This window comes from Erpetoichthys calabaricus, chromosome 13, assembly GCF_900747795.2.
Source record: "Erpetoichthys calabaricus chromosome 13, fErpCal1.3, whole genome shotgun sequence".
Taxonomy (NCBI): Eukaryota; Metazoa; Chordata; class Cladistia; order Polypteriformes; family Polypteridae; genus Erpetoichthys; species Erpetoichthys calabaricus.
In genome coordinates, this window is record NC_041406.2 from 110,428,912 (window position 1) to 110,573,090 (window position 144,179).

General features: G+C 38.3%; 2 protein-coding genes across 22 annotated transcripts in view; both read left to right on the forward strand.

Annotated features, from left to right (window-relative positions):
- Positions 1-26,072: 26,072 nt before the first annotated feature.
- ikzf1 (IKAROS family zinc finger 1 (Ikaros)) lies at positions 26,073-108,308 on the forward strand. Of its 21 annotated transcripts, none has more exons than XM_051935803.1 (9): positions 26,073-26,319; positions 38,941-38,994; positions 51,775-51,894; positions 82,322-82,579; positions 87,137-87,235; positions 87,372-87,539; positions 96,962-97,075; positions 101,312-101,416; positions 105,174-108,308. In XM_051935803.1, exons 1-9 carry the CDS (start codon positions 26,175-26,177, stop codon positions 105,896-105,898), a joined length of 1,788 nt encoding a protein of 595 aa, XP_051791763.1. In that variant the 5' UTR covers positions 26,073-26,174; the 3' UTR covers positions 105,899-108,308. The 21 variants fall into 21 exon arrangements, with proteins under 21 accessions (XP_051791763.1, XP_051791762.1, XP_051791764.1 ...); XM_051935802.1 differs by having other exon boundaries at positions 101,315-101,446; XM_051935801.1 differs by having other exon boundaries at positions 26,074-26,319; positions 101,312-101,446.
- Positions 108,309-133,818: 25,510 nt separating this feature from the next.
- Positions 133,819-144,179, forward strand: part of LOC127530010 (uncharacterized) — a gene marked incomplete at its 3' end in the record, with an annotated part of 17,332 nt that continues 6,971 nt past the window's right edge. The window contains exon 1 of the mRNA XM_051935567.1: positions 133,819-133,843. Coding sequence (XP_051791527.1) covers positions 133,819-133,843 — 25 coding nt within the window. The remainder of the gene's footprint in view (positions 133,844-144,179) is intronic.

Here is a 144,179-nt window from a genome sequence, read left to right on the forward strand (position 1 = left end):
GTGGTATCCCACAGACTCCCTTTATAAAGTGCCTTCCACACAGCATGGCATAGGATGTTGTGATGCTGTATGGGTCTCTCCTTGAATTTATAATTTATTATGTAATTGTTTTCTATGGTGGTGGGACAAGTACCTTGACTAGACAGCAGGTCCCAGGCTCTGTATTTAGTCATTTTTGCAGCACTAAGGGGGCTATAGAAATGGATTCTCTGCCACTTAATGAGCAGACTGGCTTTAGTGTCGACCTTACATTAATTTTATTTTTACTTTTGCTTTGTTGTTGGCTGTGCTTTTCGCATGTGATTTTTGGTATTTATTGGTAATATAGTAATTGCGAATTTTGCATTTTTTGTATGTCTTGTTTTATTTATTTTGAATGTTGCTTTTCTCTAAATTTCACTAATTTTACTCTAATAATTACAGCTTTTTAACTGACCATGTTTAATGGGTTTTCTTCTCCACTCTCACAGTAAATTTAACATAGGGAACCCCTGGTGACGGTCCCTGACTCCCGTGGCTTAGTCCTTTTCAAAGAGAAAATTTTTAACATAACTAGGGAGCTTCGCCCCACTTCTCGCTTTGCTTGCCAACATACCCCCCCCCCCAGCCACTTTACGTCTCTGCTGCTCGCTTTGTGAAGAGGAGGGCTGAACGCACCGCAAGGAGACACGGTCGCTCCTCCAAAACCCCATCTTAAACGGTGATACAATGGGAAACAAATACAATTTTTTTTTACCTCCTCTTTGCTTGATCAGCTGCTGGCTTGCTGCTACTGCCGTACCGCGTGATCTGCATCTTGTGCTGCGCACTTCTGTCATATCACCTATGTCCATATATTCGATCTCTTTTGGCTTTTATCTTTTCATCAATATCGCATTGAATTTTGATTCCATGTTTGGAATTACATCGTTACAATGCAACATATAACTGCCCATGAGTGAATATTGTTTCTTTCTCTCTACAAGAAATGTGTCTGACAATAGCATTCAAACAAATGAGAAATGATTTCTCTCGTGGGATTTCACTTTCACCAAGCAACAAATCTTTTAATTCTCGCAGATATGCATCTTCATTGGGAAGAAACACTACGTTTTTTTCCCTGATGGCAACCCGAATTAGAGGATCTACAAGTCTTCGATTTAAAGTTTAAATCTGAACAATATATTCGATCTCCGTTTCACTGCTCCGTTATTTCACCGAGTAATAATTTCTATTTGTTTGCACTAATGTGATCTTTACTAGGGGCGGCACGGTGGCGCAGTGGGTAGCGCTGCTGACTCGCAGTTGGGAGACGTGGGGACCAGGCTTAGCTTCCCGGGTCCTCCCTGCGTGGAGTTTGCATGTTCTCCCCGTGTCTGCGTGGGTTTCCTCCGGGCGCTCCGGTTTCCTCCCACAGTCCAAAGACATGCAGGTTAGGTGGATTGGCGATTCTAACTTGGCCCTAGTGTGTGCTTGGTGTGTGGGTGTGTTTGTGTGTGTCCTGCGGTGGGTTGGCACCCTGCCCGGGATTGGTTCCTGCCTTGTGCCCTGTGTTGGCTGGGATTGGCTCCAGCGGACCCCCGTGACCCTGTATTCGGATTCAGCGGGTTGGATAATGGATGGATGGATGATCTTTACTATCCTTTTATTGAGACTTTTGAATTTTTGTACTGTTCTGTTCTGCATGTGTATCGCACCAATGTTTTTGAATTCTTTACGACGTTGTACTTTGTCATCTACTCTTTGTCTTTTATTTCCAGCCCCGAGCGAGGTTAAATCTCTTTGCACAAAGACTTGTCTCGCGGGACGTGAAAGTTTCTCTCTGAAAAAATCACGTCTCATCTCCTTCCAACCTTCCAAGATTTTTATTTATAATAGAGAGATAGCTTTAAGAATATTATGAATATAGCTCTTAGGGTCTGGGCGATTACAAAATTTTTACATTTCATTTTGTTATATTTAAAAGTGTGAATACATTTAAAAGAATTTTTTTTCTTAGTATTCAAACAGTCCATTCTTCATCTAAAATGTTGGAAAAACAGTTTTGTGTTTAAAAGAACCAACATTTACCTAAATAATGAGCCAAACCAGAAAAACCTTTTAATCATTTTTGACAGTGCACCTAAAATTTATCCAGGTGAATTAATTCAGCTAAATAGTGAAGTCCACTCTAAAGCAAGGGGGAATGAATATCAGAAAACCAGGAAGTACATGGGAATCTGAAAGAATTCACCAAATTGAAATGGAAAACTTCATGACTTTTAAACTACATGTAGGTCAAACACTTGGACCTCCTTAGCTATTAGCTAACAAGACAAGCTTGTATATTGAATGAACTCTCTTTTAAAATTTTTATTTTTCCTAAAAAGCTACATATGTGAATTGGTAGTCTAAATGTAGAAACGTGGTGGTTAAAAAGATAAAAGCATTTCTTTTTTAGATGTCAGAACCGGATAAAACGAACTGATGCTCCTGTGATCTCTGAAGACATTGCACATAAGCAGGCCCAGGTGAAACCCATCCCCCATGTTAAATTACTAAGACTGTGACAACCTGATGGACACTAGATCATGATCTATCGTTATCAGTTTCTTATCAGTGCAGGATGTATGAATGATATGTGCTGCAAAAAAAAAAAACACGATTGCGCTATTCAGGACGTTACAACATGCTCCTCGGAAAAAGGCTGCTGCACTTCTTGAGCAACCTTTGGGAGCAGGAAAGAGGGAGGTCCATCAGAGCTGTGCTGCCTGACAGGCTCAAGGGCATATAATCAGAGATGTTTACATTTCAGGGTGTCACATGCTGGATAGAAATTACCCTGCAGGTCACCAGTATTTTTTATTTACAAGTGGTAAACTTGAAAGAAATTCAGTTTGGACAATCTCTCAGGACAATAGCCCTAAGACCAAAACAACTGTAGTGTCAATAGTGGCTTATTGTACAGGTTTAAAAGCAGCAGGTCAAACTTTGTGTAAATGAGCTTGTTAAGGTGACTGGCCATCTTGCCTCACTTTCATTGTGACAACCTGAGCACAGGAGATGGACTAAAAGAGCGCCCCCTGCCAGTGTTTATTATTCCTGCAGTTGGAAGTAAGAGGAAAACCATCACCATCAGGAAGGAGAGTCAACCAAAACAAGCAAAATTGGAATTTGAGGTGAGACAGGGAGAATCTGGGACCTGACATTAACTACCTTAAAAATATACTTTTAAAACTCTTAAAAATAATTGTTCGTTAAGGGTTTGGGTGGCTCCTTGTAGACCCATTGTTTGACAAGGACCCATGTCATTCCATGATGGGTTATATTTGCACATGAATTTGGGTCTTTGGGCTTTGAAAGTGTTCCTAATATGAGGACAAAGCAGAATGTCTAGTAGGCTACCTAGCAGGATACTGACAGATCAAGAAGACCTGATCTTAGCCTTTGTTATTGTATGCAGCAGGAGTCCTTTTGAGATCAAGAAGGCATTGGTATTTTACAAATCTGTTGTCATATATTTATGGTTATTTACTGAGCCTGTAGCAGATCTAAATGAACAAAGGTGTGCGGATGGTTCTTTTAGGGATCAAAAATGGTGCCCCTATGGCATTGCCCTGAGGTCATAAAAGATCCCTGGGCATCTTTTGTATACAGAAGGGTGTATCCCAATGTCAAGGCTAAATTGCTCACCTTGGCCTAGTCCTATTTGGCTCCTTTATTTCTAAGAGTGTACCTGTTATATTAAAGAGGGGTGTTTTTTTTTATTTTATTGATTTTATTGTAATCATTCCATACAAATAGATCAATTTTTACAAAAAAAAAATAGGACTGAAAACAAAACCACCCCCACTCCTGAGAAAGACAGCATGGCCAACGGACTAAAACTTAAAAATAGTAAAAATAAATAAATTGAAGAGTTTAATAGGCGTATACAGATAAATGGAGAAGAAAAAGAAATAGGGAGATAATATACTTCCTCAGTGCTATAAGAGTTTATTCTAAAATATTATTGATTTGATCCTTCCAGGTTTTGAAAAAGTTCTGCATAGATCCTCTAAGTGAGAATTAGATTTTTTCCAATTTCAAATAATATAAAACATCAGTTACCCACTGACTTAAAAGGGGAGAGTTAGGATTCTTCCAGTTTAACAAAAAAAGTCTGCGTGCCAATAGTGTAGTAAAGGCAATCACAGTTTGTTTGTCCTTCTCCACTTTAAGCCCATCTGGAAGGACAACAAACACAGCTGTTAGTGGGTTAGGAGGGATTGTGACACCAAGGCTGTTTGAGAGGCACTTAAACATTTTTGTCCAGAATGATGTTAATTTGGTGCAGGCCCAGAACATTTGACCCAGTGAGGCTGGAACTTGATTGCAGCGTTCACAGGTTGGATCTTGCCCTGGAAACATTTTGGACAATTTCAAGCGAGACAGATGTGCTCGATATATAATTTTGAGCTGAATAATTGTACTTTGCGCATATGGAGCTCGAATGAATTCTCTGCATTGCTACCTTCCACTCCTTTTCTGATATGTTGAGTGAGAGATCCTTTTCCCATTGTCCTCTTGGATCTTTGAAAGTGAGGGACTGTAAAATATTTTTATATATTGCAGAAATGCTGGCAGAGTCCTCGAGACTGAGCAATATTTTTTCCAGCATAGAGGAAGGTGGGAGATGGGGAAAATCGGGCAGGTTCTGTTTGACAAAGTTTCTAATTTGAAGATAGTGAAAGAAATGTGTTGCTGGAAAATTAAATTTGGAATGTAATTGTTCATAGGATGCAAAGATGTTGCCTATATAAAGATCTCTGAGCAATTTAATCCCAAATTTTTTCCAGATATTAAAAACTGCATATGTTTGCGAGGGTTGAAAAAGGTGGTTCTCATGCAGAGGTGCTACAGATAAAAGATTCTCCATCTTAAAATGCTTTCTACATTGGTTCCATATTCTGAGTGAGTGAAGCACAATTGAGTTATTAGTATATTGGTGATAACTTTATTGGGGCACAAAGCAGGGAATATAGAGTACTGCAGGACTGTATTTCTATTGCTGACCAAGCCTGTGTATGTTCATCTATTTGTGTCCATGTACAGGTTTTTATAGCTTGTATGTTTGCTGCTCAATAGTAAAACTGAAAGTTAGGCAGAGCCATGCCACCTTCTGTCTTAGGTCTTTGTAGGGTCGCTGTTTGGATACGTGGATGTTAAACGTTCCAAATAAATGAGGTTATGGTTGAATCTAATTGCTTAAAGAATGATTTATTGATGTATATTGGAATGTTTTGAAATAAAAAGAGAAGCTTAGGAAGGATCTGCGGTGGGTTGGCACCCTGCCCGGGATTGGTTCCTGCCTTGTGCCCTGTGTTGGCTGGGATTGTCTCCAGCAGACCCCCGTGACCCTGTGTTCGGATTCAGCGGGTTAGATAATGGATGGATGGATAGGAAGGATCTTAACAACGGTAATTCTTCCAGCCAAAGTGAGGTGGAGGGTTGACCATCTATGCAAGTCTTGCTTAATTTGTTCCATACAGACGGCGAAATTTTGTTGATAAAGAGATTTATATTTACTTGTGATATTTATCCCTAGGTATTTAAACTGATCTGCAATAATAAAAGGGAAGGTGTCCAATCTAATATTGTATGCTTGAGAATTCACTGGAAAGAGCACACTTTTATTCAAATCAATTCTGAGACCAGAGATCTTTTGAAATTCTGTAAGTGCTGTTAAGACTGCAGGCACAGTGTTTTGTGGGTCTGATATATACAGTACCATATCATCTTCATATACAGAAAGTTTCTGTTCCAGTCCATCTCTGATAATCCCCTTTATCTGATAAGCATTTTGACAGTGAACTGCAAGTGGTTCAATGGCGATTGCAAATAGCAGTGGTGGCAAGGGGCATCCTTGTCTGGTACCACGTTCTAGTTTAAAGTAGTCTGAGCAAATGTTGTTAATATAAACTGAAGCTTCTGCATTGGTATATAGTAGTTTGATCCATGCACAAATATTCGGGCCAAACCCAAATTTCTCTAATGTAGTGAAAAGGTAGTTTCATTCAATCATATCAAATGCTTTTTCTGCATCCAACGATAATAATATCTCTGGGGTGTTTGTCTTTGCAGGTGAATATATTACATTGAACAGGCGTTGGACATTGGAAGCTAAGTGTCGGCCTTTAATAAATCTAGTTTGATCTTGTGATATTACCGAAGGCAGCACTTTCTCCATCCTTGTAGCTAGGACTTTGGAGAGTACCTTAACATCATTATTCAGAAGTGAAATTGGTCTGTATGATGCACATTGTGATAAGATTTTTAGGTGTTTTTTTTGTCATCAAGGGAGAAAAAAGGGTCCTTTAGAAGTACATTCCATGACTTTTAGCAAGGTGGACATCAGACTACCTATTATGCACATAGGTTTGACATAAAATTAAGAAACTCTGCCTAATGCAGTTATTAGATACAGATGCACCAATAAGTCTTTGTTTTAAATAGCACCCTTCATTAAGGGTGCTACTGTGATGTGCTTAAGAAGACAAACAGGAAGAATTATGAAAGAACTGCCAAACAAAAAACAAAAAAAAGAGTCACAGGGAAGCTCCTTTCATGGTTGAATTATTTCTTGAAAAGAAATATATGGGTCACTAAAACAACATTTCAAATGTTTATGTATCCAGCATTGCAGTGATATTGTTCTGATAAAGATGCACCAGACATACATCACATCACATTTACTGTTGCAAACGCAGACCCCATTTACTGTATGCAGGGTGAGATTTGCAAATGCACTCCAAGAATAAAGCAACAGTGCAAAAGTGAAACAAAGGTGAAGTGGGCACAGAGAGTTTGGTGAGAAAAAAAATCACTGGATTAAAGAAGCAGCAAAGCGAGCTCTCTGAAACTTAACAGTGCATCTCAATGAGTTATTCAGGGTTAGTTAACTTAAAAGGAGGAGTATTGTTAGTCCAGTTCACATTTTCAACATATATTGTGTTAAGATTACACCCTTTTGTTGATTTGCCAGAACTTTAAAGCATTTTTGACTAATGGGAATTTCAATATACAATACTATTACTGTATTAATATTGTTAGTACTAATACTATTTGTGACCTCAGATATAATTTAAAGGTGTAACAATACAGGTCTCAAGCACATCATTTCAACTGTAATCACCGGTGAGACTTACACAATTTAGGAGATTATTATTGTTATATTACTATTATAATGTTGCTTATTGAAGATAGCACACCAATTTTAATTTGACAAGTGTTTTGCTTTAAAATGTCTGTGTTTTCGCCTTCCGGGGCTTGTTCTTTCCTTGCACCCTGTGCTTGCTGAGATAGACTCCAGCTTCCACATGACCCTTCTCAGGATAGAGCAGGTTTAGGAAATGGATGGATGGATGGACAGATGGATGGAGAATGTATTTTTTCACATAATTATTTTAAATATATAACCAATTGCTCAATGAACCACTTGGTATATTTTGAAGAGGTGCCTGCATGGAAAAAGAATGGTAAACCCTTGTGTGTGCCTCAAAAGGGCACCAGGTAAGAACATCAGCTCTAGTGAAAGAGGAACTGAGTGATGGTGCAATGCCCCTCAAGGGCCCTAGAGGGCAGATGACCCAGCAGTACCCCTGACTGAGGGGCCAAACAGCAGTGGCAGATTTACATTTTTGGGGCCTTTAAGTTTGAACTGGTATGGGAGTCCCTTCACAGCCAGCAATGAGATCTGGGTAACCACTGTTATTTTTTCAATTGGGTTGTTCCACCACAGATCACTGCAAATTTAAATAAAATAAAATAAAAATAACCATTCAATTTCAGATGTTGATTAAAATTTCTATACTGAGTTACACTATATTATTAATATTATTAAAAAAAGAAACACCTCTCATACAATAGACACCCAAAATTTTTAAGCATTGGAATTAATCCTCTGGGATTAGGGTCCCTAAAGTGTAAGCTTTATTAGTTTCATAGTAGATTTGCCCCTGCCAAAGAGGGAGAAAGACAAGGAATGAAATGTCAGAGTAATGTAAGGAGTGTACAGTATAGGGATGTGATGTTCTCTAATAGACTAAGGAGTTAGTTAGCTGCTTTGAAAGCTGATCTTTTAAGGACAACTGAAGGCTCAAGGAGCAGGCACACCAGGGACTCCCAAAGAGACTTCTAGAGTAGTGGACTAGATTTCTAGTGTACTGTCTTGCAAAGCACTTTGAACTACATTGTTTGTATGAAATAAATGTTGTTGTTGTCAGTTGAGCAATGGATACCTGAAGTGACCCTGGGATGAATTTTAAAGCCAACTCACAGCCAGGGTTCCATTGAAGTGGGCAAACACTCAAGTGACAGGAGGAGGAGGTGAAGAGAGTTCTTGGTTGGTGCTATGCAGTGAGCAAGTGAGTGAGCCATCGCAAGTACAAGGGGCTTCAATAAATTATTAAAATAAAGAAAAACATAATTTGATACTTTTCGATGCCTGGAAAAATTAATTTCCAGCAATAACAGACACAAGTTTGTGTTATCAATCTAATCATATATGCTGATTTTCTATGTAAGTTTTTACAGTGTACATTTATTAGAGATACGTGCAGCAAATGCACAATTTTATTTGTTCCTGTAGTTTTTTTTTCCAAGTTTTAACTTGTGTACGAACTGACTGAAAAAGTAATGAAACCTTTTTTTTCTTATTCAGAATTGGATGAATCCACTGGCTTAGAACATTTTTCTTTTTCGAAGTAGTGTCCTTCACACTGAATACATTTATCCGCTGAGGGACACACATGGGAGTTTTTGGGCAATGGAGAATTTTTATGTTTCCACACACTCGACTGTTGTTTTGATGGTTATAATGAGGAAACTTTGTCACAACTGAGGCTAAGAAACCAGAAATCCTCTCCAACATTTGAACAGTGTTCTTTCTCATCTTAACTCGACATTGCATCTGCTCTTCGGTGAGATTTCTGGGTACCATACTGATGCATTTTCAGTTTCTCTGTCACAGTGTGCCGAGGCTGTTCAAAAGAGATGCAAAGAGAAGCCAAAAGTTTGTGTAAAGTGAGCCTTCTGTCATTTTGCAACAGTTCATTAGCTTTGGCAATGCTGACATCCATAACTGTGGTGAAATGTGGTGGAAGGCCTCCCAACCAACCATAAAGTGATTAATAATAATAATAATAATAATAATTCTTTACATTTACACAGCACTTCCACAAAGGGAGGACCCGGGATCGAACCCATGATCTCTGTACTTTGAGGCTGCAATGCTATCACTGCTTCTCCCACCAAAATACAGCAGCACGGGTAATTGTTTCATCACTGTATGCTTGCTGTAACATTTTAAGAGTTTCATTACCGCTCTTCCCACTGTTCTTTATGCAAAATTCAATCACACTCCTCTGCCATAGTCTCACAGGAACATCTTCTTCATCCGCCATGATAACACATGTGAGGTGCTTCTACTCGCTGTGACAGAAAGCTGAAGAATACAGTGGTCCAAGTGTAGGTTCACACAATTTGATGTATGCTGTTCACAAAAACCTTCGCAGCACTCCCATGTCTACTTCCATGAAAGAGAAACATGGATAGTCTCATTACTTGTCAATAAGCCCTTGTACTATTTGGGCTTTATTCACTAACTGAACATCTAGCTTGACTTAACTGTGGATTTGTGCATTTGAATGATTTTATCTTTCCATTGTCTGGTGCCCCATTCAGTCCATTCAATCGGTGATTAGCTCCCCAAAACCAGTGAATTAACTGGATTTTGAAAAATATTACAGTGTTCTTTACAATGTGTAGTATGTAATCAGATGAAGTTTTCTTTACGCAGGGCCTAAAATACCGCTAACCATAGTGAAGTTTTTCTCAGGGTTTTTGGAACTATGAGCCTAATTGAACAAGTGGAAAAAAGGCATAAGGATTATATCACACATGCTGTGTAAGGCCATGCTGTAAAAAGCCCAGGCTCCTAGAAACCATGGATTCTGGCACTTTAATCAATCAATCGCATCAGTTGTGCATTCGCGGCTAAGGTTCTCTTAGGTTCTCTTTCCTCTGCGGTTTCGTTTGGCCGACGTGCTCGCCTCCATTGTCTATCAGCGGCTAAGTGAGTTTCTCTCTCCTCTGAAGTTTTGTTTTTTGCCGACGTGCTCGCCTTGCTTGTGTATTAGCGGCTAAGCGACTTTCTTTTTTCTCCGCTGTTTCACTTCAGGCTGTAGCCTCGCACATCCGGGCTGGACACACAGACACACACACTTCCACGTGTAGACGTTTATATATAAGATAAGTATCAGAGTGCCGATATGTTGTACATTGGTCATATATCCAAGTAAGAAATTCACTGTAATTTGTACACATGAAGATACTTCTACTACTACTTCTAATACTACAATACTCTGTATACTGTATTACAAGGTTACAACTGCTTCTACCTAATATTTATGCAAGCTCAGAGAGACAACTGTATTTTGTTTCAATTTTTTATACTAGTAGTTTGTGTTCTCCCTTTCGTGTAGAAGCACACTGCACTTTAATTTGTTATATTCCTTTTGTGTATCGCCACCTTGTAGTTTATTTTGATGTGAAGTTCCTGTGATGGTCTGAGTTGACTTCATGCTCCTTTGAAAGCTTGGACCTGGAGCTGCTGATAACATAACTGAGGATGAGCTGGGCAAATGAGGACACAAACATTAAGCAAGGGTTGGTTTGAAGTGACTTAGTACTTTTATTAAAGCAATCGGTCACAGGTTCACCCCTCCAAAAATATAAAGTCAATGCAGTGCTCCATCAATAAATAAATAACCCATAAAATCAAAGTGAAAGTGGGGGTTAAAAATAAAATAAACAATAATATTAATCAATAAATACTTATTAAAAATGAGGTTACAATCCCAGAGGAAGAAATGCTACATTAAAATCCAGGAGCCTCAGCACATCACTCTAAAACTTGGTGTCTCTTCAACTTATCCCACGAGGGCCTTGCAGTGACAGGAGAACTCACTGACAGGTGCAGTCATCCTTTAATCCTGACTCGAGTCCCCATCGCCACACTGAGCTGCACACCTATTCCCCACCGCCAGTCCTTTGGCATCTACGGGAGACACCACACCCATGATTCGCTCAATAGTAGTGCCCTCTTCAACCTCATCGAGCACTGGCCACACGCTCTTCTCTGGGGCTCATTCCCAAGAACCTGCCTCTATTCCTCGCAATATGTGCTCTCTTGATCCTGCCTCTCACTCTCTCCTCCTTTAGCCTCCATTCTCTTCTTGACCCCTTTTCATTCTCCTAGACTCCCTTTTAAAATGCGGTTGGGCACAGATGCCTCAGTCACCAACTCCGTAGCTCCAGATTCAAGCTGCCAAAGGAGCTTGGAGTCAACCCAGACCATCACAGGAACTTCAGCATGTCAGCAAGTGAATGTGCAATCAGCCAACCACCTCAACCTCGGAGCTGCACATGCACATTTTTATGTGCACTGTAGCAGTAGAGGCCCCTATTGACCTCTTGAACCCTCAGGTACCACTCCAAACACCAGGTAAAAGTCCAAGACTTATTTATTTTTATTATAATAATAACGTGCACAAAGCACCCTCCACTCCACACTACTCATACAAAATCAATAAACAATCACCAATCCTCCTCTCCAAGATGCGTTGCCACCCTTCCACCCAGCTCAGCTCACTCGTCTGGGGTTTCCCATAGTCCTTTATAGTCCCTGACCCGGAAGTGGATCCAGCCCTGCAATCCATGAGTCCTCATCACTTCCGGGTCAGATTAAAAGTCCTTTTCTTCAACCCGGAAGCACGTCGTTCCTTCCAGTCATGTGATCAGGACGCACTTCCGGGTTATAGGGCACGTAGCACTCTGCAAACCTCCCTACAGCGGCTCCTGGTGGTCCCCATGGTATCCAGCAGGGTTGTTTATAAAAACTACAATGTCCATAAGGCCCTGCTGGAATTCGCGGAACTTCCATGCTGCTGGGAGGGCTCCATCTGGCGGCCTGGAGATGAGGACCAGAATATTTGGCCTGCCATCCCTCACAGCACCTACACCCACCTGGAGCTTTCTCACTCTTGACTAATTTATTTAATGCAGTGTCACAAACATCTCTTCTCACAGTTCCATTCCTGTGTGGTGTCAACATGTTCTTCTCGTGACCATGTTCCTCTGGGTCTTTGGTTTGTTTCCTCAAAAGACATGCAGGTTAGGTGGATTGTTGTTGCTAAACTGTCCCTAGTGTGTGTGAGTGAGTGTGTGTGTGTGTTCAATCTGCATTGGACTAGCAGCCAGTGCAGGTGTTGCCCTGAAATAGATAGATAGATAGATAGATAGATAGATAGATAGATAGATAGATAGATAGATAGATAGATAGATAGATAGATAGATAGATAGATAGATAGATAGATAGATAGATAGATAGATAGATAGATAGATAATTCTTTACTTTTATCTAGTACTTTTTTCATTATTCAAAGCACTTTACATAGTGAGTTGGGAGCCACTTCAACCACCACTAATGTGCAGCACCCACCTGGCTGATGTAAGATGAGAGAGATAGTTAGCCATTTAGAATCAGGGGATGATTAGGGGGCCAGAATAACTAAACTGTGAAAAGCAAACCAGACTGGACATTGGGATATACCCTGCTCTTTACAAATGATACCCACAGAGAGTCATTATGTCTTATCTGAAGAAGGGAGCCATTTTTACAACACAGTATCACATCACTGCACTGGGATCCACATTCAGACCACAGGGTAAGGGCCTCACCAACCCAAGCTTTTCCTATACTGTCTCAATTCCAAATACTGGCCACGTCTGAACATGCTTAGCTTTAGGTGGATGACCGGTTCTGAAGTGCATGTGGTATTCGTGTTGGCTGGATAAACATTTTATGGGAGGGTGGTTGGATGGATGGGTTTTTTGTTCATTTTAGACTCCTTGGTTAACTTCTGAGGGTAGAATGAAGCTCTTTGGGCCACCTCCTATCAAACATATGTCATATTTTTAAACTTTCTGTCAATCCATCCATCCATCAATTATCAAATGTTTAAACCAAGTGCAAGGTTGCAATAATTCACAGCCCAAACCTTAAGCACTGGAACCTACATAGAATCCTATCCTGAATGGGGCACCAAATTTGTATATTCAAAAAAATGTTACAAACTGCACTAAATTGTTATTTTAAAATAAACTTCCTTCATGCGTCTTCTTATTTTTTTTTGTAAATTCTGCTGATAATTTTCATATGCAGTTTTAATTAACATTATGCAATATGCAAATAGATACTGTAAATATAATACACTAAATATTCCTTATTCTGTCCGTACCCTTGAATTTTCTAGCTTCATATAATTTGTGTAATTGTGCTTTGCAACAGTTAAATGGTCTTTCCTAGCATCCAATCCTGGCTTGGTCCTGGTGCACCTGATGCTGGAGGCAAGTATTAAGCAGTTTCAGAAAATATTTAGATGTATGCATGTCACTTTGCAGATGTCGCTAACAACACATATTTAGAACAAGATCGGGGAAGCAAAGGCAATGGTAACTCAGAGCTTTGTTATGAGCTTCATTTTCGACATATACAATCAAGACCCAAAAAGATAATGTGGCTGAAGGAGTGAGGTCATAGTCTATTTTGCGTCCTTGTTAGAACTGTTTCATTAAAATGGACTTAAAAGTCCTATAAAAACAATATTCTTTGAATGAATGAAACTGAAGTTTACAGCCCAAAGGACAGCCTGGTCATTCACCTCTTTTTCTTTGCACATCACAACAAAAAAATTGGTGCCATGGTTTAAATTTGTGAATGTACTATGTACATATGACAAAAAAATATGAACTGAACTTGAAACTTCAAGATTCCCAGTTAAGGAAAAAAACGGAATGTTGCTCATCCTGCCACAGCACTGTCCTCTCAGTACATTTTTGAAAAGCCATTATTTGAGGATGGGTCGCAGTGGATTTGTAGCTAAGGTGTGGATTTTTTCCAGGCAATTGCTTCTCTTCACATTCAAAAAAATGTATGAAACTTTACATAGAGATGTCAAGTGCCCAGATCGTAGTTAATTTCTGCTTTACCCAAATTTGCTGGGCTAGGCTCACACTCCCTGCAACCCTAAAATGGAGCAGAGAATAAATTGATTTATCTTTTACCTGCATTTATCCAAATGACCTATCTAGACCTGTCACAAACAGGTCAGGCTGAGATAGCAGAAAGAATTCACCAAAAGAAATCCTCTCTTTTTTTTATTATTACCTCTTCTTGCTTTGCAGTAGATTCATGCTTGCTCCGTAAAGTGCCTTGTGATGAGGCTTGCATTCATTCACTGAATTTACTTCCTACATTTTGGATGTAGTATTTCACATATTTCTCATCAGACATTTACCTACATAATTTTAGCTCCATCATTTAATGACTGCTGATTATTAGGCCAAAATATATTCTGCTAAGCCAGCACTGTACTGCACTAGATGTGAAACTCCAGTGATTGGGCACTACAGAAAATCGTTTATTTTAATGAACTGTGTATTTATGTTTACTCACATAGCAGACGCTCTTATCAACAGAGGTCAACATAATTGAGAAAACATGAGTCTGGGGGACAGTTTGGGATCAAGTGCTACAGGACAAGGTTACAAAGAGATCATCACAAGTAATGAGCTTTAAATCAAACAGAGCAACACAAGACTTGTTACTCTTTTCTTGGCTGCTAAGAAGCTATCATCAAAATCATGATCATTAGAAAGACTAGGGGGCTTCGCCCACCCCTGAGTTTGGTTAACCGGATATACAATTTAAAGAGATTGTTGTTTTCATGGGAATTGTTACATACTCTTTTGATTCTATGTTGTAGCGCTTCTCCGTGATCATAAATATACACCTGACCAAATTGTGGTTTCTTCGAAATTAAACTTGTCGTAGCTATAATTGTTGCGGGACCACAGATTCTCATAGCATATGGTCCATTATTGTGTAAATCTACGTTTTGAGCATTGAATGATGCAAACGCAAAAAGATTATTGTAGACTCGGATATTTTGACTGTAGTATTTGTGGATTTCACTTTCACTAAACAACAAATCTTTTAATTCTCGCGGATATGCCTCTTTATTGGGAGGCAACACCACTATTAGCAACACGAATTAGATGATCTGCAAGTCTCCGACTTAAACTTCAAAGCCTTATAATATCTTCGTACTTCTGTCATATCACCTATGTCCATATATTCGATCTCTTTTTGCTGTTTCGTTATTTCACTGAATAATAATTTCCATTTATTTGTGATAATGCGATCTTTACTTTCTTTTTTTTGACACTTTTGAGTTTTACTACTTTCATATTCTTTAACCTGCTCTGCATGAGTATTGCCCCAACGTTTTTGAACCTCTTTATGAAGTCTTTTATTTCTGACCCTGATTGGACCTATGAGCTTTTAAATTCCACTTAATCTGGGCTTATTATTATTTTCCTTATTTTCAGAATTTACACATAGATTATTATTGTTCTTTTTTGCCTTCTTTTCTCTCCAGTGGCTTTGGGTCTCTTTTTGACGCGCTGCTCTTTCTTCTTCACTTAGTCATTGACATGCCATCTAGAACGGATAAACTTATAAAGAGCTGAGAGCACATGAAGTGTGTCTGCCAAAAGCATTCCAACAACTGAGAGGTTAGATGTCCGTGATCTTGTTTTAAATTGGTTATTCTCACTGGACACGAAAGTGTCTTTCCGAGAAGGTCACGTCTCAACCTAAGATTTTTTTTATATAATAGATATTCACAACACAAAAGAGTACTCAAACATTTCCAAAACACAGAGATGGGCATCTTGTTCCACTAGCTGGGAGCTACATATAAAGAGTCTTTATTGAGATTGGATGTCTTGAAGAGGTGTCATCCTGAGACGTGGTTCACATATAGACCTGAGTAGGCGGGAAGGAGCATAGGACCTCATAAGTGTCTCCATATACATACTGTAGGTACTGACCCACTGACTATTCCCTGTACAAGTATCATGGATGTGAGAATAATGTGTGTTGATACAGAGAGCCAGTGTAGTGTCTTGAAAAGAGGAGTGACATGCACCCACCTTGAGTGGTTGAATACAAGATGTGACACAGCATTTTGAATCATCTGCAGTGGCTTTGTAGCATGCAGGTACCCCTGCCAGTAAAGAGTTGCAGTGGTCAAGATGTGACAAGACCAATACCTGGATCAGAAGGTGTGCTATAGATTCCATCAGATATGGTCTGATCTTGTGGATAATGTAGACAGTGAATCTGCATGAATGGGAGACATTACAACATTAGAACAATCTAGACGAGAATAGGACACTCAGCCCACTACATTCTTCCAAAAAAACATCAATTCAGGTTTTGAAGGTCCTTAAAGTCCTACTGTCTACCACACTACTTGGTAGCTTATTCCATGTGTCTGTGGTTCTCTGTGTGAAGAAAAACTATGTAATGTTTGTGCAAAATTTACTCTTAACAAGTTTCCAAATGTGTCCTGCATTTTGTTGAACTCATTATAAAGTAACAGTCTCGATCCACTGGACTATCTTCATCATTTTAAACTCTTCAGTCATGCCACCTCTTATCTTCTTTTGCTTAAACTGAAAAAGCTTGGGGTCTTTTGATCTTTCCTTCATTATTCATTATTCAGGAATCAGCCTAGTCACTCTTCTCTGGACTTTTTCTAGCTATGCTAATTCTTTTTTGTAGCCTGGAGACCAAAACTGCTCCACACAGTTAGTGATGGACAGCTGGTCATTGGTCATCACCCACAAGGTGGAGTACTGCCATGGTAGGTGTTAGTGAATATGAATCAGAGGACAGGGCGTTGAATAGATGGACTAAACTGGGATAACAAAGAACTTGGTGTTTGCCAGGTTGAGTTGAAGATGGTGATCCTTCATTCAAGCTGAGATATCAGTGAGACATGGTGAGATATTACTTGAGACCATTTGGTCCTCAGAATGAAATGACAGGTACAGCTGCGTATCATTGACAGAACACAATAAAACATGGGACTGGATGATAGGTCCTAGGGAGGTGCTGTACAAGGAAAGAGGAGATGACCTAGTACTGCTCCTTGCAGCACGCTATGCTTTTTGGGTGACCCGGTGAGAATATTGAGGAAAAAGTGGAAGAAGGATATGTGTTGAAAGTCCTCTTAGAAATATATGATTCAAATGTAAATGTACTGCACACTCTTAAAATACTGGTTCTGTAATGGCACTTTACTGGATTGGGTGGTTCCTTGTAGAGGCATTGCTTGGCAAAAATCCATTTAATCTGGGAAGGGGTCTTTGCATATGAAATTGGTTCTTTGAATTTTGAGAACATTCCTGATTTGTGGATGAAACCGAAATCATTCCTGCATAGCAGGCTACTGACAGATCAAGAAAATCTCAACTTAGCCTGTGTGAATGACTGTATGCTGTAAGAGTCATTTTAAAATTATGAACCAATTGGTATTTCACAAATCTGTCATCATTTATTCATTGTGATTTATAGAAATGTTACAGATCCAAGTAAAAGGTTCTTTCTGTAACCTTCATGTGGAAGGTTCCCCTATGAGATTGATCTGAAGAACCTCTTTGGCACCTTTACACCCATGGCTACAGGTGTCAGTGTTAAAGAAGACCGCCAAGACCAGCTATACATCTTTGAAATGTCTTCAAACATTTCCCAGCTTTCCTTTAGGGCTGGGCTGTTAGGCTGTAACAGTCGGCTAACTGTTTTGAACTTTTACTGCATAATGCAGCAGTCAGCTACTTAGGTTCAGGAAGGTTGGAGAGCATGCACTGGTACAGTAAGTTGCCTCACTTACCACACGACGAAACAGTTCAGGGTCCTGGTTGGTAACCCACCAGGCAGACACGCGGTCCATTCCCACCCTCCGAAATGTCCATCTATCTGCCACAGCCAGGTGTTACATGGGCCTCCTCTTAGCTTGGTCGAGCCACTCAGGACCTCAACAATGAGGATGCTGTGAGTCTGATCATTCTCAGGGAATCACGCCACATGGCTATAGTGCCATAACCGACACTCCCTCACAATGCAGGTAATGTACCTCTTTCGGGACTCCATGAGCATCCAGTCATTCTGCACAAAGTCAAACCAGTGAAACCCAAGGATTCTTTGAGGAGACACAGTACCAAAGCAGTCTAGTCTTTGTCTCAGATCTTTGGATAGCATCCATGTCTCACAACCATATAGCAAGACAGGAAACACCAGGACTCTAAAGACTTTCATGAAACCCCCATGCTCTCCCAATCCATCTACTGACTTCATAGGAAGAGTCATCAGAGACTTGAATATTGCTGTAAACCTCTCAACAAGGTCGACACTCTCTTTGCAGACAGACACACTGCTGATGGCTGTGCTTAAGAGGTCATTAAAGGCCTGGATCTTGGTTTATATCCAAGACACTTGCAAGCCCAGACACTCAGACTTGTCGTTCAGCCTCTCAAGAGCCCCGATCAGAGCCTCCATTGACTTAGTGAAGATCACAGCATTGTTGGCAAAGTCAAGATCAGTGAATCTCTCTTCACCAACAGATGCCCCACAGTTGCTGGACCCTAACGTTCTAACGTCCTGGGTATAATGTTAAACTGTATCCAGCCCTGCAAGTGGTCCTCCAACTTGCAGGAGAAATCATGGGGGTTGGTGGCAGGATTGGCACTCCAGCCAGCATAAAAAAAAAATTTCACGCAGCTCTGAGATGACAGACAGGACTCCTTTCTACTCTCCACGGGAGTAGCTCTGTTGTGCTCGCATTATGAAGGGGATGGGGCAAAGCCCTCAGGATACTCATCTTCGGAAGAGTCAAAACCCTTCTAGAGCCAATGGGGTCAAGCCTGTTGGGGATCGGAACTAGTGGGGTGCTGAGGCATCACTCGCTGCATGGCAGCACTTGGGTCCCAATTTGAGGCGGCCCATCAGAGTAGGTGCGAGGATCATCTTGTCTGTCCAGCTGGTGTTTAGAACAATGGAAAATTCTTCAGTCAGAATATTTACCCTTGATCTTTAAAAGTACTTAAAATATATTCTCAAATTGAAGTGAGGTTAAAAAAAGCTAAAAGAGAAAAGATAAAGCTGACAGAATTAATACCAGCTGTCTCAGCCTGCTGAAACACATTGCACCTCACTCTACAATTTCCACACCTCTGCCAACCTCAGATAGGCCTTCCCAGCAAAGAGACAGCAGTCTTCAATCCGGAAGTTGAATTTGGGCTCCTTTAACCCCAACCTAGGTTCAGAGATTATAATAAGTAAAAAAAGTTGTTTTGGTGACCTGAGCAGACCAACATGACCGAGACCTTCACCTTTCTTTATTTTCAGGTTAGCTGGTCATGTGGTGGCTTATTTTATGTCTCATTGGCTGATCATTAAGGAAAAACAAACAACTAAGGGGTCTGAGTCACGTCAATTAAAACGAAGGCAAAACAAGTTAATCAGCAGCAAAAACGGCTCACTAATTAAGAAGATGATTAGAATGAAAACCTGCATCCACTGCAGCCTACCTGGACTGGAGATGGATACCAATGCTTTAAACAGTTCCCATAAGAATGAAAAATCAAAAAAGAGATCTCCTTGATATCTTTTTTGTTTCTCCTAGACAACAATGAGATCAGAAAGAAATCAAATGAAGACATTTTCTTTTGTCTCAAGCTTCTCCGATTTTTCTCCTAAGACAAAATCCTCTGCTATTCTCACAAGAGTCTCCTCTGGAGTTTCAGCAGAGATCTCAGCATAGTCACACAATGAGCTCAGATTTGCCAAGTAGTGTCTTAACATTTTTTGCAATTTAAAAGGATTTGCATTGTGTGTCCAGTAATATATGGTGAAATGTATGGATAGTTGTTTGTTGTAATAAAACACTTAGCTATTATTATATATTATGGGTGGTGTGGTGGCTCTGAGGTAGGGATCTGCACTGGTAATCAGAAGATTGCGGGTTCAAAACCCATAAACACCCGAAGTGATTCTGCTCCTTTGGGCCCCTGAGCAAGGCCCTTAACCTGCAATTGTTCCATCTTGGGTATGACGTTAATCTGCATCCAGCCCTGCAGGGGAAAACCTGGGGGTTGGTGGAAGAATTGGCACTAATATCACCATAAAAAAAACCTCATACTGGTTCCATTCCATCTGAACTTGTGCTGAGGTGTCACCCATTGCATGGCTACATTTGGGTCCTAATCTGGAGATCCTGAGTTGATTTGTCATGTGGTGAGTATAGCAATGCAATGCATCAGCGCGTGCTCCTAACCTCTCCTATTATTACAAAACTTGCTCCTGATGTGACAGATTAGAGGTCTCCGTGACCCCTTGAACCCTCAGACTAGACGTCAGACACCAGGTAAAAATCCAAATAATATATTTATTAATATAAATAAGTGCACAAAGCACCCTCCTCTCCACAATACTCAATAATAAACAGTAATAATCAATAATCAATAAACAATAATCCTCCACACTCCCAGACACTTTGCTACCCTTCCTCTCAGCTCAGCTCAGTGTCTGGGATTTCCCATCGTCCTTTTATACACCCTGACCCGGAGGTGTTCCTGTCCAATCCGTCCACAGTTCCTTATCCCTTCCGGGTCAGAGTAAACAGTCCTTTTCTTCAACCCGGGAGCACATCGTATCTTCCTGTCACGTGACCATGACGTACTCCCGGGTTATAGGGCACATAAGAGCCTCTGAGTCCTCCTACAGCGACTCCTGGTGGCCCCCAAGGTATCCAGCAGGGCTGCGTATAAAAACTACATAGTCCATGAGGCCCTGCTGGAACTCGGGGGACGTTCACGCTGTTGGGAGAGCTCCTCCTGGCGGCCTGGGGGTGAGAACCGGAATCGAAAGCCGGCAATCCACCACACTGAATAATATTATAAGCTGCTCTAATTGATACTGCTGTGCTCCAAATAGATCCTACTCAGTCTGGAAGTAAAGGCAGGCATAGCGGTTAAGACTTTGGACTTCAAACCCAGCAGCTGTGGGTTCAAACCCTGCTACTGACACTGTGTGGCTGCGAGAAAATCACTTCAGCTGCCTGTGCTTCAGGTGGAAAAAACAAACAAAAAAAATTAACCATTCGTATCTAAAATGTTGTAGGTTGCCTTGCGGAAGTCAGTCCAACAATAAGTAGAAAGTATTAAGTCTTGAAAGAGATTAAAACAAGACCAGAAAGAGATCTCACAAAAGAGACCATGTCTTTCAAGCCAACTTCTCAATTTGGACTCCTTTGACCTCAGTTGTGTCTTAAGTCTCATTTTCCTAAGGAATTTTAGAAGAAACCTCTATGACAAAGTTGATTCATAAATAAATATAAATGTGACTATCTATCTTTTAAATCTCACGAGCCATCAAAGATCAACCCTTGAGCAGAAGTATGTTCTTATTTGTTATACCTCGAGATCGCAGGTAAGCCCTCACCGTCCAGCCATCACTCGCATCATTCATTAAGTTAAAACAACTCGGAGTAGCAACAGTTGCTCATTTTACTCATTATAAAACTTAATAAACAACAATTTGTTAATCTTAAACATTCTGCATTTCAGCTTTTGAAACCAGCGTCTCCATGTCTAGAGTGTCATTCTTAAGAATTAAGGATCAGAGCGATGCCAAAGGGAAACCATTTTGGATTCACAAAAGAACCATCCATGCCAATAAGGTTCCAGGAAGAACCTTTATTTATTTAGACCCAGAGATAACCACGACTTGTGAAATACCAGTGGGTTTGTGATGTTACAAGAACTCCTGTTGCATACAACAACTCAGCTAACTTCAGTTTTTCTTGATTGTCAGTATCCTATAGGTACTCATTATATATAAAGATTTCTGTCTTAGCGACTTTTCAAAGACCAAAAAAAACTAATATAATCAAGATGAAAATGTTCTTTGTCCAGCAAGGGTTCCACGAGGAAACGTGCAAGCCTGCAGTAAAGTGACATTAAACAACGATTAGTTTAAAGAGTGTACAGTAGCTGAAGCCCCGACCAAAAGTAAAAGGGAAAAGCAGAAATCCAAAAGAAAAGCAACCCTTCATAAAGCGCCTTGCAAAGTGCTCTGTGAAGCGGTATTAACAAAAAAAAAAAAAAGACTTTTGATCTAGTCCATGTTCATCACCTTCTTTATTACTTTTTAAGGTACTAACACGTTCTGCCATTCAGGTTCATTAAAAATTGTAACCAGTTTAACTAAACTCTATACTGTTTGGACGATCTCTCGAATCTTAGTTTAAATCGTGAAATTCTGTGACAGTATCTCTTTATAGATTATTCATTTCCCGCTCGTTATTAAATATATTTTGGATAAATGATCTTTGCCTCATTTTCAGTTAAGCCTACGACAGTAACCCGTCCGAGGCAGAATTTAAATTTCACACCTGCACTCTTAAAAATAAACGTGATCTTCAGGACGATTACATAAAGGAACCGTTTCTGATCGCCAGAAGAACCATCCGCACGATGCATGCAGAAAGAGGCTTTATTTATTTGATGATAACAGACTTGTGAAATACCAATGAGTTCCCGATTTTAAAAGGACTCCAGCTGCCCACAACAGCAGGCTTAGGCCCTTCTTACTTGATCTGTCAGCATAGCCTGTACAGGTGTCTGTTGTGTTCACATTTTCTGAACTTTAAGCACTATAGAACTAATTCCATATGCAAAGAACCTTTCCAGAATGAACCACAAGGAATTCTACAAGGAATCACACAAGCCAGTATAGTGTTTTAAAGGACTATTATTTTAAAGAGCGTGTATAGGTATACACTCCTAATGATCGTGACTAATACGTAGCATAATATAATAATCTCGATACTACATAATCAAATAAAAAAACATCTGTATGAAAAGCTATGGGGATCGTGCAAACTCCATGTATGCAATCAGGTGCTGCCCGTAGAAAATGCGAATGAAGTTACTGCGATTTTCTCTCCCGTCTGTGAAACGTGCAGTGGAGTTGACTCGTGTCTCTAAATTGTGTGAAAATAGACGTGGTGTATGTCTCTAAACTGAACGAATGTGAGTGCCAACAATAGACTGATGTACAACACAGGAGTGAAACATGCAGTCCAGTCCTGTGCCCGATGGTATCTTGAGTGGCGTGAGCTTTTCGCGAATTTACTTTATACAACACTCAGCAAATTAAGAAATGGACGAACGGACATGTATCTGTGTTGAATCAATACAACTGAGGGAAGATCAGATCAAATAATTTGTTTTCCAGAATTTTTATAGAAGCAATATATATACACTTGCAAAACCAATAAATTCCTTATTTTTTGTTATTGTCCTAATAATTTGCATTTTGCTCTAAGTTACACAGGAAACTGGTGTCCACATTTGTTGTGAGAATTTAAATGGTCGTTCTAATCAGTGCAACCCAGGATTGAGAAAGCGCTTAAGAAAGTGTTCTTTTTTCAGTGGAATCTCTACGTTACAGGAAGGTGTTGCAATTACAAAGCCCCGTTTCGCTTGCGTTATTCCCGCAATTGGAAATAACTTGTAGGAAGCGCACAGTTGGGAGACACAACTCCACTATAAGAAAATGAAAAAAATTGTTTATAGAAATTCTGCTAAATTATTTAACAGAGGACAAAAAATTAGAAGGACATCGGTGTTTTATTCTCAGTTCTCCGTGATTATTTCCAGTATGTCAATCCATTCGTTAAACTTCTGGGTCAGCTTTTTGCCGTGACAGTCGATGGGCGTTACGTGATGTTGGGGCATTACGTGTCTGTCGGACCTCATAGGTACTGCGGTCTTCAGTTACACTCTGTTGTCTGAGACAGAGCTGTGTCTTCGCCCCCGTGAAGTTCATTGATACAAGTTCTTTCGCCCAGAGCCTTTGGGATACGGGGGAGACACGGAGTTGGGGGGCTGCATGATACTTAACGCTTGAAACAAGTGGCGCCGCGGTAATTTTCAGAATGTGAAAAAAAATGGCATCAAAGCACCTGCATGAAATCTATATCTGAAGGATAAATGGAATTCATTAAAATGCAAAACGAATTATTTGATGTTTAAACTCGACATGCTGGCCAATATCTAGTCAAAGTGAAAAGTTTTGTTTTCATTCTGCTTCATTGAAGAGAAATCCGATGATTTTTTTTCATTTTTTAGCAACACCTAACTCCGTCCTCCTCTCCTGTTCATTAAAAAGAGCGAGGTGTATATGCTAAAGATCTGATCGTCCATCCATCTCTTCCCTTCCTTTCTTCTTGTACCCGGTTACGCCGAGCCAGAGCCAATCCGTACGGCCGTTGTCAGGACAGGACGCCATCCATCAGACCGGTCAGCTTTGCGTTACTGCTCCAAGATGGCTCACATTTGGAAACGACTCAGGGGTCTCAAGTGCAGTGAGACGGCAAACATATCGTCCAGTGTCGACATTATAAAATAAGATTTTTTTTTTACTCATCATAGAATGCAGCCTTAAATCGTGACAAATGTTATCCTAGTTAACAATGACACCTTGTGCCGGACATGGGCCAAGTTTAACTTGAGCTCGCGGGAAAAAGAAAATGCAATTGTGGTATTTAAATGAGTCAGATAAGCTGGTTTGAGCGCATCTCCTACAAACGTACGGAAATGGTTCTGGTAAATCTCTGGGACAGCATTAAACAGGATAGTTGGGTTTCTACATGGTTATTGAATACTACTAAATGTATGTTTTGTAATTGTGTTAGAGCAAACACAAACCTTTAATACGTTAACTCATTTCGAACCTGCCCAATTCAATTAAAGATTGCCAGTTTAATGTCGGGCACCTTCGCGAATGCACTCACGCTCAGTCATATCTCGTAAATTTAATGTCACCAAAGAACGTAACACCCAATGCCACAGGGATGATAACATCATGAAGACTTGAGTAGAAGGCGCAAACTGCACACTAGGTGACCGTGTCGGAGGTTTAACACCTGCCCAACTCCCAGACAGATGACTGCAGGGTTTGGTCCGGCCTTGCCTCTGATGCCTTCAAGAGAGGTTTAGGCCTTCGCGACCCTGATCTGGATTTATCCGGCAGTTTAATAAAATGTGAACGCAAGAGAAGGGAGTTTTTACATTTGAATTGACGTGATATTTGTTTCTGTTGGCATAATCTGTTTAACGTTAATCATATTTGCTGTTGATCGTTAGCTTTACACTCATTTGAAAATGTGCACAAAATCACATGAAACACAGACCTATATGTGTAGCCTACATCCTCTGGATGTATAGCTTTGTGTCCTTTGCAATTTCTCGGAGCTTCTTACGAATCTTGTTTTCGGGGTCGTGGCATCATAAGATCTGATCTTTGGGTTATTATGCTTGGACATCCACTCACCTTGACTGTGTTGTCAAGGGATCTGCTCCTGTATTGAGCTGATAGCTCAAACTGTTAATCATCTAATCACATTCCACCAACTCAATGGCACTAATTAAGATGGAAGCAGTAGGGATGGTTTTACTTTTTCACACCGTATTAAATAAGTAACGTCAAATTAAAATCAGTTGTGGATTGTGTGTCACCTTAGGCTTGTCTAATTTTAGGATGATTGAATTATTGCCATTATGTCCCTCCCTAAAGGACCACTGAATTGCAAAATGGCTTTTTCCAATTGGATTTATATACATATACATATTATCTATACATACACATCTATACACACGGTGCAGTGCATAGTCACGTTCGGCTTTCAAATAAATAATATACAGATTTATTCCAATACATACACTAGAAAAAACTTATGGAATTGCACTTATTTTTTTACTCGAATATGTAATACCATTTCAAGGTTTTAAAAATAAAAAATGTCTTTTTTGACTTAAACATACTACAAAAAAATAAATAAATAATCGGATGCATTGGCAAATACCCAAGTAATACATTGAGAACAAGGTGGAAATCAACTTTTGCATCATTGTCTGTATACTAATCCCTTTATGTAGGGAGAACTGCAACAACTATCACAGAGCAAATCTGGAGGAGAGTATCCCTCAGATGAAATCAAATGGCCAGCGTCCACTTTATGCCCCCCCCCCCCCTCCTACATCCCTCTCGCCCCCACCTCCACCGTGTGCGCTTCTATTGGCACGACGCACGCACCATGTGCCACCGGCTTGCGCGGCGAATCTCTGTAGGAAGCCTGGGCTCAGGATAAAAAAACAGGGGCTCACAAGATGCCCCGTGTGAGTATCTGAGAAAGTTAGCAATGCTCAGCTGGAACGAGGAAGTGCCGTGGAGAGGGGAGGGACTCCGCGCTGAGCTCCCTCCTGCAGCCGCGGCGTTGAGAGGCGCACCACATGGAGCTGCGGAGAGCTGGAAGAGCCTCATACTGCAAACTCAGGGAATCGCAGGTACGGTACGAGCTTTTGTCGGGGTCCCTCGGCGCGTGCTTCTTTGCCTCTGTTTCCACTGTGACCGAAGTGCATTTAAGGGATCAGAAATGATCCCAGCAGGCCGATTTCTAGGGAACGAATTTGGGCGAAGTCCGTTAACTTTGAGACAGGTGCACAGCACGACGCGCGCTTCCATAGAGCAGTTCGCATTGATCGGGACTCTTACGAGCGGCCAATTGGCACGCAGAAAAAAGGCGAATTGACACAAGTTTGTGTTTAAAAGTTTCAAATCTAAGATCGATTAATTTTCATTTATCGGGAAGGGAAAATATGTTCCTGTTTGTTCCCTGATGGATTAATATTGGAATGACGGTGTCCCAAGTTTCTACAATGAAAGAAGAATAGTTGCGTATACAATAAATTCATAAAAGTGACAAAATCAGAAGGGTTTAGGGGGGGGGGGGAAAAGTTTGGTTTAACTTAATTCATGATAGTTCCCTTAAAAACGCGCTAAGTGTGGAGTTCGTTATAGGATGACACCTGTTGGGAGTTGTACGCAATAAAAAGCTCCCGAGCACCAGCGTCTTCTCAGTCCACGTTCTTTTCTGAACTTTTATCCTTAATATTTTATTATTTATTGTTTGATTTTGCTTTATTAAAGGTAAGAATAGTAAAGAATATATATTTTGTTTACGATGAAGGCAGGAAGAAAGTCATATTATATTAAAACGTATATTCAAAATAATAAATACAATATTTGTATGTAATAACACACGCACAATTAGCAGCAGATACGATCACACAACATTCGATGTAGGCCTGTCTGCTGTAGATATTCAGAAAGAAGCTCTTCATAGTGAGAGCTCCCGCTTCTACTGCGTAAAAAAGGGAACAGCACAAATATGATTTAGGGAAGTTGTATTTTTTTAAGAGGTTACCATAAGACCGGTCTCGAGAGCAGTGTTTCCTATTTTTCCCAGTTTTAAAGTAAACAAGAGCCTGCTATCTTTAAAACTGTAACTATGCTCGCTCTAATGGATTATCATGGACGCAATTCCACTGCTCAACACAGAAGGTATAGCTGTTTGATTTACAGGAAGAGCGGCTGTCTGTCATGCTGGTTAACAGTTTTAAGATAAAGACCCAGCAATATTTATACACAAAAAATCGTTTCAAAAGCTTATTTCCTGATGATGAATCGCATATTTTACATTTTGTACTGTTATATGTTTAACTGTACCCCTGCAAAACGCCTTTTGAGGGTAATCTTATTACATGATGAATGGTTAATCTACTTTTCTGTTTGAAAATGCGACACTATTTTTATTAGCTGTCCCTACGTAGTACAGTATACACCATTTTTGTAGTAGACTTGAACACATCACTTTGAATTCATTATTTTAAAAAAACTGACATTGGTAAAGACAGATCTTTGGTATACCAGCTGGACATCTGTGACTTGTTCACCTCTGCTTCTTATTTTTTTTATCTCACCCACTTTTAGAAATGGTCACATTTTGCACGCGTATTTCTGGCTTTCTGTGGGCCGTCCATTTTATTAACGCACTTAATCTCAGCCTTTAAGAGTCTCGGAGAGACGGACTTTATTCTGTTGTTTTTAGTAGCACTTCAGGTGCCAAAATTGGGCCGATTTTTAAAAAGTCATTTTAACGCTAAACGACACCTGCTCGACAACACATCAGAAATGAGGAGACTCCAGTTTCCGAGTAACTCAGCGCGTGTGGCCGCATAACGGACTTGGGAGAAAATGAAACCAAAGCTGACTTGGAGTTTTGAGCATTCAGACAAACGGCTACCGGGGCGCAGATGCCTCGCCGAAGACCCCTGGGTGGCCGGAGATCGCGACGATGTTTTAATGCAAACAGAAGTGTGTGTAGAGGAGATTACAGAATAGCTGGTTCACTATTTCGCTTCGTTAACCACTTAAAGATTCACTCCCCTGTAGCAGAGACCAGAAAGTCGTTTTTCAGAACCCGTAAGTTTCACGTACCGTTAAGTGTGTCGACATGTTGGTCAGCCTGTGTAATTTAGTGTCTCTTTGTTTCTGAGCTTTAAAACATTCGAATGCAGGTGTACATCTCCTCGCCCACATCTCTTATCCTGGTCACATCCCGAGTAAACTATTACAACCTGATTGCTTTTTTTTTTAACCTTAGAGTGTTCTTTCTAACTTATAGTGAACATATTGGCGTGCGCGCTTTCACGGGCTTAATAAAGACACGCCGACACCTCCAAAATCATTAAAGTAAATATTTAAAGGGGAAAAAATATTTTATTATTTAAAAAAAAAGTTAACGAATTCGCTTCGACTAGCATAAATGGAGCGCAGCAAATTGATGAGAATCGAGCGAGGACAGAGCGCCCTGTAGGAAATCCCCCTGGTGACTATCGAGCGGTTTTGTTTTTCTTTTTAAAATTTATACCTGGGTGTGCCAGGCGATGCTTTGGCGTCCCGTCCAAGGCGAATCCCTGGTAAGCACGAACACACTGCACAAGACCGCAGACGAGTGAAATCGAGTTCTGAACTTGTACCTGTGAATATAAGGTGCCTTCACCTCTTAACATAGCAAAATCGGTCCGCCGAAGTTCTGAAACGAGTTATGACCGCGGGAGCTCACGATACCAGTAAAGGACAAGGCGGAAGCCACATGTGTTAGTATGTATGTAGAGTTTGTCGGGTCATCCAGACACGTTCATCAATGCTCTGGTTTACTTCGAAAATGAATTGTTTCTTGAAGTGCCGCTAAACAGTGAGTGGAGAAAATAAATTATTTGATCCCCTGCTGAATTTATAAGTTTACTCACCTACAAAGAAATGAATTCTCTCTAGTTTTATGGTAGTTTCATTTTAATGGAGAGAGAGAGAGAGACCGAATATCAACCAAAAATCCAGAAAAAACACATTACATAAAACTTATAAATTTGTAAGTGAGCAAACGTACAAATTCAGCAGGGGATCAAATATTTATTCCCCCCCACTGTACATGTTCTCAAGTCCGAATATGGAGCACCACTGTGGCTGTAGATTTTCACTGCAGGCAGTTTCACAGATCAATGGGGCAGCCTTAGTCTTCATTGATCTACCAGTCTCATTAGCTGTTTAAACCACAAATGAACACTACACTGAAGTAGCCGCTTCCTTTAGCAGTCAGTGTCGTTTGCACCTGTGTCTGCACTTCCCCGTCAACAACTGTTAGCAAATAAGGGAGCAGACCCTATAAGAAAGCTGAATTAAATAGAAGATGGTAAAAAGTTTAGCGTTTAATACTATAGAAAAAAACTGAAGTTTCTTCTAAGTGAAAATACAGTGTACTGAAACACTTTTCTGAATGCAAAATGAGAGCATGAAAAGGACTAGCTAATTAAACGTTTAGATCAATCAGATGTAAAAGTACCATACCACACCATTTTCTAAACCTGCTTAATCCAGAACAGGGCCATGGGGGGATGATGGCCCCCCCATGATCTGCTCAATTCTGAAACTGGATGAACTGAAGATCTGCTGGAACAGTGGCGCCCAGGACTGAGCACGAGAACCACTGCTGTATGCAGGGTGTAAAATTAATCTAAGTTTATATAAAACTAGTAATTCCGACATGAACTAGGCAGAGAAAGCAGAGTCATAATAGGAAATTAACACACATATTATCGTCAGCAGCAAATTAGAGCAAATGTGTCCAATACAGAGGGGTTTACGGTTCATGTAGACATTACTAGACTGCACATTAAAGTATACAGTACATCCTTTGATTGTAATTTTTTTCAGTTAGCTCAGATGCTGTTTATATGCCCTATGACGGGCTGCTGACCTGTGTAAAGTCACAGCTCCATATTGCCTTGAACTACTCGGGGTCTCTGTTCCCATGTGCAGAAAGACTGGGGTTCAGAATATGACAGATTTCATATGTATTCTTCATTACTGACAGTTCATACCAAATGTTAAGTAAGAGGTGGATTTGACTCTTTGTTTTTATTTTTTTAATAAAAAATTCTCATACTTAATTCAGTACAGAAGGCCACCCCAGCAGTATTGTCTACATGGCACAGAGCAGCCCTGCACAGAACTGAAGACTTGATGGGATTTCTCATGTTTTCTTTGTCTAAATACTGTTGTTTTTTTAGGTACATTCATTTTAAAGCCCATTGAGCAGGCATTTAACGTACTGTAGATACTACTAGATTATATTCAGTGTAATAATATCTAGCGTGTAGATTATTTTAGTCTTCCCCTCTTGTCTTTTATCTTCTCTCTGACCATGTAGACCCCATCGTCTCTGTCTGGCTTTTCACCAGTATGTCTTGTAACAAGTCAATGTTAATTTTATACAATGCCCATCATAGTGTCTGCAATCACAAAGCACATTTTAAAGCAAAGGCATATAATGATTGTAGTCTATAAAGCTGTACGCAAAAGTAAATACAAAGTACAAAATGCAAAACTGGAAGAAAATAAAACAAGCAAAATACTGATGATCAAAGTTTCTTTCTTTTGGGTGACAGTAATAGTCGCCATTATATTTTAGCTCATCCACTGCTGTGTGAAGTTCTCACTTTTGCTCTACTTGGTTTGTCAAAGTTGATTGGAGATTATAAATTGCTCCGTTGTCTGTCAGTTAAGCCTAAAACTGATTTAGTAACCTGACCAGAACAGATTTTTTGCATTTCAACTGGGTTAGGTTAGAGCCTCAAGTTACCAAGACCAAGATGAGTAACCTAATATCGCATTTTCATCCCTACCAGAGGTGTAGCACAGGAGTCTGGGCCCTATGCATAAGCAGACTTGGTGGGCCCCTTCCTCTCAATCCATGTCTGTCATATATACTTTTCATTCCAGGACTCAAGCCCCCCCCCCCAGTAGTCATTACCCTTTTTGCCCCCACTAGGACACCTATGCCCCTACTCAATCTAATTTAGGATTGTGGGTGGCCAAAGCCTGTCTTGGTAGTGCTGGGCACAATTCAGGAAACAGCCTTCAGAGGCCAAGCACGCAAGCTTTGAAAAAGGATGAAAACTGAAATGGTGTTTTTTCACCATCTGTACCCTAACCACGACTTTATTATCAGCGTGATAAGTGCAGGATACACTTGGTATTTTCATCTGGCAAATATCTGTGTGCAATGTGTACGATGCCAGCAAAATAAGCTTTTATCAAGCAAAGAGCAGTGTTTCAGTGAGAAGTGCTCAGTATCTTCTCCATTAAAATATACCAAGAATGAAGTATCTGTCAGTGGTTATTTTTTAAACCCGTCTCAAACCACAGGACTCTGTGCACTATAAAAGGTGAAGACCTTCTGATGCTCTTACACACAAACACCTGGGAACCTTGCATTGTGCGTTTGTAAAATTATCTTACAAACTCACTATTAAAAGTATCACATACTGTAGTTGCACAATTTTCCCTGGTGATTTTGTTAACTAGCTTCTGATGGTGAAAGGTGCTGTCCATAATCAACAGTTGGCAGTGTGACATTTACTCCACTGAATTAAAATGACCATCACTTGGGCCGTATTGGCACTAGACGTTTTGATGTGACACTGCCAGCTTTACTGTGTAAAGGCTGACTGACTGAAAGTTCAACCGTTAATACCGTCTAGAACAGAATAGTGGTTAGTGCTGCTGCGTCATGGGCCCAGCATCTAATGCCACACCTGGGTGCTGTCTGTGTGGAGTCTGCACGTTCTGCTTTGCCCGCATGGGTTTTCCTCTGGGTATTCCTTGATGTCCTCTCAAAGACATGCTGGTACCTGTGTCTGTGTGAGGAAGCCCTGCCCTGAACCAGAGCTGTTTCCTGCTTTCTACCCGGCTGCTGGGGTGGGCTCTGTCCTCCTTGACCCTAAAAAGTTGCTTTGAGTAGGTTTGAGAATGGTATGATATAAAGGTACATCATTGATTTTTCTCTTTAAGTTTTCAAGAAAGAAAGCTGAGTCTCATCAGAATAAAATACATCACAAAATCATATTATACTGTATATGTTAAATACCATACATTTGGAGACTTTCTCAAACATTGTTTGTCTTTTACCCTTTTTGATATATTTTCATATTTTACTTGTGAATTCTCCCATTTAACTTCCATACCATTCACACTGGTGAGGAACGTGGTGACTTGTTAACCTTTTCAGCACCAGCGTTAAACATTTCACAAATTTGAAACCCCTTTTAAAGTCTGTATGTCAATATGTGTTGATTTAAGTGTCCATCACACTACCGGCAATACGCCTTTATAATTCCCTGCTGTGAGTGCTCTCTTACTATTACCTAAGACACAGGTTTTCTTCTTCTTTTACAATTCTTGTGTGTATTTGTGGAGGGTTGCTGTTGTTTGTTAAGATTTTCGAGCTTCTGTGAAAAGCTACATTTTCCTCTTGGGACAAATAAAGTACTATCTATCTATCTATCTATCTATCTATCTATCTATCTATCTATCTATCTATCTATCTATCTATCTATCTATCTATCTATCTATCTATCTATCTATCTATCTATCTATCTATCTATCATATAGTGCCTTTCACATCTAGCTATATATGTATGTATGTACTGGACAACAGTATGTGATGTGGATTGTTCTGCTTTAATGTAAATTTACTAAATTTGTAAATCTGTGTACAGCACACTGAACGTATCCACTGCGACTGGCACTATATAAGTGACAAATTGTATTGAACACAGTGTTTCATTTCCTTTTGCTTTCAGTTCTGGTGCCTAGCAGTTATCATGTATTATGGTGGGTCTCTAAACTAGCACAAGTTAATGTTCATGCCGCATGAACACAGGAAGTCTGTGTGGTGGTGTCATTCAAACTGGCCATCTTCTGCTTCAAGCCGTCATCCTGGCTGGATACTGCAATGGTAGCTCCTTGCAAAATTGTTTTTGAACCTGTGGCAGTTATACTGAAACCTGACTGGATAGCTGAATTTCTGGGACCGATTGTGCACGCTGTGCCTGAGCCTCCATTGTGCTTTGTCTCAGCTTCACCCTTTTAATCCTGACACCTGCTGCTGCTGAGGTAGTCATGGCGGGGGGTGGGCTTGGTCGGGTCAGAGCAACTGCAAAGCTAACCCGCAGCCCTTTTCCTGTTATTGTCGACATTTTTGCAGCCGCTAGCACATGGGGTTTCATATACTTTTTTTTTTTCTTCTTTTTCTGCCCTTTTCATGCCCCCCCCCCCCCCCCCCCCACCGCCCCCACCCAGAATGCATACTAAAATAAAAACTACAGACCAAGCAGCTTTCTTCCGAATGTGTGCTCTGGTGGTAGTGCTAGTTTACACGTCATGCTGGGAAGAGGAGGCATCCGCCACTTGGTTTAGACTTCTGGAGGCAATTCTCACAACGCTACCCAATGGGAAGATTACATTTCTGGTGGTAAAAATGAAGGCAAGGCGGAAACGTCATATTTATAAAACTTGTGCAAGCTTGACGGAACTGCCATGTCAGGATGCTTCACTTTCAGTGCAGTGCAGGTCAGCAACATTAAAAATAAAAACCCATGAAGAAAAGAGAGTGAAAAATAAGTAAATAAATAAAAAACACCTTTGTTCCGTTGACCTGGTGCTTTGTGAATTGGGCCTCAAGTGTTGCCAGCCATCTAAATCTTTAACAGTCACAATATGGCCTGTGGCCTGGCTATGTTTGCAGGTTGACTTCACCTTTTATGCTTTGCTGCATGGAGAGATCTGCCACCAGCTGTCCCCCAGAACTGATGGGACATGAAGTCTGGTTGAGACTTACTGACACTCACACACACACACACCTGAACACACAAATAGGTTCCCACTTGTTTCTATTCCAATTTCGAGGAGACATTTGCTTCATGTTTGACTGCACCTGAGCAAACTCCACCCATACATGTTTCCGGAGCAGAAGATAATGAAAAGCAAAAAACACAAAGCCTCACACACACACACACACACACATACCAGTGTATACGTTTGAAGATTTGTACACACATGTGGAAACACAAGCTATTGATGCCAAAACCTACAAACTGCGCTTGTTATTTGGATGTGCGGACGCACAAAAGAGCAAGTGTTGCATGAAACCGGTACTATACTCGCGATTCCTTTATTAAAGTAGCCATGTAAGAAGTGATGGAGCCTATAATGAAAGTTGCAATATAAACAACAGTAATGCTCACAATGAAAAGAAGAATGTAAAGTACTTGTTATGTAGTATACTGTTAAAAAAAACAAAATACTAGACGGTAAAGGTGCATGCGAATAACTGAGACTGAAAAGAACAATGTCAGGGCTGACCAAAATTAATGTTATTAACTGCACTACATAAAATCTAGTTGATAAAGCAGTTTATAATATGCAGTATATGAATCATAGCTGAGATGCTTAAAAATGATAGTTGCTACGTCAAGAACTGAAAGATAAGGTTCACAATGAAATGAACAGCATAAAGCCTGACTGATCATTCAGGTTATGAATCACGATGCATTAAATCTGGTCATTAGAGCTGTTCATAGAAATTATTTTATAAGGCATTTTCTATGAAAGGCACTATATAAAATCTGATTGAAAAGTGTAATTACTGAAGGTAGGAGATCTTGCTATCAAGTATGATATGCAAGGACTGATTGAAAATCTGGTGAAATGATGCAATTAAAAGTCCTTCTTATGGTATAAATACTAACTAAAAAGGGTCCATGAAGAAACATGCTATATAATATCAGGTTAACAGTGTGAAAGACAATGTATAAATTCTGACTGGTAGTGGTTACTAAAAAAAGAATCAAGTATGAAAGTCTGATTGCCACAGTCCATTGTAATCAAAAGACTTATTAATAAAATTCAGCACTTAAGATGCTATAAAAATGGATGGATAGATACAGTATCTCTATAATCAGCATTTTATAAAAAGCAATGAACTACACTTAAAAGAAAAGACCATGTAAAAATAATAGCCAATAAAATTTGCTATAAAAGGCATTGTAGACTGGAAGCATTGATAATGAAGAGCGCTATATGCCGTCTGACTAACCGCACACACTTTGGAGGGCAGCGTCAATGCAGAAAACAACGCGATATGCAGACATTTATAGTACGCACCTTTAAAGGCTCCATATCAAGACAGACTGATACAACTTGAAAAGAAAGACCGGCTGAACAGGAAAGGTGCTCTAGGGCTGTATGCATGTTTGAGAATGTTTAAAGTACTTATTTAAAGGCTGTATTTGTTACTAAGAAGTTTTTGTTTAATAAAAACTGTATCTTACGTTTCTTAAGGAAAATGCTTATGTCTCTACAGTTTTAGTTTTTCCTCACAGGGACTGAGGCGACTGTAAAATAAGAACACGCAGCATTGGACTGCACTGTAAATCAAGACCAACACTGCATGCAGCCAAACTGGGAGTACGCACTACATCTGAATGTGCACGCTCATTCTTACATACTGTATACTTCAAATATAAGTGCACTAGCCGTGCACGTGCACAGGCACATATGCACATTCTTTTCTCACACGGCTTTATTTATGGGGAGTTTCCACTGACTTCCACTTTACTTTTCTTTCAGATTCCTATCACTATAATGGCAATGCAAAATGCGCTTATACATTTTGGATGTCCTCTTAAAAGTAGATGTAATTGTCAAAAATTAAAAAAAAAAATGGGGACATCCCCAAGACTTCCTGGATGTTTTTTTCCCAAACATTTTCCCCAAATGAACAGCAGTAGTAGAAGCCTCCACGCTATTGCATGCTTGGGCTCACTCTGCTTGTAGGGACTTTCCTTTCATTCTTTTTTTATCTTATTTATGACTTCTAACTACACGTTGAAAAAAGTCCATAAAAAGGGAGCACTGATGAAGACCAAATTAAAAAAAAATAGACAATGGATGATTTAATGTTTCTGGGAAAAAAATTATGAGGATTTAAATAGTGCTTTATCAAGTGAGAATACCATCTTTTAGACAGCAGCTTCGCAGATACTTACACAAACACCATCTTAAAATAAATTGACCAATGCTCTGCACTTGTAAACCTTTGTATTTTTATTTGTGTTCATTTTCTAACTGGCACTTTATTTGATTTAATAAGAGGAAAAAAAAAATTAGTAAAACCAACCCACAAACCATAACACAGCAGAAAAGCCACATAATCAATGTAGAGCTGAGCACTCAATTGACCAGTCAATCAATTTAAAGATTCGCATAATCTGCTCCTGAAACTCCTCTGTGTCCAGTATCACACACCAAACTGACGTCTTAGGGTTGAAGAGTGTCTCCATGTGTATGGGGAATACATGAAGGTAAAAGCCTATTCTCAAATTGTTAGCAGTAGCTGTCAAAGTACCGTCTTTAAAAGCTCCCAAAATTCTGCTCTCATTATGTGCGTTTTGTTCTTGTCTACATGAATGCGACTTTTATGAGTTCTTATACTAGCATGAATAAACTGAAAGCTTACATCTTCAAACCTTATTTATTTGTATTTGCTTTCCCATGGATAGGGTGGATAAGTAGAGTTAGAACATATACATTTGTTTTAATCTTATGTGGTTCCTTTCCTATTATGCCACCGCAAGGGACGTCACAAAATGTGTCACAAAACCTTTACTTTTATATAGTGTCTTTTACTGTGACTGCCATTTACATCACCTCCACCATCCGTTTCCTTGACTCTATAGCATTCTTCATAATGACTACCTCCACAAGGCACATTCAAATGTTGTCCCCTAAGCTGCTCATGTATTTTGTATAACGTCTCTCATACACGTTCCCATTTTTAATACCCATTCTGTCTTTGGTTTTGGTGTTTTTGCACTGAGTTGCATTACAATGTGGATCAGGTTGTTTAGCCCCCCCATGCTGCTATTTTAATTTCTACCAGAATGACCACATCATGACTTTCTTATAAACAGTACTCTGCTCTTTAGCTACATGAGGCAGAATGGTGCACTGGTTAAAGCGTTGGACTTCAAACCCTGAGATTCTGAGATCACATCCTGCTACTGACATGCATGACCACAAGCAAGTCGCTTCACTTGCCTGGACTTCAACTGGAAAAATAGAAACAATTGTATCTCAGCTGTTATAAGCTGCCTTGGATAAAGGAATCAGCTACTTAAAAAATATTGCATTTCATTGTGAATGCAATCACAAAGCGCATCGTAGTATTTGCATCCATATTACTTTTTTATTTCTTATAGTGCCTTTCATGCTGCATGCCAGCATTAAAGGGGCTTCAGTTTTTTGAATAACCATAGTCATTGCATTTTTACTTACTATTATACCTCTTATCAGTATCACTAGGTCTGCGAGTCCTGTCATATTTCTTTATAGTATTTCTTCAAAACCATTGCAATGAGAAGTCAAACAAAATGACACCTTTTATTGGCTAACTAAAAAGATTACAATATGCAAGATTTCGAGGCAGCCCAGGCCCCTTCTTCAGGCAAGATCTTGCTTTGAAAGCTTGCATTTTGTAATCTTTTTAGTTAGCCAGTAGAAGGTGTCATTTTGCTTGACTTCTCCATAATGGCTAACACAGTACAACACCCTAGTACTTCTAACTCATTCAAATTGCAAAGTAGGACAGATTTTATTTACGGCTGACACAATGTTGTCTTATTTTCACACAGTTTCTGTTATATAGAATGCCTTCTCAATGGGCATCCATATTTTTATAACCCCTTTTATACTCTTTCATAGTGAGCATCACCCCAGGTGTGCCATGGGTTTTTTTTTTTTACATCTTGCTTTCCTGTGACCTTTTCCACCATACCAGGCTTATGTAGGCCTGCTTTCTTAACACCATTCTTTTTTTTATAGCACAGTCACATATAAATGGCATCTCCTGCTCAGCTCCCTACTGCTTGTGGTTTTACCCTTCTGAAAATGATGTGTTGCAACAGAGGAGGCAGCGGCTTCCCACTCTTGGTTCCAAATCTGTGGAGCCATCTGTTAGTGAAACAGGAAGGCCCGGGTTCTTTTTCTCTCCTGGGCTCAGTTTGCTATTTTAGGGAGCAAGGGGGTGTGATGTGTACAGGAGGGAGGGAGGGTCTCAAGAGTCAAGGCCCTCTGTCTTGGAGCGGCTGAGGTGCCCATCTGCCATTCGCCATGGAGGACCATATATTATTAATGGTGGCACGGCTGGCTGGTGGCTCCTCACATATGCAGTCCTATTTGGCTACAGCACAATATTCTTTTCAAATTACTTTGTCTTCATCCTTACTTCTTGTTGCTTATTTATTTATTTTTTTTTATTCCTGATTGTAACAAGTGAGGCGGCACAGTTCATCGATGCATGTTCAGTAAATTACAAACAACATAGCGGCGGACTGACTTCGGGGGAATGAATGCCGGTGTCTGTGATGACCCGGGGCAATTTAATTTTCTGCTTAATTCTATGCCAGTCAGCTTGTGTTTTTTTGGGTTGTTACACAGTAAGAAAATGAGACTGGAGAAAAAAAAAGAATAAGAAAAAGAAAAAAGAGACACATTCTGCCTTTGCCCAGTATCCCTGTAATGAATATAGGAGACATCTGCTGACCATTATGAGCAGCTCAAGGCCAAAGGCCTGCCCCTTTCTTGGCACTACTTATCCTTAAACTACTGCGTTTCCACCTATGCTTGACCAAAAAACAACTACATTATTTTCTTTCTTTTTACAGAATACCTGCACAGAATGGAAATCGAGGAAGCCCAGGATATGTCACAGGTCTCAGGTGAGGGTCTTCTTCTTCTACTCAGATCAGGTTTGAAGATGAGGCCAGACACTACATTATGGCAATTCTAATCTGGCATGGCTACAGTGGCTGCAGGTTTTCCTTCCATGTCTTTCTTAATCAGTGACCAATCTGTGTTGTTAATTGACTTCTTTTTTCTTTTGTTTAATTGCCTTGTTTTTCAAATCCCAGTCCTATGAATTGCTTTGTTTTTCCTTAAAAGGCAGCAAAACAAAAATGAGACGTGAAGTGAGTCTCTGCAATATGGTCGTGGCTCTATTCTAGAGGTGACCAGCTCTAAACTGGGGAGCTATTGTGGCAGCAGGTTTTCATTAGAACCATTTTCTTAATTAGTGACCAGTTTTTGCTACTAATTAACTGTTTTGCCTTAATTTTAATTGACATGCTGTTTGAGGCTCAGACTCCTTAATTGTTTTTTTTTCCTTAATTATCGAACAAACAATATAGAGACATAAAATGGGAAAACATATGACCAGAAACTTGTGTCCATCATACAATATTTGAAAATAAAGAATGGTGAAGGTCTCAGTAATGATGATCTTCTCAGATCTACAAAACATTTTGATGGTGGGAGCTTAGAAAAAAAGAAAATCGACAGATTCAGAAATGGCTGTTGTGGCAGAATGAGAGCACCAACAAGCCATGGAATGAAATAATAGGTTTAATTAACAGCAAGAGTTGGCTTCTAATTTAGAAACTGGTTGGAGTGAAATTGGTTAGAGTATGAGGTCCCAACATCATTTGTTGGCTCACTTCACATCTAATTTTTTTTCCATTTAAGGAAAATAAAAGCATAGTCTTAAAAAACAAGGTAATTAAAATGAAGGGAAAAAAAGTCAAACAACAGCCCAAATTGGTCATTGATTAAGAAAGTCGCAGGAAGGACACCATGCAGCCACTGTAGGCCTTCAGGATCGGAGTTGGCCACCCCTACTCAATTCAGATGACAAGATCTGAAAACTGCAAAACATAAGTGCTGCATAGTGCCCTCCAACTGGGCAATCTCCAGAACGGGGAGATTGCGTTTGCAATCCCACAATGGCTACATTAATCCCAGAGCCAGTTCTCAAGGTACCCTGTAGCCATAGATACATTCACAAAAAAAATAGTGTGAATTGTTACAAAATATTGTTAATTTTTCTTCGATATTTATATTAATTAATATTAATAATTATATTAATATTTTACTGCGGTGGGTTGGCACCCTGCCTGGGATTGGTTCCTGCCTTGTGCCCTGTGTTGGCTGGGATTGGCTCCAGCAGACCCCCATGACCCTGTGTTCAGATTCAGCGGGTTGGAAAATGGATGGATATTAATATTTTAATTATATATATATATATATATATATATATATATATATATATATATATATATATATATATATATATACTGTATATACTTATATAAACATATATTATATTATATATATTAATAGATATTAATATTCATTCCTCCATACATTTTCAGAATCCACTTAATTCAACCATAGGGTCAAAGTAGGTCATTGTCTACCTCAGCAGCATCTAACACTGGAAGGTGCAGCAGTCGAATGCAAGGCATTCACACAAAGACCAGCTTAGAGTCCAATTAATTGCACACCTCTGAGGATGTTGTTTTTTCTGTGGAGTGCCCAAAAAAAAAACATTAACACAACGAGAACAAGCAAACTTTACACATACAGTGACTGGGCCAGAAATTGTAACCCAGGACCTTGCAGCTGTGAGATAGCAGCCTAAAGATGGCTTTACATTACACAACTTCTAGTTGGAGGGGGTGTCAATTGTGATGACTGTATTTGCTGATCTTGTTGCCTGAGAATGTCAGATTACACACTTAGGAAATTTAGGGGATAACAAACTACATGACTCTGTGACGCCTTTTCAGCACAGTTTGACATTTCCAAAGTAACATCGCCGCTTTTCCTGACAGTTTGACTCCACTATTGTATGAATGCTTTTTTTAGGTACAGCAAGGTGAAATGCAATCTCTGCCCTTCTTTTTCCAAATACCATTCTGTTGTGGTATGTAAATCATGAGACATCAGACAGACGAACTGCTCTTCTGTTTGAGGAGTCTTAAACACATACTTCCCGTTTCGTTGCGGCTGCACTGTATGTATCTTATTTCCGGCTAAGTGCTCATTGGTTGTCAGCTCTCACATACGCAGAGCCCAAATCTGCGACATAAGACAAAGTCAAACCAATCTGAGTTGGACAGGGCAAGTCACGCTATGTACTTGATACTGTATATACATACTCGATCGCCATCATTTACATCAGGGGTACAGACAAAGGACCACAACAACCAAAAGGGAGCAAACATGTTGTGCAGGTTAAAGATTTGCTATCTAGTGGCATGAGTGGGAAAGTGGGGGAGTGTGAAAGTTCAAAGTAGTGTTAGTAGTGGGCTCAGAGGACTGCAAGTAAAATGCTGTGTCCTCAGGATGGAAACGAGCAAAGGAGGGGAAAGCAATTAGGACAGACTGAACAGATTAAAGGTCCAAGAGTAAGAAAGTTGGTGGCCTGGAGAAAGTTTGGAGTAAGAGATCTGGAGTCAAGTAGACAAGAAAATTGGGCATTTATTACAGATCATGGTGTGGTAACAATGCAGGGAGAATGGAGGGAAGGTGGAAGGGGGAGGTGTGAGGGTTTAAGGTGGGAAAATAGAAGTAAGAAAAAGCTGATACATATGTGAAATGAAAGGCTGTGTCTAAGCAGTCATTGTTTCATTCTGACTTGTGTCACCACTAAAGCCTGAGAAAGGTACATTTGAGGCAGTCAAGCACTTTAACACTTTACACTCTTTTTTTGAATATTGTCCTTCGTATGTTTTTGGAATATGGATTGTTAAAGCCGCATATTCCCTTTTTCCCAACCTCAAGTTTGCATTATCTTTTCCTCACTATAGGCTAAATGTAGGCATACATCTATTTGCTGATTTTCCTCGATACCAGCAAAATTAGAGCCAGCCTTGGAGAGGATTTCAGTCCATCAAAAAGAATACACTCACACACACACACACACACACACACACACACACACACACACACACACACACGCACACACACGCACACACACACACACACAAAACACTGTTATAGGGTGGATTTAATGTATTTCCAAGTTTCATGTTTTTCTGTTTTTCCCTTCATCATTCTTGCCTTTGAAATACCAAGATTCTAATTCTGAGGTTAGTTTCCTGTTTAAAAATGTATTTAAAGTAGTTAAATTATTTTTGCCACTTTCCCAATGCCATTTTGTTTTTTATAAATGCCACCATTTTGCCTTGCTATAACGCAGTGACTTATTGGGGCATGGTCTGCAAGAATGCCACTTGTGACTGACTGCTGCATTGGTTTAAGGTTGAAACAATTCACTTCTTGATGTCCGAGATTGCGGATAAACTCTCTCAAAACCTACGTGTGCAATGATAAACAGCATTTCCTTTAGATTTGTGTTTTGACTTTGATTTAGGATTTTGTTTGGATTTGTTAACTGCACATTTTTACTTTCTGGTTCTGACAGTTGCTTGGCTTCCTTTGACTACATTTCATCTTCTGGTCCCTCTCAATTTAAAAACCAGTCATTTCCATCTACAACACTTCACGCTCATTTATAAAGATCCAGTTGTACCTCAGTTAGCCTAATGTTCAAAAACACAGAGCATCTAGAGAAAAAAGGAGAACCTGCAAGCTCCATGCAAACAGTGACCAAGCAGGGAGCTGTAAGGAATCAGCATTGCCCACTGTGCCAATGCACCATTTAAATGTGCCATGCCACATATATGTGACAGCAGCATTTATGTCACACGTTTTAGCAGCTAGGTGGTGTGAAATAAAATCACCTTCTTTGGCTGTTTGTGATAAAGTATAAAAACCACAGCTCAATGTACTAATAGTACACACAGTATGAATTTTCTTGTAATCATTTTTAACTCTTAATTGCACTTTATTCTGTTCTGTCTGTTGTGAATAAATAGTACCTATTAGCCACCATTAACTGATTATTGCTTGTGGATAATTCCCCTACCATCACTTTAGTGATCTATGCAGTTGAATAATGTCCACTAGAGACGTTTTTACTCATTAGTGTGCGTAGAAGAATTTCCTAACCATCCTTCATTGACAACCCAGCATGGATAATTCACTCTAGTAACCCTACACTTTGGTTTGGGCAATGTCACTATATGGATGCTGTTCTCTGGTAGTTCTTCACTAGCTGTTTGTGCTCTGTGACCATATTTGCTGTACTGTGTGTTTTTCTGGTCACCAAACAATAAAAAAGACTTTGTAGCATGAAAACAGCAACCAAATGCATCCTGGGACTAAAGTGCATGTCTTACTTTGAAAGGCTCAGGGAATTACATCTTTTTAATGTTGCATAGAAAACACTAAACCAGGTCTTCAAAATTCTCGAAGTCTTCATTAAAATTAATCCAGCAGAACAGTTTCAGTTAAGCAGCGAATCATGTACTGGAGAACACTGATGGAAATTAAGGAGAGGTATATTTAAGATAGATGGCAGAAAACACTTCTTTAAACAAAGCAGGAATATGAAACAAACTACCATGTCACGTTGTTGAAATAGAAACCTTCACAACTTTTAAAAAGTGTCTCTATGAGATTTTGGGAAACTAAGCTACTAGATGACCAAACAAGTCTAATGGACTGAACAGTCTCCTCTGGTCTGATAAATGCCTTCTTATGTTTCTAAGAATTGCATATGAATAATTTCTCCTACTGGCCCCTCACTGAGGGTTCTGTATGGGTCAAATACTACTAGTAGCATTTCCTCACAAGAATTTATCTAGTGCCATGACTTTGTGTGGATAATGCCCATTTGGGGCCTTTCGCTGATTGTTATGTGTGGATAACTTGATCTAGTGGCTCTGAAACAATATTGTTGTGTGGACAATGCTCCTAATGGCCACTCAGACAATAAAGAGAGTGTAATGCCCTTTATTGGCCATTCAACGCAGCTTTCTGGGGATAATGACCCCTTGTGTTCCTATAAGCGCTCTGATTACTACTAGCACATTGGCCGAGCACACGTTTTATAAATGTGACTCATTTTTATGTGTGTTCATCATTAGGTTGACTTTCCAAAGAAAGGTATTGAAATAGAAATGCATTAGAGGTGTTACAGACTACTAAATCATTTACTTCATCACCCAACTTGATACAGAATTTTACACAAAACTGCAGCATCCATTGATATTGGCAATAACAGATAGCCAAGGAGATGCAGAGCGGGGGAAATTGTCAGTTTAAATTAAGAAGGGCAATAGAGAGAAATACTTGGGGGCATTAAAAATATAAAGGGGCAGCACAATGTTCAGTAATTAGTGTAGCTACCTTGCAGGTGCTGAGTTTAAATAGCACATCCGGTCGTGGTCTTTGTGGAATTTGCACATTCTCCCCATGTCTATGTGGGTTTTCAACCCACGTTACAAAAATGGTGATTCTAAATTTGGCCTTGTAAAAGTGAATGTGTGCCTGAGTGGGCCCTGAAATGGAATGGCACTATATCTAGGACCGCTTCCTGCATTATTAACTATCCTGCTGGTACAGACTCCAATCCCTCAAAACCCTAAAATGGATGAGGCAGGCTGGAGAAAGTTATGTTATCCTATGTAAAAATATAATGCCGCATCTAAACTTGAAGTAAGGTACACCTTTTTAATTTAATTACAAAACTTCCCGTCTCTTTATAGCCAATACATATTAAATAAAAATTAAATCTGCTGCCTAGATATACACTATGTTCAATTTGTCATGTTAAAGAATATAAGAAAACATGTTATTGCTTTACTATATTATTATTAAATATATCATATTATCTACCCTTTTTCAAAAACCATCTAATCCAAATATGAACTCAGAAGTCATTAAAACAACCACCAATGGACATATGAACATACATACAACCTCTCAAAAAAGGCCAATTTAGTGAGGCCATATAACCTTGGAATGCTAAGAATGTAACTATAATATATAGAAAAACAAAATACAAAGACACAGGGACCCTAGCCTGCTTCACCACCATTCTGTATGCTTTTTCTCGTTCAATACTATGTAATTCAATAAGTCATTTTAGTTAATTTACAAGGTTTATTCATCCATTTGTCTTCTAGGCTAGCTTTCTCCAGTACAGGGGGGGTCATAGGACTGAAACCTACCCCAGCAACATCATGTGAAATTCAGGAACCAATTCTGGACATGAACAGCCTTTTATTTTTGATCAGTTGTTATTTAAATATTTCCAATAGAGTAAATTATGCATAATTGTAGAGAAGGTCTATAACAGAAACCATGAACTGACGTTGACCATCCCGTCTCCCCTCCAAAAGCACTGAACTAATAGAAGAGCAGCAGACATCCAAGATTTGAAAGGAAAACATGCACCAAAAATTACTTACCCCATGTAGTCTGTATTGATGGCTGAGAAAAAAATGTTAATCTCATGATTTCATAAAGAGTGGAGTGAAAAAAGTTTCTGATAGAATAGATATCTATGGTGAACAATGTTGGACAACAACAAACATTATGAAAATAGTGTCGTGTTTCTCATGTTGCCTAATTCACATGTCAAGTCATCCAGTTGTATGCTCACACCATCCCAGACATGCCTGTTTTGAGCATACTATTGTTACTGTAAATATATAACTTCTGGAAAGTGCTTTTGTAAACTAAAATGGAATGCACCACTACACATTACCATTGCAGCCAGCAAGCACATTTGCAGTTGACTATTAAATTAATGCACTATGGGGGGATATGCTTCAGACTACAGGGAAGATTCGTAGAGCACAGCAAGTAAAACAGATAAAGACAGGAGACCTAACTAAATCAGGAATGAATAGCCTTGACCTTTCTACTGCCCACTTCCCCAAACAAGACTGAAACAAAACCAAAACAGGTCCATGTTCAAGTGCCATCATGGCATACGCTCCAGCCCTTTGTGACCTTTAATTGGAGTAGGTGGATGTTAGAGTGTTTTGTTTTTAATGGATGGCATGGTAGTGCAGTAGTTATTGCTTCATATTTTCTGGGCAATTCTCCCATGCCTAGTCTTTGTCTGTATGGGGTCTGCATGGCTTTCCTCCAACATCCCAAAAGATGTGCCAGTTGGGTTAATGCTCAGGTCTAAATTGGGCCAAATATGACTATAGTTGTGTGTGAGTGTGTGGTGCCCTGTCTAGGAATGTTTTCTGCCATACCCCCAGCGCTACCAGGATAAGATCTGGGGTTCTTGAGACCCTTAATCTGACTAGGAGGGCTGTAGAATTTTATGTTTAGTGATATAGATATATGTACAATTTGTGTGTATACATACTGTTTATATGTATGATACTTGTAGAGTGCTTTGGGAATTTGTTCAATTAGAAATGTGATCCACAGTATAAAATTAAGGGTTTGTTCTGTACAGTGGTGATAGGCATGCTAAATTCAGCTGTTAAAATACACTCATCCACATTAAATTTAGGGTGGATTGGTGCAGTAGCACAATGGTTAGCACTGCTACTTCAGCCTCCTGAGTTCCAAGTCCTACATCCCAGGATGTTGCCTATAGACTATTTGCATGTTCTCCACATGTCTGTTTGTGTGTTTCCGCAGGACACTTTGTTTTGTCTTCATCATTGTGAAACACATGCATGTTAGGGTAACTATGCCCATGCATGAGTGGCCACTACAATGGCCTGGTGCCCAGTACCCTGCCTTGCACCTTGTACTGCAGTGACAGGCTCTGGTTCCCCGTAACCCTAAGCTGAATTAAGTGGGATAGAGAATGTGATGTTTATGTAGTTTTGGGATGGCCACAGTTTCACTCATCTTATACAGTCATTTACTTTTTCACTGTTCAACTAATGACTGAAACATAAGAGGGCGGAAAGGTGGGACAAGATTACAGAGCTTATGTTGGTTGACTTGCTTCTGTTTTGCCCTCGTGCATCCCGTTCTGTTAGCTGTGGTAGAGTTCTAAATCCCAAGAGAGGAAAAGCTGTACACTCAGTGTGTAGTAAAGAATACCATGGACTCTTAGCCCAACACCAATCTTGAGCCTGAGAAGAAAGTCAACACAGGGTTCACTGTCCTCTCCTGGGCAACACTGCTGAAATTCTTCTCGTGAAGAGGTTGTTCTTTACATTGATACAGGAATAATATATAAAGAATAAAATAATAATTTAAAAGGTAATATATACAGTATGCCTTAAAAAGGCCAGAATACCAACATTGGTCACTGTCAGCTTTTCAGTTGAACATCAAATAGCTTCCTAAAATTAAAAATGTGATCCATTCTGTCCAGAGAGATGGTGTTATTTATATAGCAACTGGGAGCTTTTTACAGCAATGCAAGTTGTTTCGCTTTCACTTAACACCTTCACTCTTTCTCCAAGCATTTTTCTGTGAAATATATACATATGTCAGCATGCATAGTTACAGGAACTTTGAAACTTCATCGGGAATAAAAACTGATATGTTAACCACAGAGACTCTAAACGCTGGTCCAGAACTCACTTTTCTGCTTTAACTCAGAGTGTATGTAACTGTGAAGAAAAAACACAAGGGCTGACATACGTTCAGCCAAACGATTTCCGGAACATCATCAGAAAGTCAAACCGAGATGACTATCTACAGCACTTCAACAAGCGCCTTTCTTCCTGTCAAAGCGTGTGTCTCAGACTGAAAATAAAAAAAGCAAATGCATGATGTGTGATGGGTTATAGCGACACTTTGGCCCCTTTGCCTGGATTGGAGCGGGCTGCCGGTTCTCATTTTTAGCAGCTCACCTCACCTCACCCTGGACACACTTGTGCAAGAAGTGACAAATATGGCTGTAAAGTGAGAATGATCTGAGCGCAATGTATGACAAAAGTATTCTGATTAAAAATGTATGTGGGCTTAGAATTCTGTATGGATGTATGGTGTGACTGGTAGGTGGGAGAAGGGAATGAACTGAAAAAATAATGACAAGAACTGGCCATTTAGCCCATCATCCAAGTATGAACCAAAAGGGTTGAAATCCATATTGCAGATCACATAAAGAAATGTGCCAACATAAGCCATAAGAACACATCAGACTCATAGCAGTGCATAACACATACCAGCATCTAGAATTCTGCAAGAGGGATAAAATACCATGGAAAAGTCAAACCTCCCATAATGCTCAACTGGGTTCAATTCAAAGGCAGCAGCACTTATTACTGAACTACCGTGTCACCCTTTTTCCAAATCACTCCTACTAACTAAAGGTCCCAGTTTACTTGGTACCCCTTCTTCTAAATGATACTTTGCTCCATCACTATGCGTTTTGCTATGCAATTCCTAGACCCTTACTTGAAGTCTAATCTTTAAAATATGATCACATTTGTCAATGTACAAAATATTTCTTTCATTCTGGCTCTCCTCCTTTTGACAGTGTGTTGCAATATATTTGCTAAGTAGTATGACAGGGTGGTGCAATGGTTAACTCTGCTACCTGATATGTCCACAGACCAAACTTTACATCCTAGCCCACTCAATGTCTGGATGGAGTTAACATATTATCTTTGTATTTATGTGGGTTTGCTCTAGGTAATCATTTTTCTTTATAAATCCAGTTTAAGATTATTGCTGAATCTAAGAAGTGGGATTTCAGAGTGTAGTGTGCAGATGAGTACAAAACTGGCTCAAACACAGGAAGCAGAGGGTCATGGTGCGAGAAACTTCATCAGAATTGGGTGGTGTTAAGAGTGGTGTTCCTCAGAGGTCAGTGCTTGGGCCACTGCTATTTTGTATATATACAAATGATTTGGATAGGAATAGAAGTAACAAGGTGGTTAAGTTTGCAGATGATACCAAGCTACAAGGTCTGGCACATAATCTAGAATCCGTTGAATCCTTACAGAGGGACTTAGACAGCATAGAGGCTTGTGACAGGTGACATCTTTTGTAAGTAAATGTAAAGTATTATGTGTGGGAAGGAAAAATATTAAGGTTGAATTCACAATGGGAGGTCTGAAAATTTAAAAGTACAACATATGAGAAGGATTTAGGAGTCGCAGTGGACTTGTAGCTATCAACTTCAAGCCAGTGTCCAGAAGCCATTAAGAAGTCAAATGAGGCCATGCTAAAGCTTTATAATGTACTGGTTATAACCTCATCTGGAGCTCATCTGGAGTACTGTGTACAGTTCTGGTCTTCACGCTACAAAAAAGACATAACAGCACTAGAAAAGGTCCAGTGAAGAGCGACTTGGCTAATTCCAGATATACAGGAGATGATTAAAGGTGCTGAGCCTTTTTAGTTTAAGCTAAAGAAGAGTAAGAGGTGACATGATTGAAGTGTTTAAAATTATGAAAGGAATTAGCACAGTGGATTGGGACTGTTACTTTACAATCAGTTCAACAAAAACACAGGAACACAGTTGGAAACTTGTTAAGGTAAATATCACACAATCTTTAGGAGGTTTTTCCTCACAGAAAGAACCATAGACACATGGAATAAGCTACCAAGTAGTGTGGTAGACAACAATACTTTAAGGACTTTCTAAACTAGACTTGATGTTATTTTGGACAAATGACTGACAAGCTTTATTGGGCTGTATGGCCTGTTCTCGTCTAAATTGTTCTAACGTTCTAAGTTGACTTCATGTGAATTAGTATGTGTGTGTGCTTCCTGCAGTGGACTGGCACACCATCCATGGTTTGATTTCTGTCTTGCGCCATATCCTACCAGGATAGTTACACATAACCCTGTACTGCAGTAACAGCAATCTGACAGTGAACAACATAATATATTTAACTACCGAGTTTAGTGGAATATTTACATTATTAATTTAGATTTTTATCATTTCTTATATTATATAGTTTGAATTATTTTTTAAAATCTCATATGTTTATTGGGTTCCATGAAAGACAAATAGAAATAATAAAAACACTGTCTTCATTCATATAATCTATCTATGTATAATTATATATTGCTTATCTATCTATCTATCTATCTAGAATTATATATTGCCTTATCTATCTATCTGTCTATCTATATAAAGCAGAATCCCAGTATGCTTAGTGAGCACATTACAGTTTTCATACATTGTGATAAAGGACACTGTATAGCACCCGAAACGGCATAGACTCACACGGAGGCACGTGTAAAACCCCACAAATACTTTATTTTCTTCAACTGTGGGGCACGTCTTCCCCATGAACCCCACAGACACAACACAGTCCAAATAAGTACCAGCACTAAGCACTAAGCACACCTCTCTGGCACCACCACTTCTCCCTGACAACCTTGTCCTCCTCCACCCGACTCTGGCCCCTGAGTGGTGGTTGCTGGCCCTTTTTACAACCCACCCGGAAGTGCTCCAGGTGCTTGATCACCTGTTTCTGATTGCACTTCCGGGTGGGGCTGTAGAGTTGTCCAGGTCGGCTCAGGGACCCATGCAGCACCCCCTGGCGGCCACCCCAGATCCCAACAGGGCTGTGGAGAACTCCATCTCCCATGGAGCCCTGCAGGAACTGAGGCATCATCATCAGCCAGGGAGGCTGCCACCAAGCATCCCGGGGGAGGTACTGAGACGCCCATGGTTGCTCCTCCGGAACATATGTAGAAGGGGCGTCCCAGCCGGGCATGGGACCCGGCCACCCGCCATAACATTTACAATGACTTTAAAAGGTATTCACCCTGTTGGAAGTTTTCACATATTATTGTTATACACCGTTTAATCACCATGAATTTAATTTGTGTCTTTGGACTTTGATCAACAAAAAAAGACTGCAGTATGGTCAACTATAAAAAAATAATTGATTGCATAAGTATTTAAGTCAGTATTTAGTAGATGGGCCTTTGCCAGCCATGACATCCTTAAGTCTGTGTGGACAGGTCTCTTTCCATCAGCTCCCTACCTCTGGCCACCGCACATTTTCCTCATTCTTTGTTGCAGAACTGCTCAAGCTCTTTCAGATTGCATGGGGATTGTGAGTGAGCAGCTTTTTTCAAGTCCAGACGCGTGTTTCTCGTTTGGATTGAGATCTGGACCCTCAATGACATTAACATTGTTATTTTTATGCCATTCCTGTGTAGCTTTGGCTTTATGCTTTGGAGTCATTGTCTTCCAAGTTTCCTGTCGACTCCATCAAATTTCCCAGCATTTTGCTGCATTCATTATATCTTCACAAGCTTTCCAGAGCTGGCTGCAGTGAAGTATCCCCACAGCATGGTGTATTTTTGATAATGCTCTGTTTTTGGCATGCACCAAATATGGCATTTAGTCTGATAGCTGAAAAGCTCTGTTTTGGTCTCATCAAACTATAGAACCTTCTTCCATCTGATTTCAGAATCCCTCATGTGCCTTCTGACAAACTCTAGCTGTGATGTCATGTACGTTTTTTCTAAGTGGCTTTCTCTTTGCCACTTTCCAATAAAGCTGCAACTGGTGAAGCCCCCAGGCATCAGTCGCTCCAACCTCGACCATCATAGCTTTGACTCCTTCAGTGTTCTCATAGGTCTCTTGGTGTCTTTCCTCACTAGTCTACTTCTTGCATGATCACTCAATTTTTGTGGACGGCCAGCTCTTGGCAGATTTACAGCTGGGCCATACTCTTCCCATTTCTTCATGGTTTGATTTAACTGGACTTCAAAGGATATTCAGTGACTTGGATATTTTCAAATATCCGTCCACTGACATGCTTTTCTGTCATGTTTTCACAGAGTTGCTTAGAGTGTTTTTTTTAAACTAAGTTGGATATTGTTTGACAATTTGTGTCTTTTGACAGGACGTGACAGTCCCTCTGTGAATGACATCCCTGAGGAGAATGATGAGCCCATGCCTGTACCTGAAGATCTCTCTGCCACTGCAGGACAGCAGCACATCCCAAAAAATGACAAAGTTTTGGGTGAGTATCTTTGTTCTTCATAGCCACATGAGTATTAGGCCAATCTATAATGCATATCTTACATTTTAAAAACTGAAACAGCCCTGGTGTGCTGGATCAAAGTGCATTCTTTCAGTACTGGTCTTTTGTAACACTTAAGCTGATCACGGCAGGTCATAAAGATATTTTTTATTTGTAGTAAGAAACATCTTTGTGAGATAAAGAGGTAGTTCAGGCAGATTACTATAGAATTATCTATATTTGATCCTTCTACACGGTGCCCCATGAAACAAATAAAATCTGATTGTGAAATTTCATTAAAAAAATTAGGAAAGCTAAAATTAGACAGTTACCCTCATATTTGTTGGTAGTTACTGCATAGAGTCTGCTTGAAGTCAAACTAAAACCAAAAATCAACTCATAATAAACGAAGAAGAAGAGGTCAAGTCTATGCATTAGGGTTCTGTAGTGGTTTACCTCAAGTCACAAGACAGCTCCAGCCTTCTGATATTAGGTCTCACATTCTTGGTCATTTTTGCCTAAAAAGACATGCTATCTGAAGACCACGTCCATATGCACACATAAGCAAAAGACACCAGCTCCACTGTGCCTCTGGGATATCATAGCAAGGCAGAACTCTACTGCACAAGTAAAGCATGAGAGGGACTTCTCCTCCTCCTCCAAGAGGTCACAGCAAAAGATAACTGACGTCTTTCTGGAACAGCTGAGAGCAGACTGTGCATAAGGTACCAGTGACTACGTGGAGCTTCAGGCAGCAAAGAGCTTCCCTACACAGAGAATTGCCCTGTTTCATCCATTGGCTGCTGCTCTGGCATGGAAATACCCAAAAATCCTAGTTTACAAGTACACATCATTTAGGTCACGTTATGTAAAACGATCTCCCTTTAGTTTCTTTTCTACTTCAGGAGTTAGTATGAGATAAAAAAGAGGAGGTGATCTTAATATCATCTGCATGTTTGATCTTTTGTAACACTTAAGCTGATCACGGCAGATCATAAAGAAATTTTTTATTTGTAGTAAGAAATTTTTTTTTTTCTAATTAACACAGGCAAAATTTTGACCGGGGGCAGAAATGTTCATTTTTGTAATACACTTTGACTAATGGACAGCATGGTGATGCAATGGCAAGTGCAGCTGCTCCACACCTCCACAGAGTTCTGGGTTTGACTCCCTGCTCTGTCACACCTTCAGTGCTGAATTTACACATTCTGTGTCAATGTGGCTTTTCCTCTCCCTAAGTCTGCTTAACTCCCACAAAACACTTGTTAGTTGAATTTGGGACTCTGAACTGGCCCATCATGAGTGAGTGTGGCCTGTGATGCACTGGCAGGGTTGGCTCCAGGCTTTGTGACCCTGAAATGATTTTGAAACGGACTCTTGGGTAGTACTGGGAATTCTGACCAATACACCACATGGTGCAGGTTGAGTTATATAAAAAGATTCTTTATTGTAGCTTCTGCTCTTTTCATTCTGTAGTATGCATTGGCATGAAAATTGAGATGTACTTAAATCAGAAGAAATGTTGTCAATACTGAAATCATCTTCAAGTCTAAGCCAGTTTCTGTTCCATTTAAAGAATACCTTAACCAGCATCTATTTCTGCAACATACATATAGTTTTATGGATGTAACCTGGATACTCTAATGCCAGTCTTTGAATATTAGGCATCAAGTGGCATTTTAGGGACATATGGTGAGAGTGGCCTTTTATATTTGCATGGCTCTTTAGGGTTGAAGTTCTTCTTTAGGTTTTGGAGACCAGCTTACACTGCTGCAGGGAGTAAACTTACACAAGAAGTGACGCCATCTCCACTTCTGAGATATATATAGGTTTGTAAATGTGCATAAATCTAAAGCTCCAGAATATTCATTATGATACATTCCATACCGCTGTTTGTGTTTTGTTTTGTGGGTCGGCACCCGGCAGCAAATTAAATTTTAAAGTGATAAGAGGTTGCAACACAATCCTAATCAAATGATTTGAGCGTATCATTGTGGCATTCTGAAGCACAACCTGTTCAGACAGATAAACTTCTCATGCCTGCCCCTGCTTTAGCCTCATCCCACTCCGTCATTAGTTCCTCTTGCCGGGCTTTATTGCTTGTTCTTCTTTGACAGATTAAAACTTGTAGCAACCTAAAATGTTATTGGAGGATTTGATCAATGGAAGAAGTTTACTGTAATTACAAGTTTCCAGGAATTATTTTGATTGGATTATTTTTTTAGTGCATTGGTGAGTGGATGGATGGATGGATCGCTGGATGGCTACAAAATGTTTAGCAGTATAGCTTTTGAGATGAAGGTTTTGGATGCATTGGATTTTTATTAAAATAGGTTTCCATGTGACGATTATCTATGGAATTCTAAATGCCTTTCAGCAGAAGAGTCAATATTTTTGTTCATCTTTTTATGGATTGAAGGTCTTGAATTTCTATGGTCCAACAACAGTTTTAGATAATTGTTATTCTTGGCCCAATCTGTTGGTGTGTATGACAGAACTGTTGTAACCTTCACCTCTGGTGTAAAAGAGTATGGATAGGCATGGACTAAAAACACATTTTATCACAATATTACATAACCTTCTTAAGCCTACTTAACCCAACTCAGGCTACATGGGGCCATTACATATTTTCAGCAACATCAAGTACAAGACTGGAACCAACTCATCCATGCACCCACAATCACATGAGCCCAATTTAAAATCACCAGTTAGCCTAACACATACACTTTTGGGATGTAGGAGGGAATCCAGGGTACCTGGTGAATAAAAAAAGATAAAAACACAGAGAGAATGTGCCAGCTCCACACGGGCAGTAGCTAAGCTAGCCCCAAAGTCGGCCAATATTCATTATGTTTTATCAAAATGTTCAAGCCTCTATCTTATGAATGAATAACTGGATTGGGTGAATAGAAGAGGATAAATTTGTTCTATAACAAAGAAAGAGGGTTTGATTTGGAAAACAACACCCTGGAAATGTGCAACAACCCTGTGCACTGATGCTGAAAATGTACTACGAATCTGAAGTGTTCTCCACCCTGTACTTCAGAATGGTTACACCAGAATTAGTAGATCTAGTAAAAAAGACTAGTGGAATAGTGAGTAGGCCAGGCTAGAAGTCCACCTCTCGCCTAAACATCTTTATGCATTGATGTTAACAATAGCTGAAATGTCAATAAGAAATGGCTCCAATTACAGATATTTGTAATCTTGATCTGATGCTGGGCGTCTGCTATGTGGTGTAAAATGCAAAAGCCCACGTGGCTGCATCTGTCTTGTTTGCAGTTCAAATCCACACATGTATCACTACCCAAAGCTGCTATAGTAGGTGTCAGAAACTTGAAATGATGAGGCCTTGCAAAGTTGACTCACATCTGACTAAAATGTTCAAAGTAATCTTTACAGGGGAAAAAATTCATTTCATTGACACATACGTAACTCAGAAGGAGATACCTACTTAACTGCCCACTCAATTAAATGGGAAAGACCCACCCACAGATGTCTTTTCTTTTAAAAAGAAAATCTCACGCTGCTACCTACATTGGAGTAATGAAATTCCCATGTGCTGAAGTACCAGCTTGTGAAAAGTCAAAAAAGAAATGAAGTCCAAGTGTGACCTGACAGAATGGAGATTATGAGACCTACTCCCTCCCTGCCTTACCACTGACCCTGGCAGTCGTAACAACGAAATCGATTGATGAGTTATATGTATCTCTACCCAGCCATAGCTATTACATGAGATATTAGAGACACAATTGCCTAGCAGATAAATGATGGTGCAAGCAGCGCAGTGTAGTAGCTTGGACATTTGACTCAAAACCACAAGGCTGTCTGTTCCATTCACACTGCCAGTTTACTGTTTAGGCCAAAGCAAGTCGTCTAACCCAATGGTTTCCAAACTCAGTCCTGGGGACGCACTGTGGCTGCAGGTTTTTGTTTCAACCACATTCACAATTAGAGATAATAACTGATAATAATTCAAATCATTAATTTGCTGGTCCTTTTTCTCTTCTTTCATTCTGCATTAAGAAAGGCACATCAGTATGAATTTTATATGTATACGACATTTACAAATATTTCTGTTTTTGATTTATATTTAAATGTTGCTTTACTTATTTTGCCCTTTTTCTGTGTAGTTTGTTCACTTCATTGTATGTCAAGTACAACAGACACCTGAGCAAACAACACTAATAATAATAATAATAATAATAATAATAATAATCTTCACATTTATATAGTGCTTCTCTGGCTACTGAAAGTGCTTTAGACAGAGGGGATCCACTTCAACCACCACCAATGTGTGGCATCCACCTGGATGATGTGATGACCGCCATTATTGTGCCAGTGCACTCACCACACATTAGCTATTAGGTGGTGAAAGGGTGAGAGAGATAGACAGTTAGAGACAGGGGATGATTAGGGGGCCATGATGGATGAGGTCATGATAGCCAATTTAGCCAGGACATCAGGATATATCCTACTCATTTTGAAAGATGCCCAGGGATCTTTACAGACCACACAGAGTTAGGAACTGCATTTTACTTCTCATCTGAATGATGGCACCATTTGTACAACAGAGTGTCCCCATTACTGAACTGGGACATTGGGATCCATGCACAGACCACAGGGCCTCATTCACACCTCTTCCAGCAGCAACCCCACCTTTTCCTAGCTGGTCTCCCATTCAAGTACCTAAACATGCTTAGCTTCAGGTGGATGACCTGTTCAGAAGTGCATGTGCTGTGCTGAAAAGCTGGAACTACTTGAGCGTCAGACCCACTAATTAGTAAATAATGAATTTAATAATTAGAACAGCTAGAGAAGCAAATAGAAAATCAGGATAAAATAAATAATAAAAAATCAAGCAAAACAAACCCTACATTATCCTCATATAACTGCTTAGTAAATTTTAATAAAAACCTTCCAAACATAGTTTTGTAATTTCTACACTGAACCCAAAATGCAGAAACTGAAATAACAGCTCTCTTTATTAGGCTAGGAGTCCAGTTAAAAAGAGTAGTTGGTTGGAGCAAAAGCCTGCAATCACAGCGGGACCCCAGGACTAACTACTGCTGTAACCAACATATTACTAAAAAAAAAGAAAAAAGGATAGAGGCAGCTGTGAAATATACAATAGTGGTAACCTCTCCAGCCTCTAACAGGCACCCATTGTACTTTTAACCGCTTGCCAGTATCCCCTCCCACCCATAATAACACCCTCTCCTTCTTACCAGTAACCCCACCCACTCATAACCATCAGCCTATCTCACCCTTAACCCTAACCACTAAACCGACTGACATCTTAACCAATATCTCTGCCCACCCATAATTAGGCATTTGTGACACCACTTTTATTAACCCTTATTGTTCCATTAAAGACTTGTTCATTCACAGGATAGAAAAATCCCTGCTAGTTTAGAAAAAAAAAATCCTTTAGGGAGTCACAATCTAATATTTCACCCCTCATGGATGTATACACTGTATATTGTATGTAAAAAGTCAAATATGCCGGGCAACAGTATTTTAATAATTATTTTTAATTGTAGGCTCACATCAGGTACTCTCAAACATAGGCATATATACTCTTTTTACATATATAAGCTCATCATTTTTAAAAGCTTAGGCTCATTGCAAAGTACTGTGCTATGACTTCTAGCTGCCCTTCAACGTAACTAAGTGTTAAGGCACACAGATACAGTATATGGCCTTGACTGATCAGGGGAGCTCTCTCTGCTACCATCTATAAGCAAAGAAGAAAAAACTTCCTTATCTGCAATGCTCTGCCCATCATGACATCCGTTGTGTCAGCTAGATATCAGGTATCTCCTTTCACTGACCACATTCCTTTATTCTTCCTCCATACCAACAAAGTATAAAATAATACTAATAATAATTAATTGGATTTTTTGTTCAAGTGTTTGGCATTCCCCTTGCCATGTCTGTCCACAATTTAGGCTGGGGTGGTCCCTATGGTGGCATGATATCTACAGCTACATGCTGCATATCAGATGATGTATACATACAGTATACAAGAGCGTCTTATCCATGAGCCCAGTAAATCAGCTCCTTGTACTGGTGTTGTGTTAAACAGACCACTGCTTTAATACTTACACTCAGTTTTATTTTTTGTGTTCACATGGAGGACAGATTCTGTACATAAAGCTTTAGGACGTTTGTGCAGAAAATGCTCTTTAACACATTTTTTTTAAATCCACAACTTTGGGTACTCTGGTTTTCCTCCCTCACCTCAAGGATGTGCAGGTTTAATCTCATGATTGGTGACTAAAGGTCCTCATGTGGGTAACTGGTTGTGTGTGTGTGAGTTTACCCTGTCCTCTCAATCCTAACTGGGACAAAGCAGGTAGTTTCAGTGAATAAATGGAACCCGCCCATGGACTAAATGGGAGTCCATTACAGTGTAGACTCGTACACATAGTGACACTGGGCTAATATAAAGTAACAAATTGAATGAGTTTTTATGAAAACAAATAGAAGGAAGGTGAACATATTGCAAAAAGAACCCAAGCCCATGCACTCTTGAAACACAATCAAGCTAATACATCCTTCATTTCACCTCATTTTCCATCTGCTTTTTCTGGTAAGGATCATGGTAGCGATATTCCGAGTAGGACACAGCCAACTTTTTCCAGCTGCTGTTGGGGAATTTCCAGATGTAGTCAAGATATTTCATCCCACCACTGTGTCCTGAGTCATCTTTTAGTGAACAATGACTGGTACACCTTTCATTATAGGTCCACTCTATACAACATCTGCAAGATCAGACAGAGTAGACAGCATCACTCCTGGTCCAGGATTTGGTCTTGTCATGTCTGGACTACTGTAACTCTCTGCTGGCAGGAGTACCTGCATGTGACACCAAGCCGGTGGTGATAATAAACACAATGGCACATCTGCCGTTCAACCAGCCAAGGCGAGCACATGTCACTCCTCTTTTCAGATCATTACATTGGCTCTCTGTAAGGTCAAATCCTTGAGTAGAGTAGTCAATGGGCCAGCACCTATATACCTGATACTCGTGAGGTCGTATACTCCTTCTCGACCACTCAGGTCTGCTGATGAACAGCGTCTGGTGATGCCACATCTACATGGTATCAAATCTCAATCCAGAATTTTTTTAATGGCTAATTCCTAGCCGGTGGAATGAGCTGCCCACCTCTATTCGGAATTCTGACTCCTTCAATGTGTCTGAGAAGTGTTTGAAGACTCTCTTGTTTGGTGAATTTCTGTCTAACAGATACAGTTTGGTCCATAAATATTTGGACAGAGACAACTTTTTTCTAATTTTGCTTCTGTACATTACCACAATGAATTGTAAATGAAACAACTCAGATGCAGTTGAAGTGCAGACTTTCAGCTTTAATTCAGTGGGGTGAACAAAATGATTGCATAAAAATGTGAGGCAACTAAAGCATTTTTTTAACACAATCCCTTCATTTCAGGGGCTCAAAAGTAATTGGACAAATTAAATAACTGGAAATAAAATGTTCATTTCTAATACTTGGTTGAAAACCCTTTGCTGGCAATGACAGCCTGAAGTCTTGAACTCATGGACATCACCAGATGCTGGGTTTCCTCCTTTTTAATGCTCTGCCAGGCCTTTACTGCAGCGGCTTTCAGTTGCTGTTTGTTTGTGGGCCTTTCTGTCTGAAGTTTAGTCTTCAACAAGTGAAATGCATGTTCAATTGGGTTAAGATCAGGTGACTGACTTGGCCATTCAAGAATTCTCCACTTCTTTGCTTTAATAAACTCCTGGGTTGCTTTGGCTACATCTGTATCATGAAACGCCGCCCAATCAATTTGACTGCATTTAGCTGGATTTGAGCAGACAGGACAGTATGTCTCTGAACACCTCAGAATTCATTCGGCTGCTTCTGTCCTGTGTCACATCATCAATAAACACTAGTGTCCCAGTGCCACTGGCAGCCATGCACGCCCAAGCCATCACACTGCCTCCACCGTGTTTTACAGATGATGTGGTATGCTTTGGATAATGAGCTGTTCCACTCCTTCTCCATACTTTTTTCTTGCCATCATTCTGGTAGAGGTTGATCTTGGTTTCATCTGTCCAAAGAATGTTTTTACAGAACTGTGCTGGCTTTTTTAGATGTTCTTTAGCAAAGTCCAATCTAGCCTTTCTATTCTTGAGGCTTATGAGTGGCTTGCACCTTGCAGTGCATCCTCTGTATTTACTTTCATGCAGTCTTCTCTTCATGGTAGACTTGGATATCGATATGCCTACCCCCTGGAGAGTGTTGTTCACTTGGTTGGCTGTTGTGAAGGGGTTTCTCTTCACCATGGAAATGATTCTGCGATCATCCACCACTCTTGTCTTCTGTGGACGTCCAGGTCTTTTTGCTTTGCTGGGTTCACCAGTGCTTGCTTTCTTCCTCAGGAGGTACCAAACTGTAGATTTTGCCACTTGTAATATTGTAGCAGTTTCTTGGATGGGTTTTTTTCCGTTTTCGCAGCTTAAGGATGGCTTCTTTCACCTGCATGGAGAGCTCCTTTGACCGCATGTTGTCTGTTCACAGCAAAATCTTCCACATGCAAGCACCACACCTCAAATCAACTCCATGCCTTTTATCTGCTTAATTGATAATGACATAATGACGGACTTGCCCACATCTGCTCATGAAATAGGCTTTGAGTCGATTGTCCAATTACTTTTCAGCCCCTGAAATGAAGGGATTGTGTTAAAAAAATGCTTTAGTTGCCTCACGTTTTTATGCAATCGTTTTGTTCACCCCACTGAATTAAAGCTGAAAGTCTGCACTTCAACTACATCTGAGTTGTTTCATTTAAAATTCATTGTGGTAATGTACAGAAGCAAAATTAGAAAAAAGTTGTCTCTGTCCAAATATTTATGGACCAAACTGTAATAGCTGTTAGGTTTTCGTAACCTAGAAATTGTAACTAGCTGTGTTGTGTTTTGAGATCTTCACGTATTGTATTTAATTTTGCAACCTTGTTTTGTAACACTTGTTCTGAAACAGACCACCAGACTGATGCTTACTCAATTATGTCGACCTCTTTTATAAATTGCAATGGATAAAAGTGTCTGCTAAGCAAATAAATGTAAAAGTAATGTAAATGGAGGTGCTCAATGAACATCACATCATGGCCAATTTGATATTAACTTCCCAGTGGCATAGGGTAGGGTGATTGGCCATAGGCCCAGCCAATTGATTCATTGTATATGAAATTTTCTGTTAAAATGTGTAATTGATTGGGTATTTGTTGTTTTATCTTTCCTTTGGTTTCAAAGTGGTATGACAAATCCCATTGGTTTACTGAATTTTCAATAAATAAATGGGGCGAAGTTATGGCGTATGTGTAACCTGATTGGTAGTACACATTAGACAGTTAACAGAACGTTAAATTGCTTAATTGCGTATTTTTGACAAACACTAAGAAATAGTTTCTTATTCTGAGAGATAATTTCTGGCTGGCAAAACTGACTGAAATGTCAAGGTTTTTCAAAAAGCCTCGTTTAGATGAAGAGGAAAGCCCGGACTTAAGTGAGACACACAATATGCGAGAGTGTGCAGCTGAGACTGAAGTCAATAAGGAGGATGGAGGCTGACAGGTAAAACCCTGAACTGTAAAATTTATCTATGAACATTTTGCCAGATATTCTGATCTCGCAAGTCACCCTGGATAAAGCTGTCAGTCAAGTATGTAATTATAAATAAAAAAGTTAATTGGAAGCTTCATCCGAGGATTTAGCTTCCTCTTCACCACCTCTTTCTGGTATAGTGTCCACAACAACTGCTTCAGTACTGTCTTGTTGGTTAATTTCATGATAACCAAAAATTTAAAAATGTTTCATGGGTGTGCCTGTTTTCCGCATGTAACGATGAGCTGGATGAAGTCAATAAAAATAGTAAGCGCTAAACTGTTCCACAACTGCTAGGCTGAGGAGCGCTGTACTGCTTTGAAGGTAGGATTAAATGAGAAAACCAATATAGGAGCACGCAACCGCCCGAGCAGTATCTAGGAACTTGCATCTAAGCCTGATGTGGCTAAAAGGAGCGCTGAGCTCCTGCATACTGAAGCAACCCCGCTAAAGTTTGTGGTTACGGCTAAGGTGTAAATATGGGGAGTGTGTGTACGCATGCGCGAACCTCGCTACAATGTGTGTATAAATATTCAACATGAGAGTGAACGTGCGCGCGCATTGGTCCTTCGTTTATATCCCGCTAGCCGAGCAACAGCTATGCTGATTTAATCAACTGCTTGAAGGAAGTTAACATTTTATCTCAGCGTTCGATCTCTGCTGCTCTGATAAACCCCAAATGATTCTCGCAGGGGGAGGGGTAGCTGAAGGAGAGTTAAAATTATCTCGCAGAATCTGCAGCGGCAACATCTCAGAAGTGCACGGCTCTGTGAGGCGCGAGGTTTTGCAGAAGGGTCTCTACTGCGGTAGAAATGAGCGGCGGTGGAAAGGGGAGGCGTGGAGGGGGATGTACATTTTTAACTGTTTTCTAGCCACCGATTTAAGCCATTTATAAAGTGGTTGATGTTATAGACTTCAGAATTACGCGAGTTCAGTTGTGCGATGGTCCTTTTGGCCGCGAGTTTCCATTTCTGTTAATGTAAAGACCCGTATCTACGCCGGAAAACTAAAGAAGTAACGGAAAAGAGGGAAGATCCAGTACGTGACGCTACAGTCGATTTTATTTTGCAGTGGTTTTCTTTAATTCTATGCTCGTGCAGTTAAAGGCTACAGAAGGCGCCTAAATACTTTTTGACTAAGCGGTTGTGTAAATTCTCATTGCGCTTTCTGTGAATTTTGCGAATTAATTTTGAGATTGGTCCAACCGTCTCTTAATTGTCTTGTTTTCTTTGCAAAGTACTTTGTGGTGAACACGCCGTGAGAAGCTTACCATAAAATGAATTGAACCGTCTGCCTCGGACTGCTTTTGCAAAGTTGGTAATAACGGCAATCAGTTTTAAAAGTGTTATAGAAATTGAAGATCGCTAGTTTGTGCCTTACGAAGAACTGCTGATGGTTTCTGCCGCCCTCCAGATGCTGCTTGGATTGACACTGGTCCTGCGACACTAAAAGTGACTGAGGTAGTTAAAAAATGGGCGGCTCTGACTGCTTTGGAAGAAGGCTTTTGATATTTTTGATGCAGAGGGCACACAATATAGGTGAATTGAAGGGTCATGTTTGCTTTGTTAGAAGTTTAGAAATGGTGCTCTATGTAAAAGGTAAATTAATAAAAAAAATGAACTCACTTTTACTGTCCGTTTCCTTTTTAAACTAATTAAAAGTGCCAAATTTCAAATAAAGATAGAACTCAGTGATATGATAGCGCTCGCTGGCGGTGTTAAATAATGGCGTGCTGATCTGACAAGAACTCCCCTGTAAAGCACACTAGCGGTGGTGATCAGAATTAAGAAAAAGATAGTAGGTGTCAAATGTCTTGTGAGATTCATAGTGGCACAGAATATGAAGTTCTGTGCAAGTTTTATCTGGTTTATCATGAAGCCTGCTGGGAAAGGAGCCCTATAAAAATCCCGATTTCTTGGGCTATTGATTTCACTAATCCTGTTTTATCTCTGGCTTGAACAGATCCTCTTCTTCCTAACTAAAATCTACTTCTTAAGTTGTGGCCTTTTTATTTGCTCTATTTATCTTAACCCTTTAAACTCAAGTTCATTTTATCTGTGGCTGTAACTTTCAACTTTCACTCAATATTCATGTCCTACCACTCATAATAAAGGTCAGACATTTCTCTTTCAAAATTTTTACACCTTAAGAATGTTATGTTGTACACATGTGTTGCAGCAGACTAAGCAACAAAGTACAGTAATATTTTTACCCAAAAAAGAACATTGAATGTTACAGTATTCTTATTTCCATAGGATTAAGCTTTCAAACACTATAAAGGTGTCAGTGAATGTGTTGTGAACACCCAGAAGAAAACATACAACTGCAGTATTTCCAGTTTTACCATTTTGAAGCAGTACTAAAAACAGGATACTTTTTCTCCGCTTGTACTGCTTTTAAATATGCATCCATAGCATACATATGCATAATTGAAGACCTGTCAGAATGTACATAACTGGTAAAGAAATTATACTGTGTATCCATATTACAGTACCAACAGTTGCAACATTCAAAAACATCTTTACAAAAAGCAAAATTCTGAAATATAGAAAGTGGAAAACAGACTGTAGATTGTGGTGTTATTTGAAAGTTGAAACACCCCACTCATTTAGTAAGTTTAAGGGGTTGAACAGCCTTTTCACATTCATAAAGTTGTTCTTTCGCTGTTTAAATTTCCATTGTTTAGTGCCAGGTATTGTTTTTGATCTAGGAAGTAGCAGAGACGGTTGATGATTGGATAGACAATATACAGTATCATTCATTGATTTTTAATTAAGAGTGGCACAGTGCTAAACAATAGTGTCTCACAGCTGTCAACAATAGTGTCTGTCAGCCAGTTTTCTTCTTGTACTCCAGTTTAGTCCCACATACCAAAATTGTACATATAGTAGTAGATTAATTGGTGACTCTATATCAGCCAGACACAAGTGACTGAAGGTGGTGTGAACAGGAGTGGCTGTATTCGGAGACCGTCTCTTATCCACTTGAGGAAAGGTTCCTGCCATGTGCTCCATTCTTAAGCCATTCCTGTGTATCTTTAGCTGTATCCTTGGAATCATTGTCTTGCTGATAAAGAAAAATTCTCCCAAGGTGCAGTTTTCTTGCAGACTGCCTTGGGGTGTCCTGTACGATTTCCCTACATTTGGTTACAATCATTTTACCTTGAAAAGCCTTCCAGGGCCTGCTTCAGAAAAGCATCTACACAGTGGGGATGGTGTGTTTTTAAGAACTACAGTACATGTAGTGTGTCAAACAAGGCCAAAAACCTCAATTATGGTCTCATCAGAACCTTCTCCAAGCTCACTTCAGTGTCTTCTAGGTGAATCTGGTCATGATGTAATGCATGTTTTTTTAACAGTGACATTTTCTTTGCCACTCTCCCATTAACTTGCGACTACTGAAGCACCTGGGCAACAGTTGGAGTATGCAGTTTCTCTCCAATCTTGTCATCTCTAGCTTCTAACTCCTTGAGAGTTATTACAGGTCCCTTTTGATCGCTTTTCTCACTAGCTGTCTTCTTGCATGATCACTGAGTTTTTGTGGATGACTTGCTCTAGGTAGATTTACAGCTGTGCCATATGCTTTGCATTTCTTCATGACTGATTTAACTGGAGTCCTACAGATATTCAGTGACTAGGATATTTTCTTGTCTCCATCCCAACTTGTGCTTTTCAATTACCTTTTCATGGAGTTGCTTGAAGTGTTCTTTTGTCTTCATCATGTAGGTCAGGCCACAAGACTGACTCACCACAAGTTGAACCTTTCCGATACAGGGACATTTATACTATAATCAACTGAAACCCTGGCAAGTGATCTCCATTTAACTAATTATGTGAAATTTAAAGCCAATCAGCTGCATCAGTGATGATTTAGGTGTGTCTTATTAAATTTACATTTGTAATTAATTTAGTTCTCTTTGAGACAGTTTGTTTTCACTTTGACATTAAAGTGTCTTTTTCAACTGGTCATTGTCAAAAAAGCTAAATTAAATTCACTGTGGTTTAATGATAGATAGATAGATAGATAGATAGATAGATAGATAGATAGATAGATAGATAGATAGATGTTACCTTATGTGCCCCAAGGAGAAACTAAAATTGTATGTTGTATAACAATAAAATATTAACACATCCACAGGGGTGAATACTTTTTATAGACACTATATATACACTTCACTACAGTGGTCTGTCTTTATTATATATTTTTGTATTTTCTACTAACCACTGCCACCTTCTACATCAGCTGAAATGTGAATTATTACCACTCATCTCTTTATTATGTATTTTTTTGTATTTTCTACTAACCATTGCCACCTTCTACATCAGCTGAAATTTGAACTAATACCACTCTGAGAATTTCTTTTCCATAATAGCTTGTGCTCAGTTCCTTTTCAAAAATGGAAAGGCACTGAATTTTATTTTCTTTTGCTAATCTCTTGATGGCAGTGCACTATATGAAAGATACTATGTGAAATCAAAATTTAAGCATTAAATCTTTACACTGACTATAGTGCCCTTCACAATGAACACTACTCTCTAGTATATTTAGATATTAAGGCATTCAAACTAAATCTTCAATGCAAGCAGACAATCCATCCATCTAAGTCACACCGCAAGCTAGGAGTGAGATTTTAACTAGACAGGTCCATGCTGCCTCCTGAAACAAAACAGGATACACTTCATAATACTTCCAACATTCCATCTTCCCAAATTGGGGTGAGATGATGGTAGAGCTTGTTACTTAAATTAACATCACACCTGTTAAATGCAGCCAAGTTAAACAGCCCTGCAAAATTCCTAAAAGCAAAGCTGCCAAGTGAATTCTGAAAGTGATAGTTTGTTGTCTGCTATACAAGGGGCACCTCAGCTTTCAGTGCCCTTCCTGGTGATGGGCCAAGGTCTGAAGATCTTTCTGTTTGATCACTTTCATTTGAGAAGAGCTTAATTTTGGGAGATAGATTGTCCCGGCAAGCACCTTGCAAATTATCCTCTGAAAGGGCTTGACCCTCCCTTCCTGCAGCACCCAGGCTGCCTTCCGTGGTCTGGCGTGGCCGTTATGACTAATGCCCTGGCTGTTGCATGTTCAAAGGACATGTCATCTTAATGGCCATCTTAGATAGCATTCATTGCTCTCAGCAATTCCAAGTGTACTTTATTTTATATGCAGTGCCTACTTATAATGAAAAAGCAACGTATGTAATGTATGTAACCACTGGACAGGGAATAAAATGCAGTATATTAGTTCTGGTGCTCATCAGGGTATTGCTACTGTAATTGTGAGTAACTTGGGAATTGACTACTATATTAGAAATATGTTAAATGTATCATTACTTGTAGAATGTTAGCTGAGGACTACAGTTTGGGTATATAATTCTTTCTGGTCCTCTGAGTATATGGAGAATGTGTAAGTGTATTACCTCATCCATCCATCCATCCATCCATTGTCTCCCGCTTATCCGAGGTCAGGTCGCAAGGGCAGCAGCTTGAGCAGAGATGCCCAGACTTCCCTCTCCCCGGCCACTTCTTCTAGCTCTTCCGGGAGAATCCCAAGGCGTTCCCAGGCCAGTCGAGAGACATAGTCCCTCCAGCGTGTCCTCGGTCTTCCCTGGGGCCTCCTCCCGGTTAGACGTGCCCAGAACACCTCACCAGGGAGGCGTCCAGGAGGCATCCTGATCAGATGCCCGAGCCACCTCATCTGACTCCTCTCGATGCGGAGGAGCAGTGGCTCTACTCTGAGCCCCTCCCAGATGACTGAGCTTCTCACCCTATCTTTAAGGGAAAGCCCAGACACCCTGCGGAGGAAACTCATTTCAGCCGCTTGTATTCGCAATCTCGTTCTTTCGGTCACTACCCATAGTTCATGACCATAGGTGAGGGTAGGAACATAGATCGACTGGTAAATTGAGAGCTTCGCCTTGCGGCTCAGCTCCTTTTTCACCACGACAGACCGATGCAGTGCATTACCTCTGTCTCCACAAAACTTGTTTTGACTTTCACCTGAAATGTAATACAAGAATGGCCATATATCTCTACCAGTATTTTAGGATGTTCTATTCAGAAATAGATAGATAGATACTTTATTAATCCCCAAGGGGAAATTCACATACAGTACTCCAGCAGCAGCATACTGAAATAACAGTAATTTCACAAATATCTACAGCTGTGTGCTAGTGGTAATTGGGGTTTAGACTTCACCTACATGGGACATGTGGATAACAAGCAAAATGCTGCCCAGAGACATCCAGACCTGTATTCCTTTATCCCAAAAATTTGTTTCAACTTTCCAACCAAACATATCTCTCAGAATGGCTGCACATTGCTATTAGTACATAATGAGTTATTCCTCTAGGAATTCTAAGCAATTTGGGAATTAATTAACTTAGGGTGTGTCTAATATACTCCTCTTCGAAAGTGACCTTTTAATCAAAGGTCGGGAAATATCTTTCCCAGCTGGTGTGGTTGCCCACCCTGCTGTTCCCTTGAAGTTATCTTTACAGCCAATAATCCCTCTGCCTGATAAGCACTCCCTTAAAACTTTAGGCACAGTCCATTTGTAATCTGCATTTTGCAAAGGGTTCTGTGGCTATTCCGGAAAACACCACAAACTGACCACATTTCTCATTGCTGTCTTTTTGTCACCTGAGAAATAGAATCTGGCGCTAGAATGTGAGTATAAATATTTAAGGGTGTCCACAGGCATGCATTGCTGTCAGTGTATCCCCCACAGTACAAACACCCCACTCAGAGTGGATGACTTACTACTAGGTTGGCAAGCAACTGCACCTCTAACACTGCAGTTTTGTAGTACAATCCATGTAGCTGTTTTAGTGAACCTGCTCATTAGGCTTTCAGTGATAACATCTTTTACTTCTTACACCTGCACTTCAGACTTTTCCACACTGCTGTCCATCTAATCAGGAATGCCCAATATCGGTCCTGGGGTGAGGGGACACAGTGGCTGTAGGTTTTTGTTCCTCCCTTGTTTCTTAATGAGAGGTCAATTATTGCTAATGAAACACTTATTACTGAAATGACATATTGATGCTTCATTTTAGTGGTTTCACTTGTTAAGGTTCCCCACCCTTAATTGCTTATTTCAGTCTTAAAACAGCTGCATTCACTGTTTTTTAATGGCTCCATATTAGCAATAAGATGCAAATGACAAAGGAGCCAGCAGTTCTCCATCTAACTTGTTTCCATTTACACCCATGTGGCTTCATCATGCACTATTTGGTTTAATAAAACACTTAAAAGAAAAATGTGACAGAGTGAAAATGATCTGTTTTAGGCTTCAAATCATTTGGATGATGTCCTTGGAATGGAAAAAATCTATGATATAAGAACCTAACATTGCAGACTAACAAGCCATAAAATGAAATAAGGTGTGAGACTGTCAAGGATTGGTTTCTAATTATGCAATTGGGTTGGAACGAAACCCTGCAGCTACTGTGGCCCTCCAGGCCCATCCCTGGTCTATCTGGTTGCTGGTCTCCCATTTCAGCTTTTTTCAAATGCTAAAATCTTCTCAAATAAGCACTACCTTTTCAAGACATGGCTGAAATACCTAAGTTGGTGCTTGATAACAAGTGTTTTTAGATAGTAAAAAGGTTCACTATAATCAGTGAAGTGGAAAAAAAGAACTGTCGGCGCAGCAAGTTATTTCAGGTTATTCACATAACGTTGGGCTTCAAGATGGATATGTTATAGGCTTCATACATATGAAAGGTAGGTAGAAGAGAGATTCCCAAGAGATAGCGGCATGTAACAGTACAGTAATGAGAGGTTGTAAGAAGGATTGGTACTGAATACTGGTGAGTTCTGAATATGGGAAATTCCCAGTACTGCAAACAGCAAAACATAGAAGTGTCCACTTCAAGGACTTACTATAACCAAAAACACACTAACTGGTCCATTAGATTTTTTTAGGAGAATAAAAAAGTTATGACAAACACAAAAAAAACATTTGTGGCAGTTGAGATCCTTACGGGGCATGAACATGAAAATTCATGCAGTGTATTCTGCTATATAAGGGAATTGTCGGCATGTTCTGTAAGATTTATGGCTCTAGGTCATGTAGTCCAAGAAGGTATTCGGATGAAGTGTTCTTCTGGGGTGGTTCTTTTGTATAGGTGGGTTTGGACACCAAAGCAGAAGAGTAAGTAGACTCCCCTCTTTTTCTATCTTCAGCCACTTTCTGGGCCATCCATTAGAATCTAATAGGATAGGTGAAACAAGATACATTAATACGTTTTTTACCAATACAAGTCAACTGACTCGTGGCCTCAAATTTACATGCGTAGTCTTAACTTATGCAAGAACCTTGCACCAAACTACTTCATCCATTTCATTCCTCTTCAATACTTTGTAGAAGTCTCTTTTCAAATGTTCAAGTAGAATTGCTTTTGACTTTCAGGATATTAACAAACTGTCATTGTAGACAATGTGGTGAGGTCACACTTATTTGTATTATTTCATCCTGTGAGACAAATTTGTGCCATAAAAAGTACTCACATATTTGTAATTTCTCTGCACTTTTCACATTGAATTTTGTTTGATGTTTTTGTGTTTTTTAGTAGTATATAGAGGGGAATCCATATGTTTGGCACATATTTCATTTGTCTGTCGTACAAGGTGTTCAAACATGTAATTGAAATTTGTTAAATAGTTAGAACTCCAGCCAATTAAAAAGGCAATTACAGTCAACAGCTTCACTGCTTTAATGATTTGGACAATTTTTTACCAGCCTACTCCAATGTAATTCTGACTAACTTTAGTCATTAACACCATACTGTAGCTATCAGCACAATGGTTTTAGATGTCATAGTGAAAAACTGTGGATGTGTATCAGTCTGGAAAGAGTTAGACAGCCATTATAAAGCTCTGGAATTGCACTAAATAACAGAATCCAAACAGAAAGTATTTGGCACAACAGGCCATTTTTCCATTAGTGGACAAATTGTCATGAAAACCGAAACATAAGTTCATTAACAATAACACACATGCTCCACAGTCCTGGAAAGATGAGCCACAAGTTGAATGTTTTTGAGCATAATGGCATGTCAAACAAATAGTAATACAGTATTCTACAGTCAGAACCTCATACCAGCTGCCCATCTTAGCTGCTTGAATCCTGCCCAGAGAATTCTACTATAGACTCACAGGGCATTTCTCAATGAGCTCAGTAGCTCAGGCATGCAGCAAGATGACTACCCATGACAAACAAGCATGGCTACTTTTGAGTGGTTAAAAAGAGAAAAAATGCAGCGTTCTGAAATGGTCTATTGAAAGTACAGACCTAAATCCCACAGACATGCAGTAGCAGAACATAAAACAATCAATGCATGGTGGAAAAACCACAAATGTCAAAGTAGAAGCAGTTCCACAAGGAAGAGTGAGCAAGACTTTTTCCAGACAGCTGCAAGTAACTGATCAATAACCACAGGAAACATCTGGCTATGTTTTAAGCTGATAAGGATGGTATCACTAGTCATTGATTTCTGAGGGGGGTGATGATCTTTTTTAATAAACAAATAAATTATCCACATTTTGTGTTATTTGCTTCAATAGAATTAAATTTATCTAAAATTAGATTCAAGTTTAACAATAGAATAGATAATATTAACGGTGAAAATATGTGATGTAGAAAATCAGACAGGGCAAATACCTTTTCATACTAAATACAGTAAACGCACAAGCTGGAAAAAGAAGAATATTAAGGAATATGCGGAATGCCCAACTTTCATTTAGTAAGGTCCATTCATAATACTGACCTGCTTCTCAAAGAGTTCATTTTCTCTTTCTCTTGCCTCCTCCCTCTGTCTCAAAGTGTACAATTCTCCTTCCATCTGGTACCTCTGATACCCACCTACCACTCCAAAATCCAATACCCCTGGCAGGAAGATCCTTTTTGTTAAAATGAGAGAGATTCTAGTTTAACACACAACCCTAAACCTGGGTGCTGGTGGCCTTTGTAAGTTCTAACCTCCTAGTATCTTGATACATTTAAAATGCTGTGGCCCATAATAAACCAAAGTTCTAGTTCTCAACTGAATGTGAGAAAACCAGAGTGCCCTTTTGATGTCCTGTCCAGAACAGATACCAACTTAACTACGCATTTTCCAGTCTGAGAGTTATTGTACTCCCATTCCTTATTTTTTTTCCCAAATTACTCAGATTTTTCTACAGAATATCTTAACAAAAATACCAGCAGAAACTTTAGCCCCAGGGATGGGATTCACAGTTAAACTTCTTTGGCCAACAGGTACCCTCAGTGACCCTGAGGTTATAACCCCTAAATGCCCTCATTAAGGGCCAGGGTGGGCTTTGTACCCACAATAAGGACTCGGCTATAGTCTTCTGATGGATGACACATGTTTTCCTAATCTGACACACAACCAGTTCCGCTAAGACTCCAAAAAAACCTGTCCCCCTACTCCAAGATGTATGTTTCTGATGCAATACAAATTATCACTCATACATTTTCTCTTGAAGTGTGACATTATCAACTCCTTCTTTTATAACACATCCTCTGATTATACGCTCTAGGACTGATTAATCAAGGACTTTTTGTGTAGATTAATTTTTATTTACCGAAATGCATTCCTCCTTTCTGATAATCTCACTAAGGCTTAGGTTGACCCTGCATGGTATATTCCAACAAAGATGACCCAGTTACACATCGTGAGAGCTACAGAGAGAAGCTCATTTATTATCATTTATATCTGGGCTTCAGCAAAGTGTGCTGCTCAACAGCTATTTGGTGTATAAACACCAAACTGGCATTAAATGGAATACAATCTTAGAGTGCAACAGCCGTAACATCAATGGACAGCTTTGGCATGTTTCACACAATGCTTTACATCTAAGTTCACATGCCATCCACAAAAACAGAGAAATGAGAAGTCAAAAGTAACTCGGCAGCTTCCAGTGAAGAGACTGGTTGGAAATTACAAGCTACACTTCCAATGAATTTAGCCACATTCCCAGTTATAAATTCTTGCTGTCTGTTGGTATATTGTATTATTTAGTGTGTCCCAGCAGGAAACTATTTTTTTAAGTCAGTGACTTGGAGAGAAGCTTCCACGACTGTCACCTTTTTTCAAAAATGTATAAAGTGCAAAAGCATTGTACAAGTTGTCAGCTTTCATCAATTGAGAAACCAGGATATGGAGCAGTAAGATGTCTTCGCAGTAATAATAATGAGATTTATTTGATCTATCAAAGTGTATTTCTATATGGCATTTAAAGTGTCACATAAAGCAGGGGTGTCAAACTCAGATCCTGAAGGGATGCAGTGGCTGCAGGTTTTTGTTCCAGACACTTTCTCCATTAGTAACCACTGACTGCTGCTAATCAGACTTCTTTTGGTTAACTTTAATTGACTTCTTAAGACCTGGACCTCTTAATTGTTTCTTTTTTATTATTAACTAGCAGCTAAACAATTGTGAAATGCAAAGCAAGGCAATGTTTGACCAGCTATGACAGGGGATCACAATATCCAACCAACTTTGTAATACTTGTTATTAGTGAAACCTTTCTTTAATTCAATGGCTTGTTGGTGCTCGTATTCTGCTACACCAGGCATTTTCAAAACTGTTGATTTATTTTTCCTGAGAGCACCATCAGAATGTTATGTGGATCAAAACTTTCATGGAATGGATACACAGATGCAAATCAGATCAGGTTAGCTTGCTGTGTTGGCTCACTTTGTATAGCATTATTGTTTGATTACTGAATTAAGGATCTTTTAAGAAGCAAGCAAACTAAAATTCAGGTAAAAATGTGTGTTTCATTATCAGTAGTAATTAGCTAGTAACTAACAAAGTGGCAGGAACAAAAGCCTGTAGCCACTGTGGCCCTCCAGGATATTAGTTTGACACCCCTGACATAAAGCATTTTTAGTAGGACATTTAAAAAGCACACAAAATATAATACAAGGTGACACAAGAAAATGCTGAAAACTGCTAGAGATTTTTTAGTCAAAATAAGTGACAGGAAAATAACCAAGACATCGGAAAAAGAATGAAAATGTCCTGCAGTCAAGTGAAAATGAGCTGAAAGAATGCAGCAGCTGACTAGCAGCAAGAATGTATTGCATCAGTACAACAGGAACAAAAATTAAAAACAGAACTACCAATTCTAAAATACAATAGAAGAGAGCAGAGGGACTTTAGCCTGGAATGAAATGCTATCATAAATAGATCCTCACGGAGAGACAGAGTTTCCCAGAGAGAGTCTGCCACAGGGTAGAGTGCATGTTCATAAACAGTTGACTCTAGCAGACCTCTGGTCTTACTAACTAGCTTGTGACCTACTGTCCCCATGCTGGAGCCTCTGATTTCTCTGCTCTTTTCCAACTACCTGTCTCTAATTGCTGACTAACTCCCCAAGAAGTGTAGTTCCAGTTCTCAAATTCTGAGGCCACTGCAAGGTGGCTTTTTCCATGACAAAAGGAGAGCAGCCCTTCGGGGTCAGATGTCAGATGAGATTGCCTATATGCTTACCGCGGGCAGTGACAGACGGTTCCTGAAAAAATGTGTTCATAATATTTAATCTCATACTTACGTAATGGGGGGTGGCAACCGGGTTACAGGTTTTCATGCTCACATCCAGCATCTCTTCTTACTGAGTTCTTTTTCTAAAGTATACATCAAACCAGATGAACTACAAGGCCAATCAAGCGTTCATGGATTTGGAACCATAATCCAATATACAAATCTCATAAAAAAAATTACTGGCACTATTCTTAATGTAAGTAGCACAAGAAGGGTTTTCAGGCAAATAAATGAAACAGTGGAACAGTTCAGTAACCCGTTTCAGACTAAAGACAAGTAATTTCTAACAAAATTACTACATAATCATTAATTACTAAAATATATTACAATAAAACTGTAGTACTAGGGTGTTGTACCGTGTTAGCCATTATGAATGTAGAGAAAAGCCAAGCAAAATGACACCTTTTATTGGCTAACTAATAATTTGTAATCTTTTTAGTTAGCCAATAAAAGGTGTCATTTTGCTTGGCTTTTCTTTACAATAAAACTGAAATGATAAATACAGTGGATATGCACTTAAGGTACTTCTATATACATCTTATAACTACAATGCTGTTGCTCTTTTAAGTAATTCTGGCTCAGCACTCAAATTTTTCTTTACTTTTTTTCCCTGCAGTAATATAAGCTGCTGTTCTTTGCTACAGGTAGAAAAGTCTGGCCTTATTCCTGGTCAACGCTTCCCTTTCTGTCACTTCTCTATATTTCTTGGTATTTCAGTTGGGCTGGCCAGAGCGTTGAAGCTTCCTCTTTTTCCCTGCATTCCTATATTTCATTATTTCCACTTGTTCCTCTTCTCAAGCCTGTGCTGGGGCATGGTGATGTGGAAACGCACTTACGCTATGACATGCAAACCGCAAAGTCATCATTGGTGGGAGGATTCGGCAGCACCTGAGGAGCCCAGATAAGCAGATCCTGCACAGGCCCAAATGTATCATGATCCCCGAAGAAACAGAGATGCACGCCCTAGCCTCTCTGGTTTGTTTTTTTTTCTCAGCCTCAAAGTGTTAGGCAAGATTTTGGAGTTATGCAAAAGCACAAAACACCTTCCTTTTTGCTGTACTTAACAGGTTATTTTCCATTGCAGAACTGAGTGTTTATCTGTATTGTAAAAAAAAAAAAACTTTTCAGACACACACACACAATATAGTCAGTCAGTCAGTCATTTTCCAACCCACTATATCTTAACACAGGTTCATGGGGGTCTGCTGGAGCCAATCCCAGGACGCAAGGCAGGAACAAATCCTGGGCAGGGCGCCAGCCCACCGCAAGGCACACACACAGCACACACTAGGGACAATTTAGAATCGCCAATGCACCTAACCTGCATGTCTTTGGACTGTGGGAGGAAACCAGAGCACACGGTGCAAACCCACGCAGACACGGGGAGAACATGCAAACTCCATGCAGGGAGGACCCGGGAAGCAAACTCAGGTCTCCTTACTGCGAGGCAGCAGCGCTACCACTGTGCCAGAGTACCGCGCCACACACAATATATACAGTATATATATCTATATACACACACAAACAAACATGCATACAGTATATACACATACAACAAATACACACATATACTGTTAACTGTACATACCTGTGTCTACACAAACCCTATCTGTCAATACAAATGTATTATCTCTCAAGGGATATGCCAGAGGAATAAATATAAATAACCCTGTTGAGTTACGATATTCAGCTGTAATTGTATCAGCTTCATTTTTAGTTATACATTCTCTTAGCTGTGGAAACAAAATATATATACATTCATTCATATTCAAACATATATAATCATCCCAAAAACTATTTAGGACCATCTTTAGTCATTTCTCTCAGTTTCAAACAAGGAAGCTAATATATATTGTGGACATCATTATCCAAGGTGACTTACAAGACTGAGATATGTTACAAAGAGTTTAAGTACTGTAACTTGTTCATAATCAGATAGTCAAAAGTGGAACCTGAAATGACAGCATCCTTGTAGATTGAAGTCCAAACTGATATTTTAATATTGTTTAGGAATACCTTTAATAAAACTTTTTCAGTTTATATCCCACTAATAATTCAAGGCCTCACAGTTAGGAGACCCGGGTTCGCTTCCCGGGTCCTCCCTGCATGGAGTTTGCATGTTCTCCCCGTGTCTGTGTGGGTTTCCTCCGGGCGCTCCGGTTTCCTCCCACGGTCCAAAGACGTGCAGGTTAGGTGGATTGGCGATTCTAAATTGGCCCTAGTGTGTGCTTGGTGTGTGGGTGTGTTTGTGTGTGTCCTGCGGTGGGTTGGCACCCTGCCCGGGATTGGTTCCTGCCTTGTGCCCTGTGTTGGCTGGGATTGGCTCCAGCAGACCCCCGTGACCCTGTGTTCGGATTCAGCAGGTTGGAAAATGGATGGATGGATGGATAATAATTCAAGAGAAGGATTTCTGAAAATGGAGGATGAATGGTAATTTGAAGTTGATCTCTAAAACAAGATAAACTGAAATTCTCCAGAAATAGATTCAGAGATTAATGTTACAAATAAACACTCAGATGATGAAAGGAAATTTATGATGATCTCTAAGACAGTATAGAGTGACATTCTCTGGAAACAGGTTTAGTTATGTACTTCTACAAGCATATACTGAAACACTCAAGCCAGGGTAGGAAAATCAAAGTGTGTCTGTGTACAATCATGCAAAAAAAAATTGCATAATATGATTAAGAAAATAAACTGATGTATCCACACTATACAGCATTTGTGGGTTTTTGCACATAAAGCATGTATTTCTACCAACCTTAAACTGGAAAAATATGTACAAAAATAGTATACCGCATATTTTACATAGGAGTCAGAAACAGACCATGTCAATCAATTAATATCTGCAAAACAATATGGTTATGGTCATTGCTGCAGTGTTTTTAAATACTTGGAAAGAAGTATTTTAATGATTTGAACATCCTGACCTTAAAGCATTACAAGTCATTAGTCAAAACTGATTAATACAAACCAATACATTTATTTTCCTACATCCAGTAAGAGACAACCTTAATTTATCATCATGTCTAAGATAAGGAAAGCAGGAATTGGTGTGGAAATGTGACTAAAGGTTAGACCATAGGAGCATAACTTGAGGAGTTTGTATTGTACTGTTATTGCTCATAAACAATGCTGTTTTTATAGTTTCACTAATATTTTATAGGAAATGAATTAACATAATATAAAGAGAATGCCAGAGAGTAGCTGTCACACAGTTGTAGGTGTTATAAGTCACTGTAGTCAGAAGGCAAGAAGGCATATTATATATATGCATACATACATTTATATATGTGTATTTGTGCAATGTGTTGGCACTGTAACAATACACACACACACACATACACATACATATTATTATATATATATATATATATATATATATATATATATATATATATATATATATATATATATATATATACACACAGTATATACCTATGTATTGTAACTGCGCTGACTCGTTGAATCAGCCAGAGACGAGTCACATATAGTAAAAGTCACAACCAGAATTCCAACTAGTATGGCAAAGGCGAGCACTCTTTTTAGAAATAGTGAGGCACCCTTAAAAAACACATGTAAAGAGCAAAGAAGATCTGTTCTGGCACTTAGCGCTGGCACTACAGAATCTGTCTAAGCACAGAAAGGTTAAAAGATTTATACAGGGTTACACAGCAGAGTAAAGCAAGAACTGAACAGGTAACCTTGTGGTTTAGAGTCCAGTTTTTTATTCACTGCACCACATAGCCATTTGCAGTTATTTGTATCACAGTTACAATTAACTGTACAGTAAGTTTGTTAACAAACCATCTATACGAACACTATTTACAATTCGTTGGCATCACCTACACCATTTTCATATTTTTTTTTTTGGTCTATATACTGTATAACCACTTGTATAATGTTTTTAATTCAAGATATATAATGTAGAAAAAAACAAATCTCCCCAAGAAATAGCAATATTTGAAATAGGCAAAGGCTTAGTACAGTAAAGCTGAAGAAGCCAAATAAGTAAATTCATACTTCCTGGCATTTTTTGTTTTTATTTTACATAATGCTTGTCTCAGTAGGTTGATACAGGGTCATTCAAAGATTGTCAAAAATCAATAACATCAAATAACAGTATGTTTAATTGTCACTTTATTTAGATCAAGGTCATTAAGAACCGATACTTATCAGACAGTTCTGAGGAGAGCACCAATCCATCATGAAGCACACATACAAATGTTCAATTTAAAATAAGCACTAATTTTAGTAGCATGTTTTAGGTCCCTCTAGAGCCAGTGTTTGCAATAGATACCATTCATGAATAAAGTACACATTCTCAAGAATTCTGAATGTGAGCTATTTTTTAAGAATATAAAGTAAACAATCTTTAAAAGTTGTGCTGATTGTGACATTTTAAAACATTTGTAGCTTATTTACTTATACTAAAATAAGTGAAGGTACTGTACATAATTTATGTTGGCATGGTGTATTCGGTAGAAAGAGACATTCTTAGTGACTAAACACCATAAGAAAGACTGTGGACAATGAGAAGGTGTTATTCTCTGGTGGGAAAAAGGTTAAGTGAGGAAAGAGAGAGATTGAGAAGACTAAACTAAACGACTCCACTCAGTGGACAAAAAATGTGTGTGTGCAAATGTGCAAAACAACAAGTAGCAGAGGTTCTGTAATTTTCTCATGATAAATAATGAAAACCTTGTTCAGGAAGGTGGGGTGCTGCTAATTTTCCCATTATTACAACATTTTACCCTAAAAATCAATAGTATAACACATCAGTAAATTAACAAGTTTAATAAATAAATGTCAGGTAATTAATGATAGGTAATGAAACAGTTTTCAGAGAAAAGTGATGAGGAGAGTTATCTGAATTGTTGTCATCTCTTTCTGGAAAAAACATCAAATATTAATTGTGGGGTTTTGCCAGCAGCTACCTGGAGCAGCGCCAAACTTTAAGAAGCTGAACATAAGAGTTACACACATGTAGCATTGAATGTGTACAGTTTGTTTACTTTGCTACACATTCCATTCATATTTTTCTTTCTTAAGTATTAACATATATATCACTAACAGCAATGTGGACAGTTATCTGCATGTTTTATTTAATTTTAAGTGATTTAATAAATTATTGCTGTGTTCCATTCAAAGAAAATTATAATTCAGAACTTACACAGAAATGAGAAATTGTGGAAACTAATAATTTAATAATATAAATGTTACACACTCTCCAAAGTTTACCTAGAACCGAAGAGCGACAGTTTTTATCTCTGCTCTTGAGAATGCGTAATTGCAGCTAGCTCTCAAGCCTGGGTTGTAAGCTACTCTATGTAGGTGTAAATGTAGCTGCCCATTTCACAAGAGGGCCATTTCTGGAAGGAATCAAACCACCTACTGATGTCTGCTAACCCAGTTACAGTCCACTAGACTACGAAAAAGGCCTGAAAGAGTCACGACAGGTGGAGAAAGGTAACAACTGCACAGTTTTCATGGTCTCCTGTCCTTTTATCTTTGATACTTTTTTACCACATGCTCTCTGTCTCAAGTAACAACTATAAAGCATCACAGAAATATTTTATTATTCTGATAATTCCACATTCATTCATGGAGTGTCACAACATCACTATTTTGCCTTTATTTTGCTTTAATGCACTGCCATTGGTATAGCCTCTAAATAGCATAATGGTACACTGAAATAAAAAGACATGTTCTTCCAAATTTTTCTTGGGTTAAAAAATCCACATGTCAAAAATACTCAACATGTCATTTAAAGCAAATTAGTTAAACTAAAAAGGCAACAATGCTTATTGACCAATAGGTTACTTGGGCAAAATCAGCTTCTCATTTCATGTATTTTTAAGATTAGTTTTTTTGTGGTTGTAATAAAAATTAAAAATTAAAGGAGATGGCAGTGAGATAATATACAGTATATATATGTATGTTTTTAAGTTTTAAACAGCTGCCTTTATATATCTGGATATATGTTGACACAGTTTGCCCTGCTTCGATAGGAGTGCTGATGTAAAGATGTGAAAAACCAAAGTTATGTTTTGTAGCACCCCTGATTCACTTAAGCCATGCTTTCCCATTATCTCAAACATTTCCAATAATTGATGAGCTTTCTCTCCTGGGGCTTTCACTGTTTTATAAATGAGCCTTGTCTTATGGGGCATTTTGTTGTGGAACTTCAGAAATGTGTAATTTTGAGGGAAATAAGTGAGGTCTTCAGGTTGAGGATAAAATTAAAACATGGTCTGGGACATCAGATGCTCTGAGAAATGCTCCATGGCGTTTCACCAACTGTCCTGACTGATAAGGCAGAGCAATTTATGGTGATGTCAAGAGGGTACTATATGTATGTAAGTATTTCAGTTTTACCTTAAACTGAATGAGGCAAGATTCAATGCAATTGTATAGTTTAACTAATCATATTACGATTTGTACAATTACAGTTGAGTGTTGATAAGTTATGGATATCTTTCATAGAAAGCCTTCTTCAAATCCCACCCAATTCATTGATCTGACCTATGGTTTTATGGCAGGATTCAAGTGGGAACAGGGAGGTGGCACTTAATGCAGAAATCATAATCATCAAAAGGACATTTACATAATATTTAAACAAGCTAGCACTTTGAAGTCCATTTTTTTCTTATGTCACAATCTTTCATGGCCAGAGTGCCCCAAAATGGAAGCAATCAATTTATTTGATAAAAACTACAAGAACATCTTTTGACAATGATGAATGCATTGGTGATTCCATTCCAGGGGATAAAATTGAGAAGCCAATGATTTTTTATCCTTTGTTTCAACAAAATAAAGACAAGATTCAGAAATTCTGGATTAAACTGTGAAGTAAAATCCACAATTAGTTCTGAAAGTGTTTAGAACCACCCTGTGAAAAAGAAACCAGTCTTCACAATCATATTTCAAATTTGGAAGTTAAAAATAAGTCAACAATATTACATCTATTTTTAAACATAAGTTTGACGCACCCAACTGTTAAAAGGGATTTTTATGTCAGTTTTTTTCATTTAACTAGCAAGCAAAACTGGAAGTTCATGGTGGTACAGTGAAGTGGCCATCTAGGTGATGAAGGACTAAGGACATCTAATTGGCAGAAACCATTCTGAAGTAAGAGATATAACCACTAAATATACAAAAATAAATCTAGAAAGTCAAATGCACTGTTACCTTCCAACTATGCTTATCAACACACATTTGAAGTTTAATTATTTTTATAGGGGATGTTATCCATATTGTTAGAAAATAAGTCTATAAAATAAAACCCTCTATTATTAGCGCTGTGTGCAGAAGTTCTCATAACTGCACCCAAAGAAAGATCAACAAACAAAGTTATAAATTTAATCCTTATTTTAATTAATGCATTCCTTCAAAATAGGAAAATACCTAACAATTGTTTTAGTTGAAAAATCAAGACTAAAAAACAAATCCAATGTTATTTTCATGAATGAGCCTCTCAAATTTTGGAAATTTTGCCTCTAGAAAAATGAAGTCTTGAAAGAGAAGTCCATTTTTACTTTGTAGAGAAGTTTGTGATATCCCAGTTCATGGAGACACAAGTGTATTAAAAGTGTTTTACATTCCACTTGCTAAAATATCACTTAAGTCGAATCCACTCTTCATACAGGACACAAGTTAACTTTCTATTCGGAAAACAATCAATCTATAAAACATTCAGAGTTAGATGACCTTTGTCCACCCAGAAAATAGAATTACAACTGCTGACGTTAACGTTTTCATCACAGGAAAGGCAAGTGTACTTATTTTGATCTTTTGAAGGACAATAGCCACAAAATTCAGCCTAAGTTGTTCATCGAAAGGTTCTCACTAGTTAAGAGAACTCCAACATCTGGCAGAAGAAACTCTGAACCTATAAATCAGAATTAAGTGTTCCAACAGAAGCCTGACAAAGAAAATGTTAAAGCTGAATACCCAAATATGCTCTTGGACTGAAGGGCTTACCAAGTTAAGTGAAAATAAGAGGACCCACATCTTGAAGTGAACTCTAAATAAAGATCAGATGTATGGACTTCAAAGTTCCAGCAATACCAGTCTTTTTTTACATTTATATTAAAAGGGTTCTAAACAACAATTTCAATGTTAAATTTAGCATGCCATGAGCAGGCCCGTTTTTGGGTAGCGTTTGTGGGAGGCTTTCATTGAATGTCATTTTATCTGGTTCCAGTGTATTAAGTGGCTCCACCTGCAATTTCTTTCAGCCAGTAATATTAAAGTAGAAAATCAGAGTGAAGAGAATGGGAATGCCTGTGAAGTGAATGGGGAGGAATGTGCAGAGGATTTGCGAGTGCTTGATGCTTCAGGAGCAAAACTGAACGGCTCCCACGATGGCCAAAGCGGCAAAACCTACTCATCAGTTGGTGGCATTCGTCTCCCCAACGGGAAGCTTAAATGTGATATCTGTGGAATTGTTTGCATCGGCCCAAATGTTCTTATGGTACACAAACGAAGCCACACTGGTAAGACATCACAGAATTTTATTTACATTGTTTTATTTCTTTGGGGAGGAGGGAGTGGGATTGGGGAAGGATGGTGGGTGGTAATTTACTTTGTTTGGCTTTTCTAGAAGTGTTTTGACATTTTTGTCTATTCACTTCTGCTGTTGGTGTAAAAAGGCTATGAAAGGTAATCCATAACTTCCAACACTCAGCTTGCTCTTCTAAAAGCCATAAGTAGTTGAGTCAATCAAGTTGCCTCTGCAGTGCTTAAAGTGGTGATGCAACTTTGGAAAACTTCATGTGCCATAAGCCTCCATCATTTTTCTATAACCACAGTGGTGCACTGTATCCCTTCTTTAATTCTACTTTCTACTCCCAGTTTGTATCTCTTGAGGATTTGACTCCCAAGTGCCTAAGCATAAGCTAGAAGATAACTACAGTTCCAGAATGGCTAAAACCACTATGCATCTCCTCCAAGCCCAGCTAAAGTTAGGGTGCATTCTTATTGACATATTGACCATGAACTGGTTTGTCATTGCCTACTATGCCAAATTATTGTTGAAGCCTTCTACTGTTGTCACTCTAGGGAAAGGAAAAGTACAAATACTGTAGCCTGAATGAGAACCTTTGCACTCATTCCAGCCTATGCAGTCCCCAGCAGTCCTGAGGGATTTGATCTGAACCCCTCACTTTCTCAACAGTCTACAAAGGTACAGACACCTTCAGTCAGTCTATTAGATTGTTTAGTTGCAAATTATTTTGCAGCCCAATATTGGGATTGCAAAAGAAACCACATCAATTATCTGCCTCATACTCCCATGCCAAGACTGCCGCAACCAGTATTATCTCAAGGAACATCCAATAGGCAAGTGATCCAAGGCAGCAACAGTGAGCTGTTCTTAATATGCAGATATTAACTGATGTCTTTGTTAAGGAAGAAATCCATCAGCAGCCATTTGTCAACCAGCATAATAAAATGTATTCTCCACAGAATGTATTGACCACAGTGTCAAAAAACTCCAGAAACTACATTACCAACGTTTGTGAAATGCACTTTTAGATAGAAAATTATAATGTCTTCTACGGAAATATGATAATGTTAGTATTACCCCTTAAAGCTTAGTGAATTAGTGAACTGTAAAAATTCATATTTTTGGTTAATTGGTAATTTTCTTGTATGTAAGGGGAAAAAATAACGATTGTTTCATTGTACTGAACAAATCCTGCTGCGTTGGTCAACTGGTGTCAAACTCTACTTGAGAATCATGTTGGCCTGAATCCATAGTAAGGAATAATTTTTCAAATGCTAATACAAATTGAAAGGCTAGAAGAAAAAAAGGGACTTGCTCTCAGGATCATTTTTGACTGTTAGAGCTTTATGATGCATATTCCAGAGAAAATGTTTGCCCAAAATATTATACCACAATTAACAAGAACATGTAAATAAAAAGCAGTGTGGCACAGTAGCTAGTGACCTATTTCCTCACATCTCTAGAGTCATAGTTTTAATTGCCAGTCCATATTTTTTAGCTTTTAACTCCCCTCTATCTATGTGGATTTTTTTTATATGTAATTCCCTTTACTTCCATGTGCCAATGGTGTGTATGTTAGTTTAACTGGCTACTGTAAGATGGACATGATGGTGGTGTGTGTGGGCACGCTATTCACAACCATGTTATGAAAAATGTGGGTTCAGAAAAAAAGTAAATATTTTGCAATTGACCCTAATTATTTTATATACTATAATTTCACTATCTTTTTAAAATTATTTGATTGTAACATTTTCTTTTATAGTCTGTTGTAATGACTCATTATAATACCTAACCTATACAATTACGCCCCACATCTGTATTACATTTATTAATATAAAAATTACTGTGTGTATTTACATTGAAGTATTCAATCAATTACATCACACAAGGACACGACCGACCGACCGACCGACCGACCGACCGACCGACCGACCGACCGACAGACAGACAGACAGACAGACAGACAGACAGACAGACAGATAGATAGATAGATAGATAGATAGATAGATAGATAGATAGATAGATAGATAGATAGATAGATAGACAGACAGATAGACAGACAGACAGACAGACAGACAGACAGACAGACAGACAGACAGACAGACAGACAGACAGACAGACAGATAGATAGATAGATAGATAGATAGATAGATAGATAGATAGACCGGCCATATGCACTCAGGTGTATGTTGCTGCTGTGTTTTCATACATTTAACATTTGCCAAAACGCACATAGTTTGGTAGCAAAGGAAATTAAATATTCTTCTAAATCTGTCTTATCAAATAGGGAGTTAAATGCATGCATGTAAAAGGACAACAAAGACCTCTTCTGATTAATACACCTTTAACTCTGTATTGCTTTCAGTTACAGAAATATGCTACAATTGTTGACATGATTTTGCTGAATTAGAGTACATGCAAAGTAAGTGACTCTATCAGAGTAACAGCACAGTAAGTGAGCAGTGAGGACAAAACCACATAATCTAACATTCTCATACCTGTCAGTCTAATGCAGAGCTGTAGGGGATGGAGTCCATCCCAGCAGCTTTGGATATGCAGTCACCAGTCCAGGAGAGGATGCTAGCTTATCACAAGGCTGATGCACGCACAGTGAACCAACAACCTAGGGGATTACAGTCCACTGCATTAGCAATTACTTGACCACATTATCATTACTCTTTGTTCCACAAAGTATTCATCTTCTATATTCCTCAGGCTGTGGCTAAGGAGAGACACTAGCTAACGCTGTGCTACATCCTTAAAAATGAAATGTTTATTTTGCCCTATGCCTTCCTCTCCATCTGTTCCAATAACAAACAAAAAAAATGACTCAGAATAATTTCACCTAAGATTCAAATGTCAATCTGTAGATGTTCATACTATGTACAGTTTTTTAGTCAAAGGTTTTATTTTTTGTTTTTTTGGTGACCTAAAACATTATTCAGTGAACAAGATATCCATCACAGCATATTTTTTTAGTGAATGAATATTGTCTAGACATTAGAATGACAGATACTCTAACATGCATCAGAATGCAGCAATGGAATTTATCATCTTATATGGTTTTAAAGCTAAATCCTGAAGCTGATTTCTCCTTTTTTTGAATGTAACCCAAGCAGAGTTTACAACATAGAAGCAGAAAACAGAATCCATATATCCATAATTATGTGAACTTTAATGTTTCATTTTCTGAAAAAAATTATTATAAATCACCTATTATTTAACAGTAGCATCTAATAAATACATTTAAAGAGAATCCAGTGAGTCCTGTGATAGCTAAGCACATTTTATGGATATGAACAAAATAATAAATAAAAATGTATGTAACCTGATATAGAAAACTACTCCCTACAAAAAAAACTGGCACATAGCTGTTCCACACATGTATCTTTAATAATAACATGTATACACACATGGATGCACAATAAGCAAGACTGTAGCTTCACAAGAACTGTACCTCAGCTCCATCTATACAAAGCTTACATATTATCCCAGTCTACCCCTACAGTCCAAAGAGAGGCTTGGTGTTGCCTCCTGCCTGTGCTCACTGCTGCTGACAAGAACTGGCTTTGCCTTTCCACAAACCTTTACTTGTAAAACTCAGTTCCAAAATAGATTAGAATGCAAACTTAAAAGTGAAGGTTATATCACTTACAAACACACCTAGGCAGACACATACACACACACACTTATATACTGAACCTATACATGAACATTTACACACACACACACACACACACACATACATATATATACAGTACATTTTATATATATATATACATATATATATATATATTATATACATATATATATATATATATACACACACACACATAGTGTACATACATACCAGTCTATATACAATACTGTATACATATTTCTTTACCCAGAGATCTTGGACTGTTAAAATGGAAACACACCCATTATATAGAAGTTCAGAGTTGACGGCCCACATGCTAATGGAGGCGAAAGCGAGTTTATAAAAAGAAAAAGAAAGTAAAGCAATGAGAATGGAAATGCAAAGAAGTTATTATAACAGTTATAATGAAGTAGCATTCATTTAAATACAGAGATGTGCTGAGGTGAAACTGTGATCCTGAAATGCATTTTTAATGAGTATCTTTTTTTTCTTTCTTGATTTTTTTCCCCTGCTTCACTGGCGCCTCTTATTTTATAGACCCTTTGAGAGCGAGAGAGAGAAAAGTCACATTAAAATCTTCCCCCTAAAATGCCACAACACGCAGAATTGGATATTGGTTTATTCCAGAACTGCTGATCAGGAAGAGTGGCTTTTCAACACAAAATGTTGCTCTGACTTTATTTAAATGAATCTGAATTTGCATTGTGATGTGCCATTCTGATTTTAAAGAAAAAAATTAGATTTTCAGATCAAATTGACCCAGGCAGTGAAGCATTAAGAAACTGGCAGGTTTAGTCTGAAAGCCTCTTGTTCTATCATCCCAGCCGCCAGCTAGGAAAGGCAGAGATCTCCCTGGTTATCAGATTAAATTGAGTTTCTGCGTGTGTATCTCATTGTAACATGCAGGTGGGCAACTAAGACAGTGGCCATGGAGAAGTGAACTGAGGAGGAGTAGAAAGGCAGAGGAGCGAGGGGGAGTTGTGCCCACCATTCTACATTTTAAGGGTAGGGCATTTCAGTACAGGCTGGCATGCAATTTTGTGTCTATCACTATTAAAAAGTGACAGCTCATTTAGGAAGAGACTCTTCCCAAAGCTACCTAAGCTCTCTGACACTCACTCTTGTTCTTTGTCTCTTGTAGGGGAACGGCCATTTCATTGTAATCAGTGTGGTGCCTCATTCACTCAGAAGGGCAATCTGCTCCGTCATATAAAGCTGCACTCTGGTGAAAAGCCGTTCAAGTGCCATCTGTGCAACTATGCCTGTCGTCGCAGAGATGCCCTCACAGGTCACCTCCGCACTCACTCTGGTAGGTCAGATTTAAAAAAATAATAATAAATAAAACTTAAAATATTTATGCCTTTTCAGTTGTTGTCCTTATATGAGGAGTGACAGAATGTAAGATTGGAGTAGAAGTTTCTGTCAAGCCTTCCATCATTTCTCCTTACTATTTTTGACCATGTTTCATCAGTGTAATATTTATGTCCACGACATGCTATGAAGAAAATATGTTTTTAAATTTTATTGTGATACTAAAAGATAAACAAAAATGCATAGGTTTAGATAGGGTACAGCATATTGAGTGCTGACTGTAATGTCATGCAGCAAAACTGTTCTTCCTAGTCATAATGGATCCATTATGTTACTTTCACTGAAATGTTGGCATGGAACTTTAACATTTCAAGTTGGTCTAGTATATTGGTAATTTCCTAGAAAACGAGTGTTTATAGCAAAGAAGTCTGCTGAAGAGAAAGAGTGAATAAGCTGCAGAATAGTGGAGGCTGTCGATGAACAGTAAGGTGCTTCCTATTGGAACAAGGGGAAAGGGTGCTGTGTAACAGCTATACCTTATCAGCTTCTCAACAATGAAAAACATGCACCTGGATAATCATATAAATATTATTATATCAAACTAGGTCTACAAATGAAACATTCAGATTAAAAATAGGAAACCGGGTACTACTTCAATAAGTATAAACTGCATGTAGTAATTAAACATGGACTTGCATAAACCGATATATCCCCTACAGCCAGCAGTAATTTTGGAATTTGAATACCTGCTGTTTAGTAAATGAGACGAATAACGTACTTTTATAACATAAAGCACCTTGCTTCTAGGATTAACCTCTGGGAACCCCAGAGCCTTAAAGTTCTCTGTACTCTTAAGGAATGGAAAAGAAACTTTATTCACCTAGATGTTAGCTTGAGAGGCCACAATCATTTTTCCTCAGTGTCTCACATACTGCATGTTATATATACAGGACATATAATAAAATGTACATGAGCTGTGTCTATAAAGCAATGAGGCTAGCCTTTCTGCAAACAGATTAGCCATGTTCACTTAACAATTCTGAAATTCTGTGACATGAAATAATTTAAGGATTTCAAGGAAGTAAATTGTTCTGTGGCACCTCAGAAAATGACAAACTTTATGAAAGCATTTTCATACTTTCGCAATTTCCAAATAGATATGTATGAAACCGGGTAACAGTGAAGAAGACCACATTGCCCATGAGAAAACTACTCAAGCAGAAATTTTAAAGTATCTGATATTGAGTGTACCTAACTGTTAAAAGTACAAATTCCATAAATGTCGAATCTCTCACTGTTTAATATATAGTCAAAAAGTTCCTATAAATCTAAAATAAGACTTGTGAGTCTTATTACAATCACTAAAGTATAAGCTAGGTAACTGCAACTTGAAGCTCTCACATTCAGCCCAACCTGGACATTTTAATGATTTTATTCTAATTCAGTGGAGAGGATGCCCATAGGAAAAGCATACAGGCTTCTTCTCCTTTAAGAAGGAACTAATCCATTCCTGAAAAATTCTTTGTAAAGCAAATTATTGTAATGCGGGCACAACTTTTTAAGTGTTCCCTGGCTCCAAAAATTATCGCCTATTTTTTTTCAAATAATACCTAACTACGTGGAAATTGGTAAAATTAATTTAATATCTTTATTCTTTAAAAGAAAGCCTTATAAGGCATTGGCCTAAATAATAAAACCCTTTATCTAGACTTTGTCACTTCTAGAATCACATTTTAATATGAATTTTCACAATAATGGGAGAAGACATGTGAGCAACATGTGAGTGAATCACAGCACATGAATACACAAATGCACACTGCTGCAGCTCATGGATCAGCCCTGTTTGACAGGCTGCCACGCTGACAGCATCTGAACACGGTTGCATCAGCTGAGGATATAACCGAGATTGGGACTGTGTGTCACCAAAAAACAGCCCCGCCCAAAACATCCAGCTCCTCCCCATCCGAAGGATATCCTGAGGACAGTGTTTGAATTCAGCATCAGTGCAAAGAAAGACTAAGACTGGGACCATATGTCACCAACATCCAGCCCCGCTCTGCACATTCATCCCTGTTCCATTCTGCAGACGTTGTGAGGTGTACTTGGAATGACGGCACAGATAATCGGGCGTTAGCCAGTGATGCACAACTGAATAGAAGGGGAAATATGTATTTTTAGATAATTGACTAAGAAAAGCATTAGCATAGCCTTTGTTTCTGGCTTAATATTGTAGTAACAAATGTGTGGTCACGAAATGGCAGAAAAGAGTCGAGTGATTCAAAAGTGTTTTCTAATAATCATAATTGTCTGTAAATTTTGATCTTGGTGTATTAATACACAATATGTTAAAATAAAATAAAAACCAAGACAAACTTATGATCTAGAATACATTTTATCCTTTGCTTTTACTAATCTAAAAACTAGTCAGTTTCATCTTTTGAAAATTATAAGAAAATAATTGAAAAAAGCATGAAACGTATTGACCACCTCACACCCAATAAAAAAACTGACGTCAACATTTGCCTAATCACATTCTATCCTATCCCAATGTTATAAGCTGTAGTGTATGATACAGTATGCCCAAGATATACACTAGAATCCACTGCAAGAATAAAAAATACACAGTACATAGAAATTATGGAATTATTACAGAAACTGTTTCTTTACACAGTGGTTGTAGTCAGCCTCTTGCAGACAACACACATGTGCATCACAGGGATGGAGGAGTTGCAATGGGAGCTCATAATGGATAGCACGTTGAGATGAAACCGCTAAATGTGGAGTAGAAATTTCTTTCTTTTATAATTTGCTTTACGCTTGAAGTTTCATACATAAGAAAACAAATGAAATAGCTTAAATAATATGAAAGCTTGATCCTGATCACAAACTGCAAGCTATATATAGAAAAGATGTTTAAGAGAAGTTCATGAACTCTATTGAAACAGGAAAGAAAAATGTTGTTCGTTGTGTGGTATCATTGTTTTTCTGTTCATTTTGTGTCCATGCTTAGAGAATACCATTTAATATACATATCAATAGAGGCAGCTGTCACTATATCAAAACTATATTGAACGCCAGTATTACACCATTATAAAAATTTGAAAATGTGAATATTACTACTTGTCACTACCTCTGTTTTCAGAAAACTAGTGGGAATAGGATAAGCTTGGTATTTGTCAAGTTTATTTCTTTGCAAATGTGATATATATATGCCTTTATCATGCAAAATTGTTTTCTGAAGTTAAATGTTTTGTATAAATTAAAAAATATTGTGCCTACACTGGTGCTTTACAATGCTGGCTGTGGGGCATGGAAAATAAAAGCAGTGGCAAATGCATATATACCATGTTTGTGAAGAAATAACTTTGACTTCAAAAATACCAAACGTATCCTTTAAGAAGGCAAAAAAACTACTTGATTTCAACAAGTTGCAAAAACTAACTTTGAACATGAGGTAAACAAATTAAAATTTGCAAAGACAGAGCTCTCACCTCCAAAAATAAAGAGAAATGCCATGTGTAATATGGCAAACCAACATGGTTACAAAAGCTTAACAAACCCTGTCTTGACAAAATGATAATACAGCCTTCACTTTAACCTGATTATTTTTAATAATGTACAGTGTAACATTAAACTATAGCCCTCCAAAGTAGACAAAGTATTCTTGTGTGTCTCTTTTTCATTAGGTGCCTGATTGTTTTTCTTTTTTTATTTGCTTTATCTTCTTATTTTCTAAATTGGTCATTGCAGCTTGACAGTGCTTCTCAGTTTCCTTATCTTCTACATAGTAATATATTTATCCATATTCCTTAACAAACTTTCAAAAATACCTTAATTTTTGAAGTACTTTAATAATAATCAGAAACTGCATGGCAAATACATCATATCTACTGTTTATGTCTAATTATATGGACCATTCTCTTTAATCTCTATTTTATATCGTCTTTTTGATGGATGTTTTAGCACATTTTACATATCTACTTTATCATGTCTCTGTTAGGCACTGTATAGCATGCAGCTAGACTGGTTTAATTGGGGGATGTGAAAGACTATGAAAAAATTAAAATCATCTAATCATATGCCTAATTTTCTGAGATTATGAAATTTTCCTCTAGTATTCATCTTGTTAAAACAACAAAAGACCCCCCACCTAGATTTTGAATATTAAAGGCTACACCTCACAAGCACCAGTTTAGAATAATGAAAATATATTCAACTTACCATAACTGGAGTCCCTGAACGTGATGAAATCACTTTTATTTCTTCTCAGGATGCTACTAAAGGGGTTGCTTATTATGTCGATTCCCTCATCATTAGTATTTTTCCTTTAATCTACTCTTTATTTTACTGACTGATACTGTGATCTTTTTTATATTGCAGTACAATTTTAAAAATGTTTCATCATGTTAATATGAACCGTATTACTAGAGAGTTAAACATGTAGCTGCTTCAGTAATGACACTTTTTATGTTAGCCACTTCATGAAAGTACCTTAATATATTAATCCTTAAGTGATTAATATTAGTTACCATATACCCCAATGTGTGGGAAACAGTTGTTTCTGTGTTTCTCAAGGTGGAACAGCACAACAGTTTATATCTGTATGCACATTTTAATGTGTGTAAAATGTTTGCATCCCTTATGCCAGTCTTTGAATTGTGAGACACTGAAGTATATTGGAAATGCATTTTTACAATGATATCGTCACAGTTAGGAGCCATGAAAGAAAGAAAGAAAGAAAGAAAGAAAGAAAGAAAGAAAGAAAGAAAGAAAGAAAGAAAGAAAGAAAGAAAAATGATTGTTGTTTTGGGCATGAAACTTAAAACTTAGGCGGAGTGGTGGCTCTGAGGCTAGGGATCTGCACTGGCAATTGGAAGGTTGCCGGTTCGAATCCCGTAAAATGCCAAAAGGGACTCTGCTCTGTTGGGCCCTTGAGCTAGGCCCTTAACCTGCAATTGCTAAGCGCTTTGAGTAGTGAGAAAAGTGCTAAATAAGTGCAAAGAATTATTATTATTAAAATGCTGATCTTTGACAAATGATATCTCACAATGAATTGCATGATATGTACAGCTTATCATTGACAAGGATCAAATCTCTTGATGGCTGTAACACAAAAAAGCAGGTGTGTTCTGCACTTTGTGCATTGCCTCTTAATGATAAACCACAGGGAAATATTTAGACAGTTGGGGACATCTGCAAATTTCACAACATCAGATCTGAATCTAAAATAATGAACTACAGTACATGTTGATTGAAGAATAGTTGACAGACGGCTTAACAAAGTCAGCTTTGGTACTGTAAGTTCATTCCTGTCACCTAAGACAGAATTAAAGGGAAGAACAGCTGTGATTCATCACCATAAATCTTTACAACATATCAGCATCTGTCCTGTACCATCACTCAAATGGTTAAGTAAACATTTATTCTCATCTTTCTGTCAATTTTGGTAGACGCTTACTAAAGTATTAGAAAGGATTAGAAAGTTCAGTGGCACACACTGTAAGAGAGACGTTCATCTTTAACTATGTGGCATTAATTACCATTTCCTATTCTGTGATCCTGTTTTTGGAAGAAAACTTCAGATATCATTATCTGGAATAATTTTTCTGTGAAATGTATTTTATGTAAATTCAAACAGAAAAAAGTGGTACAAGCTAGTTTCCAATTCAAACAGCCAACTGTATATTCATACTGATCTGCATTTACAATTGATAATCTGTTACTGAAGAAGAGTAATGAGTAATGTAAGCAATCTGAAAGAAGTGAATTCATTTATTCATTAATTTTCTGAGACTACTTCTCCTAATACAGAGTTGTGGCAAATTAATCTACTGTATCTTGGCACTATTAAAAGCAAAGCAAGTATCTATCCAGTATGGGGTGCAAGCTCATTGCAGGACCCATCTTGCACATCGTTTGTGGATCTGGGAATAATGTGCAAAACTCCACCTAGACAGTGACAAGATTGAAATATAAATGCAGAATTCTGGAAATGTGAGGTAGTAAACGCAAAATAAAGAGCCAATGAGCTGACAGTAAACTAGTTTACCATATATAATAATAATCATCATGCAGAAAAGTCAACAACATATTACCACAACCGAAAGGCTAGGTAACATTGCACAAGTCCAGAGAAGTCTCATTCTGTGTTCCTTGGCTACTCGCTTCACCATGAGAGTGTATACTTCAGTAGAAGCACAGCTCATTATATGCTTTATAGTTCACATGAATTTGAAGAATGAAAAGATAGATATTCAGTCAATAATTAGAATAAGTGTTCATTTCTGAATATGTCAACCACAAAGAATAATTTGCTTTGGGAAAAGACTATTCCAAATCTGTCAATGTTCTGAACAGAGTAACTCATAATATAGAACAATACATTTAATAATAATGTAGTAGGCATTATTAGCTATGTAGACAACTCATTCAGATTTTCATATGTTTCAAAATAATTTTAAAACATTTCTTGGTATGTGTGTGTGTGCATAAGGGTTTAGCAGTTTGAGAGGCGTAAATAAGCAGTGTAGGAAAACACATTGTATCTGAAGATAGTAACTGACCAGACAATGGTTAAACAAGAATAAGACATGGTCAGGTAAAGCAAGGGGTCAAAACCATGAGATTAGAAATAATCAAAAACCTAAATAAAGGGGGCCAGACGTTGATGAGAAGTTGGAAGCAAAAAAAAAAAAAATGCTGAAACCAAAAGTACAAACCTAGCACTAGGGCCTACTTGAATTCAGAAACTAACTACATTAAAGAAGACTTTTTCAAAAACTGTAACCGTCAAGTGACCAACAGGTTTTTATGTTGTCACTTCTTCATGTCATCAGTGCTACGATTACAGTCACATGATACTTGCAAATAGCATTGCATAAACAAAACAAAAATAAATGTCAAATTAAATTAAAATAAAAGAATTAACCACACAAATGGAATCTTTGTACAAAAAAACATAAAATGCACAAACTACATGTATAACAATGTGTTCATATAACAAAAACAACTTGAGATCAAATCAGTCAGACTTCTTGGCATGCTGCACTTTGTACGACTGTAGACTGGATTCAGTGCTATACTGGGATCTTCTGGGACTACAACACCCCTTTGATAACACAAAGCCACACAAAAATAATAGTTTTTCCAAAAATCTTGTTTCTATATCATATCTGCAAAATCCATTTAATTCTCTTCCATCAGCATTCTAATGGAAGACTATCATCTAGTAGGTTTAGTCTAATGAGGAGAAAGTGGAGGAGGATGCAATAAATTAAGGGAGCATGAAAGTTAAGTTGTAGCCAAAAGACACGCTTCTGACTTAACTTCCTCTTTTCTATTCAAAATGTTTAGTAAAATTGAGAGTCTCTGACCTTGACTAATCCTTAAAAAATGAAAAACAGTGCACAAAGCAAATACAGCAAGCTGACACCTCCAGAGGCAGCAAAACATTTACCAGTAGAAGACGTTGTTGTGCTAGCACACTCCGTGCTTGATGTGTGAATGTGTGCTGCAACTGTTAACACCAAAAACATGGATTAGAAATTAAAAAATCAAACATGTTTCAATTATAAGAGCAATGTAGACAGTTTAGCTGCAAATATAACATGTTAGTGTGTATTCATCTAAAATTACAACTGTTAATTCTGAATGATTTAAAATTAAAAAAATATATGCATATTCTCAAATATATATTTTATATTTTGAAGGCTACTCTACACTAAAGTCATCAGCAATGGGCATAAAACAAAAATGAATTTGATATTACTGAACATGTAAAGGACATTATCATTCAAGTATGAGTTGAAGGGAATGCCATACTTTGTTCTCTTACTTGCGTGCAGTACGGTATTTTTGAATATATGAAAGAGAATGAGGAGAATCTCTTTATGACATTCCGACTTTCCTAGGCACAGTACATCTGCAGCTTTCAAGTGATCGCGCTGCTGTTGACTGCTTGTAAAGGAATTCAAAAATCAGCCGCATGCTTAGTTTAATGTGATTTATTTCTCTGCAGTGCATTATTATGTAGAGTAAGTCACATAAAAAGCATGGTCTTTCAAGGGCATAGTCAAATTAAAAAAAAATAAAGTCTAGAACAAAATCCTGAACAAGTCTAATGAATTGAACATACATTCCCCACATATGCATTATTTTAAAATGTTAAGAAAATGGATGAGATTATGGAGGTTTTATATTGGAAGTAGAGGTTAAGCACAAATATCTCTTAATTTGTTAATATATAAGCCGTACTAGCATCTCTTCTGGTAGCTCCTTAAATGAAAGTATTAATAGGCCATTTCTGCCAAACTCTTACTTTAAAGAACAATTTCCCAGTTTACATTTTCATCAGTGCCCACAAGTGCAGATAGTACGAGGGACGTTCAAAAACTTTCCGCACTTTTATATTTTCATTGGAAACGGTGAAGGCGGGAAGTGTAGTAATTGGGCATTAATAAGTTGGTATGACACTGGGAAAATTGCCTCGCAAACGAAGATGGCGATGTAGAAAAGTGAATTAATTTGTTTTTGAAATTCTTAATAAATAGAGTTAAAAAAAATGAAGAAACATTTTGAAAGTCTCTCGTATATTTAAACTGCAAACAAAACTGCCAAATGTGTTTTGTAAATTCATTTAACTCAATCATATTGTACAAGTAAAGTTACTGAAGAAATGGATTTGTATTATTTCAGGATATGCCCTTTGACTTCATGTATGTGCCAGTTTTTTCAAATTAAAAGAGAATGTTAAAATATTTGCATTTTTGTACTGAAGTGAGTAATATTCTTAAAGTGAACAGTGATGGGTGGAAGAATTTCAAAGCACATAGCATTAAACCACAATGAAGAAAAAAGTTAAGCAAAACATAACTTTAGAATTGTTAAAATTAAATGATAACTATTAGTATTAGTATGCCATTTTTAATGAGACTTTCGTTGGTCAGTTAATCTGTGGTTTACTTCATTAGATAAAATGTACTGTTCAAGAGCTTTACATACACAGACAGTAGTGTCTCGTCTTTATTACATTTTCCTTATATGTGTAAAAGACACAATCTGGTTTTATTCAAATGCTACTCAGACAATAAACAAACTACAGGTTTAGTGATGACTGGTGTGTTGAAGGTGTTGATGAGTGAGGAGCTATACAGACTCAGTTATATGCTCTTTGTCGCAAACATGTTTTGCAGCTGGCTCACACACATGAACACATGAATATGTTGAGCAGAAAGTGAAATCTGCAATGGAAGGGAATGAACTGTCCTTCTTTCATAGGCTCATAACGTCAAGTCATGTAGGGAGTGCAACATCAAAATGTGAAAGGTTTTTCATACACTGCACTGTTTGTAGAATGAGGCCCTGTATATATATAAATATATTTTATTTTTTTCATTTAATACTCATTTCTATTTTCGCCAGTTGGGAAACCTCACAAATGTGGATACTGTGGCCGGAGCTACAAACAGCGCAGTTCATTAGAGGAACACAAAGAGCGCTGTCACAACTACTTGCTTCAAAATAACTTGTACTCAGGTAAGCCCTCTGCTAGGAGCCTCAGAATGCATGCAGCTTAGCATTTTTGGGTATGTGTGGGGGAAAGGGGAGGAGGCTCTTTATAGCATTCCTACTTTTACTAGGTACAGTATCTCTGCAGCTTTCAGATGATCATTTTGCTGTTTACCACAGGTAAAGAAATTCAACAGTCAGCCATATGGTTGCACACCAGAATAAATGTGAAATGCTTCAGTCCCCCAGTAGTCCTTAAACTTCTTCTAACATGTATGCATTGGTGATTAAAAATCTTTTTCTATATGCTTCTACACAAACACAGTGAATGAGACTCAGAAACATGTGGGTGGACATTTACTATACTAGCTGACTAAAATCATATGATACTACAGCCTGAAGGAAATGGAAAGCTGAGTGAGGCAGAAAGGACAATGTATTAACAAGCGTCTTCAAACACTTGCTGTAGAACTGTGTTGCTTCCGTTTTTAATATGCAAAGTACAAAATAAACAAACAATGAGAGGGCTAATGTCTGGATTTAAACTTGTATGCATTAGTGTAGAAACAGTAATAATTTCTAAGTAGTAAAGAGCAGACTGCAGATTAAACTAGACTTTCTCCTTTATCGATTTTGTTTAATTAATGTCTGGTTTCAATTGTCGCCGAAGGCTTACTTTGCAAAGGCAACAAAGCCTAAAGTTTTTTTTTTTTTGTTAAAAACAAATTTCTATACTAAGTATTAAAGATTGTAAACAGGAAACAAATATATAGCACTAAAACGTACAATTCAATGACACTACAACCCCTTCCCCAAGTATATCAGATGACTTACTTCTCAAAGAAATCTTCATATAGGTACACTTATAGTGCTTACCATTACTATTAAATGATCTCCATCAGCACCATTACAAACAATAATTAAAAAAGAAACAATTAAAAAGACACCATTGGATGCACCTTGCCAACAGAAATCCAGCCAGAGAGACATGAACATCAGCCGGGAATCTCCTGTGTGGAATTGACCTGTTCTCCTCATGTCCATTGTGTTTCAATTTCCTCCAACAGGCCAAAACTTGAAGGTTAGGTGGACTGGTGATGCTAAATTGGCTCTAGTGTGTGTTTGTGTGTGAGAGTGTTGACCCTGCGAGTGTGCCTAATGCTTGCTGGGATAGGCTCCAGCCTCTCCATGATCCTACTTAGGATAAATGGGTTTGGAAAATGGATGGACAAACAGAATGAGCAAAAAACACTAACTCAAGAAAAATGTGTTTTATAAATTAAAAAACTTACTGTGGTCTGATTCATTAGGGTTTAATTTACTATACCTGCTGAACTAGCTCTGTGAACAAATATAATGACAGCTAGATAAAGTTTTTTAAACAACATTTGGTATTCGTAAGCCCCACTATTAAGCTCAGTCTGTGTCTGTTAAAGCATGTATGTACTTTAAAAGTGACAGGAAACAACTACATCCAAGTTGATGGTCAGTGTGTATTCTCTAAAGATATTTATGCAGCTCTATAAAACATCGTGGGACTAGCTAGCACACAAATTGTGAATGCTGAAGTGTCGTTCAGTTTCAGGTTGTGTAGGACACTGAATAGCTTGATCAATGATACAGAAACTTGACTGAGGTGTTACAGTATTAAAATTAAGCCTGTGACCCTGAAGTTTCAGGTTCAACATCCTAACCACTAGGCCTTATCTCCTACTTCTGTGTTAAATAAAGAGAAGTGGTTATTTCCTTAGTAACTGGCCACCAGTATAAGTATATTATGCAACAGCCAGGAGTACAGAAGCTAGATATGCTACATAACAGTACTAAAAGAACTACACGGTGGACATCAATGGATTATATGCAACATATTAATAGTATTATGCTAGTATTAGTGTTTGTATAAATCATCGAGAACCATTTCTCTATTAAATGATGCATTGTTTAGAAAAGTGAGAACAATAAAAAGCACTATACACTCAGAAATTTACTTGAAATGAATCGTAAGCTAAATGTAATTTAATTTAAACATCAATAGTTAGGATCTGACCAAGAAAACTTTATTAGTTTTTGCAGTTGTCTCTTGAACCTTGGTCAGATCCTCTATTGTCTGGTGAAGGCAACCTTTTACTGTTTGAATTCTTTAGATATACCATTCCATAACAAATGGAGGCATCTAACTGGTGTGGAGACAACACTTCTAAGTCAGGAATCTCCAGCTCTAACAATGCCTAGCAAAGCAGAGGAGATGTGTTATGCTTTATTAAAATACTCCTATTTCTAAGTCAAATGCAAAAAATACCTCCAAAGACAAAACATACTGTATATCGAGATGGCTGACAAAGTATTAAAAAGCAAATACTTGTAGTTGTTAAAAGAAATCAGTGGAAAACTGGCAAATAAATATTGGAGTCTCCTTCTCATATTCAGTGTATTAGATATAAAGTAAGCAGTTTTATGTGTGCTATAATTAAAGTGCTTTCTATATAAAAAGAAATACCAGTTAAAAAGGAGTTCGGCACTATCAAGATTTTTATTTTATCTATATTAGTAATTATTTGCCTAACGACATAGCAGTCCCCAGATAACCAAGAACATGTATTAGATGTAACTTTAAGATAATTGTCAATGTTGCTGACAAATGGTGGTCTAGGAAACGTTTTGCAACTTATCATTGCTTTCTGTATTTTAAGTTGACAGATTCAACAATACTTGGTTCATATTTTAAAAAAATTAAAATAATGAAACCAGAAAACTGGGCATGAAATTATTTCAAGGCCCATGGCCATCCACTTATTGTAAATTAAGATAATATGCCAATGGCACAAAAGTACAACAACCAATTTCTTTTATTTTGTAAAGCATGCATTTTATCTTTGGAAGGCACATACAAGACTTAAAAAGTTATCACAAAAAGCGACCATCCCAGAAAGTTAAAAATGAGGCTGAGAATGTTAGGATGATTTCTTTTATGGTTTAGTTTAGGCATTAATTAGTGGGAATATTCAATTTGAAAAGTCAGGTATAAAGAGGTTCCATGAACCTTTTAAACACTTTCTTTAATCAAACAGTTAGATTTTGCCACCAGGACCTTCTGTTGCATAAATAAATGTGTATATGTGGCTGGGATTTGATGTTTGGACAATTTGCATGTTCTCTGTTTAGTAGCATGGGTATTCTCTGGTAAATTCATGTTCCTTTCAGAATCAAAAGGCAGACTGTCAAATTGACTGCCACTCTAAACTGGTTCAGAGTGCATGCATACTGTAGTGGACGGGCATCCCAAGTAAGATTAATTCTCGCTGTGCTGCCAGGACAGGCTTAAGCTCCCTACAACTCTACACTGTAAAACTGAGTTCAGAAACAGAACTAACTTCTGGTAAATGTTTCCCAAATTTACTTTACTGTTAATTCATTTTATTGTGGTAGTTAGTGTAACTGATGAAAAACAATATTATAATTAATATTTCAATTAGCATTTATCAGATACACTGTGTAATATACATTTGTATGTCAAATACAATAAACTGCAATAACATAATAAAGCAATTGATTGAATGTAGGAAGAAAATTAAAATTATACATGAGTCCTTTTCACAAAATTATACTTTTAAACACAAGGCACCACAGACAAACTCACACATAAGTAAATCAAACATGCAACATTAGGTTTATATATATTTTCCCTCTATTTTAACATGAATAGCATAAGTATATATATATATATTTATATATATATACTATACTATTAGCATTGTGTGTAAGTGTGTGTACTGTATATATACACACACACCACTAATACTGTAAACTGCATTGCAGTTATACTCACTGTAAAAGGTACTTATTTAAACAGATGGGAGGAAATAAGTTTGAGAATCACTGCATTTATATAATAGCACACATTATGCATCGGTGTCCCTATTATATCTTTGCAATGTGTATTAGTCTAGAAAGTATTCTTGGGTTCAGCTAAATTTGACTTTTGCCGTGTGTACTCCTAACTTACATTTGTCTTCCTTTCAGGGTGCACTTTTCCTTTTTGTTCTCTGGCTAACAATATCTTTGCCAGTAATGCCAATGTGTCCCTGAAAAGAGAATCTGATGTGCTGTGCTATTGTAATGGTTAGGACATCACCAGCCATCAAAATCACTGAATGTTGCTTTCTCTTTAGTGATCACCTAGGGTAGCAATAATATGAGCTTTGGTGCATGAAAACTTTATTTTTTGCTGAATCCTAAACTACACATTTCTATTTTGCTTTCCAGTAGTAAAGGAAGAAAGCAACCACAATGAGATGAGTGAAGACTTAAGCAAGATGGGAGCAGAGAGAGCCTTGGTGCTAGACAGACTAGCTAGTAACGTAGCCAAACGTAAGAGCTCTATGCCTCAGAAGTTTGTGGGTAAGGGCTAACCGTCTGCTTAATTTGCAAATATGTTAATCAAAATATGTTTTAGGAAAGCTTTGTTTTGTGTTTGCAATAGATCAGTATCATTACAAGATTATCCATTGACTTACTTGTTATAATATTTATACTAGGATACTCTGCCCCCAGCATGAGTGTTCATTCACATTTTTTGAGACATACTGCCATCTCTGTTATTATAAGGCAGTTTCCTTAGCATGATGACTTAAAAAGCTGTTACCTTTTTATGAAGTAATATTAGGCCCACAATAGACATAACATCCACTGTAGGATAATTCCTTGTCTTATACCCAGTGTTACCAAAACTGGAACCAACTCCTCTGGACACTGACCAGGGAAAAGCAGTGGAAAATGGCTGGACAGATAATGATTCTTATTTTCTGCAGACAGCCTAAAAATCACAGAGGTGGGATGAGCTGGTCAACACAGTCAAGGCACCAGGCTTTCCTAATATCACCAAAAAATTAGTAAAACTCATATTATTTATGGTTCCAACATGGCTATTGTCAAAATAATAGGATAGGAAGAGAAAGTTATTTTAAAAAAGTGCTTTAACAAGAAAGACAGAACATTCTCATTTGTCATTATTTTTTAAAATTACATTGTCAGGTTTGCCTAATCCAATTAAGAGGTTTTTCTCAATAAATGCAACGCACGTAGCACCAGTTCATTACAGGACCCTCTCACGCACACATCCACAATAGGTCAGTTTACAATTTACAATTAATCTAAAACATGTATTTGTGATATTGGAGGAAAATGGGAGCACCTGGAACAAAACCCATGCAGACGTGTGGAGAACATGCAGATTCAAAACAGATCATTACTGGGCACCCAATTCAAAATCCGGAGTGGACAGCATTAACTACTGTGCCACCATGCTGCCTAAAGATACAGTCATTTACCAGTAGTTACTTTAAAGAATAAACAACACAGCAGTGCCTCAATGTCTCCTTGGTCCTGTCTTTCCCACCCCTCTCCAAATCAACACAAATGACCCCTGCTAACATAACTCAGCTGTTCCACTTTTTACCTCCTGTGTCAAGAATAATGAATTTGTTACACTAGCCTTGTTTGCTAACTGAAAAACACACAAGCCACCTACTTCATGTCACATAAATTAATAACTAGGAAAGAGAAAGGGCACAAATGGACAATTAAAATCATACCATATACTCAAAATACTGACGCACTGACAATGTCATATACAGTAAGCTTATTGAATAACTGATAGGGATTATGAACTGTACCATTTGGGCCTTCATTTCAATAGAAAGGTTTCAATCTTTTGAAATTACAGAAAACAAACTGTAGCCATGCCTTGTAAGCTATTTTCCCCAAATAATAAGGAGAGAGTAATCCCCTTTCGATATCTGCCAAGTCATCCATCAGTTTTGAGATCACGGGTAGTCAGGGCCTCTCCTGCTAACGTTAAATGCAAGGCAGGAATCAACCTTAGACAAAGTGTTATGGTCTCTCAGAAAGACTGCTTACTCTCACATTCATTTATGCAGGGCCAATTTAAAGTCACCAATATATCAAACAACTTTTCCTGAACTGGGTTGTGTATGGTTTGCATTCCTTTTAACTCATGTATATTCATTTCTGAAAAGTCACTTCATACTGGATTTGATATGGCATCCAAACCTTCCTGCCATTCATTCATTTAGTTCATTAAGGAATAATTAAAGTTATTCAAAGAAATGAACCCTTCAGAAAAAAATGACTGTTTATTATTGCTGCTATTACACATAACTTACCAAAAAATATAATTTTAACGGAACAATAAAAAATGTTTTAAGTGAAATGGCTTCCTGATGTGCGTTCCTTAAATTGTCCTCCAGATCATTTTCTGTCAGCAATGTCAATATTGATGACATTTTTCCTATTCTCTCTTTACTCTATTTCAGATTTTCTTTTTTTTAGCCTTGTTTTGAGCATACATTGTTCTTTTGTTCAGTTTTGCTCTTTTTCAACATAGTCCTCTGAGAGTTAATGAAAATTAGCCCTCACATGACTGATAGCACCACTCATAGTTCCACAGGGTGGCGCACTTTCATCCATGGCTTGCCAAGTATTTAAATATCGTTACTAGGCACGGCACAGCCAGGTACATCTGTGACATAAGAGAACCTGGCCTCACCGTATTAGGCTTTAACATGACACAAGCAGAGTTTTTTGGGAAGCCAAATATTCATGAATATACAGTACGCACATCCATCTTTTATATATTTGTTTGTGTTTGCATGATAAGCACATTGACATTTTATAAAAAAATGAACTAAACTTCTTATAAATTTGTATGCTGTAGATGTTCCTGTTATCAGCTTCAAACCAAGCGCAGTCCAAATCCTGCATGCTCGATTGTCTCTCCTACGTTTTTTTCATTTACTCTTTTCAGTAAGCTTTAACAAACATTTTCAACATTTGTCTAGTGCATAGTACAGTGAATTGAATTTTCTGTTTTCATTCTCTCACCTGGTAATTGTGGATTTCCCTGTAGGACTCATGTTTAATGTGTCAGTGACCCTGGTGAAACTTTATCTTGTCTTTTTTATCACAATTAATCATTATGTCTCTTTGGAACTGCAAGTTGCCAAAAATGAATCAAGAAACAGAGCAAGTGGCACTACAATTGTAGTCCCACATGTCCTCCATATTTAGGCTTCTCTTTGCTTGTGTTTTATGTAGAAAGAGAATTATAATAGGAAATAAGAACAATTTTCTCTGTATAGGAAGGGCTTTGTAAAGAGCCCATCAGTATTTGGCATCCAAACTTAATTTTTGATATGCTCAAGGACAGATATCACTGCTTGTTTCTTTTCCACTCCTTCCTAATGCCAAGTCTAATTTCAGTATTCAGTATTTCAATATTCTTATGTGCATTCTGATTGGATTAACTAATTAGTGAGATTGATCTGGCTGCTAATCGTTGTTGCTGATTAGGAAGAATGATTGTGATTCTCGTGGATCGCATATTCTCTGACTGCAGCAAAGCTTTATTTTGTTTAATGTTTCTTAATTATTAATCACACTCATTTGAACGTTGCTACAGACTGTAGTCTAGCACATGAGCGAAGCTTGTACATTTCTTTCTTCAGACAGGATTCCCTCAATTACTGCTTCACGGTTTTTCACATACTTGGTTTGCTCTAAAACAGTGTATTTATTTATTTACCTATTTTTCCTACTATGAAAGTTTTACTCTATTATCCTAGCTCTCTTTCTCATGGGTGGGGGTTGATTCGATTCAAACCTAGTTTTGTCAAATTTGACTTGCTTGTATGGAATGATATTTGATTTTAATAAATTCAATAAAATGTTTGAAAATAAATAAATAACACAATAGTTTCAATTTTATGATTCTTGTGGACATAAAGCATCTCCCACAACAGCCTTTAAATATTTAACTATTTGATTTAAACAACAGCTGGTTTTACACAGTCTGCTTATTGACATATACAGTACATAATCAGGCTTTCTTAGAAGGATCTTGATTAGCTGCATCTGCCATTTGGTTTGACTAACTATGGGGACTGAAACATGCTGGCATGTAAAATTTTGAATTAATCAAGTAGCACATATGCAAAGTGATTTTTCCTAGGTGTAATCCTACCTTTAAGCAAGTATCTTTTTATTAATTGCTTAATTTATCCTACAAATGGCTGTGTGCCTAAAGCATTTTGTTGTTCTCTTGCTACAGGTGAGAAGAGGTTGTCCGATCTGTCCTACGATGGTAATTCAAACAGTTACGAAAAGGATAGTGAATTAATGCAGCCTCATGTCATAGACCAGGCAATCAACAGCGCTATCAGCTACCTGGGAGCAGAATCTTTGCGTCCACTAGTACAAACCCCTCCAGCATCATCAGATGTGGTTATCAGTCCAATATTCCCACTGCACAAGCCGCTTCCTGATAACCATAGTCGCAACAATGGCAGTGCTCATGGTCATTCAGCCCAGGACAGTGCTGTGGAAAACCTGCTCCTCCTCTCCAAGGCTAAGTCCATTTCTACAGAGCAGGATGCTTCACCAAGCAACAGCTGCCAGGACTCAACCGACACAGAAAGCAATGTTGAAGAGCGAGCAGGGACCGGGGGGCTCATCTACCTGACTAATCACATTGCACCCCAAGCCAGAAATGGAGTACCGACATTGAAAGATGAGCAAAGCAGACCGTACGATCTCATGAGGGCTGGCATGGAACTGTCAGCTGAAGGCTTCCGAGTCATAAGCAATGATGGTGAGCCAGTGCGAGTGTACAGATGTAACCACTGTCGGGTGTTGTTTCTTGATCACGTCATGTACACCATCCACATGGGATGCCACGGCTTCCGAGACCCTTTTGAATGCAACTTGTGTGGCCACCGTAGTCAGGATAGGTATGAGTTTTCCTCACACATAACTCGAGGGCAGCACCATTTTTAAAGCTGAATGAACATTTTATGCACATAGCCATTTACACCCCCACACACATGTACAGAGTTGCACATGCGCACTTCTTCATAAATGTGCGAGTTTGTGTGCAGTCACAAAGTGCATGGAGTTCTGGAAACATCCAAAGAAATATCACGTTTTTGTTGGGATATTTTCTATGTATTACTATAGGTGAAAGTATGGACACCACATCACTTTTGGCATCGCAGAAGAACAATATTAAACTATTCACAAGTGCTCTGATGAACAATGACATTTATACGTAATCAGAAGAGTTTTTTTTTTTATTTTGTTGGAGGTGTAGTGGGTCAAGACAAAATATTGCATTTTTTGTTGTTGAAAAGAAGACTGCCAAATGGATGAAGTGACCAAGTATTTAGCTTGATGCCATTATAACAAAGTTTGCCAAGCTAACTGTGTGTTTTTAACTACAAAGCAACTTTTGATTAATGTAGCACATGTGAAAACAAAACTAGAAAATAAGCAAAAACAGTATTTTTGTAATATGCCAGTCAAGTGCTGGTGTAATTTATACTTTATATTTAAAGATCCTCCAGCTGCCATTTTCATTTTCAGCAGTATGCTTTCATACCCAGATATAGGTTGGTTTAACTTTTTTTTTTTTTTTGTATATCTAATAAAATGTTAAAAAATTTTGGTAAAATTAAGAAAAAACTAATAGATAATTTTTCCAAGGTTTCTCGGGTACTAAGTGATCCTGTGGAAAGTCACAGTCTGCCCAAATTTGGCATCTCCTTTTATTTCTTTGGCATTTTACCGCAGCATTTGATTTCCTCCATCAATGTGCTGCAGGAAACATCCCCTAGAACCAGGAAACGTTTCATGCAGAGCAGCCGTTAAACCAAATCACTGGCTGAAGACAATGAAGGGAGAAATTAAAATGGCTCTTTTTTCTTCCCTTGATAAGGGGATGATTTGTGTCATTCCATGGATCTTTGCTGTCTGTCCAATGGCATACTTTTCAGATTTTTGGTTTTCCTTATTTGGAGGAATTTAGTCTTACTTGATATAATAGTTCAGTTTAGGAAGGAGTAATTTTGCATTGAATTATCTTCTCGGTTTCACTTTTAGCCTTAATTATGTCTCTCTTGATTTTCTTATACATACTGCAGAACAGAAAACTTTAAAGGGAAGATGACTGATTTTGGTTAAATTTTAAAGGTTTAAGTATTATCCTTTCAGTTTATCACTTTGGAAAAGGGTGACTATTTTTGTGTTTATTTATTTTCTAATGTTTTTGTGCTCCTTAAAATGATATTTTAACATGACATGGCGTTATGCTTATTGGCGGCACTGAAGTGGCTCTGTAAAGAATTGATTATGTGTATACATTTATGTGTACCCTATAATGGCCTGACATCCCATCCAGGATTGATGCCCATCTTTCATCCACTGCTTCGTAGACACCGGAAGCAGTGGCTTCCCACAAGCCTGTGCTGAGGAAACTGCATTCAGAAGATGAACAAACTGAAGGACGACTTAACACAAGGATGTGTGCCACAATGGCCAGGCATAAGATTCTGCCCATGCACCTGTGTTACCCACATGGCTGGCACTAGCACTCACAATTATGAAGAGGAATATAAGTTATCAGAGAGCTTAAAGATGGACCGTTCAACATGTGAGATTTTTACACTCTGTAGAAATTGTATGAACCCTTTGTGATTTTGATCCCAATTTCGCCATACTGTACTTTTGTGAGGAAATCATATTTATCCTTTGTTTCACCTGATTTTTTTTTCCTACCTAGAGGATTAGCCTCATATTCTTCTCCTATTTTAGAGGATTACTTCTGATTTTTATGCCCAGTTTCCTTATTTTTTTCTAACTGCAGATGCATTTTATTTTTTTATTTAGAATAGTTTCTGATATGTAATACTATAGTTGTTTTATTGTGAAATCACAAGTAAAAAAGGAACAACATGTCTTTAATTTAAAGCACAATAAGGCGTATAACATATACAGTATATTTCTGTGTACATCTAGAGCCTTAATAAGACCATCAGAGTTGGTGAAATCTTGCGGTCACATTTCCATTTAGAGTATTTATACATACCACTTTTATTTGTTTATTATTATTATTATTTTATATTTATTATAAAATGCTTGCTTTGTTCTTTTTAATTAAATTCATATATACTGTACATTCTTAACTACACCACAGCTGGAAGATTAAGGAGCACAGCAACAACAAGCAAATCACTGAATGTTTTTCAAACTCCTTTGGTTGAATTTATGTTTGGTATCCCTCTGGCTGTAAGATAGCTTGTTCCTAAGCTCTGAACTTATTTTTGTTTTGTTTTGTTTTAAAACAGGAAAACTATTCCTTATTTTTGTATGCATTTGTGATGTGGACAATGAATAAAATACTTCTTTAAAATAGTGGCTGCAACTTTTCATTGAAATGTCTTTGGTTAAAAGTTATTCAGGCACACTCTGTATATACATTTTTTCACTACATATTAGATGTATACATACACAGTACACACACGTTATATTGCAGGAAGTTTAAGGCATGTTTTGAAGAATAAATTTGTTTTCGCTGTCTATGATCAGGAAATCAATTACTCAAATGTCAGTGTTGCATTTGAGTTCACATTGGGTAAGTGGTTGGGGACAAACTTGTACTGACTTAGTTAGCAACAGTTAGAAAATTTGTCCTAACACTTTACTGTATGCATTGTGCTAGTAATTAACATTAATTGTAATGTATTAACTAGAAATCTAGTGGCTGGCTCAACACTCCCTTAGAATATGGTGTTATGTATGCGTATCCGGAGCTCCCCAGAAAAGTTTGACTGAGGTAAGCAATGCCAATCTGAGGTGAGAGGGCACACTGTCCTTCCTCCACTGCCCAGAGAAGAAGCACAGTGAGGGCACTCCTACCCAACTGTGACATACGGAATAAGCCCTGCCCCTTTCAGCCGATCCACTATATAAACTGACAGCACAGAAAAGTGTAGTCATTATGTCACAGGTGCCTGGTCACACTTATAGGTAAACTAACTTAGACACCCGACTACGCCACCCAGTTTTATTAAGAGACTGGGAACTCCTGAAATTTACCAATAATAGCACACAGGTTTCTTTTAAATTGGGCGGTGAGTAAACACACAATGAAAGACACAACAGTAATTTTAGAAAAAAACAACAGTAAGTTCTATTACACAAAACAATATAAGGTACATTAAAAAGATAAACGAACATAACAAAAACTAAACATAGCAGGAATCAATTTCCCTTTTTTTAAAAAAGGAAAATACACAGTCCACACTCTAAAAGTCCATTAAAAACAAGAATTGGAGGATACAACCTTTAGTGGTGCAGAGTCCAGTTTGTGCACTGTGTTACCCCAACACTTAATTGCTCAACTGTCCATGGATGCACTCTGTTCCCCGGACACTCGTTCCCCTACAGAAGTTGTGTCAGATTGTTGAATCCCTGTCAGCGTCTCTTCGTTGTTCCTTTTTCTTCCACTCTGGGCTCCTTGTGTTGCTGGGACCTAGGCACGCCTCATTTCTCGTCTGTCAGCTTCACTTGGTCCTCTCATGCGGCTTCCCTCTTTCGCTGGACCCACAACTGGCGTCTCCTTGTGGAGCTGTCTCTTCCTCCCTGGAAGTAAATGTTGCCAGCCAGGTACCCTTGTCTGCCTGCGAGCCCCTGTGCCCTGTCCGGGTGTCTTGGCAGCGTTTCCTGTGGACTGTCCCTTCTGCTGCCCAGGAGTTTATATTTACTTCAGTCCCTGCTGTTGTCAGTTCTGGACAAACAGTTTAATCAATGGCACATCTAAATTGCCTGGGTTTAATAATTAATGAAAACACACGTTAACAAAATGTATGGTTACCAAACATTAATAAGTACAGATATACTGATTAGGAACCAATATTTCCAAGCCAGGTAAATACAGACATCCTCCAAGGCCAGACTTCAAAGCAGTGACTCCTTTGCAATACAGCAAATACCATTAATAAGTACAGACAGCCTTTTAACTTCTCACCCCCCAGTCCCAACAGTGGGTGCCTAATGGAACCACCCAGTGCACAAAAAAATGTAAAAGTGTCCCCCTCTGACAATTATGCAGACCTTGACCCGAGTCTGTTAAGAGCCAGAGATGCGTACAAGAGTGAGAGAGCAGACAATAAGAAAGCCTGAGGGACTGACCTTAAGTTGGTATATATTCAGTTGTTGAATTAAGCACCCAATTTATTTATTTATTTATTTGTTCAATTCAATGGAGTTACTGGGTTGGGACCTCAACATTTGGACTGCATTCTTTGCTGCTGGCCACAATGGTATGAGGGGAAAGGCACTTAACGGCAAAGCTGTTACTGTCAATTACACCCTTACAAGGTAAAAATATATATTTCAGCCAAAGCTTATGTGCCCAACATTTAATATAGAGAATATGCAGAGCACTGGCATCATTTCAAATGCATATATTGACAATGTATTTGGATCATTTGAACAACTTCAAACTATCTTTCATTAAAATATTACTTTTAGATGTAGTAGAACAATCACATGTAGAGTACAGTGAAATTCTTATTTCAATGTCTGATCAACAAGCAATACATCATCAACAACAGTATACAACTGAGAAGTAGATTGCAATCTAAAAGTGATTTGTGTAACAGTACAAAAGTATTTTCAAAATAACACTTCTTTTTGTTAGACATGTTAGTTTTTTTTTTTTTTTTTAACTAAGAATCCTTCTTATATTATACATCGATCAGCCACGACATTAAAACCACTGACAGGTGAAGTGAAAAACATTGATTATCTCGATCCAAGATAAGAGCTACTGTAACACACATTGCTGAAAGATTTAATGCTGGCCATGAAAGAAAGGTGTCAGAGCACAAAGTGCGTCACAGCTTGTTGTGTATGGGCCTGCATAGCTGCAGGCCAGTCAATGCCCATGCTGACCCCATTCACAGCCAAAAGCGTCTACAATGGGCACGTGAGCTTCAGAACTATACAATGGAGCAATGGAAGAAAGTGGCTTGGTCTGATGGATCACATTTTCTTTTAGATCATGTGAATGGCCATCATTTACCTAGGGAAGAGATGGCAGCAGGATGTACTATGGTAATAAGGCAAGCTGGTAGAGGCAGTGTGATGCTTTTGGCAATGTTTCACTGGGAAACCTTGGGTCCTGGCATTCATGTAGATGTTACTTTGACACATACCATCTACCTAAAGATTGTTGCAGACCATGTATGCCCCTTCATGGCAACAGTATTCCCTGTTGGCAATGGCCTCTTTCAGCAGGATAATGTGCCCCGCCAAAAATTGTTCAGGAATGGTTTAAGGAACATGACAAAGAATAGAAGGTGTTGAATTGGCTTCCAAATTTCCCAGATCTCATTCCAATTCAGCATCTGCAGGATTTTCTGGAAAAACAAGTCCGATCCATTGAGGCCCCACCTCGCAACTTACAAGACTTAAATGGTTTGCTGCTAATATCCTGATACTAAATACCACAAGACACCCTCAAAGGACTTGTGGAGTCCATGCCTCAGCAGGTCAGAGCTGTTTTAGCAGCACTAGGAGGACCTACACAATATTAGGCAGATGGCTATAATGTTGTGGTTGATCGGTGCAAGTGAGAGACTTTACTAAAAGACACCTGGTCAACTTTGCTAAGTTTCCCTTAGGAAAATTGACCATATACTGCGGTGGGCTGGCGCCCTGCCCGGGGTTTGTTTCCTGCCTTGCCCCCTGTGTTGGCTGGGATTGGCTCCAGCAGACCCCCGTGACCCTGTAGTTAGGATATAGCGGGTTGGAGATGGATGGATGGATGAAGTTGACCATATACTGTAGAAATTATATTTTCTATATTAAATAAAGGTATAGACAGTATCATAAAAGTATACCAGTGTCTCAAAAAGAGTGGACTGCTAATTACTCTGAAACAGAATTGGAAATAAGACCATAAATGAGATTTTCATATAATGAAAACAAGCCAGCTCTCAATACAATACTTTCTTTATTAATCTGTATGAAACACTTTCTAATCCAACTCAAAATTGTGCATCTAATGTATCTTTCTCGACTTGGACTAATTAAAATCTACTTGGGTCAAGATCCTACTTTTACTGTTAGGCACATGCTTTACTGAGTCAAATGTTTTGAGGATGACCTCTATTCAGACCTTACTGGAAATAAATCTTTTCCAATTTGTTAGTGAATCGCAAAATCCCTAATCCATTTAAAGCAATGCTTGGGGAGAGAATACTAATTAATCAATAATATATTATGATAACATACACTACAGTATTAGCACACCACCTTATATGTTTTATTTCAGCCATGGCTACCTCCCTGGCAGTGATTCAAATTGATATTTTAGGTCTGTTTTTCTCATTTTTGATTTTTTTTTATTTACATTAATGTTACTTCTGTTGAGTATTTTAATTATTCTTTGTTTCTGACTGGGTTGCCTGGGTTATGTCCCATGTGTTTTGTGGGTGGTCTTTGAAGAGGTGTGGGCACCTGCCAATCACTGCCAGCAACTGCCCTCCACCCCATAAATCCAGAGTTTCCTGTAGTTCCTAGAGTTTCATATTGAATGCGCTTAAGAGTGGTCAGTGTAATTGTGAATTTATGTGCCTTGTGCATTTGTGATCTACTTGATTTTTTGACTTTTCGCTCTGTGTTTCAACTATTCTAAATATTTTGTTTTGGAACTTGTTCACTTGCATTGCCTTATATTTCAAGCAAATCTTTTATGTCTTTTGTGCTCTACGAGCCTAGCCATTTGCCATTTTATCTAGCTGGGGTTTGGCAGTATATCCTTCTCTACTGGTCATTTTGGGAAGTGCTTTCTTGGACTTGAATGACTTGGAACTCCTAATTCATAGAATGATCTTACTCAGCAAGAAGAATCCACCCTATCTACCAAAACACAGTGGTAGATTGGTTGGTTTGTTTTACTTAAAATAAGGGGGAAAAGAAAAATTCATCTTATGAGGAACTGCTCAAAAGTTCTTTAGAAACTGGCAAGCATTTATTAACATTACACTCAATTAGATGAGCATGCTTAACAATTCTGAAACTTCTGAACACTTCAGTCTCTTTGATTAATATCTTCAAATTACTTCTCTTTTTTTCTCTTTCTTTGCTAATTGGATAGGTGGGGAAGTTTATAATTTGCTTTGAATGAGTACCCTTTATTGACACATAACTTACACATGGTAATTCAAATAACATATTAGGGAAAAAAATTTGTCAGGTGTCTTACATTAAATTCTTGCTTCATATCTCAACATCTCAGTCATTCCAAAACTATTTTTTTTTTCAGATTTAGTCACTCTGTTACAGATCTGATTTTGTGTTTTATAATGTTGTCAAAGCGCATTATTCAGATTCTTTTACTGTTCATCTCAAATATGAATACCATGATATTGTCCCATTGAATCGGGTGGTACAATCGAGAACACACTCTTTATTCAAAGATTGTAACACTATTTATGTGAAAAACCATCATGCTATTGCTGACACATCTTCGTGACTGGGAAGATGTTCTTTAGTTGGAAGGCTGAATTTCTCTTTTTGTAAATATGTTAGTTCTTGCATTGACTAAAGTATAAAACTACTAGTCCACAAAACAATTTTTCATTAGCCTTCTGGACCACCCAAACTACAGATAAATAAAAGTATTCTTCAGGCTAATCAGTGGTTTCTTTCAATATACACAATGCATGCTATGAAACCCTTCATCAATTTCTTTACTGGGGATACATGAGCACTGACTTTAGCCTATGCAGGACATGTCTACAGATCCTAACTTATTATAATGGTATTCTTGTTGGCCGTCTATAGTATGGAAAATAATCAAACAATAACCGAGCTTCAGGAGAGAAGCAGCGATTTGAATTTTCCTACTTTACTCACTATCTGCCGGAATATGGACAATCAAGTCTTAAATGATTTTGCAACACTTTGCTTCCACATAAACACTGACAACATTGTATAAAGTTCTCGTAAGTCTATGTATTTAGAGAAAGATTTATCTCCACAAACATGTCATAAAGTTTAGACTGTTGTGGCAAAGTGTTTCTTTTCTGTTTTTAAACTGAAAGCCCTTCATTCTCACATTTGTTTGTCATCTCACAGATTCCAGCATCTGACTCAAGTCAATACTGTGACAGAAGTAATTCTGTTAAAAGTTCAAACTGAATATTTTTTAACAAGATAGCATTTTAATTAGACAAACATGTACAATGAAAACATACAAAAAAATCAGTCTTTACTTTAAAGTCTTGAATGAAACTGAATCAAAATTAAAATTAATTATTAAGAATACACATAATCATAAAAGAATTACAATCTCGTGTTCCAGTATAGTCAGTAAGTTTTATATTTTGCTCTGCTGGGTGGCCCCACACAGTGAGATGGAAAGCACTTCCTATGTTACTGATCTTCTCGTTTTTACAGCAGCAGAAGCAACAGGATTGCACCAAAAAGGAGAAATGACATTCTTGGCATGATGTCAGTTATGTCCTGTATTAGAAAAGGCAAGCTGGCTTTCGGTCCCTGTACACTGCATGTTCCCATTTCCACAAAGTAGGAACAAACCTTAAAAGGATCCAACACAATACAGGAAACGAAAACTGAAATGAGAAACTTTAAAAATAGAAAAGTCAACAGCAAATTCAAAAGGAATGACTCAAAACTTTCAGATGCAGGAGGAACAAAGATAAAAAAATCAGCAAAGGATCAGTGTCCACTGGATATAATTTGACTATTAGCAGTAGTATAGTTTCAACACCAAAATACAAGTGGCAGTTTCATTAAAATGTTTTTGTATAAATTCAACATAAAAACTATCTTTACAGCAATTCCAAACATTACTAATATAAAACACAAAATAATCGATTGCACGAGTTTTCACTCCCCTTAGGTTAGCATTTAGTAGATGTACCTTTAGCAGCCATTCCAGCTTCGAGTCTCTGTGTGCACAGGTCTCTCTGATTTGGCCACTGCAGGACATTAACATTGTTATTTTTAAGCCATTCCTGTGTTTTACACTTAAGGTTGTCTTGCTGGAAAATAAATCTATCAAGGTACAGGGTTTTTGCAGACTGCATCAAGTCTTCCTCCAAAATGTCCTTGCATTTTGCTGCATTCATTTTACCCTGTACTCTCTCAAGTCTTCCAGGGTCTGCTGCAGGGAACATTCTCACAATGTGACACTGCTACCACCGTGATTCATGGCGGAGAATCAGTGTTTCTGATAAGTCTGATATGTTTTCAAATGTACTCAAACTTTCTCCGAGTGTTTTATTTATTTATTTTTTACACAGTAGTTTTCTCTTTAACACTCTCATATAAACCTGTGACTAATGAAGCACCAACGACAACAGTTGTAAGCATCAGCTCTCCAATGAGTTATCATAGGTCTTTTGGTGGTCTCCCTGACTAGTCATCTCCTTGCTGATCACAGCTGTGACATGCACTTTTCATTTCATTACTGACTTATTCAGTGACTTGGGTATCTTCCTGTAGCCATCCTCTGATTTTCACTTTTCAATTACCTTTCTAAGAAGTTGCTTGGAGTGTTCTTGTGTCTTCATTGTGTAGGTTAGGCCACAAGCTGGACCTTCCTGATAAGGTGCCTTTATACTACGATCAATTGAAACACTTTAACTACAGACTGGTGATCTCCATTGTATTAATTATGTGAGTTACAGAAGAAATTGGCTAAACCAGTGATAATTTTGGTGTGTCATATTAAAGAGAGTGAATACTTATGTGATCAATTGTTTTGTTTTGTATCCAATTTAGATGACTTTGCAGGGATCTGTTTTTTGACATATTACTAATCAGAGTTAAGAAAGCCAAACTGATTCCAATGTGATTCATTGTTACAATGTTATATAACAGTAAAATGTGAAGACTTCAAAGGGCGTAAATATATTTTTTATAGGCACCATATGAGGCAGCTAAAGGACTCAGAAGAAGGTAATTCCCAGACAGACCAGGGGGAGGCAGAGTGCACTAATTCTTTCTCTTACCTCCCTGCAGACCAAATGCAGGAAATTCTGCCTGGCTCTAGGGACAATGTCACTTCCAATCCAACAGAGGAGCCTACCTCCTAAGAAGTCGCAGCACATTCACCTAATTTCCAGGTCCAAGATCCCTCCTCTTCCTGTTTTTTCAACTATATATCCGCCATGTTTCCTAACCTGTTCAGTTCTGTTGTGGACTCTTATCTGTAAAGACCTTTGCATTAAGCTTTTTCTTACAATCGGCAGCCAATTCTCAATTATACGGGAGGCTGCCCCAAACCTCTTTATAGTGTCAAGGCTTAATTATTACCACAATACATACAGTATATACTGTACATCATATATAAATATATATACATTACTGATTTAAGGCAAAGGGTTCAGTGGCAACTGGGCGACAGTCAACTCGGCGAAAATACAACTCGGCAAAAGACAGCTCGGTGAAGAAACAACTTGGCGAAATACAACTCGGCGACATCCTTTACCAGTTAGGTAATAGTTAGGTTCAAAGAGATTTATTAATTATATTTAAATGACATGATTTAAAATGTTGAAAATAAATTTATATAATTGACGAACAAACTTTATTCTGCAGATGGAACAAACTCTATCTTACATTGTCTTCTGCAACCATAATTGCTAATCCTTTATATAAATTGTATTGATTTTAATCGTATGATAACGTTATTTAGAATGCAAAAGGTTACCTGTGAGTACGGCTTAAGGAATATCTTTACTCTCAACGTATTGGGACTCTCATAAAGCAGGTGATTCTGTGGATTTTCCGGCGCCCTACATTGTCATTTAAATATCATTAAAAAATCTCTTTGAACTTAACTATTAACTAACTGGTAAAGGATGTCGCCGAGTTGTCTGTTGCTGAGTTGCCCCTGAACAAAGGCAAAGACAAGACGTGAAGTGCTCAGTAGGTGGGTGCAACAAAAAGGAGATACAATTAATGGAAAAAAGAACATCACCATTTTAAGAAAGTAAACCATTTGGGATTAACCAGTGGAGACTCGACAGACCCCATCACAACCGGGAACACCCCTAAGTGTTAAGTCAGCATTTTTAAACTTTATTCATAATTAAAACTAGAGGTTGGGGGAAAATCATAGAGTTTAATACTGATTTTTTCATTGTGATATATGCTTGATGTACTTGTATATGGATTTTTATTTTTTTTATTGGTACTTGCATAGCTTCTACATTACTATAAATGGCATACCACTACATAGTACTGTTGCAAAATGCTTTGTCCATTGTGGTAAGTTAGCCCGGATACAAACAAGCAGATACAGAATGTCCCGTAATCACACATGTTTATTTACAAAGTCTAGCACGCAACACAGTGTCCAAGCACCAAACACCCTTGTTCAACTCTGATCTCTCCATTCTGGACATCTCCTGCCGCCTTTTCTCCTCTCCTCCCAAGCGTTGCCTTCTTCCTTCCGACTCCGGCTCGTCTACTCAAGGGAGGCGACCTCTTTTATAGCCACCCGGAGGCGCTCCAGGTGCTCTGTGATGGTCTTCCGGTGGCAACTCCTGGTGTGGCGGAAGTGACATATGAACACCCGGAAGCACTCCGGGTGTTCCTGGAATTACATCCAGGGCTCCACGATCCTCCGGGCGTCCCTCTGTGGTGGCCACGGGACCCAATAGGGTTGAGCTTCCATGCTCGGTTCCCGTGGTCCCCATACAGACCAGGGCAGATGCCCTCTCGTGGTCCAGGGGAGGTCCGGCATAACCCCAGGCCGTCCGCCACACCGTGTTTAAATTGTCTATTGTGGTGGATTGCCGGCTTCTTTCTCCGGCCCTCACCCCCAGGCCGCCAGGAGGAGCTCTCCCAGCAGCGTGGACATGCCCCGAGTTCCAGCAGGGCCTCATGGACTATGTAGTTTTTATACACAGCCCTGCTGGATACCTTGGGGGCCACCAGGCGTCGCTGTAGGGGGGCTCGTAGGCTCGCATGTGCCCTATAACCCGGGAGTACGTCACGGTCACGTGACAGGAAGAAACGATGTGCTCCCGGGTTGAAGAAAAGGACTGTTTACCCTGACCCGGAAGGGAAAAGGAACTGTGGACTGTTGAATGGGAACACCTCCGGGTCAGGGTGTATAAAAGGACTCTGGGAAGCCCAGAACACTGAGCTGAGCTGGGAGGAAGGGTGGCAAAGTGTCTGGGAGAGTGGAGGATTGGTTATTGTTATTATTATTGTTTTGTTACTGAGTATTGTGGAGAGGAGGGTGCTTGGTGCACATTATTATTATATAATAAATAATTGGACTTTTATCTGGTGTCTGACGTCTGATCCAAGGGTTCAAGGGGTCACGGAGACCTCTCAACTGTCACACTATTTAAATTCATTTTGGTTTGGGTTTATTTAGCTTTCATGTGGAATATTCAATTTGCAAGTACTGTCATATTAACATAAAACACTCTATCAACATAGTGGTACTGTCTCTCCCTTCCAGCTGACTTGAATATTTCAAGGCAGATTTACAGTCAGTGTTGAACAGAATTTGCTCACAAACTCTTGTAATCAGAGAAAGCTGAGAAGCACACACTTTGCAATGTGGATTACTTTCTTTTCTGTTGCACACAGACACCTGCCAGATTTTCTTTAGAAGAAAACTCATCCTCAGATTGACTATCATATTAGAGAACTCTATTTGCTCCTCTGACCTCTCAAAAAAAAAAAAAAAAAAGCATCCTTGTATATTTTTCTCCTTTAGGTCAATTAATCTAAATCTTTTTGTTAGCATTTGAAAACCTTAGAACGTAACGATATCCCTCATATAGTGTTTATATATAAAAGTTTATGGAATAATTTATTGTGGAGATAGAAAAAGTACCTGTCATTGCTTAGGTATAGACATGAACGTCCAATCAGATGAAGGTGCAATCTGAAGGTTACCATGAGGTCCTTAGTTTACAGAACAGATAAAAAAACATCAAACAATGATGAAAAATTCAAAAGATAAACAGAGGATATTATGATTTTATTTATATAGATAGATGACAATTATCATGTAGTATATGTAGTTCTATAATTCTAAATCCACCAAAATACCCATTATGTTCCCTCACTTTGAGTGCTTGGTCTTTGCAAGGAGACTTCTGAGATACTTAAAATAATTTTACACAACTACAATTAGATTGATGTGAGATCAATTGAGACAAATGTTTTCCTTGTTAAGAGGGAAAACTGATTGACAGGAGAATTGCAGAATGTAAATGTAATAATGAGGATATCCAAACATTAAAAAAATTCCAATATTATCATATCAAGAAGCAATGCAATAATGCTGTATCGTAATGCATCTACAAATCCCTACACATATCATGAGATGCATTTTGCATGTGAACTAACAATGTAACCACTATCAGGCTGGAGTGTGGTAATGTGGGTGAATGGTTCCCCTTGATGATTTTCATTTCAATGCAAGTGAACATTGTACAGCCCTTTCCAAAGAAGGGAAGCCAGAGTACAGATGTTGGAGTCTCAGCAAAATGCATGTACATCCAGGATTTATTCTGTGATTATGGTGGCAATGTTGTATAATTACATTCCTTTTTAATTTTATGATAACAATATTCAGTGTAGTACTACAGTGTGCAATCACTAAACTGTCCCATTGCAATTGATGATGGAATATGAAAACTATAGCTAAAATCTCAGTGTTTCCTGCTTCTTTCTCTAGGTTAAAGTATTAGATTTCTTCCTGTACTAACATTCCTTCCTCAGCCAAAGTACCTCTGGCCTTATGTACCCAATTTTTATGTAATGCTACACTAAATTGTCAAAGGTTTGTGGACACCTGACCATCATGTCTATACGAGCTTGTTGGACATCCCATTCTAAAACCAACAGTATGAATATAGGGTGAAAGGTAAGTGCACCACCTCAGGAGACAGAGAGATAGCTGAACGAGCCCCTGGATTAAAGACAATCGCTTGGGGTACTGGACCACACCATACTTTAGATTTTATTATATAAGGTCAATCAATAAACTGATTAGCAGTCAACCATTAACATCATGACTGAGGTACACATTCAGGACAGAAGTTGTTAAAATGCTGAAGAACAACACAAGAACAGGGCTACCCAAGAAGACTGAATATCTAGCACTGTCAGGATGTATGGTGGATTGATTTCATATTGGCATATAAGATGACAGAATATTAATATTCTGAACACTGTAAAATTAAACTGATAACTACATACTTGTCTGGCTTGAATTTCTGTTTACATTTTCTCCAGAAAATAAGTACATTAGTTTGGTCAGCCGGGTGGGGAGGACATAGAATAAAGTGCATATTGTATCTCAAAAAGTGCCTTTAAAGGTCAGAGTAATGAGAAGTCAAGCAAAATGACACCTTTTAGTGGCTAACTGAACAGATTTCAATATGCAAGCTTTTGATGCAGCCAAGGCCCCTTCTTCAGGCACAACTACTAAGGTCAGAGTGAAAAAGAATTTGTGAATAAAGTACAGGTTCCCATTAAAAAGACTCTATTCTTTTAAGGAAAAATATATGTTTTGAGGAGTTGAATTCTACCAAAGCATTTCCACGATTAAACAGTAATGAGTGGCAAATGTAAACGACTCATCAAATGTCTGTTGAAGGTCCATGAGTTGGTCCACTGCCTCTCCTAAATCTGAGCCTTCTGGCCAGAACCCTAGTAAATCTTTCCCAGAGAGACCAGTGTGGTCCCTTGGTAACTGGAGTACACTCTCTTATTTTCTTCATCCCAGTAATTGTAGCAGAAAAACTTTTAAGTAACATTTTTTAGTCTGTTAAGCTTGTCAATCATACTGCCTTTTGTCAAAACTGCTGAAAGTAGTATGAGTTAATTCCAGCATGTTGACCCCTAAGCTAGCCCTATAAATACAAAAGAAGGCGTCAAGTATCCCTCTATATAATCTAATACAGGATGATCTAAAATGTCACATACGGACCTATTTATGTTAAATTAAAATTATATCAGCTTTTTACTAAATAATCTTTTGTATACAGTATTCCTACACTAAAAAGGCTGTGTCTAACAAAGGATTGTGATCACACCCATGTTTACATCGCAAGGTACATGGGGTGATCCACAGGCATCTTTGTTAAATACATTTCTTATACTTATATATTGCTGGAGTCTCAAGAACCTTTTTATGTAAGACTGCTGAAATGGACAAAAGATTGGGATTTTCCCTAACATCTGCCAGTCCCAAGGCATTGTTAAATGACTTCCATGCTATATTGAAGAAGCACAATATTCAAAACCCCTTTAGAATATGCAGTGCTTTTAGTATTTCTTGACAGATCACTACCACCCTAGTGCCCTATCCACTACAGACTCTTCAGTCACCACATTGACCTCAGTCATATGGATACAACTGACCCCAAACAATGCTTCTACCACTGCCTGCTAAAAGGAGTGAGTGTGGTCATGCATATGCACAAATGTACCCTGCAATAGGCAGTTGCCCGATCCTACACTGTCCTCTGTCTTGTACTCCATGCTACAGGGATAAGCTCTGACACACTGTTATGATGAAATGGAAAAAGCAGATTGAGAAGATGCGGGGATAGATGTACTGTATGGCTGAGATAAATTTAAGCATAGGTTTACAAAGGTTACTCAGACTTATTGCATTTATCACCAAGGCAGTGTACATTTCAAAGCCTTCTTTCTATCTTCCTTTGTATAACTGTGAATTCATGAGTCTAAACATTATTTAGCTTTAGTCCATCATTCATTACTTGACTGAACTGAATTTGTACCTATAGTACATCAGTCAAGTATCAGTGTGTTCTCTAATGGTAAGTTGCCCTGTCCAGACTTAGTTAATCTCTAGGACAGTTTACTGCCAAAATAACCACTCTGCCTTTTGCAACCAGTACTAAAACAAGAGGACATAGGAAAAGGATGAAAGGATTACAAATTATAATACATTGCTAAAATTGTTTCATGTACATGTATAAAATCACCCATACAAAGCAAAAGTTTAGTGCAACAAATTAGTCCAATTGAGCAATGAATGAAGGAGGTTTGGAAAATTAATGGATATTTAATCACTTGAGTTTTGGTACATAACTTCTCAGTGGCGCAATGTAATGGGAAAAAGAAGGTTTATTTACAGTCTAATGTACCATCGCAAAGAATAGTAGGTTAAATCATACATTGCATCTGGAACTTTAATTTGGCTAAAATTATGGAATGATTTGGAAGAAATCTATAAAATAGTGTTTAGGGTGGTCAGGTTACCATTTCAATGCAGTGTTTGCTATGAGAGAGAGTCAAGAACAAATATGAACCTTAAACCCCAAGAGGTTTATAGGGCCTTACTGTCATGTGCAGAGAGTATAGTAAGATTCTTACTAGCATGTGCCAATCAACATGCAATACATCACCACTCTCTAGTACGCTGCTCAAGGATGGACTGGATAAACAAGAGAAGACAGATTCTGAATACGCTGTTATCAGATGTTCTTAGATTAATATTTAAATATTTTATTGTTTAATTATTAAGACTCATAGTTTTAAACAGTCAGGCCAAAGTACTGAACTTGAAAACATAAGGCTGACCACTTAATCCCGGCAAGTCAAACAAACTGCTCAAACTCCAGTAGTACAAAAATGACCTGTAATATACTTTGAGGTTTACGATAAAAATGTCAGCCAAAATATACAGGGCCTTCAGAAAGTATTCAGACCCCTAAATTGTTTTACATTTTGCTATGTTGCAGATTTAAGCTAATATCATTTAAATTAATTTTTCCCCCTCATCAAGCAACACTCAATACCCCAGAATGACAAAGTGACTTTTAAAGTTTTTGCAAATTCATTAAAAAAATAAAGTAAAATATCACATTGACACAAGTATTCACACCCTTTACCAGGTACTTTATTGAGTGAGTTTACATGCACACACAAATCTGGGATAAAATGAGAAACCCAGTTAAGCCAGAAATCTAGCTTCTTACACACCCCTACTTACGTGCACAAGTTCACTTATGGAGTTCTCCTTTGGCAAAATGTTCTGATGTCATAGATATGCCTTGAGGAAAAAAAAAAATGATGAAACATCATCAATGGCCACCATGAATCAAAAAACAAGCATGGAGCCTGTGTCTCCAAAGATAGTGTTGCTGAATTTATCACTGTATGTTCATCAAAATACATTTTGCGATTTATGCAATACTGAGACAGGTTATTTCAACCAGGAGAAAGAATAACATGATCATCTGAGCATTTGCATCAGGAAATTTATCTTTGTGGATGCTTCCAATATTTTCTATCCATGGTTGCTGGATGCATGCAAAGCAAAGACATGCACAAGCTAACAGAGTGCAATGGACATGCACAGACTATGAAATCCTTAACTGCAACACAGTTAAGGGTCTACAAGGTCACCTAACTCATGGAAAAGTCTACATGTGTTAACCCAAATTCTCAGAGACTAATATCTTGATTTATCTAACCAGAATATTGAAATACAAGTAATTTTTGCATGTAGGTTTCTGTGAATAACCAAGTTATTAAAGCACATGTAAACACACTCATTGAAGCATCCTGGTGGAGATTGTAGCTGTGTCTTTTCTAGGTTCTTAAAGTCGAGCTGCTACTGAGTTGGCATGGTAGGATCCAGCAGGAGTCAAACTTGTAGCGAATAAAATTTCTTAGACCAATTAAGTTTGCTTTAAAAAGGTTTACTGAAAATTTAAAAAAGAAGCAAATCACAAATTTCAGAAAAAAAGTTATTAAACACACAGAATAAAAGGCAACAAGAGAAAATGGTTTCTTCTTTGTTTCATTACAGTCTTGGCTATCTTCTGTTAAACTTCTGTTACTTTCTATTCTTAAAGGTCGTTACTTTTCTATGGCAAACTTGACCTGCAGTCTTCTTGGTAAAGGCATACAAAGCTTCACTTACCTGGGTTTGCGGACTTTTCTTCTCTACAGATTCTCTTAAACTCTGAGACTGTCAGTGAACAGCTATTTTCAGGTCTCTCCAGATATGTTCAACTGAATGAAAGTCTAGGTTCTGTCTTGCCATTCAAGAGCATTCACAGAGTTGACCCTAAGCCACTTCTGTGTTGTCTTTTTGCTTAGGGTCATTGTCCTGTTGGAAGGTGAATCTTCGGTGCTGATAGTTTGTAATTTGTATTCTCTTCTCGTGTCCACATTGTGGTTTTCTCCACATGATCCATTTTCCCCCCAAAGTCCAAAGACATGCAAGTTAGGTGGATTGGCAATACTAAACGGGTCATGTGTGTGTTCGCCATGTCTGAGGATTGTTCCTGCCTTGTGCTCAATGATTGCTGGTGTAGGGTGCTGGAAATCTGAAGCTAGACCCTTCTCGGATACAGATGAAAAGTATCTCTCAATTTTCAACACACTAACAGTACAGGCTTGGGCAGATTTAAAGTAAGTAAATACAAAGTATTAATTATATGTAGTAGTTAAGATGCTTGAATACACAATGGGAGGTCTGAAAATTGAAAGTAAAAAATTAAGAGAATTTAGGAGTGGGCGGCATGGTAGCGCTGCTGCCTCGCAGTTGGCAGACCTGGGGACCTGGGTTCGCTTCCCGGGTCCTCCCTGCGTGGAGTTTGCATGTTCTCCCCGTGTCTGCGTGGGTTTCCTCCGGGCACTCCGGTTTCCTCCCACAGTCCAAAGACATGCTGGTTAGGTGGATTGGCGATTCTAAATTGGCCCTAGTGTATGCATGGTGTGTGGGTGTGTTTGTGTGTGTCCTGCGGTGGGTTGGCACCCTGCCCGGGATTGGTTCCTGCCTTGTGCCCTGTGTTGGCTGGGATTGGCTCCAGCAGACCCCCGTGACCCTGTGTTCGGATTCAGCGGGTTGGAAAATGGATGGATGGATGGATTTAGGAGTTGTATTGGGGTCTATTGGTCAATATCAACTGCCAGACAGTGTTCAGAAGCCATTAAGAAGGCTAAAGGAATGTTAGTTATATAGGATGATGTGTAGGGTACAAGTCTAATGAGATTATGCTCAATCTTTATAATGCACTGGAGATGCCTCATTTGGAGTACTGCATACAAAAGATTAAGAGGAGACATGATTGAAGTGTTTAAAATTATGAAGGGAATTAGTACAATGGATCGAGACTGTTATTTTAAAATGAGTTTATCAAGAACATGGGGACACAGTTGGGAACTTGTTAAGGGCAAATTTCGCACAAACATTAGGAAGTTTTCTTCACTTAGAAGACCACAGACACATGGAATAAAATACCAAGAATGCGGCAGACAGTAGGACTTTAGGGACATTCAAAACTTGACTTGATGTTATTTTGGAAGAATTAAATGGTTAGGACAATTCAGCTGGGTTGAATGGCCTGTTCACGTCTAGAATGTTCTAATGTTCAGTAAATACATACCATTGGACAAGTGGGTACAGAAATAAGCACAGAGAGACAGAGAACATTCACTTAATTGATGAATTCTCAACTATTGCATAAAATCCCTGGACCATACAGTATAAATATAATGACTTGGCAAGCTATTTATCTCAACAAGAAATATCCATACATTTTACTCAACAATCTGAACTACTACATTTTAAAGTATTACTTTAAATATCTAAATTGTAATGTCGACTCATCACAAAATAATTATTGCTATCCAAAGATAATCATTAATAAGTAACATTGTTTAAACAGCTTGTTGTACAACAGTCTTTATGTTACAGTTAGTTTTAATGCCCTCACATCCTCAACAAACACTTCCAAATTTGACATCTAGACTTGCCTTGCTATTTTTCAGTAACACTAAATCTAAATAAAAACCAAAGCATTTTACAAAAGCGATGATAAGGAAATGACAAGATTAAAAAAAAATGTTGAAACTAAATGACTTTAAAATGCATATTTCCATTTTTATGGCAAATGTTAGAGGAAAAAAATCATGGAATGCTTTACAATGGTGGTCCATTAAAGTTATAAGACACCACATAGCCCCCCAAAAAATGTGAGAGTAGCCAGTGCATTAATTAGTAACATCTTTATATATAATCTTCATTTGGATCTTGATTTTTGTTTGTCCGCGAATTCCACACATGTGTAGACCACCTTCCAGTTTAGTACGTTGTTGTTACTCACGGATGTCAACAATGTGCCGGAATAACGAAAGGGGTGGTGAACAGTGTTACGCTGGTTAGCTCTTGAGGCCTGGTTAGAGAATGAGATTGCCGAAGATAAAAGGTACGTGCCTACGTAACATATGAATGAAAGAAAGACAGTGGGTAAAATGAATGAAAACGTAACAGCACGTTCCGGAAATTATTATTGTTACATTGTAGCCGGCGAGTGCTGCGCGTCTCACAGTTGTACCCTGGCTTGCTCACATGTCAGTGAAGTGATCCCTATTTATGCTTTAAAGAGCCTGGATACCTATGTGTCCCCCTTTTATAACCATTGCTCCATGTATATTGCCTTACTCTTTGGATTGCCACAAAGCAACCTGCGAGATTGGAGAAAGGTTGAGAAGAGATTGTGAGAGGAAACAACAGCGTCGTGAAAACGAGACGGACTGTAAACGGAGAGAAGCAGAAATGCTCCTACACCACCACATAATTACTATTCGGACAGTGATTCCGAGTAGGCAGTTCCTATCGAATCAATGTCCAAGGGTTTTGTTTTGTAATTTTGTTTCCCTTATAAAAAATCATAATGCTGTGCGACGAAGGGCCCAGTTCACGACTGGCAGCCACATTTAAACAGGGAGCCCTTCACAGACATCTTTAACACGCGCAACGTAGTTGGGCGCACATGACTAGTTAATTAATAACAGCCTTCATCAGAAAATTACAAAAACAGCACACAATGGAAAAATATTTTAAAATACACACTGGAATAACTAGTGTTTAATGCATTAATTATTTTACATATAGCTAATTTCAAGGTAAATGTTTACCAAGCATTATTAGACTAAAAGCAAGTGTGGCAGTCATTCTTTATATACATTTTTTCCCCCTAACTTTCAGTACCTGCTGTTCTATTCAAAATGATGTCACCTGAAAAACAATCTGCTGCAAAAAAATCTGGGCAGCATCTATTCATTTTGTAGCTGTATATCGCACCGTATATTTACTTGTGGCCAGCTGGGCACCATGAGGAGGCAGTTCCACGTACAGAATGTGAGGTAGGAAAGGGTTGTTTTGGGTGCTAGTATGTGCAGAAGTTGAGTTCAGGGTAAGTCAAGTGGGATGAAGCTAAGGAGATGACTGTTTTCTGATTTGACATAAACGGGAAGCAGATGTGTCTGCCTTTTCCCCCTTATCTCTTTGCTGGGAGGCAGGCAGGCAGACAGCCAGGCAGCCAGCCAGCCAAGGGTGGGTGGTGGATTTGGTGGTGGGGAAAATTTGCATAGCAGGGATAATTTGATTTAGAGACTGTCCCCATCCAGCCCACTGGCCTGGATTTGGGCAAAACATACAATTTCACTTCTTGTTTTCTCTGCCAGCAAAACAGCAATTCTGAGAATCAGCAGAGTCATGTAAGGAGTTTGCTTGAGTAAAGTGAAACAAAAAACTATTGGAATCTTTTTTAATTTTTACTTTTAAATGTAAAGCTGAACTTTTAATCCACCCATGCATCTCTGTATTAATCAGGGTCAAGTTTGTGCCACTATCTAATCCTGTAGTCACAAGTTCTTAAAGGGCATGGACGCACCCCATAAGGGAAACCACACACTTGAAAAATACATCCTCAGCTTAGGGATTTTTTTAAAACAAAATTATTAACACCCCTCAAAAAATTCAGCATAAGTATAATAGCAGCCCTATGCACATCACCAATTCCCCCAAGCAGCCCTTTGAAGATCAGAAATCCAAAAACAAGAGAGAGTGGATCAACAGGTGAAGAGCAGGACCACCCCATCGCCATAAAAAAAAACAAAAAAAACATAGGAAACAGGGCTAGGGTACACTCTACCACATTAACTTTATCATATGAGACCATTTTTCAATGGAGGTGCCAGTATCCCCACTGATCCTCACCGTTCAGAGTAAAGTCAGTGAAGTCAAACAGAAACATGAAGATTTCCAGACAGAGACAGAAAGGGCATTGGGAAATTTCCAGTGACAGGTGAGGGTAACCTTTGCAGTAATTAGAACATTAGAATAATCTAGACGAGAACAGGGCATTGTGCCTGAATGTTTTGAAAATTCTTAAACTCTTACTGTCTACCACACTACTTGGTAACTGGTCTGTGGTTCTCTGTGTAAAGAAAAACTCTGTTTGTGTGAAATTTACCCTTGACAAGTTTCCAACTGTGTTCCTGATGAATTAATTTTGAAATAACAGTCTTGATCCACTTTATTAATTCCCTTAATAATTTTAAACATTTCAATCATGTCTCCTCTTAATTTCCTTTAGTTTAAACTGAAAAGGCTCAGCTCTTTTAATCTTTCCTCATGATTCATCCCCTGTAGCCTTGGAATCTTCCTAGTCGCTCTTCTCTGTCCATTTTGTAACCTGGAGACCAAAACTCTACACAGTGCTCCAGATGAGGCCTCACCCGTGCATTGTAATGCTTGAGCATAACCTCCTTGTACTTGTACTCCACACATTGTCCTATATAACCTAATATTCTTCTAGCCTTCTTAGTGGCTTCTGAACACTGTCTAGCAGTTCATAGTGCTAAGTCCACTATGACTCCTAAATCCTTCTCATAAGGTGTACTTTTGTTTTCAGACCTCCTATTGTGCATTGAAACCTAATATTTTTTATTTCCTATGTGTAATACTTTACATATACATACATTAAATTTAATTTGCCACAAATCTGCCACAAGCCCATATGCTGTCCAAGTCCCTCTATAATGGTTCAATGGATTTTAGGTTATCTGCCAATTCACCTACGTTGGTATCATCTGCAAACTTAACCAGATAGTTACTTATATTCTTATCCCAATTCATATATATATTTAAAAATAGCAGCGAACTTAACACTGACCCCTGTGGAACACCACTCTTAACGTCAGCCAACTCTGACAGGGTTCCTTGCACCATAATCCTCCGCTTTCTGTGTTTGAGCCAATTTTGCACCCACTCACAAACAACACCATGAACTCTTACTTTTTTTGTTTGATTCCCAACCTCTCATGTGGCACCTTATCAAATGCTTTCTGAAAGTCCAGATAAATAAAATCATATGCTCCACTTTGATCATATATCTATCTATCTATCTATCTATCTATCTATCTATTCTTTTGTTGTTTCCTTATAGAATTCCAGTATGTTGGTGAAACATAATCTCCCTCTTCTGAACCCATGCTGACAGTTCAGCAAAACTCTTGTTCTTGCTATGTGTTTCCAAAACTCTCCCTTAATAATTCCTTCCATTAATTTACCTTTGATACACATTAACACCGTAAATCCCTTTGCACCTCTCTGTCAGCCTCTTTTGTCTTATAAATGTGTCGATAAGCCCAAGCAGCCTGCTATACCATCCGCCACATATAACACATTATACAGTTCATGTCTACATTTTGTCATTTATTAGTAAAGCATGAAAAACGTATCTGTTTTAACAATGTGTTTACATAGATCGTTGTAGACACAAAACACACATCAAATTATTTCCTCTTACAATTCTGAGTAGTTCACTCCCAGATAATCAATCAAGGCAAGGACTAGGAGAACTTCTTGCCCGTTCTGAGGCGGTGGGGGGATGGTATAGCAGGCTGTTTGCTGCTTGGGCTTATCGACACATTTACAAGACAAAAGAGGCTGATGGAGAGGTGCGAAGGGATTTAAGGTGGGCCGGATTTATGAGTTTTTTCGTAGGCTCTGGTAATTCCAGTGTTAAACTTACCGGCCTATAGTTGCTCGGATCTGCCCCATTACCCTTTTTATAAAATGGGATAATATTTGCCATTTTGCAGTCCTTCGGAATTACCCCAGTGTTTAGGTGCATTGACTTCCTAAAAATATGTGTCAAGGGTTTATATATGTACTCTCTAACCTCCTTAAGAACTCCAGGATAAATATTATCTGGAACTGGTGATTTGTTTGATTTAGATAGATAGATAGATAGATAGATAGATAGACAGACAGACAGACAGACAGACGCACTTTTTATCATCCTATTTATCTATCTACCATCCAGGTATTTATAGGTCTGCACCTTCTGCACACAATCACCTGGTCCGGGGCCTGGTCCTCCTAAAATCCACCACCAGCTCCTTGGTTTTGCTGGTGTTCAGTTGTAGTTGAGCATATTTAATCTAAGCAGTACTTCTCCCTCTACAATTTCCAAATCACTCAGTGCCTCCATAGTAGTCCCTTTACCACTGGGAGGTTATCTACTTCCTCACATGTAAAAACCTCAGAAAAATATGAGTTTAGAGCATCTACTATTTCACTGTTGGTATTTTTAATTTCCCTTTACTACTCCTGATGTACTTCACCTCCTCCTTGACTGTTCCGTTATTACTGAAATACTGAAAGAATCTCTTTGGGTCATCTTTCGCCTTATCTGCTATGTTCCTATCTAATTACCTTTTAGCCACCTTAATATCCTTCTTAATGGTTGCCCTCATGTTTTCATATGCCCTATGATTCACAATGGAGTTATTAATCTTATACAACTTTTTTTTCCTTTGCAGCTTCTTTTTCAACTCTTTATTAACCCACTGCAGAGTTTTTTTTAATTACCTTCTATTTCCAAATTTAGGTATGTACCTCTCCTACATTATATGTAAAACATTTTTAAACTCATTCCACTACTCCTTGGCTTTCTCCGCACTTAAAAGCTTATTCCATTCTATCCTCCTTAGACTTGGCTGCATCTGCTCAAACTTTGCCCTATCAAAGTTAAACTTAAGAATTTTGTCCTTGCATCCACAGTCTTCCAAAACACTCAGAATTGTGATATATTATTGTTACTTGACCCTAGTGGTTCAATCACCATCGCACATCAATTCTATCGTGATTAATAAAATTAGTTTGTTTAAAATTGTTCCCAAGGCAAATAATCTGTGCTGCATAACAAAGAGATGAAGCAAAGAAAAGTCTCTTAGTAAAAAGATGTGAGGAAGAATAAGAATGTTAGCAGACAGAATTAATGTAAGAAAATTAGATTCACCAGGCCAAAGCCTCAGCACTGAACAGCAATCTCAAATCATGTGCATAAATGTGCTCAGAGTATTCAAAGGACAGGAATGACAGGCTCAGAGGTCAGTACTCAGGCATATCATTTACATGGGGTGGATATACAGTAATAGATTAACAAACTTGAACTGGGTTTTTTGCTAGTTTGGACTTCACAACACCAAAGAGAATTTTTTTTAAAACAGAACTCTATGCAACAGAAAGGACAGAGGAAAGGTCCCATAGCCATGGGGATTTAGTTGGTAGTGGGTGATAAAATGCCTTACACAGCTTGGAAGATAAAGTTGAAAGAGGTTTCCATCTAGGGCATAGCATGAGTGAGAATTTATAAAAAAACAGCAGACAAGATTGGAATTGCACAAACAAATAGTAGTTAAGATAAAAGTAAGAAGAAGAAGAAGAAGAAGAAGGAGGAATAGAGAAGGAAGATTTCAGTGACTGAAAGGCTCAAAGGCATGAGTTGTCAAATGTATCACCCAGAGTATGTATGCTTTTACAGGCCCAGTGATGGAAAACAAGGGGGCCACTACTATGATTTCATTTAAAAACACAAAATTTCACCTTTTATTGGATAACTAAAAATATTACAATATGCAAGCTTTCGAGGCAACTCAGGTCCCTTCTTCAGGCAAGATGTAATCATCTTGCTTGATTATCTTGATTACATCTTGCCTAAAGAAGGGGCCTGAGTTGCCTCGAAAGCTTGTATATTGTAATCTTTTTCGTTAACCAATAAAAGGTGTCATTTTGCTTCACTTCTCGCTACATTCATAATGGCATAATGACAGTACAACACCCTAGTACTTTAAAAACACAGATATTAGTCTTTTCGCCTTTCATCCACACTACTCCGGCATTTTCTATCCCCAAAAACAAAGAATTTTGAAAATGCTCTGCACAGCCATATACTTCTCAAAATGCAGTCACAGAATTGTAATATGGATGGGTGAAAATGCAGACTTTTGAAAACACAGACTCTAACCACGCTCTGATTTGTTCATGCCCATTACTGATTGGATCCTACTCATTACATCTCCATCTAATTGGTCACCCTTCATGGAAGAAAAACCTATTTGCACATGGCAGACACAGAAGAGCTGACTTCCATGGCACTTGTTGTGTTGCTTAACTATAAGTATTTAAATTGCATCTTGTTCCATTTGAATGCGCAAAATGTAAATAAATTACTGGCAATTACAGTTTTTGCAATAAATCCCATATTCAGCAGCATTACCACCCCTTCAAGGATTCTTCCGCCAATGTGCGCATGATGTCTAGTACATATGAACAGCTACTTTATACGCATTTTTGGTCATTTCAGCGTGAATGAAAATAGTTTTGTAAACAATATGAAAACACTAGTATGGACAAACATTGTTTTGGTTTAAAAACACAGCTTCAAATGAAAATTTTGTAGTGTGGACGTAGCCAGAGATAATTACAAATAATGGTATCTTGCAATAAGACAGAAATGTGTATGTCATGATGCTTAATTGATGTAGCTAAAGGGATGGAGGGAGAAAAGGAAAAATGCTTACTGAGGGAATTCATGGGTAAGAGAGCAGATTTAGATCAGCTTATCTTGTAAGGTGCTCATTGGATTTCAAATAATTGAAAAATATCGGGAAGATCAAGAGGGGCGTCACCTAGGAAAAATAAAAATATCATCTGCATATAGAGATATTTTGTGAATGGAGCCATGCACTGAAAACTGGGGTGATTATCTCATGCACTCTCAATAGTTTTTACTTGTTGCACTAACCAAACTCTGTGTACTCCACAACAACTCCTCCACATTATCTCCCAGTAGGCTGGGCCACACAGACTTCATAAACTGCTATTGTTCTCATCATCATGTTTTCATGAAACTTGCCTTTGTACATAAGACTGCCTGTAATGTAACCTCATAGTGAGTAAGGCATTACTACAGGGTTCATTTTAAATTTGAACAGTACGCCTTGGTTGTGCCTCCACCACAATGACTTCTAATCCCAACATATTTTGGTATCCAGCATTTCATTTTAACTTAGATCAAGAACCTTTTTAACACATTCACGTGCAGCTGTCCTGCATCTTTTTAACATGGACATGATGTGTCTATCAGAAATGAATATTTTGAAGAATTAATACACTGAAGTTGTCAACTGTAATATATCAACAATGGGACAATCAAGACCATCATTCTATCAAAAGGACAAATAAAAAAATATATTTTGTATCTTTCTGGCAGAGATCTGAACATGTTGAACATAAATAACCCTAAGAAAAGCAGAGGTTAACAAATTGGGCAAACATCCATAAAAGGGTAATCCAGAAAACACGCTTTACTCAGTAGCATAAAAGTCTTAAAATTAACTTTTTGAATTCTGTTTTTTGTTAATAGTCTTTCCTTCTTAAGTATTATTGCCATCTTTCAGCTTGAAATAAGATGGTTTTTGACATGCATAGCAGAGTCTCCAATTGGGGCAAGAAGTGCAGGCAGGAAGAGGGAATAGTCAACAGGAAAAATGCTGTTATTCCCTGTAAGATGCAGCTGACTAATTACAACATATTTTTCCATCAAAGCAGAAGTGGTTTACAGCCAGGTGGAGATATGGTGAAATTTTGGGGTGCACCGGAGGGGAGGTTGATTATAGCAACATCTTGGAGCTATTAGAGGGCATGTGTGTGGTGTGAGATATGGCCGGCCATTCATCCCGGCCAATACCCCCAGGCTGCCAGATGGAGCCCTCCTTGCAGCATGGAGGTTCCCCGAATGCCAGCAGGTAATCATAGACAGTGGAGTTATATTGCACAGCCCTGCTGGATACCACGGGGACCGCCAGGAGTCGCTGCAGGGAGGCCCAGGGATTTATACTTTCCATATAGCCCGGAAGTATTTCCAAGTCACAGGAACGGAAGAAATGATATACGTCCGGGCTGATGAAGGAAAGGAGTTTTCATTTGACCCGGAAGTGCTGGGTAATCACATGGACTGAGGGCTTAGCAGCACTTCCGGGTCACGGACTATAAAAGGATTGTGGGAGATCCCAGAAGTGGAGCTGAGCTGGGTGGAAGGGTGGCAACGTGTCTGGGAGTGTGGAGGATTATTGTAGTGATTACTATTGTGTATTATAGGAGTATTGTGGAGAGGAAGGTGCTTTGTGCACATATTTGTTCAAATAAATTCAATTATTGGACTTTTACCTGGTGTCTGACATCTGGTCTGAGGGTTCAAGGGAGCGAGAGCGACCTAATCTGTCACAGTGGAAAATGTCCCCGAGAAGACACAGAGAGCAACTTTGGTAGGGGTTTAAGGCTGCCTTCATTCTTTATGTTGTTTGGGTAGGAATCGGGGCCAAGTAGGTGAAAAGAACTTGACAGGAAAGAAAAAGGGGATCAGAAAGGGAAAGAAAACAAAAGGAGTTGATAGGAGTGAACAGTGAGCAAAGTAAGAATGTCCGCAACTGATTGAAGTGTCCACATAATAGTGAGAAACTAAAGCCGGCACAGGAAGACCCAGGCCACATAAGGTTTATTATATCAATTTATTTTGTACTTTATATCGTTTCCATTACTTATCACTTTCCATGAATTTATTTGTTTAATAATTATACTCTTATTAGATATACTTCTTCTATGGTGTTTTTCTGCATTTGTGGACAGCTGTCATTCCCCACCTTCCACAATGTTATTATTGGACACACTGCAACAAAAATGCCACTCTAAATACCAAGTTTGATGCTGAGCACCGAACAACGATATCAACAAAAAATAAATACTATTAATTAACTAAATTAATTTCGGAAGAAAATAATTATCAATGAGAAGTTAAAATAAATTTAATCTACAGATGATTACAACAGCACCTTCAATGTCTTAAAGTCTAATCCTTTAAAATCTCTGTACACTGAGGAAATTCCTAAGGATTGGAAGCTAGTAAATATTATCCCATCATTTAAGAACGGTGACAGGCAGATCCAAGTTACTACTGGAGAGTAAACTTAGCATGCACCACAGTTAAATTGATGGAAGCCATTATTAATTAAAAAAAAACACTGAGCAGCACATGTCTAGAACAAAGGTACTCCATCCATCCATTTTCCAACCTGCTGAATCCGAACACAGGGTCACAGAGTCTGCTGGAGCCAATCCCAGCCAACACAGGGCACAAGGCAGGAACCAATCCCGGGCAGGGTGCCAACCCACCGCTGGACACACACAAACACACCAAGCACACACTAGGGCCAATTTAGAATCGCCAATCCACCTAACCAGCATGTCTTTGGACTGTGAGAGGAAACCCACGCAGACACGGGGAGAACATGCAAACTCCACACAGGGAGGACCCGGGAAGCGAACCCAGGTCCCCAGGTCTCCCAACTGCGAGGCAGCAGCGCTACCCACTATGCCACCGTGCTGCCCAGATGTACTTTATTAGGAAATATTCAACGTGGGTTCACATGGAGGAGGTTGTGTTTCACTCATACATCTTGCCTGAAGAAGGGGCCTGAGTTGCCTCAAAAGCTTGCATATTGTAATCTTTCTAGTTAGCCAATAAAAGGTGTCATTTTGCTTGGCTTTTCTCTACATTCATAATGGCTAACACGGTACAACACCCTAGTACTACTCATATGTTGTAATTCTAAGAGGATGCAACAATAGTGTAAGGTAAGCAGAGGTGCATATATTTATTATACCTTAATTTCAGAAGGTTTTGTATAAGATCCCTTACAAGAGGCCGGGCGTAGACCTAAAAAAAACCAAAAACAAGTGAGAATTCAGGATGCAGTGTGTAGGTGGGTGCAAAATGCTGTAGACTCAAACACATGAAGCAAAGGGTTATATTGAGAGGAAACTTTTTCAGAATTATAGTAGGCAATATTAACAGTGGTGTCTCTCAGGTTTCAGTGCTGGGGCCGCTGCTCAGTTCAACATATAAAAACGATTTTGACAAGAGTATAATTAATAAGCTGGTCAAGTTTGCAGATGATACCAAACTAGGTAGAAGGACAGTGTCAGACATGCACACACTTGTGAGACAAAGTTCTTGCTTAACAAATGGTAATTCCACACCAAGTTGAGGGTTGGTGTTGTCATTTATTCCTGTCCTTTCACTGCAGATCAGTAGACTGTTGATGTCAACAACAATAACATAATTTCCAAAGATACATGGGATAAATTACCGAGTAGTGCAGTGGACGTAAGAGACCTTAAGATCTCGACTTGATATTGTCCTAGACAATCTAGATGAAAAGGACGAACAAGTTTGTTCGGCCAAATGGCCTTTCTCATCACAATTTTTCTAATGTTCAAAAATCCCAGACTTTTAAAGCAGTGGTGGTCAGTTCTGTCAGGGTATTCTCATAGCTCATCATTCTGCAGCTTCATAACCCAGGAATCTGATTCTAACAAACCGGAACATCATGATATATTATTACTTAGAAATCTGATCACGTCTAAACTTTACTACAATAGAATCCGATCAAGTGAGATTTTGTTAGTTTACAGTGTGATGGAAACAGTCTGTAATTCTTGAAATTATCAAAATCCAATGGTTTAATTCAGGGATGTTGAACTCCAGTTATGGAGGGCCGCATTGGCTGCAGGTTTTCATTCTAACCATCTTCTTAATTAGTGACCAGTTTTTGCTGCTAATTAAATTCTTTTTCCTTAGTTTTAATTAAGTTGACTCAGGCCCCTTAATTGTTTCTTTTTCCTTAATTAGCAGCCAAACAATAATGAGACACAAACAAAACCGCCACATGATCAGTTCACCTGCGCCCATCACAAAACATCTAAATATAAAGAAAAGTGACGGTCTCAGTAAGGTTGATCTCTCAGGTGACTAAAACATTTTGACAATGTTCTTAGAAAAAACAGAAGATCAACGGTTTTGGAAATGTCTGCTGTGGTAGAATAATAGCAGCAACAAGCCATGGAATTAAATATTGGGTTTAATTAACTGAAAGAATCCGCTTCTCATTAAGAAACTGGTTGGAGTGAAATTGGTTGGAATTTGAAGCCCCTGTTTAGCTAGTCAACCATCGGCTCGTTTCACGTCTCATTTCTGTTTGGCTATCACTTAATGAAGAAAAGAATCAATTCAGACTGATTCCTTAAAGGCAAGGCTATTAACATGAAGGAAAAAGAAGTTAATAAGCAATGAAAACTGGTCACCGATTAGGAAAAGGGTTAGCCAATAAGGACCTCCAGGCCATGAGTTTGACACCCCTGGTTTAATCACATGGTGGTACATTTTTTATAGTGGTTAGAACTGCTACCTCACCTCTATAGGAAATGGAGATTGAATTCCAGTCCAGCCACTAATGCCGCAGAACCTTATCAGCATAGATATTTCTCCAAGCACTCCAATGTGCCATCCACATCCCAGAGATGTGCATGTTAGAATAACTGAACACCCACCATTGGTATTGTTTAGTGAATTTTGTTTCTATGTTGTAATATGCCCTGTGATCCTATAACTGGACTAAGTGGGCTTCAATATGGATAGTTGTCAAATGTTGATATCAGTAGCTTTATGGTTTTGAAGAGTACTTTTAATTACTCATTGCCATGTCACTTTATAATCTAAAAAGCTGATGCAGTCACAGCTGAACATTATCTTCTTGGAGTTTTATCCAGTATAATCTTCATAATCATCAGAAAACCCAAGTATTCTGCCACTTCATCATGTATCAGTCTGATCTTGTCTGCTCTTTGCATCATATTATCCATGATAAGAGGGGCACTTATTGTAGCCCTCCACACACCAAACAATCATAAGCAGACAAAATACATACTCTGTATAACATAATAGTCTCAAACCTGCTTATTATGGTCACAAGAGTTTAGAGACTATCCTAGTGGCTTCAAACACAGATTAGGAACTCAATGTTTAGTACATAATATTTGCTAGAAGCAAGTCAAGAAATCACCAAATCTCCAACCTTTCTGTCCTGCCTAAAATTTACAAAAGGCAGACAGCAAAGCAGCCCATAGAAGAATCCTTAAAAAATTAGCATTAAACCGACCCAATTAATTTGTCTTATGCCAACTTACAAAGGCTATCTGTTCACAGTGTGTGGAAATATGCAGGTGAGTGTTTGCCGGGGAATGCATGCCGGAGTGACATAGAAACAGCTATGCTGAACAGAGATACATTTCAGATTAGAAAAGGAAAAAAAGACAGCAGGTGCAGCGACACGGACAGCTAAGAAAGATGATGACTCCTGTGAGGAAGCAGGGACTTGATCAGGTGCCTCCCAAGGCCTACAGTGAGACTTAGTTTATAAAGACTATGGTGTTTCCTGAGGCCACATGCACAAAAAACCTAATAAACATTAATTCTAAGAGTCAATATCTGCTGCCATTGTCTGTCAGTGCTTTTACATGCACACACATAATTGGGTTAAGGTGAATAACCATATTAAGCCAAAAACCAAATTTCCCAATAATCCACATTTACATGCAGTAGTCTTCTGGAGTTTTCATTTGGCAAAATGCTCCAACATTATTAATCTGCACAAAGAAGAGTTAAATGTCATAATCAGCCACTGTGAATCACAAAATAAGTATGACGTATGTGATCATTTTCTTGGGTTTTATAGTTATGTTTATTTAAATTTATTCTTTATTTATAGAACCCAGTACATGTGCTTCTTGCTTTACACCAAGTGCTGTTGGAATAATAATAACATGCATATTTTTACTTCAATAAAATAAGTATTGAGTTAGGTTACTCAGTGCTTTAAAAAGTAACCAGACCACTTAATGCATGGCATTTTTAACACATTACTTTACTGCTCTGATGATTGTGTTGCTGTGTTTAGCACTGTACATTCAGCTCATCAACACAAATTTAGCTATTTTTGAAATACTGAGACTAAATACTAAGATTACTTCAGCGGGAAAAGGAATAAAGCGATCGCCTGAACATTTCTCTCTGGAAATGTATTTTGTGGATGCTTCTACTCCACAGCTACTGAAAGCGTCTGTGAATAAAATACATGCGCGGGCTGACAGTACAACGAACATGTGCAGACTACAAAATCCTGAATAATAACCCAATTAAGGGTTTACATGGCCACATAATTGGATTACTTACTGAGAAATCTACCCTCCGTTAATCAGTTTTCTCAGAGGCCAAAAACCCGATTTCTGTAATCGGAATATGGGTTTACATGACATTTTAGAAGTCAGGTTTCTGTGAATAACTGGATTATTGAGGGGAATGTAAACACATTGTGTGTGTCAGTGTGATCTACTCCTCCACAACTCTGGGGGGAAACATAATGCAGCCTGTGTACAATAAATTGGGCATGCAGAAGCCAAATGCATACATTCAGCATTGAGATAACTGTTCAGTATGCCGGGAGGAACAGGCAGTTAATGAATAACATACTGAAATAAACTAAACTAAGTTTGTCTTCAAATCTACTTTTTAGGCAATAAAGAGTTATTAATAATCTCCATATATGTAATGCACTATTTACAAAAGGTACACAGTCAAATACCCCACACATTTTTTTTTACTTAAGGTCCTGAGCAATATAGATCATATCAAATCAGCTTTATTAAAGAATTAATAAATCATATGTAGTTCAAAAGTTAAAATAAACATGCTACTTGAATAAATAAATCTTGAAGTGTGTTTTGTAAAGCATAATGTTTTTTTATATATAAATAGATAATTATATTGTATAATAGTAGATAGATAGATAGATAGATAGATAGATAGATAGATAGATAGATAGATAGATAGATAGATAGATAGATACTTTATTAATCCCAAGGGGAAATTCACAAGTAAGTAAATAGTTAGTAAGTAGTGCTCAGAGAGTAATGTCATCAGTACTTTTTGCTCACACCATGATAGTCTATAGAAGGAACACTGGTCAACTCCTGCCATGTACCCACACTTGCCAATTAACCCAACCTGCATGTCTTTGGAGATGTGAGAGGAAAACAAGAGACACAAAAATATAACTCACACAAAACTCAAGGGAAGATGAACTCAAGACAATACAACGTGAATGCAAACAAAAGTAATAAATAAATAAAATAACATTCTAACAGCCTACAGGCTTTGAAACCCCAGCCTGTACAGGTAGGTGATTTGCCCACATTTCTCTTCACCAACAACTTTATTCCTAATTCTCACAAATGGCCAAGTCTCGAATGCAGCAATCCAGCTGCCTATTCAATTAAAGGGACAACACAGTCCCCATGACTCCCTCCTTGGACTGTGTGCCCTCTAGCACGCAGGAAGTGTTGTCTCCTTGGGTATCTCTTTTGTTTAAACAGCTGGGTTGCCTGCCACCCAGTTCCATGGGAGAAGACTGTCCTTTTACTGATGCCCCTTTCTTATGCCATTGTGTGGGATGCAGCACATATTTCAGGCTTACCGCCTACTTTCCTGTCCCTACACTCTCATATTGCCTCTCCTGCTGTACGTGTAATGCACTCTCACTGCGGCTTGGAGGCTTCCTGTGGATGTTCCTCGTTATGTGCCATCTTTTAAGTCCCATCACTTACCAAAATCTTGCCACCTCCTCATACAGTATGATTATTTTATTTAGAAGCCTGGTCAGAATTCTGCATTTTTATCTTTATCAGACAACAGACTAATTCATACAATCATCATCATCTTGTAGTTTAATCAGATTGGTTTCTGATTCTATTTAATATTAACATCCAGAAGACGTGTGATCTCTTTGTCCGATTCTGCTAGACCTGAACATTTAGGCCTTTACAACTTTGATGTCTGAGCGGTTAGACTTCAGTGTCAAATGTTATGAACAAGATGGAGGCATTATTATCTTGCATTCTCAGTGGGTCAGATCTCAATTTCCAATGCAACTAAAACTTGGTAGAATGATCCTCTCAGGTCACAAATTATGTAACATTTTGACTTTGAAGTCTGATTCTTTCATGTGTGATTGTTCTCATTTTTTTAATTCTGATTCTGTCTTAAGTGAACAGTCTAAAATAATTTCAACCTGGTATTCTTGGTATCCTCTTAATTATCTTAGCTTACAACCTAGTCACAGCTCACATTTTTGTAATATTTCCATGGCATGGGAAATCTCATTATTCTGCAACTGTGCTATATATGATTAGGATCTGGGCAGCTACCAGCACGTAGTAGATTTATAGTGTAGGAGTCTTCCTTGTCAGATTTTTATATCAGTCAGCTTTATCACATTGCGCACAAATCCTAGAAGCTATTAGCAATTCTTATCTTGTAGTATAATCTCAAGAGATTTCAAAGATGTAGTATTTTAGTGACCGATCTAGCCTACATTTATCTTTCAACGGATCTTGTTAGTCCAATAAAGACAGACCTTAAGCATGCTGGAAGTTAATTCTGTAAGCCTAGAGCATGCAGCAGCTTTATCAACCACAAGTCTGATTCCATTAGATTAAATCTTTTAATTTTATGTTTGATCTAAATATGTAGTAACTGTGCTATCTTGGATTTTGCACCATTAACACCAGATCATATTACATCTTAAAATCCTGCAGCTATGACATTTTGAAGTCTGACACCTTTGTGTCTCACTATCTGGCTGTTTAACAACCTGGATTTTTGTTGCTGTCTGACCCAGGTTTTATTTTTGATTCTATCATCTGCAAGTGTTATTAAACTAAATATTCATCATCCTGTGGTCTAATCGTTTCAGTCCACTATACCTAGCAGTTTTATCATGTACGAGTTTTTCTTTTTGGGCCTTTATATCTTACACCTTTTTCAGATTACAGTCTAAACATCACATCTTATAAAATGAAGTTGTTTTTATGAGACAGGTGTCCGATGTCTAATTTTGACCAAGGTTAATTCTTGCCAGTGCTGCATGGTTAGACTCCAGTCTCCTACAACCCTGAACTACAGTAGATGAAGTAGGCTTGTAAACAACATATTATGTATGACCTTGGGTTGATTCTGTGTGATGTGAGCATCCAGAAGTTCCACAACAAAGGTCATGGATCTCAGCAAATTTCAGCAACCTCACTAACATACTGGAGTATAACCCTGTCCACTGTCAGATCCTTCAGGTTTCTCATGTAGTAAACCTTGTATCTTTGGGTACATCACATTAAATGTCTTGCCTATGCTCAAGCATTTCAGAGGATTTAGACAAAGGTGAAATTTTGTCAGTTGAGAAGAAAAGAAAGCTACTTCAGGCTGCCTAAAAACTTCCTCAGTAGAGTAGTAACGTCTCAATGAAGATGAAGAGCATGTTAAAACAAGCTCAGAACGAGAATGAAATCTCAAAAGCAGAATGCCAAAGCAAGGACACTGCTGTGAAAGAAGAAAGAAAAATATTTTTAGTAGAAATGATGTTTCCTTAAAACGGATGAGTGCGGTTGAGTAAGCACACTGGCAAAGGTTGCCAGCACTTGTGTAGAAAAAAGGCTCTTTTTTTTTTTTGGTAATAGTAAGAAGTACTATTAGAAAAAAAACGTGTAGTAACACAAGCTTTAAAATATTAGCTGTATTAGTATTAGACACTCCTATAGTGCAGTGTTCAGCTTCCTTTAATGTGCTATACTTCCTGCTAGAAAATCTACACATTATAGGGCCTTTCATAAAGAACATTGCAAAATAAGACTTCATAATGTCATCAACGGATATTTACAAATATAGGAATCACACAAAAGGAAAAAGTTAGATGAAAATGCAGTAAAAATGGCAAACCAACAGTAGCATATCTTCAAAGAAAAAGACAGACATCGATGACTAAATGGTCACTGATTACGGGGCTACAAAGTCAAGGGGAACATTTTGGGAACAAATAGTTTCTGGAGAGTGTTATCTTTGAATGTCAGCTTTGAGAAACACACTAAAACAGACTGCAGTCCAAGAAACAAATCCTCAAGGGCTAAAGGGATCTTTTCACTTAAATTTGAACTGATTCAAAATTGGATAAAGACTGTGCTCTGTTGTAGCCTTTCAGTTACTTTTCTATTCAACAAACAGGTCACGCATATCATGAAGAAGGAGACGTAGTGGAAAGTTTGTTAGTGCTACTGCTACAGCGATCCCGTTTTTTGGTTTGAAAAACCAAACCTGTTCATTGCCTATATGGAGTTTACATCCTCATGTCTGTGTGGGTTTTGTTCCCATATCTCCAAAGATATCAGGTTGATTAATAATTGTAATTTGTCAGTGTACTTAGGACTGTTTTCCACCAAGACTTTGATTTAGATTAAGTGAGTTGGAAAATGTTATGTCAAGAAGAACCAAAGAAGAAGATTGAAGTAAAGAGTGTAGCGGTGCTACATAATTTTTGTCATTTATTTCCTCTGCTTATTGTTGTTGTTAGTTGTTATCCATTTATATATTTGCAGATTGTTTTGTGTAAAAAAGTAGCCACCTACTGAGAAATAATGGGAAAGACAACGATTGACAGCTGCTGACCCTTTGAGGTGGGACATCCTTTTTCAGAGAAACATTTGCAGATCATTTATACAATACATATTTAGAACTCACTTCAGCCTCTCTCACTCTGTCTTTAATACTCCAACATCCACGACTACTTCAGTTTCTATCAGTGCCAAAGAATAACCAGTGACTACTTCACCAAATTACAAATTCTACAGAAGGGCAGCTTTTACACTTCATACCCAGAAATTGTTTTCATTTAGCTCAGTCATTTTTTTTCATTCATTATTCTTTAAGGATTTAGGAAGACATTTGTCGTCATTTTAGCATTTCTTTCTGTGATTGTTTTCAACCTGTACTTTGTCTGGGTTTAGTTTATGGTGATTTTTTAAATATATTTTATACAGTGATAATTTAGTAGGGTTACAAGGGAGAGTAGTTATGTTGAGTGAAAATCTAATCACCTTTTTGAAAATATATAAATTTTTCATCTTTACATTTTGTTAGTAACTATTTTTATATCACTGACTGGAGAAACTAATGTCTGAAAACTTAGTTCAAATCAGACAGTGTATGATATTGACTTGGCCTTGTCCAAGCTTTTTTGCCACAAGCATAGGCAAGCCAAGGCATTTCAAATCAGTTGCTGGTATAAGAAAATTATCAATCTATACTAATTAATAAAAGGCAAAGCCCTCACTGACTCACTGACTGACTGACTCATCACTAATTCT

Excerpts from the sequence above, each read along its gene's own strand:
- ikzf1 (XM_051935801.1), top strand. The coding sequence starts at position 26,175 with ATGCTCAGCTGGAACGAGGAAGTGCCGTGGAGAGGGGAGGGACTCCGC. Across the intron at positions 51,895-82,321 it reads AAAAAATGACAAAGTTTTGG|CCAGTAATATTAAAGTAGAA; the intron begins GTGAGTATCTTT and ends AATTTCTTTCAG. Across the intron at positions 82,580-87,136 it reads ACACAAACGAAGCCACACTG|GTGGGCAACTAAGACAGTGG; the intron begins GTAAGACATCAC and ends TGTAACATGCAG.